The sequence below is a fragment of the Phacochoerus africanus genome, chromosome 3 (assembly GCF_016906955.1).
Source record: "Phacochoerus africanus isolate WHEZ1 chromosome 3, ROS_Pafr_v1, whole genome shotgun sequence".
NCBI lineage: Eukaryota > Metazoa > Chordata > Mammalia > Artiodactyla > Suidae > Phacochoerus > Phacochoerus africanus.
This window is the reverse complement of record NC_062546.1, coordinates 64,388,949-64,523,747: the sequence shown is the minus strand read 5'-3', so window position 1 is coordinate 64,523,747 and position 134,799 is coordinate 64,388,949. Positions and strand designations below refer to the sequence as shown.

Here is a 134,799-nt window from a genome sequence, read left to right as displayed (position 1 = left end):
ACTTTTATTTTTTGACTTTTTAGGGCTGGATCTGAAGCATATGGAAATTTCCAGGCTAGGGGTTGAATCTGAGATGCAGCTACCTGCCTACGGATCCAAGATGCATCTTCAAACTACACCACAGCTCATGGCAATGCCTGATCCTTAACCTACTTAGCAAGGCAAGGAATTGAATCTGCATCCTCATGGATAATAACTGGTGTTGTTACTGCTGAACCACAGTGTGAATCCCTGGAACTTCCAACTTTTTTGTGAATGATTCCATTCACTCTTTTTTCTTTACAGTTAAATCCGCAACATCACCTGTGTTCAGATTCTAACATTTGTATATTTTATAACCTGGTTTATTAAGAGAATATTCTTTTAGGGCTAGTGCTATTTGACTTTAACACCATTTCAAGTAGAACTATTTAATACTAGTTCAGTACAATTTTAATACTATTTAAATCCAGTGCCTAGATGTCTTGACATCTTTGCTATCACATCTTAAGGCTTAGTTCCTGAAAACTCTGCTTAAGAAGATAACTTCCTTTCCTACATAGGCTTGCCTTGAATTATAGAAATATTACCACCTTCTGGTCCTCCTGAAGAGATAATTCACTGGAATTAGTACATGATTATATGACTTCCTGAGCTAAGAGTCCCAGCTGTCCATAAATTCTAGAGAAGACAGAAAAGAGGTGGCTGGTCCCTCCATGGGTGAACAATATACCAACACTTGAAATTGTCCACACTGTCCACCCAGAAAGAAACACCTCTCCCATGTCCTGTCCTAACTTGCCCTCTTCTCTGAGCTTCTCCCAAAGCCTCCACATTCCCAGGTGAGAGGGTAGGTCAAAGGTTATGCTTAACCAGCCCTCTACTCCTCATGCAAGTACAGAGATTTGTAACACAGCATGGTTTACAAAATGTTCAACCATGCTGACCACTATCTTGTCTCCCCCCAGGTAAAAATTGCTCTCTGGCCAGTGGGGGCTGTGAAGGGCAGTGGAGGGACACAAACTGGGGTGTCCAGTGTTCATGTGGAACTGGCTGGTGACTAGAGCCAGATGGTCAGAATTCATTGGCTCATTTTTACAACTTTTTTTTTGGTTTTTGATCTTTTCAAGGCTGCACCCATAGGCTATGGATGTTTCCTGGCTAGGGGGTCTAGTCAGAGTTGTAGCCACTGGCTTATGCTAGAGCCACAGCAATGCAGGATCCGAGCCGTGTCTGCAACCTACACCACGGCTCATGGCAATGCCAGATCCTCAACCCAATGAGCGAGGCCAGGGATCCATCCTGCAACCATATGGCTCCTAGTCAGATTCATTTATTCTGTGACTTGACTGGAACTCCTACAACTTTTTACATTTAAGTAAAATACACAAAACACAACACTGGCCATTTCAGTCATTTTTAAGTGTGTGATTCAGTGCCATCAACCACATTCATAATGTGCAATTATCAATACTATCAATTTTTGGATTTTTTTCACCATCCCAAACAGAAACTCTGTACCCATTAGGCAAGAACGCTCAGTAGCCCCTCGCTAGTAACATTTATCAACTTTCTGTCTATGAATTGCCTGTTCTAGCACTGCATAGAAATGGAGTCAGACATTATTTCTCCTTTTGAGTCTGGCTAATTTCACTTAGCCTGTCTTTAAGCATCCATGTTGTAGCACATATCAGAAGCTGTTTTTTCTTAAGGCCAAGTTACATTCCACTCTATGTATACAGTTGGCTCTGTGTATCTGCAGGTTTTGTATCCACAGATTCAACCAACTGCAGAGAGAAGGTATGGGGTATGGGTGGGGGAGGGAATTCCAGAAATTCCAAAGAGCAAAACTTGAATTTGCTGCATGCTAGCAACTATTTGCACTGTGTTAGGTATTATGAGTAATCTAGAGATTATTTAAAGTATATGGGAAGATGTGCATAGGTTATATGCCAATACCACACCACTTCATATAAGGGATTTGAGCATCCATGGATTTTGATATGGTCGTGGGATCTTGGAACCAATCCCATATTTTGTTTATCCACTGATTGTTCCTGATGCACATTTGGGTTGATTCTACCCTTTGGCTATTGCGGATAATGCTGCTATGAACATTGGGGTACACGTATGTCAGTCCTTGCTTTGGGGCATACACCAGAAGAAGAACTGCTGGATCATATATGGTAGATTCTCTGTTTAACTTGAGAAACCATCAAACTCTTTTCCATTTGATGTTCTCACTAGCAGTGCACATGGGTTCTGATTTCTCCACATCCTTACCACTCATTGTGAATCAGGTTCTGGCTGACTTGACAAGGGACACGTCCCTAAGAATGTTGGCATGGTAACAGAGAGAAGTATCCTGTAGCAGCCACATGTCTTAGGTCCCTGTGTTGATGGATGTGCTGAGATACATTTGCATGTGTGGGATTCTCTGGAGTCAGGGACTTCTCTATTCCAGCACCCAGCCCAGTGATCTCCACATAGTACATGGAAAGTGGCCCCAAAGAGCAAAAATACTCAAGAGATTGTTCCTTGATCTTCTTTCATTTATGACTCTCTATCATCAGTTATGGATGAATGCTCCATGGCATACAGCCCCTGTGGCCAGCTCTGTTGTAACACACCAGACTGTTTCTCCTGTGGGTGTATCTGAGGGTACCAGCTCCACAATGACAAAGACTGTAGAGTTACAGGTGAGTTTCAATACGGGGAACAAAGCTTCACTTCTGATGTATTCTTAGCAGCATTTACAGAGATAAGTGACATAGATGATTCACATTAAGGTATTGGAGATGAATACTATTTTCATAAAGAAGCTTCTGTGATAACACTAGTTCATCAATTTAGACTGTCACTTGCTCTTATGTGTCTCTAAAATGATTTAGTTTTCCTATAAGATCTGTAACCAGGTGCTCCAGAGACCTGGCCAATAATTTTAACTTGTCCTATGCTACTTTCCTGATAGGACCCTTAATTCCCTTTGGCTGCTATACCCAAGGCATGGAGAGGACCTCTGTGTAGGGGAGAAGGGCTGATCCTGAAATCAGACAGAAAAGCTGCAATGATGTTTGAAAAAATTTGCCTTTGAAGTCATCTGGTCCTTAGCTGGGGCTTTTCTTTGAGGGGAAATCTGGATGACTGGTTTTGATTATTTCTTTCCTCACTCATTATTGCTCTCTTCAGACCTTCTACCTATTCATGATTCAGTCTTTGAAGGCTGTATCTTTGTAGAAATAGATCTATTTCATCTAAGGTGTCCCGTTTTCTAACATATGAACATTCATAGTAGTCTCTTACATCATATTTCAATACGCATCATCATTGGAATTTGGAGGTCTCTTCTCCTCAGATCCTTTTGGATAACTGTGGTTTCAACAGGGAGTATGAGACTGCAAAAAAGAGTTCTAATAACAGGATGAGCATCATCTAGGCCATGTTCTTGTTCTTCTGGTTTAGAATGAAAATTTACTGGAATTTCCAGGAGTCTTCTCTAGTCACTTGCTCATTGGGTAAGAACTGGTTTCTATGGAACTAGAGGATAGAACCAGTATGTTATGTCTACCTAACAGCTGACTCATCAACTGCAGGACAGGGCTCTGTGCCCCAGGCACATGAAGGAGGGGGTGCCCTGCCAGCTTCTCTGCAAGCTGAGTGAGTAACAATACAGATTATCCTGGATGTGTGAGATTGTCTCATAGTCACTGAGGGATGACACCCGCATCCATCCATATCTACTACTAGGGAGAGAATTCTTCCTTTCTGTTTTGCTTACATTTGATGGCCACCTCCATGGCATATGTAAGTTCCTGGAGCCAGGAATTGAATCTGAGCTATACCTGTGACCCATGCTGTAGCTGGGGTAACACCAGATCCTTTTAACCTGTGGTGCAAGGCCTGGGATCAAACCTGCAACTTCACAGCAACCTGAGCCTTTGCATTCAGATACTGAATTCACTGGGCCATGGTGGCAACTCCCTTCCTTAAGTGTTAGATCATTTCCAACTTTCATACATGCCCTTGACAATCCATGTGAATCCTCCTTTCAAAGGACCAATGATGCTGTACACTGTAATGAACTAACATCCTTCCCCACCACCCATAAGTCCCATTCCTGGAGCCAGTTTTTGTGAGCAGATACTGCACCCTATGTATTCACTAAAATGGGTATTACTAAGAACACTGGGTATCTGTTCCAAAACAGTATTTGTGCACATGGCAGAAAGATCAAAGATACCTTCTTCATCATAGCATCTCCATTCACACTGGTCCACAGAAAGATTCCCTTTCCTGACACTGGTAAGAAAGACCTACCATGCTCTTGAATTGGAAGGGTCAATATTATCAAAATGACTATACTACCCAAGGAATCTACTGACTCAATGCAATCCCTATCAAAGTACCAAGGACATTTTTCACAGAACTAGAACAAAATATCTTCAAGTTGGTTTCAAAGCACAAAAGACCCAGAATAGCCAAAGCCATCCTCAGAAAGAAAAATGGAGCTGGAGGAATCAGGCTTCTGGACCTCAGACTATACCACAAGGCTACAGTCATCAAACCTGTATGGTACTGGCACAAAGACAGATATACAGATGCCTGGAACAGGAGAGAAAGCCCAGAATTAAATTCATGCACCTATGGGCAATTCATCTATGACAAAGGAGGCAAGAATATACAATGCAGAAAAGAGTCCCTTCAAGAAGTGGTGCTGGGAAAACTGGACAGCTACCTGGAAAAGAATGAAATTACAACACTTCCTGACACCACACACAAAAATAAACTTGAAATGGAGGCAAGACCTAAACAGAAGATACTACACAACTCTTAGAGGAAAACACAGGCCAAACACTCTCTGACATAAACCACAGCAATAGCTTCTCACATCCACCTCCTAGAATCATGACAATAAAAACAAAAATAAACACATGGGACTTAATCAAACTTAAAAGTTTCTGCACAGCCAAGAAAACCCTACACAAAGAGAAAAGACAGCTCACAGAATGGGAGAAAATATTTTGCAAAGGAAGCAATTGACAAGGGATTAATTTCCAAAATTGATAGGCACTTCCTGCAGCTCACTACCCAAAACACAAATAACCCCATCTATAAAGGGGCAGAAGATCTATGCAGACAACTCTCCAAAGAAAACATACAGCTGGCCAAACAACACATGAGAAGAGGTTCAATATCATTAATGATTAGAGAAAAGAAATGCAAATCAAAACCACTAGGAAGTACCACCTTACCAGAGTGGCCATCATCAAAAATGCTACAAAGAATCCATGCTGGAGAGGGTGCGGAGAAAAGGGAACCCTACTACACTGTTGGTGGGAATGAAAATTGGTGCAACCAAGGAGGAAAACAGTATGGAGATGACTCAGAAAATTACAAATAGAATTACTATTTGATCCAGCAATCCCACTCCTGGGCATTGATCCAGAGAAAACCATGACTCAAAAAGGTACATGTACTCCAGTGTTCATCAGCACTCTATGTAATAACCAAGACATGGAAACAAATTAAATGTCCATCGACAGAGGAGTGGATCAAGAAGATGCAGTATAGATCCTGTTGAATAGCATTGAGAACTTTGTCTAGATACTCATGTTGCAACAGAAGAAAGGGTGGGGGAAAAATGTAATTGTAATGTTTACATGTAAGGATAACCTGACCCCTTGCTGTACAGTGGGAAAATTAAAAAAAAAAAAAAAGAAGATGCAGTATATATACACCATGGAATATTAGTGATGACTCAGCCATTAAAAAGGACAGAAAAAATGGCATTTTTAGCAACATGGATGGACCTAGATATTATCATGCTAATTATAGTTTGTCAGACAGTGAGACCCCAATGTCATATGCTATCACTTACATGTGGAATCTCAAAAAAGGACACAATGAACTTCTTTGCAGAACAGATACTGACCTGCAGACTTTGAAAAAATTATGGTTTCCAAAGGAGAAATATTGTAGGGTAGGGGGATGCGCTGCAGGTTTGGGATGGAAATGCCATCACACTGGGTCATGATGATCAGAAATCAAGAAAACCTCATTGACAGTGACATTCACAGAAATAAAATGCCTAGGAGTTCATTCTGACTCAGGAGGTCAAAGACCTGTATTCAGAAAACGGAAAGATATTGATGAAAGAAAGTGAGAGCAACACAAAGAAATGCCCTTCTCAAAAAGATATACCCTGCTCATGGATTCAGACAATTTGGATTGTGCAAATGATTCAATGCTCCAGAGAAACTTTGAGATTCATTGGTGTTCCTATCATAGTACCAAAGGGATTATTTGGAGAATTAGAACAAAGAATTCTCATATGTGTATGGAAACCCAAACAGACCCAAAGAGTCAATACAATTGAAGAGAGAGGCACAAGCCTACATATCATGCTCTGGATTTCAAACTAACTACAACCACAGAATCATCAAAACAAGATGGTACTGGCACCAAAGACATACACATAGATCCAGGGAACAGAACTGAGAGCCCAGAAGTCAACTCACATTTAGAGAATCAATTCATCTAGGACCAAAGAGCAAAGAATATTCCATGGAGGAAAGACAACCTCTTCCATCAATAGTGTTGGGAAAACTGGACAGCTATAAGCACAAGAATCAAACAGCAATCCTTCTTCATGTCATCTGCAAAAATAATCTCAAAATGAATTAAATACAGCCATGGAAGACCTGAAGCCTTAAAATTCCTTGGATTTTAAGAAATCCTAAGAAATCATAAGTGTTTTGCTCTTGGACATCAGTCTGAGATGTCAAGTTTTGTTTTCAATATGTTTCCTGAAGTAAAAGAAACTAAATAAAAATAAGTGCATGGGTCTCCATCCAACTGAGAAGCTTCTCCAAGGCAAAGGAAACCACACACACACACACACACACACACACAAAGGGCACCCTGGAGTCCCATTGTGTCATAGCAGAAAGGAATCTGACTAGTAAACATGAGGTTGCAGGGTTGATCCCTGGCCTGGCTCAGTGGGTTAAGGATCTGGTGGTGTTGTGAGCTGTGGTGTAGGCTGCAGATGTGGCTTGGATCCTATGTTGCTGTAGCTTTGGCACAGGCCAGTAGCTGTAGCTCCAATTCCACCCCTCTTCTGGGATCCTCTGTATGCTGGGGGCACAGCCCTAAAAATCCAAAAAAGAAAAAAGAAAAAAGGGCACCCTACTGTACATGAGATTTTTTTTTGTATATTTGCAAAGGATATAATATCCAGTAAGAGATTCCTATACAAAATAGACCAAGAACTAATACAACCCCACATCCAAAAAACCAAAAACTAACTAAAAAATTGGCAGAATACCAAAATTTTTCCAAAATACGTATACAGATGGCCACCAGCATGTAAAAGGATGATCTATATGACTGGTCATCAAGGAAATGTACATCCAAACAAGGAGATGATCACCTTACACTGAAAGAATGGCAATCATCCGAAAGACAACAAATGAAATATATTGACCAGGATGTGGACAAAAGGGAACCCTCCTGCATTTTGTCAGGAGTGTTCTTTGTTACAGCCACTATGGCAAACATGGAAGTTGCTCAAAAACTTCAATACACAACTACCATATGATGTAGGAAGTACACGTGGGGATATCTGTCTGAAGGAAGGAAAATCTCACATTTAAAAAGTTATATGCATCTGTATGTACATGGAAGGTTTTTTGACAAGAGCCAATATATGGAAGCCACCAAAGTGTCCATCCAATGATGAACAAAGAAGATACACAAACCCACATACACACATGTATATATGACACACATATGATATATGATACATGTACACTTAATATATGTGTATATATATATACACACACACATACATGTATGCACATTCACAATGGAATATGAATCAGCCATAAAAGAGAATGATATCTTGCAACAATATGGATGGACCTAGAGGGTACCATGCTCAGGGAGATAGAGTAGACAGAGGAAGAGCAAAACCTTATGATGTCTCTTCTCTGTAGAATCTATTTTAAAAATGATCAAACACAACCAATCATAAACCCACTCACAGATCCTGAGAAAGAGCTCCTGGTTGCCAGAGGGAAGGGGAGGAGAGGATGAGGGCAATGGTTGAGTATAGTAGCTTGCAAAGCCCTTTACCTGGGGTTTAGCTTTAGACCGGAGGAGGGACACATTTTTCTGACATGAAGGGGCAGGGCAGGCAGGGAAGAGAAGATGGGTGTGGACCCATGACTATTCCTTCCTCATGTGTGGGGTAGATGATTCTGCTTTTGCCAGAGACGATCACATTGCTCCACAAATCCAGCTGAAAACAAGAAGTGCCAAGGAGGATGGATGGAAGATGGGAGATGGATGTGGTTCCATGTGAAAGGAGGCCATGGGGTTTCCAGGCACTGGAGGTGTTTCTAGGGCTACAGACCTACTGGCCTCCCTAGGAGAGAGATGCCAGATGGCCCCCTCTGTGTAGGTGGATCATTGGGGTGACTGGGAGACACGTGGCTTGTCCAGCATCACATCACTGGTGGGGCGGAGGAGCTGGGTCTGAACCAGCTGTGTCCTCAGATCTGGGGTCCTGGCTGCACTCAGGCTTCCCCAGAGCTGTGGGCTGGGTTGTATTGGCGTCACTTTGCTTATACTTGGAATGGGGTTGGGGGTGGTGAGCTGGAGCAACCCAGAGGTACCCTCTGGGAGCTTTGTGGAAGGAGGAAGACCAGCTAAATGGACTGCAGGAGGTGACCTCACTTCCCTGGAAATAGAGCCCAACAGAACGTGGAACCTGAGTAGCCAGGCACCTACTTCTCCAGGAGAGGACAGAGGAGGGATGTACTTGCTCTGCTGTGTCCCATTCTTCCAAGGCAGAGGCCACAGGAGAGTGTGCAGCAGGAAAAAAATATCTGTGAAGCCAGGAGAAAATGGATCAGAACTCAGGGCAGAAGCCTTTGGGCCTTTACCTGCAGAGACCCAGAGGTAACACAGGAAGAGGGACCTAGAGCCAAGCACAGGGACCTCTCTGATCCCACACAGCAGCCCCATGTCCCCTCCCTGGATGACTGTGTGCAGAGGTGGATTGTGAGGTGTGGGTCTGCCTCAAGCAAGAGCAGGCTGATGTGGCTTGATGGCTGCTGGGCAGGTCATGTCCACACCCCAGAACAAAGCTGGCTGGGGAGAAGCAGTGGGTGTGGAGAGTCAGGGCCAAGCCCTGTGCAAGAGCTGTACCCCAGCCCTCCAGGGAGGGTGTCATTCCTCATGTGGGGGTGGCTGTCTGAGCAGACAAGGCCTCACCTGATCTGGGAGCAGAAGGTCAAGGGGGCAGAAGAAGCAGCAATAAGATAATAGCCCCACAGGGCTCTGACACCTCAGGGCCGGGCCCTCTGCCACTCATTGTCATTACAGAGCACCTCACCTGAGACATGCCAGGAGCTTGGAGAAGAAGGCAGAAGGCCCCCAGATGAAACTCCACCCAGGTCACTCCCCAGGGTCCTCTCCTGGGCTTATGGGGAGCTCAGCATATTCAGATCTGGCACAGAGGACAGAGACCATCTGTGCCTGAGGATGCTGGATAGCCTGCCCCCTGCCTTGAGGCCGAACCTGAAGGTGAGAAGATGTGGATGGGGCCCTGTGAATGTGGGGGGGAAGCTGAGTTCTGGGCCACACAGCAGGGATTCCCCAGAGGATGGTGTTGGGCCAGGAGCAAAAACTAACTGCCACCACCTACCTAGTGGACTGCAGACCTGGAAGTTGCTGGGTGGGGAATGGTCTGGAAGGTTCTGGCAAGACTGCTATCCTTGGAAGAGCACATGGCAATGCAGGCATGCAGGGAAGATTTTCTTCTATCACTGCTCCAGCAGGAGACCCAGAGCCAGAGGCCAAGACAACCACCAGACAGTGAAAATCTGCAGCTGCTCCTACAGGAGGCCCAGGTCCACATGAAGACTCATCAGCCCTGCAGGGAGAAGCTGCAACTGCTCTGCGTTTACCACCACTGGGAGATGCACTGCACCAGTTCCTGCAGGAGACCATGGGCCAGAGAAGTCACCAGCCCTGCAGGGAGAGCCTGCACTGATGGCTCCAGCTCCCCCCCCCCGACCCTTATACTAGGTCCTGTGCTGGCTCTTGCAAAGGCCTGGGCCAATTTACAAAACCACCTCCCCCAAGGTTCCCTCTGCCCCTGCAAGTGCCCTCCCCATCAGCTCCTCAAAAATCCCATCCACCTGCTCCCCCTCCTGAAATTTACCCTCTTTCCCCTCTTGCGCTTTGTCTTTGGATGTTTTGTTAATTCCTGTTCATCTTGCATATTATTTATGGTATACTTTCTGTTTTAAGAATAAAATTAGAAAGTTGGACCATGTCTTATAAATTGTGCAACTCAGAAGCATTCAGTCCATTCCCAGTGCTGTGCAACCACCACCCCTGTCTCATTTCAACTTCGTTCATCCCCCATCCCAAGAACACCTTGTATCCAATGCACAGACTCAGCAGGATTCCCTCCCCTGGCCTCTCCCAAGGCTTCATCCCCTTTGTCTCTCTGATTCTTGACCTGTTCCTGCTGTTTCCCCTCAAGAAAACCATTGTAAAGGTGGCTTTGAATATATGACCATGGATGGTAAAAGAGGACTGGTGAACTGGTCTTTGGGGTTTTCTTGCAAATAGCACTTTTCTGATTTGGACTCCCTCTCCCATTCAGCTCCTTATTGCCCACCTGAGGCATCTCTGGTTTTCATGGTTTCCAAGCAAATTGTGAAAAGGGCAAAGATGCCAGTAATGTGCAAACACCTGCCATCTACCTGGAGCCTCCCTCTTCTCTGTTGGCTGCCATTCCCCGCCCCAGCCATGATCCCCACTGTTCTGGCCTGGACTCGGTGTGTGCCCATAAGCCTGGGGTTACAGCTGGGTGTGGGGGGGAAGGTACCCTCTTGGGGTTCTTCTTTAAGGAGCCTTCTTCCCTCCTTATTTTGTGCTGAACACACTGATACACACAAACCTCAGGGCAAGCTGGTGCCTTGCTTTGATGGTTTTTGAGTGAGCTCCGAGTTGCCCCAACCCCATGGAGCTCTGGTCAGTCTCAGGTCCAGATGTATCCAGGGGCAAAAATGATGACATCAGGATTTACCTTAGTTCTGATTTCCATGGGGGCCTCCCCCTCTGGTCAGTCAGCAGACCCCAGAGGGGAGAGAGCTTCTTGTCCATAAGAGCGCTGTTCCAGGTCCAGGCACAGGCTTCCTGGGACCACATCACTGGTCTAGCCTTGAGCAGGTTCCTGAAACAAAAGGGATGGACTATGTGGACTGGCTTGATCTAGATGATAGGCTCCCCTTTGAATTCAGGTGTTACACAGGCTTCCCTCCACCTGTACTAGGAAGTGATTGGGGAGGGGGGCTTCATAGGATACCAGACGGACTATGGGCAGAAGATAAGGAGACAGCAGACAGGCAAGAAACATCATCCCAGATGTCCACTAGCCCAGCTAGGGCCATGGATCATCCTGAGCAGTGAAGGGATCAATTAATCCACATTGAGTGGAAATCCCAACTGAGAACCTCTGAGAACCACACATTCATCAGGGATTATGGAGCCTGGAGTGAGAACTAAGTGGAGACAGGGCCTAAGGCAAGCAGACAAGAAACAAGCACAGGCTTTCCTGCTGGGGCTACTGGCCTGGGAGGCAGCAGGCAAGGCAGAGGCTCAGGTGCCCAGGGCCTGCCTCAGTATGGAGCCCAGACACTGACAGGAGAGAGCAGGCAGGATGGAGCCTCTGGGGGAATTCTCTGGGGAGTGTGTGAGCAAGGCAGCATCTCAGGCTCTAGTTCTGACCCTTGCATCAGAATCTGCCTTGCGCTCAGATCCCCAGGTGTTTCATGGGTACTGCTATTCTACAGACTCCTTGGCTCTCAGCACTCACATTCAGGGGTGGTGGTACTGCTGGTAGGTCTTCACTAAGACTTTGTGGGATGCACCATGGCCATGCAGAAGAAGGGGCCTGAAATACACTCATACTCCCACATGGAGCCAAGAGTTCTGCTTCAGAGACATTACTGAACAAAATCTCCAGAGGTCAGACAAACAATGGCATACACAGAGATGTGCACTGCATTAGGATGGATAATCATAAATTCCTTTATATTCACAAGTAGGAAAGAATAAACTAGCTGCATTTCCCATTGATTGTTACTGGACCATTGGAAATACTGTTTTCAACGGAATTTTGAGCAAATGGGCAGGGAACACAATGATCCACAAGACAGACCCCATGTCTGCCCTCTTGGAGCTGACATTCTATGGGAGGGATCAGACAAGCAGCACGTGCACAAGTGAGACCATTTCAGATGGTGAGAAGGATACAGATTGAAGAAGGGCAACATGGGCTAGAATCCTGGGTGGGCTGGGGAGGCTACTGAAAGAGGGAACTGGGGAAAGGCTGTTCTCATAGCTAATATTGACAGTGAAACCCCAAAGACAAGAGGTAGCTGGCCACACGAAGAGTCAGGAAAAGTCATCCAGGCAAAGGGAAGAGGAATGACCCAGATGCTGGGGTGGAGGAGTGTGGTTGTGGTGGAGAAATGAGGGAAGATGCGTGGCTGGAGCAGGAGAAGAGGGGAGGAAAGGATGATTACAGTCACTATCGTCCACATCTATACTCACTCTGCACCAATGCTAGCTGTCACTCTCACACTAACTGTATGTGTTCCATACTATCTCCCATCCTGCATGCATGAATTAGCATACACCTAGGTGCAGAGCTTATAGTAGGTTCATTGAGTTAGCTGTTTACTTCATTCTCTGGTCAGGCTAAGCTTCAATCCTCAAAGGCATAAAAATTGTTCCAACATCTCTTAGCTCTCTAATTTAGGTCTTTCTGCATATTTTGCAATGTAAAATGTAAGATAAAATACATCCTCATATTCCAGGAATCAATTCCACCTAATAATGGTATATGATCCTTTGTGAGTGATGTTGAAAGCAGTTTCCTATTAGTTTGCTATGACGTTCATCAAGGTGATTGGCACAGAGTTTTCTTCTAGTGTCTTAGAATGGCTCCAATACTAATATGATGATGGGCTCATAAAATGATTACTTGTATTTCTGCCTTTTAAATTAGGAGAATTTGAGAAGGGTCATTCTCTTGTAAATGTTTGCAAAAATTCACTTTTGATGTCATCAGGTCCTGGGCTGGGCTTATCTCCACGGGGAAACTTTGAGGATAGATTTTGATTATTTCTTTCCTCACTCATTATTGCTCTCTTCAGATTTTCTACTTCTTCATGATTCAGTCTTTGAAGGCTGTATCTTTGCAGAAATAGACCTACTTCATCTAGGTTATCCTGTTTTCTGACATATAAACATTAACATTACATCCTACTTCAAACAAACATTATTGTTGTAGTTTGTAGGTCACTTCTCACCAGATCTATTTGGATAACAGGTTTCAACAGTAGGAGTAGGAGACTGTAAAAAGAGTTCCTGTTAACAATACGAGCATCATCTAAGCCATTTTCTTGTTCATTTGGTTTAGAATGACAAGTAACTGGAATTGCCGGGAATCTTCTTTAGTGTCTTGCTCATTGGGTGAGAATTGGTTTCTGTGAAACTAGAGGATAGAATCCCTATGTCCACCTAACAGCTGACTCATCAACTGAAGGACAGGGCACTGTGCTCCAAGCACATGAAGGAGTGGGGTCCCTGCCAGCCTCTCTGCAGGCCAAGTGAGTAACAATACAGATTATCCTGGATGTCTGAGATGGTCTCATAGTCACTGAGGGATGACACCCATATCACTCTGTACCTACTACTAGACCAAGGTAGAGAATTCTTCCTTGCTGTTTTGTTTAAATTTTATGGACACGCCCATGGCATATGGAAGTTCCCAAGCCAGGGATTGTAGCTAGGGCAACACCAGATCCTTTTAACCCATGGTGCAAAGCCAGGGATAAAACCTCAACTCCACAGTGACCTGAGCCACTGCAATCAGATTCTGAATTCACTGGGCCATGGTGGCAACTCCCTTCCTTAATTTTTAGATCATTTTCAACTTTCATACATACACTTGACAATCCATGTGAATCCTCCTTTCAAAGGACCAATGATGCTTTGAAGAAGAAGCATTTTTATTGGAAGGGGTGTAATGATCAAAATAATATTACAGATATCCTAATTTACCAATAGAGAAATACAAAATGAGTCTAAATTCCTTCAGATTTTATTGGCAGAAAGTATTTGAAATGAAAGTCTCTAATTTATCAAAAGGTGCTATTGTGGTATTTGTGCTGTGGCACAGTGGGATAAGAATCAGACTGCATTGCCTCAGGTGGCTGCAGAGTCATGGCTTCAATCACCTGCCTGGCACAGGGGCGTAAAGATTCCAGTGTTGCCACAGCTACAGGCATGGGTCCCAGCTTCAGCTCAGATTCAGTCTCTGGCCCAGGAATTTCCATATGCCTCAGGGACCAGACATTAGAAAAAGAAGAAAAGAAAAAAAAAATCTGCCATTGTTTTGGCTCTTAAATATGCTGAAGGTTTACACTTGAATGTATTTCTTCTTAAATTGTCCTCAGTAGTATGCAACGGCTAGTATTTTAAAAATCACACTTGTTTGTATCTCCTAAAAATGATTCACAATATTTTTGCTTACATTTTTATAAAAAAATTGGAGTGGCCTGGCTAGTATTATTTGTAACACTGCTAGTCACCTTGGAATCTTGCAAAAGACATTTCAATGACCTGATATTTACAAATACTTAAGATGGTGACTGTGTTAAGAGAAAAGGTCAGGCACGGCAACGTTTGAATTTGGATACAAGATAGGTTACGAGGTGATTATTAAATATATTAGAGATAAGTTCTTGAAATCCAGGAAAGTAATTTACCGTACATTCATATTTTGACATACTTCAAAGATGAGACTTAAAACGAATGTTCACAGAAAACATCCCATTACATTTTCAATATTTTTCAGCTACTTTTACATTCTATCCCTGCTGTCCACCCAGAACGGGTGTTAGGAAAGCTCTTCTGCACATGTGAGGAAGTGGACAGTTCAGTGCCCTTGAGGATGAGGGGAAGTAGACACTCTATTTTATGTTTTCCCCTTTTGTGGCCGCCCTATGGCACAGGCATATGGAGTTTCTGGGGCAGGGGTCAGATATGAGGCCCAGTTGGAACTTAAACAGCAGTGGATAGATCCTTAACCCACTGTGGCTGGCAGATACCAGTGCCACAGCAGGAACTCCCAAAGCAAACTCTCTTGGTGCCACTAATGAAAACAGCCATTCCTACAATGTGCAGAGGGCACAGGAGGAAAAAAAGAATGAAAATATATTCATAACTGCAAACTGGTCCCTCTCTCACCTAGAGATTCTGCATGTCTCAGCAGGATGATCCCCAGCTCATCCAACTTGCTGGACACGAGGGTCCCTATACCTTGCGTCCTCCCTCCACCATCACACACGTGTTTCCATGTCTGAATCTGTGCCAGCTTTTCCCCCAAAAAACAGCCCATCTCTGTGACACCCAACCACCCACACTTCCTCCCACCAAGACCATTACCTTAAAGACCACATCCTGCTGTAAAATAAGCCCTGTTATGGTGTCACCTGAGAAAGTGGAGAGGAAATCAAGGGATGGTGCAAGGAAGGAAGGCTCTGAGCTGGATCAGAGTCATCAGGGACCTCCACAGACCTCGGGAGCCGATAGGGGTCTTTAGTTCTGCACATGGGACCACACTGGGCACGTGTCCCAAAGCCACTGAAGCACGTCCTCAGTCTGTCCCGAGAAAAACACAGCCCTTTCCTCTGGGAAGGAAGAACCAAGGATGTTGCCCCTGCGTTTGGCAAGTGGAGTGAAGGATATGATTGGTTGCCACCTGCTGGCCACCGAGAGCTGAGCATGATGATCAGAACTCAGCATTTGGAGGACAGGGGCCCCCTCCTGGCTGGGATGCTAAATCCCTGAATCTGGCAATGTCACCTCCTCTCTGCTGAAGGCACAGGTGATGGTGATACTCTGCCATTACTGCTCTCTTGGCCTGGGATGTGCCTCCTTCCTTGGAGCCATGACTTAGAGAACAGGAGAGTCAGCAGCGTTGGAGGCCACCTGAAAAAAATCCCCTGTCTTCCCTCCCTTGAAAAGAGTTGCCTGTTTCTACCATCAGATTCCCTATTGGCTTAGAGAGAGAGGACTGCAGCTTTGCTTGGAACAAAAGCCTCCTTGATAAACTATGCTGAATTCTTGACCATAATGACAAATAACTGAAGCAGAGTTTGGTCTGAGGGAATATAGAGAAGAATATGTGACCTTCCTGAAGCTTTCACTTTTCACAAGGCACAAACTCTTTATAAAATGCTAGGTATAAATTCCAGGCACCTAACAGTCAACATCTGAATGAAACTGCTTCCTGACAACATCCATTCTGGCCTGGGTGTCCTCTGACACAGAAAGCCCAGGACTGTTGGTCAGACTAAATGGTCAGTTACAGTTGTGCCAGGCCAACTAGTCCTGATTCTAAGAGTGTGTGCATTCTCCCTGAGTCACCTCTGTCTGCTGGGTCTCTTGCTCAAACCTCCACTGTCACCCTTAGAACTCACTTTCATTGGAAAAGGCTAAGGTCAGAGAGAGAGACAAGACAGGTGAGCCCTACAGACCAGGATGCAGGTGCTTTATACCTCCCAGCCCCCTTGCACCCCATCCCAGGTGTGAGTGTGAACCTGCTGCCTCTCTTCTGCCCTCATGAGCTTCTTGCTGTGTGCTTTAAATGGTTGTAATGATCTGTGGGATTCAGGCCTCCTCATTTGGTCTCTGAGCCTTTCTATGTGTGACCTCTGGCTCCACCTATTGGTGATGTTCTTGGAGGCTTCCACAGCATACAGGGCGTTGCTCACAGACACACATGGATTAAGATATTCATCAGTGTGCTTGGGGGTGGCTGTTGTAAGGTCACCTCATCTTCATCACTAATGTGAACAAATAAAATGCAGTGGATGAAAAGCAGAAAAATCTAAAGCAATCAGAAACAACAAACCTGACCTTTCAACCTTTTACTTTTCTTTATTCTTTCTTTTTAGGGCCACATCTGCAGCACATGGAAGTTCCCAGGCTAAGGGTTGAATCAGAGCTGCAGCTCCCAGCCAGCACCACAGCCACAGCTGCTCCAGATCTGAGACGAGTCTGTGACGTATACCAGAGTCGACAGCAATGCCGGGTCTTAACCCACTGAGTGAGGCCAGGGATTGAGCCTGAGTCCTCATGGATACTAGTTGGGTTTATTACTGATGAACCACAGTAGGAACTCCTCAAATTTTTCCTATTGGGATCCATGGTAGGAAATAATTTTTACATTGTAACCTGTATCTATCCACCTGTCTATTTTGAAAAGAGTTTCATGAAACATTTACCCTAATTATTTTTGAAGCACTCTGATATTTTCTGCTATATTTTATTTATTTCTGATAAGTGCTGATTATGCCCCTGCCAAATTGATTCCAGGGGCCACTGATGGAACCCATCCTATCATTTGTTAACACTCTGAATTAGATTTATATATAAATCAATAGGAATGGCCTCATACCATGTTATTGGGTGAAAACAATAGGAAACATGAGATTTACACCATTGGAGTTCCCACTGTGGCACAGAATCCAACCACAGTGGCTGGGGCTGCTGTGGAGGTGCAGGACAGATCCCCCATCTTGTTTGGTGGGTTAAGGGATCTGGTGTTGCCTCAGCTGGGTTTGAGATTCAATCCTTGGCCCAGGAAATTCCATGTGGTGTGGGTGAGGGAAAGAAAAGAGAGAGAGAGAGAGAAAGAAAGAAAGAAAGAAAGAAAGAAAAAGAAAGAAAGAAAGAAAGAAAGAAAGAAAGAAAGGAAGGAAGGAAGGAAGAAAGAAAGGAAGAAAGGGAGGGAGAGAAGGAAAGAGGTAGAGAGGGAGAGAGAAAGAGAGAATGAAAGAAAGATTTATAGCCTAATGCCACATGAAAAATCAAATATCAGAGTTCTCCTTGTGGCTTAGTTGAAACAGACCCAACTAGTATCCATGAGGATGTGGGTTCAATCCCTAGCTCCACACAGTGGGTTAAGGATCCACATTACCTCGAGTTGTGGTATAGGTTGCAGACATGGCTTGGATCCCATGTTGCTGTGGCTCTGGCAGAGGCTGGCAGCTTGTAGCTTGAATTGGATACCTAGTCTGGAAACTTCCAGAAGCTACAGGTGCATCCCTTAAAAGGAAAAAAAAAAGTAAAAATCACAAACACATAGAAATACACAAGGATACACTATAGCTGAGGATATACAATAAGCACTTTGAAGGCAGTACCACTCGGGGAGTGACAAAAGTAAAAATAAATTCCAGGAGGCCCTTAAATGCAAGGATGCCCATGTGTATGATCTGAGAAACATTGACTGGGCTTGGAAGTGGGGTCTAATGAAACAAAAATGTGGGGAGGGGGGTCATTTACCAGAAAAGCTTGACAATCACATAAATATCCAGAACACATGTAGGAGCTGGAGAATGATGCATTTGGAATTTGTGAAGTGCATTTGTTTTTCTTTTTCAAGCCACTCTTGAAGCATAAGGAAGTCCCCAGGCTAGGGGTCAAATAGGAGCTGCAGTTGAAATTTAGGCCACAGCCACAGCAACACCAGATCCTTAATCCCCTGCGTGAGGCCAAGCTGGGGGTCCTGGTCCATAAAAGCTGAAGCCAAGGGCAGGGGGGAGGGTCTCCAGGTAAAAGTCACAGCCACAGATCTGCAAATCCCCCATCTGATCCAGTCCCCTCTTTTTATTTTCCTTTTTAAAGCTTCTCAAGTGGTTCTAGTGTGTGGGTACAGTTGGCAATCCTGGCATAGTAGCCAGCCTCGGCCTAAGACTTTCACTTTACTTTTCTTCACTGCCAGATAGTCTATGAATTCTCATGCTGTCTCTGTAAACCAGTATCTTCAGGTCCAAATTGACTTCCTTGAGGGAAGTAAAGAGGCCACTTCCAAATTCCAGTTAATATGCTCCTCACACCCAGTTGAGTTCCAGGTCAAGGACAGAAGGAAAGCTGGAGAAAAGGAAGTTGCATCCTGTATCTAGCAACCTATCTGTTTTTGAAAAGAGATTCATAAAATAACATGTACCCTAATTATGTTTGAGGTACTCTGATACTTTCTATTCTATTTTTATTTCTTTTTTTTTCTTCAGCTAATACAGCAGTTGATTTATCATGCCCATGTTATCTCAGCCACAAATGACACCTGAACTGGTCCAGAATGTCACAGGTCCAGAACAAAAAACCCAAAGGGGCCATTTTGATATATGCCAAGAGGGTCTCACAGTGGCTGAGGAGATCAGAATGACAACAGATGTTCCTGATCCATTGAGAGCAGTTCTAGACAGAAGGCATGCAATCCAAAAAAGTGGTACCAGTGACCATGGCCTCTGGGCTTTCCTACTTTCTGCTCCTGTGGTTTCCTCGGGGGTACAGATTTATGTGGACCTCTCCCTCACCTTTATACCTTGTGCTTCAGCCTGCACATTTGCTTCTTCCTCTACTTTGTTCTCATAGCACACAGGTATCTCAGATGATGGTGCGAAGGCCAAGAGCGTATTTCTTTCTGATAAGTGCTAATGATGCCCCCACCAAATTGATGTCAGGAGCCACTGATCATTTGCAAATCACTGAATTTGGTTTACATATAAATCAATAGGAATAGCCTTAAATCATGCCCTTGGGTGAGAACAGTAGGAAACTTCAGATCTATAGCATTGGAGTTCAAGCTGTGGCCTAGTGGTGTTAAGAATTCCACTGCAGCAGCTCAGGTTGCTGTGGAGGTGAAGGCTAGATCCCTGGCCCAGAGCAGTGGTTAAAGGACCCTGATGCCGCAGTTATGGCTTGGATTCATTCCCTGGCCTGGGAACTTCCACATGCTGTGGGCATGGCCAAAAAAAATAAATAAATTAAAAAGATTTATAGAATAATTCCACTTAGTAAAGCAAATCTCTCTCTCTCTCTCTCTCTCTCTCTCTCACACACACACACACACACACACACACAGATATACAATATTTAAGGATATACATGAAATACAGTAATGGCAGTACAACTGGAGGAATGAAAAAAGGAAAATAACCTCCAGGAGGATCAAGGATTTATATTTGGCCCAGGGGGTTGATCTGAGACTGGTTGGCTGGGGTCTGACCAAAAAACAGATGTTGAGGTGGGTCATTTACTGGAAAAGTTGGAGAAAAAATGGAGAAGCTGGAAAACTGTGCATTTAGAATTCTTGAAGCATATTTTAAAAATCTGTTGCTAAGGTCAGAGAGAAAATATCATCCAGACTAAATTTGGAAGAGAAGAAGTGTCTCTTCACCATCAAAAAGTGATAAACATCTGAAAAGGGGGTGGCCAGCTTAGGACCAGGCAGAGAGGGGTCTGAGAGGCCTGGCAGGTCGGTGCCCACCCCTGTGCTCCAGTAGAGGGAGCTCAGGGTCGGAGCCTGTGGGACCCTGGGAGTCTTGTGGGGGTGCCCTCTCCATTGAGTGTTCAGCCCTTTCCTGCTAGAGTCTCTGCTGCCCAGGAGGCTATGACTTATACCTAGAGACCCTGCCCCCAGCCCTTGGTTTCAGTTTTTCCGGACAGGGTTTGATCCCACTCAGGTCACCTGCTTCCCTTTAAACTGAGCTGCCAGCTTTCCAGGACTAAGGACATTCTCTCCCTTGGGAGCCTGAACCAGGAAGGAGGAGGGCATTGCCATGGGGTGAGGCCTGCACAGGGAAAGTCTGGAGTTTTGGCAGGGGACTGGGCTGGTTCTGGAGCAGGCAGAGTGACAGGAACAAAAACTGGGCCAGCTGGGGAGGCTGGAAGGAAGGAAACAGGCCCTCAAATGGTTATTAGCAATGAAAAGAAAATTAGCAATGAAGAGAGATTTGCTTTTTATTTTAATGTACAAAAAATTATGCCAAAATGGAATCTCCCATTTGTATATCTTGTGCATTTTATTTATTGGAATCTTATATTTTTATCAATAGAATATTTTGCTTTTTTTGTTTTTTTTGGTTTTTTTTTTTTTTTTTTTTTTTTGGCTGCCTCAGGAGTGTGTGGGATTTCCCAGGGCCAGGGATCAAACCTACATCAAAGCAGTGACAATGATGGAGTTTATCCCACTGAGCTACTAGAGAGCTCCCAGTAGAATATTTTCATTTTTTTTTTATTTGGGGGGGGGTTTGGGGCTTTTTTTTTTTAGGACCACACCTGTGGCATATGGAGTTTTCCAGGCTAGGGTTCGAATCAGAGCTGTAGCTGCCGGCCTATGCCACAGCCACAGCAATGTGGGATCCCACCCACATCTGCAACATACGCCACAGCTCACAGCAACACCATGTCCTTAACCCACTAAGCAAAGCCAGGCATCAAACGTGTGTCCTCATGGATGATAGTCAGGTTCATTAACCATTGAGCCATGATGGGAACTCCCTGAAAAAATATTTTTAAAACAGAACAAGTATCACAAGATACATTTGAGCCTGACTTCTTTTCTCTGAAACACATTATTAGGCATTTATATACAGTCTAGTGCTGTGGTCTGTGGAGAATTGAGCACCCTATAAGAGAGAAATATTTTACCAAATACTATTTCCTGACAGCCCCTCTAAAATGTTTAGCAAGCATTTCTTTTAACTTTTTGCCCTGCACCTGTGACATATGGAAGTTCCCAGGCAATGGGATGAATAGAAGCTGCAGCTGCCCATGAATGTCACAGCCACAGCAAAGCCAGGTCTGAACTGCATCTGGGACCATCACTGCAGCTTGTGGCAATGCTGGATCCTTTAGCCACTGTTGAGGCCACGGATCGAAACCACATCCTCATGGATACTAGTTGGGTTCTTAACCTGCTGAACCACAATGGGACCTCCAGGAAGCATTTCTAATTTGCAGATCCTTAACTCTACTCCTAAGCCTCGGGAGTTCCCTGGTGTGTCAGCAGGTTAGGGATCCAGAATCGTTATTGCTGTGGCTCTGGTCACTATTGTGGTGTGGGGGCAATTCCTACCTTGGGAGCTTCCATATTCTGTAGGTTCAGCAAAAAAACAAAACAAAAACAAACAAACAAACAAACAAAAAAACAAAAAAAAAACCCCCAAAACCAAAAACCAAAACCTTGAAACACAATGCATTATTATGTCAGTGTTACCTTTTTTAAACCAATTGAAAAAACTCAGAATATACAGTGTTTAAAGGAAAAGGAAACCTACAGAAATGAATTCTGAAAAAACACTCTGACTTAAATACTAGGATGGAACAGAAGATTACTTATAACCTTACTTCTCTGCATGAAGCCTGGCCAGCACCACCAGCTGCAGTCCATTCAGTGCAGTCTGGGTATCCCCAGGGGTCCTTGTCACTGAGATGGGCCAGTGTGTCCACCACTTTGTCCTCTGTGAACATGGAGGGCTCAAAACCACTGTTGCTGCTGTGAGTCAGAGGAGGGTGGAGCAGTCAATGCCCAGGACTTGGATCCCCAGAGAGCTGATGGCCACATTAAGACAGTCACTGAGGTATTAAGTCATTAAGATAGCCTTTACTGGAAGCTTCTCAAGAACACAACCCAGCAGCTTGGAAGAGAGGCAAGAACCTGGAAGGAGGGGTTCTCCGTGGTCACCCCACTCAGCCCGATCATTCCACGCTCCACCTGAGGAAGCAACGTGTCCTGCTCTGATTTGTACAAAGGATGGTTCTCCTCTTCTCCTTCTGAGCTTGTTTGATGGCATTGTCCATGCTAGTTGTTTTAACAGCCTTGTTTTCTGACAATGTCAGGAATCTTATGCTGGGTTTCTTGCTGCTGTTAGTGATGATGCTGGGCCTACATGGACTTGCCTCAGGCCGGGACTCCCACAGGATGAGTGAGGGTACCCAGTTGGCCTCCAACAGGGAGCTCAGCAGCATCTTTTACTCCATGGCCCTGACCCCAATACTCCTGCAGCGGGGGGTGGGGGGAAGCTCAGCAGGTTGATCTCCAGCACCTGCTGAACCTCTTTGGCAATCTGCACCATCTCATCACCAATAACATCCAAGGAAAAAAAAGACCTAAGAATTCAAAGATGTGAAAGAATCTGCACAAGGAAAATATTAAGCTGGGGATAAAGATGTTGAAGATGCAGTGACATGGCAAAAACGAGTAGTGCTCAAACGCCCCCTCCACCCAAACAGACACATGCAATGCAATTCCTACCAAAATTCCAATAGCATTTTTCATAGAAACTGAACCAATAAGCCTGACATTCACATGGAACCACAAAGGACCCTGAACTGCCAAAGGGGATCCCTGAGAATCCAGGGAAGTTGCAAGAAGAAACTCACCCCCTGACTTCAAAGCATCAAAAGAGGCTCCAATCACCTGACAGTGTAGACATGGCACAAAAAGAGGCACCTGGGCCAGAGGAATAGCAGAGAGAACCCAGGAGAAATACCACACATCCAGGCTCAGGATTACAAATTTTGCCTGAAACACAGACCATCGCAAACCCCAGTGGGACACTGGAAACAGTGTACACCACACACAATGCGAATCAAACCCCACAAGTGGCCACATCAAGCCCTTCCCTTGGCTGGGTCCTCTGAATATGGGCCCCACCCCAGGCAGTTCAGCAGTTGTCCAGGCACAGGAAGTTTCTTCCCACTTTTTCCTCAACTTTTCTTGCCACAGTGGCACCTCTCAGCAAGTCTTAGGGCAATGAAGCTCCTCTCCATGAGGATGCAGCCCTGTGTTGTCCTGAAGCCAGATCCCCAGTGAGTCCTGAGACCAGGTTCCTGTCAGCTGTGCAGAGAGCCAAGACTCTGGGCAAAGCAGGCAGGTAATGCACCAACAAGACAGCTAGGTTGTTGCCCTCTGCTGGCAAACTGGGAAATGCAGACTGCACCCCACCACAGGTCAGTGGAGGCCCAGCTCCTGGCTGGCAGTCCTGGTGAATCCACTTGGCTTTGGAAATCCACAGGGACGGAGGAAAATATCCCAGGACTTCTCAAAAAATAGAGAACAATTAACTAAATTAGAGAGCCAGATGCAAGGAAATGAGTGTACACACCCTTTAAATTGTACACAAATACACAAAACTATCCACAAACACATTTAAAACAGAAAAGTATGAAAAAAAGTTATCGAGGCAAGCCTAGAAGAAAAGTTACTTGACCATGGACTTGGACTTTTAATAAACAACAGGAAGAGGCACCACATAAAATGAAAAAAGTTAATAACATGTACACTGTAAAATTAAAACATTTCTACTTGGTGAAATATTTACTCTTCACCACACATAAAAGTGATTACAAACCTGTTTTCCACACCAAGCCTTAGCTGTGTTCTTTGAAGACAGACACCCACAGCGGTCAGTTGCACACAGGAAGCTTCTCCCCACTTAACCTCATTTTTCCCCATGTTTCCTCCCTTCTCTTCACCGTTTCCTCCTGGCATCAACTGGATCATAAGGAACCCCAGCTCCCAGAATAAAAAGTCCCAGAACAGGCATCAAAGAGGAACTTCAGCTGGAGCACATGCCGTAGCCACAGAAATGCTAGATCCAAGCCACAGATGCTAGATACTACAGCACAGCTCATAGCAATGCCAATCCTTAACCCACTGAGCGATGCCAGGGATGAAACCCGCATCCTCATTACTACTATTCCTTTTCATTGCTGCTGAGCCACAATGGTAACATTTTTTTTTTTCACTGTTGGCCACCCAAGGGAATATGAAGTTACAGGGCCAGGGATCAGATTGGAGCCACAGTCTCAAACTTTACCACAGCTGCAGCAATGCCAGATCTTTGACCCACTGTGCCAGGCCAGGGATCAAACCTGTGGCCCACTGTTCCCAAGACACCACCGATCCCATTGTGTCATAGCATGAACTCCACATCTTAACATTTTCATTGTCTTTGAATTCTTAAATATTTTGTTCTTTGCATGTTATTATCAGTGAGATGATTTTCCTATTTCTCACTCTGATGGTTTATTATTCACTTACAGGAACACAATTGATTTTTGTCTACTGATTTTGTATCCTGCCACCTCCCTGAATTGATTTCTTATTTCTAAGAGTTTTTTGGTGTGTTCATTGTGTGGAAAGCTGGAATTGGAAACTTCACTGTTTCTACCACATCCAGGCATCCACAACACCCAAGGCATCATGGCTCCTCACACAGTTTCCCCACAGCGCCCCTTAAAACCCATGTAGTCCTACAAGGGCAAGTTGCATCATCACTTTGGGTGAGCAGGATCTGGGGAGGACTTGGCCTCCATAACCAAGTTTGATGTCCTTTCACCATTTCTATCCTTTTAGGGGCATGGTTGTTTTCAAAAGTCATTTATCTTCCAGCCATACCAAAAGTCTAGAAAATGTTCAGCAGCTGGACTCAAATACTCACATTTCACACTTCACACCAAATACTCCAGTGTATTCCCCCCACAACATGGACATTCTGTCAGGAATTTGTGTTCCTAAGACTATTACTTGTTTTAAGGGCCTGTCAGGAACTGCTTGATAGGGCTGTGGTTTTACTTAACTTACAAGCTAACAACTTAGCCTACCACAGTCTCATGGATGCTGGCAATGGACATGAGACTCTTGGGTCAGAGACAAAGGACTTAGTTACTCACAGCATTTGCAGTGGCCAGAGCATCAGCATTGGCATCAGTTCATGAAGTCCCATTTGCTACAAGGTGATGCCCAGTGGGCCAGGTAACTGCTCTAGGCAGGGGTTTGCAGTATGGGAGAAAATCCTAGAGCATTAAGTGAATCAAATCTTCTATGGGGGTGGTAAGACTGCTGACCTTTGTCCTGGAGAGGGGGAAGGAGATGGTATTTGTGTTATATCAAACAGAAAGCAACTCAGCCCTCTGCTTGAGTGGATGCCCCTCTTTCTATCTGCCAAGGCTGCTAGCTATACAAACATCCCTGACAAGACACCTTGAATTTGACTGGGTTTACAAACAAAATTCGGTTTCTCTTTCCTTTGATGAGTGCACAGATAGGCTCCTTTCTCTGAAGGTTGACTAATTATATGCATACATAATGAATAAAATGAAAAGAATCCCTTAATTTGAAATTTTGTTATTAAATCATATGGTAAAATTCTTATGGGTTGGATCTGAAAGCAGTTTTTCCAGAAAAAGCGTGAAAATATGTATGGAACCAGAAGAGGACCATAGATAGCCAAAGCAGTCGTGAAAACCAAAAATAAAACAAAGCTGGAGATATCATGCTCCCTGTCTTCAGACTCATACAAAGATGCAGGAATAAAAACAATATAGTATCATATAAAAATAGACACACAGACAAATGGAACAGTATAGATAACCTGGAAACAAAGCCATGAAACCATAGTCATTTTTTTTTCTATGACAAGTGAGGCAAAAGAAATGATGGGGAAAAAAGACCAACTACTCTAACAAGTGATGCTGGGAAAACTGGACAGCTAATAGAAAGCAGAATAAAATGAGAATATTTATTCAAGCTATATACAGAAATCCACTCAAAATAGTTTAAAGACCTAAAGGTAAGACCAGAAACCATAAAACTCCTTTTTTAAAAAAACTGTGTTTTGTTATTTCTCCCAACACACTTTTTTCCCCCACTGCACAGCATGGGAACCCAGTTACATACACATGTATACATAATATTCTCCCATTGTTGTGCTGTGTTGTAAGTATGTAGGCATAGCTCTCAGTGCTACACAGCAGGATCTCACTGTAAATACATTCCACAAGCAAGAGTTTGCATCCATTGACTTCAAGCTCCCAATCCCTCTCACTCCCTCTCCCTCCTCCCAGGCATCCACAAGTCTATTCTCCAAGTCCATGATTTTCTTTTCAGTGGAAAGGTTCATTTGTGCCTTATATTAGATTCCAGATATGAGTGATATCATACGGTATTTGTCTTTCTCTTTCTGACTTATTTCACCCAGGATGAGAGTCTCTAGTTCCATCCATGTTGCTGCAAATGGCATTATGTCATTCTTTTTTATGGCTGAGTACTATGACATTGCAAGTATACACCATATCTTCCTAATCCAATTGTCTGTCGATGGACAGTTGGGTTGTTTCCAGCTCTTGGCTATCATGAATAGAGCTGCGATGAACATGCGGGTGCACGTGTCTTTTTTAAGGAAAGTTTTGTCCAGATATGTGTCCAAGAGTGGGACTGCTGGGTCATTTGGTAGTTCTATGCATAGATTTCTAAGGTATTTCCATACTGATCTCCAGAGTGGCTATACCAGCTTCCACTCCCACCAACATTGCAGGAGGCTTCCCTTTTCACCACACCCCCTCCAGCACTTGTTATTTGTGGACATATTAATGATGGCCATCCCGACTGGTGTGAGGTGGTGTCTCATGGTAGTTTTGATGTGCATTTCTCTACTAACCAGGGATGTTGAGCATTTTCTCATGTGCTTGTTGGCCATCTGTATATCTTCCTTGGAGAATAGTCTATTCACATCTTTTGCCCATTTTTCCATTGGTTGGTTGATTGGCTTTTTTGCTGTTGAGTTGCATAAGTTGCTTGTATATTCTAGAGATGAAGCTCTTGTCCAGTGCATTCTTTGAAACTATTTTCTCCCATTCTGTAAGTTGTCTTTTTGGGGTTTTTTTGGTTTCCTTTGCTGTGCAAAAGCTTGTGCGTTTGACTAGGTCCCATTGGTTTACTTTTGCTCTTATTTCTGTTGCTTTGGGAGAATGACCTAAGAAAATATTCGTAAGGGTGATGTCAGAGAATGTTTTGCCTATGTTCTCTACCAGGAGTTTGATGGTGTCTTGTCTTCTATTTAAGTATTTAAGCCACTTTGAATTGATTTTCATGCATGGTGTGAGGGTGTGTTCTAGTTTCATTGGTTTGCATACAGCTGTCCAGGTTTCCCAGCAATACTTGCTGAAAAGACTGTCTTTTTCCCATTTTATATTCTTGCCTCCTTTGCCAAATATTAATTGACCATAGGTGTCAGGGTTTGTTTCTGGGTTCTCTATTCTGTTCCATTGGTCTGTCTATCTGTTTTGGTGTCAGTACCGCACTGTGTTGATGACTGTGGCTTTGTAATATTGCCTGAGGTCTGGGAGGATTATGCCACCTGTTTGGTTTTATTCCTCAGAATTGCTTTGGCAATTCTGGGTCTTGTTTGGTTCCATATAAATTTGGTGATGATGTCTGTCTGAGTCAGGTGCTTGGAACAATTCTAATTTTAAAACTGTTTCCAAAAAGTAAATTTAAAAATTTAGAAAAGGGAAAATTCCTTAGGCAAATACTATTGCTGCATGAGGAAAGATCTATGTATCAGAGTTTAAAGTTATAAAGAGTGAATTTTATGACTCTGCAACAATTGTAATACATCAACACATTGACAATAGCCACAGCCTCGGTGTATTAAAATCATGTCTGTTTAAATCTTTGCATCTATATATAGTGATAAAACCTGGAAACTACAAGAAAACTATCTAATCAACACTGCTAAATATATATTTTTTCTTTTTGCTTTGTTTTTCAGGGCTGTACCCACGACATATGGAAGTTCCCAGGGTAGGGTTTGAATCAGAGCTACAGCCCTCGGCCTAAGCCACAATCACGGCAACATGGGATCTGAGCCAATTTTGTGACCAACACCAGTTCATGCAATGCCAGATCCTTAACCCACTGAGGAAGGCCAGGGATTGAACCTTCAACCTCCTGGATCCTAGTTGGATTCATTTCCACTGTGCCACAATAGGAACTCCCAACTCAGCTAAATATTAATGAAAGGTTTGGTGGCTTGTCTGCTCATTAAATAACTGGTATCTGGCCTCCGTTGGAGAATGAAAAACTCAATAGTGCTAGGTTGTATTCACAAAATCTACTTAAAAGTTAGATACAAAGAAAAATGATTGAAAATACTATATAAATTCTCATACACATATGATACAAAAATATTTCCTTCCATAAGGATTTTTACAACATGTTTAATAGGAACCAACAAAGACATTATGTTAACTGTCCAGTAGATAGTTTCACTCTTTATTTTTCAGACAATATAAGTTTTCTTCAGAATCTGTACATATGGCTGTGTGATGTTTTCAAAAGGTCTTCGGTAGATCTCAGTAGAGAGGCTCTCAGGTATACAGAATCAAGTTCGGCAGTAGCTGGAGAGAAAAGGAAGGAATGGCATTCTTTATCTAAAATCCTTTCTAGTTAAATAAATATAAGGGAGTTAAAAATAACACAGACCTTTCTAAGTGTTAAGAAGCATGAAAAGTATCTATATGATTACAGCACAAAATACATGATGACTATTTTATCATTTGCCCATGGTTACATGCTGAGCTCACTGCTCTCAAGGCCGACTATCAGAGCTTCTGGTTTTCTCACTCCTCATTCATTGAGTCAACAGCCATGTGCTAAGGTACTGTGACAAGCACTGGAATTACAAGTGGAAGGTGACACAGGCCACCCTGAATAATCACATACTCTAAACTGGAAAAATAGACAAACAGGCAATTTCCATACAGAGTCATAAGTCCTATGACAGATACAAAAGAGGACATGATTGGAACCCTCAGAAAGGACATCCAACTTGGTGTCAATATTGACAGCTTTTGTGATATGGAAGTAGATACCTGAAGGACATAGCAAAACTATGGGAACTGGAGGGAAGAAGCAGACACAAAGAGCAGAGGTGAGGAAGAGCTGTTTGGAATTGTCAGTTGTCTATTTGACTAGATGCCAGACAGAGGAAAGGGGCAGAGGAGGGTAGGAGGGAGGTAAGGTGGAATGCTTCCTCAGGAACCAAACTGACTTGGGTGTTTTTATTCCATGCGAAGGAATTTGGAACTTTTCCTGAGGGCAAAAGCTAAACCAATGACAACTTTAATGATAGGAAATTCAAATGTTACCCACCAAGAGAAAGCTGCATGAACTGTGATTGCCTGAGCCTGGGTTTTTAATGGCTTTAATCACTACCAAAATTTTGAGAAGGTGGTGAGTCCCATGTTTTCTCAGAACAGTGTCAGTGTGCAGGTTGACAGGGCCTTGAGGAAGGCAGAAATAGAGAAAGAATAGAGCCACAAAGAAAAAGAAACAGACTTTTTGAGAATTTGTTGAAAGCTAAGGAACATGATGCATTAATAATGAATGAGTATATTTTTCATTATGAATGTGTATCATTTTACACTTTTCATGTTATATGTATAGGAAAAATATTTAATGTAGTATCTGTTATGCAAACAATGGAAAGAGTTGCCATTTACTATTTACAGTTGATTTCAGAAATCAATGTCTAAATTTAATTCATAAATTTTGACAACATACCTTCTGCTAGTTCTTTATTCATATTTTCTTCCATCTCCCACCGACTCTGAAATAAGTCAAATGTTATTTATAATGTTGAAGTTAAACAAGAGCATTATTGTACAAATGATATATAGCTTACAAAATGTGGCCTGTAAATAATACTTTCAGATGAGACCTAACTTGGGGATTGCACAAATAGAAAAATAATCACATGAAGGAGATAAAATAAATTCCTACCTATTTTGATTTTAGCTAATATAGAACATACATATGTAATTCTATTGGCATTAACCTGATCAAAAGTACAATAAATATTGGTGCATTGAATATACATAATTTTAAAGGCTGATGCTTGATCCTTCTGGTACAAAGATGTTTAAACAATTCAAATCAAATTTTATATTGAATGCATTACTTTGCCATTCTTAGAAAAACTTCCCTTTATTAAAGTTTAATCAATTAATTTTTCCTTAAAATGAGCTTTCCATTCTTATACTTGTATGAAACTAAAATTTTAAGGTCTGTTCCATGGTAATACTTTTTCAACAGAGAATCTTAAATACATAAAATGAAGAAAGTGGTTCTGTTATAATGTCATGTGAAACTTTTAGTGGCAAAAACAAAAACCCCCAAAAACCTGCTTGAAGAAAGCCATAAGAAGGGGCTAAGCCGGTTTTCACCCTGGGTTTCTGATCACGACTTTTTAGAATTAGAAACAAGGAAAACAACATGGAATTCTTGAATCTAACTCTGGAACATTGCTTCCATTCTAGAAATGAGGGCTGGCTTTTGGAAACATCTAATTATATTTATCCACTTCATTCTGAAATGCCTGGGGATATTGCAAATTATATTGCATGTGCCTCCACCTAGTGTATTCTTTTTATTATATGTTTCTTACAAGGGGCACCCTCTCACTCAACAGGATCTAAAATAGCATGCTGAAGCCAATGCTGTGGTGATAAGGATAACATGATACACAACACCCTCATCAAGTGTACTTGCCAAGACAAATGTTTACCTTGCATATTTTCCAACATTTTTAGACTGTTTTCCATAACATTTTTTTTTACAACAGCATTATAGAGGGGCCTAATAAAGTGAGTAATGTTTCAGCATTCCTAGATAGGTCTTGTGAAAGTCATAGCTGATAACAGGTGAAAGGAGTAAGGTTTACTGAAATAATTTCATATCACCTATACAATTTTTATATTTTTATAAAATGATTTTATAATAAACACTATGCAAAAATGTAAATCACATTTTACACATGTTGGATTAGGGAACTACCAATGTAAGATTACTGTCTTTTCTGCCCAAAGCTCTTGTCCTCAGTGTGTACTTTTGAGACCTTTATGTTGATTTCTAGGTGAGAACTGTGTTCAGATGAAGGAAGCAGTTTAGTTCAACATTAATCAAAGGAACACACCTACAAATGTTCTCTTAACTTTTCCATTTCACAAAAAAAGGTGAGAAAATTAGATATGAAAACAAGGAATCTGCAGGCTGTAATTGTAAAGATTTTTAACTACAAGACTGCCCTCTTAACCTGTAGTTTCCATACTCTTCCCATTGAAAAAGAAGGGGGGCATTTCAGGATTGAGGGCCAAAGAAGTTTCAGCTTCAGAGTCTCCTTCCCTCCTTTGGCTGAACAGCTCTATGCCTGTCTGTTTTATATAATACAGTTTCATGGAAAAAAATTAAGGGAGGAAAGTGATTGATTTAGTTAGAACTTAATTTGACAAGAGATAAGTAAGGAAGGCTTAGAGAGACTGCAGCTTGCCTGGGGTCACAAAGCAAAAGGTCTTCTTGCTCAGTCTAGAGTTATATGATAGCTCCTTCCTTGGATTAGGGAAAAAGACACAGATTTTAAACTAGAACTTAGAGAAAATTAATATGGAAGAGTGTCATGTAGCCAAATAATGTTTGAGGTATGGGACATGAAATGGTAACTTTCTAACTTAATCCTTTGTTTTAAAGGCATGGACAAGAGTAAATTATTAATGTAACTCTTATTACATGCCATCAATTTCTAAAGCACACATTTTTTTTTTAACCAAAGGACAGGGAACTTGAAGGAGAAAATCTTTAATGGTATCAAGGAGGCTGAAACAGAGATTCTTCCTTAAAAGAATATTCATTTCCTCCAGATAATAACTGTTTTACCAAAGCCAGTCATCAAATCAATTTCCACCTTGGAGGTAATTTATGGCCATATTTAGAATATAAAACAGATTTTTTCTTGACTACCTAGCGTCCTTCTCTCTAATCTCTACCATTATCTGGTATACACAAGAGAGAGGCGATTAACCCCAACTGCAATTTAAATCCAGTCAGAAATTATAGGCAAACTTCATTTCCTTGGCCTAAAGTTTCCACCTGAGGACTTACAGCTCTACTACCCTCCTCAGGAGAGGAAAGGAGATTTACCTAGTGGGTGAGTTTGTAGGAAGGAACTAAGGAGAGCTTGCTTGGTTCTGAATCTCTTCTTTGAAAACATGTGTCTGCCCAGAGCACCTTGAATTTGGGTCTCACATCTGTAGGAAGCAGTGTGTCCCTGGTAGAGGTGTCAAGCATTTGCTTCCTCCATTTAAGACTGGGAGGCAAAGGGCCCAATTGGGGAGGAAGAATCCCAAAGCCCACTGTGGCTGCACATCTAAACTCTATCCTACAATACATCAATATGTGTTAGTGATGAGGCTACTTAGCTGATCACCACCTGCCTGACTCCTTCTCACATTCTGTCCTTACAAGGAGAAGTGCCATTGGCTAGCTACCTCACCACAGTTCCAGCAAGGACGATGACCAGAAAACATTCATAGAAATGTTTTCTTCTTCCCAACATTGTAATTAATGTACACTGTTCAAAACAACCCTTAGTTTTTTTGGAGTTTTTTGTTTGTTTGTTTTGTTTTTCTCTTTCTTTTTAGAGCCACAGCTATGGCATATGGAAGTTCCAGGTTAGGGGTCAAATTGGAGCCACATTTGGAACTATGCCTCAGGTTAGGATCCAGAGCACCCCCAGTCCCTATTCTGGGCCAGGGAGAAGTAGCAAGGAGTATTTTTGATGGAGAAATATAATAGAGTCAATCACAATACAAAGCACAACAAGTACAAATATATGTCCCTTCAATCAACTATAACATATTCCTGTTAAATGAAATTTGAGGTAATGGGCTGGAAAATAAGGTTGCACTCTCTTTTTGAGACCAACTTGAGAAAAGCATACATGCCATACTCAGAGATATACACATTCATTTCCAATAAACCTTCTGTAATTATTGATGTTTTTAAGTTAAAATTTGATGTCATTCTTATTTTGAAAGTTATAAAAGTAAACGCAACTAGGGAAATATAATAAAATCAAGCCATGTAAACCACTTCATTATCCAGTTGTAAGTAGATTCACATGTGAAGGAAATTACACTTGTTAGTTTGTTAGCATTGAATACGTCTATTTTGCTGCAGAGGAAAGTACTGGGGAAGACTTGGTTGATTAAGCTGCGGAAAAATGAAGTATAGGGAGGAAAAATAATGAAAAAGGACTGGAAGAAATTCAGTAATTACCCTTATCTTTCAAAAGATAAAATGCCTGCTCACTGGTCCATGTGGACAAAATGAAGTGGGACATGCAGGGTTACATAGAGCACAGAGGTGAAACAATAAACAAGTTTTCTGAACTCTGCCTCTGACTTCTGAGAAACTAGCTTAACTGTTGTGATTGTGTGATCAGAGTTAAACTTCAGATGGAAGGCAGTGCCTTGGTGATGTAAACTGGAGGCTTATTTCTTAAAGGAAATGTGACTCAATATTCTGTTGAGTCACATGCTAAATGTTGTGTCATGCTAAATGTTCGTCTTTAAGTCAGAAAGCAAAAGACAAATACCCTATGAGGTCACTTCTGTCTGGAATCTAATATATGGCAGCAGTGAACCAATCTATAGAAAAGAAACAAACTCTTGGGCATGGAGAACAGACTTGTGGTTGCCAGGATGGAGGGGGAGGGAGTGTGATGGAGGGGGGAGTTTGGGCTTAGTAGATCCAGACTATGGCTTTTGGAGGGGATGAGCAATGAGGTCCTGCTCCACTTCATTTTTAAGCTCCTTGATCAAAACCCACCCCGTTCTGACATTTGAGACAGTATGTTAACACCTCTCAGATGATTATTTTATGTTTTCCTAGTAGAAACAGTTACATCCCTAGCAATTCTAGAAGGCCCCTTCCAAGTCTGACTGAGAATTCAGAAAACAATACCTGTATAATAACTTTTTTAAGACATCCTATCTATAGTGATTATGGAGACATGTCTTTGCCCCTTGAAGGAATATTTTTTAATCTCTCTTATTAACTCCAGCATGATTCGACAAAGAAGGTCCCACAAGGGAGCTATGTAACTCTTGGAAATACATTAAGTTTAAAATAAACTATTTTTCAATTTAAGTATAAATACTAAACAGTAAACACCTCTTTCAACCAAAAAATTAAAGCATAAAATTCCTCAGCAATTCTTCTCTTGCATGACTTCTGTCTTCTGCACACAAACCCTCGTTCATCTTCATCATGTAAAATGATGCATGTTACGATTTTTGGAGTGTCAACTAATGAGACTATTTTAAGTTTGCATCCTGCTTATCTACTGACTGAAGTGTATGATGTGCATTTTATTTTTGTACCCTAGGGTCCAATTTCAACACTCTGAAGCATTCAGACCCAACTTAGCTGCAGTGCCAAGAATCTTAACTTTGCTCTTCCTGATTTATTATGACATGAAGCCAAGTGAGGAAACAAGTTGAAACATCATTTAAGGAGGGCCTAAGCTACTTCATATCAGGAAGATTGTGAAAACACCCTCAAAACCATAAACCTTGTGCACTGCTCAAAGTGGATATTTTAATGGCATTGATACACAATGAAATGTCATTGCAATTTACAGATGCCCCATCATTGCCATCTTAGACATCATTCATCTAAGTCATGGCAGGACAGAGACATAAGTGAACTTCATTTAAAAAGTTTAAATATTGCCTTTATTTAATTATATATTTAGGAATGTACTACAATTGCTCAGCAAGACATTTTATAAAAATTGAAATAAAAATGCCACCAGAAAAACAGCAATTAAGAATGTACTTTCATGTAAGACAATGATCAAAGTTTTAAGTTAAACACAGAAATGAGGGAGTTCCTGCTCTGGCGCAATGGGAAGGGGAGCATCTTTGCAATGCCAGGATGCAGGTTTAGCCCTGAACCCCACAGTGGGTTAAAGGATCTGCATTGCCTGACCTGTGGTATAGGCCCCAACTGTGGCTCAGATCTGATCCCTGGCACAGAAACTCCAAATGCTGCAGAGTCACCAACGAGGAAAAAAAAAAAAAAAAGAAAAAGGAAAAAAGTAAACAGAAATGAACATTTTATTTTACTTTATTTTTATGGCTGCACCAGTGGCATATGGAAGTTTCTAGGCCAGGGGTAAAATCAGAGATGAAGCCAATGGCTACACCACAGGCATAGCAACACCAAATCTGAGTCACATGTGTGACCTATGCCACAGCTTGCGGCAATGCCTGATCCTTAAGCCAATGAGCAAGGCCATGGATTGAACTTGCTTCCTCTCCAACACTGTGCTGGGTTCTTAACCCACTGAGCCACAATGGGAACTAAATCTATTAGTTTAGTGTTAAAATTTACTTGATTCATGCAAAGCCTTTATCATAGCTTCCTTTAAGCATGAAACATCCATGTGTGGTTAAGTGCTTGAATGCCAATCAGTCACTTATGATGAGGGGTAGGAAAACTAAGGTGCAACAGAATTTGAAAATTATTATCAACTATGGCCAAGCTGTAATCAAGTATGCCAAACATCTGAAAGTATATCTTTGGTTATTAGGCAATAATATTTAATTTCTAAAATAGCATCTAAGGAGTTCCTGTTGTGGCTCAGCAGTAACAAACCCAGCTAGTATCTATGAGGAAGTGCCTTTGATCTATGGCCTAAATCAGCGGGTCAAGGATCCAGGGTTGCCTGAGCTGTGATGGAGGTCACAGACACAGCTTGGATCCTACACTGCTGTGGCTATGGCAAAGGAAACTTCCATATGCTGCAAATGCAGCCCTAAAAAGAAAAAAAAAAGCATTTAAATGCAGCTCTTCAAGAAATTTGAATTTACCAATTAGTTACATTTATTGAAGAAAGTTGATAGGTATCTCTTAAAAGGAGAAATCTAGGGACTTAAAAATTACAAAACTTGTCTTCTTTATTAGCACAAATAATTATGGCTTTTACTAAGCGTGCATAAGTCAAATAAATCAGAATTTCACCAATTAAAAACACAAATTACATCAGAAATCTGAAATGTAAGCAAGAAAGGATAATGTAACTAACCTTCATCAAAGCAGTCACAATGCTGTCAAATGAAGTGAGTGAACATGAGGTAGAAAATGTTAAGGTTTCTCTTGTTGTAAGATTTCTTCTGAACATGGAGCTATTATGAATATTTTCAGCACCAGGTGGCTCCAGGACAGGACTTGTAGTAAATGTTTGGAGTAAAGATCTGTTCTGCTCTTTCTCCATCAGACGTTTCATACAGGTTTCAGCCAGCCTCCGATGAATTCTGCAAAATGCAAATTTCATTCATTTCATTTTCCTTAGATGACTCCTAAATGATAGGCATTTTTTTAAGTTGCCACTATAATAATAAATGGAATGTCTCACTGAACTATGTTTTGACACTGAAAATGTCTTAGAGCAGAAGGACATATATGCCTAAGAGATTCTTTTTTTTTTTTCATGCTCCCACGGCATGTAGAAGTCCCCTGGCCAGGAATTGATCCAGAGCCACAGTCAGGACCAACCACTGCAGTGACAATGCTGGATCCTTAACTTGCTGTGACATTAGAGAACACCTGTGTCTTAACTAACACATAATTCAAAGTCAAGAAAAGCAAGAAATGATGTCAGTGGTGGAGGTGGCTTAATAGGTGACAGGTGCTGCCTTCCGGAATGCCTGCACTTAGACATACTTATCTTTAGTAAACCAACATAGGGATAAAAAATAAACCATCCCTCAAAGACATTTTCAAGCATTTTCTTTCACCACCCTCACCCTTGTAGACACATTTCACTCATTACTTTGGAGAAATAAAGCATGGAGCACTGAGGAATAATTTAGAGCAACAACCTCAAGGGAAGGATGAGATCATTGAGTTGGTGATCAAAAAGAACTGTAATAGCTACAAGTAACCCTTACTTCTCACAAGTACATGTTCTTTGCTTTTATGAAAGGTTTACATGAATATGTTTTTGATAACTGAAAAAAAATCTGGAGAGAATTTCTGATTTTATGAAAAGAGGCTAAGAGCCAAAACAGTGGTCAGTATTCTTTCTACAGAGAGCCATCTCAGAGGCACTGCATCTCAAGCAGGGAGAGCAGACCCATGAAGCTCCTCCCCCAGGAAGTATATTTAGCATCTCAGCATCAAGCCTCCATGGCTTTGAACTGTGTCACAGCACCTGTGTTTTATTTATGCATATTTATTTTATGCACCCACTAGCAAGAAGTGTCCTCAGCTAACTGCCTGTTTGCTTTAGGCCATTTGGATTATAGAAATGATTTCATAGGGGGAGTTCTGATTGTGGCTCAGTGTTCATGAACCCAACTAGTATCCATGAAGATGCATATTCCATCCCTGGCCTCTCTCAGTGGGTTAAGTATCTGGCATAGGCGTGGTCTGGCATAGGTATAGGTCCCAGATGTGGCTCAGATCCTGCTTTGCTGTGACTGTAGAGTAGGCTGGCAGCTGCAGCTCTGATTTGACCTCTAGTCCAGGAACTTCCATATGCTGCAGATGTGGCCATCAAAAGAATTTAAAAAAAGATTTCATAGAAACATCATACATTTGGATGGTGGGGACACCTGTAGCTTATAACATTATTGACCACAGTACTGGAGGTGGGATCTGTCCTTTCTCTTTTCCACACCCCCTCAGGAAGGCTACTGTATTGTTTTTAGCCACTAAGTGAAGTATACCACCCTTCACCCCTATGTTAATTTTCACAAGCATGCCTTTATGTAGATTAGAAAAACTTAAGGGGATACATCAGAGTTTGCCTTCACAGCACCCTCTAGGGATGAGAGCAAATATCATAATCAAGAAAGTAAATTTATTAAAAGCCAGAATATGACCCTTTCAGTTTAAGGTATCCTCTTCCAAAAAATAGTTAAACTTAATAACATTCCTATTTATAGGAAATCCAACAAGAAATTTTATAATTATATCACTGTCTACATGGCAAAGCCTCTAAAGCACTCAGCTTATGACTCTGTTTTAACTTACTTGTTTAGTTTTTTTTCCAGCGACTTTCTCAATTTTAATTCTTCTAGGTAGAGTTGCTTATATTTTTCCAATTCTATTTTACAAGAAGATTCATGAGAAGTGTTTTCTTTGGAGCGTTTAGATTTGAGATGTTGCTCTAAGTTTTCTTGAGATGCTGCTTGTGTCTAAAGCAAATTGAAAGGAAACATTTAAAAAATAATTATAACCTGAGTAACTCTAGTGTATGTACTCATTTAGTTTGGAGTCAATGACTCAGAGTGCAAATGTAAATGTGTTGAAAAGAAGCTCTACTTTAAAATGTTTATCATCAATATTAACTGAATTATATCCAAATTATAAAATTAAAGGTGAATTGCTGTTATATTAGTAGTCATGTCATGTGATAACATAAAGAATCATAGGATAAATTTAAAATAAAAAAAATTGAAAACTGCAATGTACGAGTAATCCAAGAGTACCGTACAATTTTTCAATCACAATATTTTCTTATCCTCCAAATAGCCTTGTATTATACCAATTGGTGTGATTTTTGTCATCTCAATCATTGTAAGCTAAAAGTTCAACTTAGTGATAATAATGGTGGAAACTGGAATACTTTAAGGGAGAAAAAAATGCCATCTTCCACTCAGAAATCTACAAAACCAACTATTAGAAGCAGAGGAAACACATAAAATGTATACATCCAAGATGTAATTTAGAATGAAGTGAATTATAGGACATTAAAGATCAATAAATTAACCTGCAGGAATAAGTTGACTTTTGTTAACTGTTCTTCTATCTCCTGTCTTGCTCTTGCTTCCATCTCCTGTTTATAAGCGCTCTACCTGACTGCGTTCTACCATATTCATGTCTATGTGACTCTTTCTGTTTATTCTCCTTGAATTTTCCACATCTTTTCTGCATCCCTTTCATACATAATAATTCCTGTTGAAGAACTTGATTTTTGCATCCAGATGTAGACATATGGAACGTGCAGTTTACTGCTGTGCTCTCGGATCATCACTCTGACATGACAGAGTGAATAATAATAATGACACTGAGTAATACAGTGGAATGAGGGAAGTAGGCTGAGAATAGCTTAACTCACAACCAATATCACATTTTTGAAATAAATTCAGTTACAATAAAATGGTATCTACACTGTAGAATGCTGGATCTTGAATTACTCAAAATGAAAAATTTCAAACCACAGAGAGTCACAAAAATAAAATCACTCCTGTCATCATCTCTATTACACAACATTTGCACTTGATTTTATATTTTATGTGTCTGTGATTACTGCAAATCTTTCCTCCGTAAAATGACCATAAGTCATCTCTTAGTAAAAAGTCTCTTAGTACTTCCCCCTTATCTTAGCTGTCATGATGTTTAAGGAAGTTGTAGGGATACTGAATTCTTTTTTTTTTCTTTTGTTGTTGTTGTTGCTATTTCTTGGGCCGCTCGCACGGCATATGGAGGTTCCCAGGCTAGGGGTTGAATCGGAGCTGTAGCCACCGGCCTACGCCAGAGCCACAGCAACAAGGAATCCGAGCTGCGTCTGCAACCTACACCACAGCTCACGGCAATGCCGGATCGCTAACCCACTGAGCAAGGGCAGGGATCCAACCCGCAACCTCATGGTTCCTAGTCGGATTCGTTAACCACTGCGCCACGACGGGAACTCCGGGATACTGAATTCTTTAGAGCTGAGTTAATAAATGGCTCCCAAAACAAGATTTGGGTAACAAGACTCTAATGAATGAATCTTTTTAGTCTGCATTCTAATGCCATAAGCCTTTTTCAGAACTACGAATATTTTATGCTCATTTGATGTGCATTCCAAGGAGAAATGTTTCACAGGGTTAAGGAGAAATCATATCTCCCAGTGTAAAAGTTTAGTGAGATGATGCGCACAAGTTTCCTGAACCAAACAATGCCTCAAGGTTTGTAAGTCTTTGTTACTTTCCAGAAAGTAAGAGAACAAATGAAACCAAAACAAACCAAAGTACTCACTGGTATTTCAGTGACACTGAGTTGGGAAGGACTAATTATTAGGCTGTAGGTACAATGATGTAGTGAAGAGTAAGGATAAAAATGCAAGGGCATTGCAAGATGTTAAGGGAAGACTGATGGCCCTTGGAGAGGCTGACAGTGACAGCTTCTCTCTTGGCAAGGAAAGAAGATGAGACAGAAAATCAGAGGAAAGGGGACTCATGCTATGCAACATTTGAAAGTAAATCAATAAGAAAGATAATCCAACAAAAAAAAGGTGATTAACTACAAAGAAACCAGGACTCACTGGGTTCAAATATCTGTATCCCATTTACAGCACTTCCATGTGTCCAGCAGTCAAATACAACGAAAATAAGAAATGGTTTCTGGGCTAAGATCCCACCTAGGGTGCCACCAGGAGGCAATGGTCTACAGATAAATCCCCTTGTTAAGACCTTGGAAAGATTTCATGTCTGCCTCAAATTCTATTGAAGATATGAAAGCATAAGAATTGAATGGTTTTGTCCCATGAGAACTTCACAGGAAGCTCAAGGTGAAGAGCTTGCTTCCAAAAGATTCATGTAAGGGCAGCTTCTGCAATGGAATGTACCCAAATAAAATTCACGTGAAACTCAAAGTTTTAAAGAGAACTGTGGAAGTAAAAACACTGCTACCACCATTGGACTACAAGAGACCAAGAATGGTGGGTGTGTGGGTGGTAGATAACTTGACCCCTTATTTCCCACATCTTTGAAGTGAGAGGACTGTAATCAAGGGGCTAAACACTAAAAACCACATGCAGGTACCTCAGCTGTATCTGAATCTGATGAAGATGGTACAATCTGGGACTTGAGCCTGAGCCTGACAGCATCATAATTGAGAGTTGTGGGAGAACTGGGTAGGAACATGTCTTTTTGTGTGTGTGGATGGACCATAAAAAATTGTGGCCAGTGAGTTGATAAGGCTGGTTTAAAATGTAAAGATAAGTTTTAGAAAATCCATCTTATAATCCATCTTATAAAAAAGGTATGACGTGGGGCAACCTTAAGTGACTTGCTCCTAATGAGCAGAATATGGGGGAAATGATGCTGTGTGAACTGCAAAGCTAGGTTAGAAAAGACAATACAGCTTCTCCTTGGCCCTTAACCCTGGATTCCAGACTCCTGTTTTGAAGGATCTCAGGCCAGAAAGAGACCCCAGGTGTTCAGGGCAGGGGTTGCACTTTCCTGGCCCAACGAAAGTTTAGCAAGATGATGCATACGAGTTTCCTGAACCAAACAATGCCTCAAGGTTTGTAATTCTTTGTTATTTTCCAGAAAATAAGAGAGCAAATGAAACCAAAACAAACCAAAAGACTCACCGATATTTGTGACACTGAGTTTGGAAGAACTAATTGGCTGTAGGTACAATAATGTAGGAAAGAGTAAGGATAAAAATGCAAGGGCATTGCAAGATGTTAAGGGAAGATTGATGGCTCTTGGAGAGGCTGACAGTGACAGCTTCTCTCTTGGCAAGAAAAGAAGATGAAACAGAAAACCAGCCAACCACTACCACCACCAATCAGACAAGTGAGTGAACAGGCCTTCAAGTGATTCCAGCTCCTGGCCTTCTTGCTTCCCTGGCTGAAGCTCATGGCAACAGAGGCCACTGTCCTGGCCATGTTCTTCCCAGTGTAGATTATGAACAAAATACATGCTGTTTATTTAAGCCACTACATTCTGGGAAGTTGTTAGGGAAAAAAAGATACACAGGAAACTGGATTAAAAATGATAATAAGAAATATCTCATAAATACAGTAGAAACTGGGCTCCTATAATCAGGACTCTAATAAATGTCAAGATTACTTTAAGGAGTTCCCACTGTGGTTTAGCGGGAATGAATATAACATCCTTGAGGATGCAGGTTTGACCCATGGCCTTGCTGAGTGGGTTAAGTATCTGGTGTTGCTGAGAGCTGTGGTATAGGTCACAGACATGGCTCAGATCTGGCATTGTTGTGGCTCTGGCATAGGCTGGTTCTGACTTGTATGTAGCTCCGAGTTGACTCCTAGTCTGGGAACTTCCACATGCTGTGTTTGGCCCTAAACACACACACACACACACACACACACACACACACACACACACACACACAACTACCAGATTAATTTCTCAATGACAAAAAATGCCGATGAGAAGAAGCAGATATCTAGAAGAAACACTTAAGAACTACTGAGAAGGAAGTTTTTTAGGGTTCCCTTTAATTACAATTTGTTATAAATAGGCAGGTGCACCACCTTAAAAGGTCTCCTCAAGATTGAGGCTAAGGAAAACTTGTAAGCAAGGAGGCACATGATTTGAAGTACAGTACCTGAAAAACAACTAGAAATAGTCAGTATAATAACCAAAGTCAGACTTTCTTTTTTTTCAAAATCAGACTTTTTAACTCATTTAACTGAAATTCTAGAGATAGGCAGCTTTGAGTATTTATTAATCGAGCACTCAATCTTCATGTTCCTTTTCCCAGAGGGGAAATAAACCATATGGAAGCATTTTTAATTTCCTCACTAGTAAAGCATATGTAGTAGTGTCCTTTGGTAGTATTTAAGTTAAATACAATTTTCTCTCTACTTAAAGCTTGTCCATATGAGGAGGTAACACTGTCTCCTCTTGTGTTCTATCACAATGCATCTCCATATCATACAGTCTTTGAAATTGTGAAATACAATTTATGGATTTATTATTTGTTTCTGATAAATTGATTAAATATTACCTGTTTTTTTTTTTGTGGGGGTGCATCCAGGCCTGGGATTGAACCTGTGTCACAGTAGCAACCTGGGCCACTGCTGTGCCACAAGGGAATTCTCAATATTATCTGATTTTTTAACAGCTGCACTCGTGAATACTTTTCTTTGGATGGCATGAAATATTTATTCCATTAATTATGTATTAGTTATAAATACAGCTATGCATCTCTTTCTTTTTAAGTAAAAGGAGGAAGAAACAAGGATCTGTGAGTTCTGAAAGCCAAGAACATGATCAGTAACAGTCTTGTACACAAGAACCAAGTCAAAAGAGGATTGAATTGTGAACTGCAAGATGAAGGATTAGAGAGACTTTCAAAGAGGAAAGCCGACAGCACAGACTTAAATCTCCTCCTCCCAGATGGTGAAATTTATGGATGAATCTATGAATTATAATGAGTTAAACATAAGAGCACACATAGAGGACCAAGGCAGCATATCCTGTGGCCAAGATTTGATAAAAACTGGAGTGAAGTGGGAGGCACTGGGTTAGAGAAGTAGTTCTGATAGAGGGCAGAAGAGAAATGGACTTCATTTTGTAAGTCTACTTTCTATCATGACATGGAGTCAGCAGGCATAATAAGCTGGCCACAGTTCCTTGAGAAGCAGAAAATCTCCACAGCAGTAGTTAAAAATCATCCCACTACATTCACCTTTTATTAGTACATCAAACAAGTATTAACCTGAAGGATGACTGGGAAAGAGTCCCCTTAAAATCTGACAGTACTGGCACTTAGCACTGGCACATTGGCATACAGATCAGTGCATTACCATTGAGGATCTAAAAAGAAACCCTCACAGTTACAGTCAGTTGACCATCAATAAGAGGGACAAATAATTCAATTTGAACAAATGGTACTGGGACAACTGGATATCCACACAGCAAAGAATAAAATGAAACCCCTACCTCATACCATATGTAAAAATTAATTCAAAATCCAAGAGCTATAACTACAAAATTCTTTAGAGGAAAACGTAGGTGTTATCTTCATGACTGGATTTGACAATTGTTTCTTAGACATGACACCAAGAGACAGAAAATAGATTAACTGAACTTCATCAATATTAAATACTTCTGTGTTTCAAAAGACACCATCAAGAAGCCGAAAAGGCCATCTTCTGAAGGGGAGAAAAACATGAAGATCCTGTATCTGGTTAAAAAAAAAATTGGTAACAGGATACAAAAAGAACTCTTACAGTTCAGTAATAAAGCAAATCCAATTTAAAAGTGGGCAAAAACTTAGACAGACATTTCTTCCAAGAAGATGCCCAAGTGGATTATAAGCACATGAATAGATCCCCAACAATATTAGTCATCAGAAAAATACAAATCCAAACCACAATGAGATGTCACTTCACACTGTCTAGGATGGCTATAATCAAAGCAACAGGTCATAGTAAGTGTTGACAAGGATTTATAGAAATTGAAATGCTTGCACACTTTGGATAAAAATGTGAAATGGTGCAGCCACTCTGAAAAGAAGTATGGCAGTTCTGCAAAAAGCTAAACAATTACCATATGATACAGCAAGGCAGTCATAAGTATATTCCCAAAAGGAAGGAAAACATGCATTTATACTAAAACCTGGTATTATATTATAAATGTTCACACTGGCATTATTAACAATAGCCAAAAAGTGGAAACAACTCAAAGGTCTAGCACCTGATGAATGGATAAATAAATATGGTCTGTCCCTAAAATGTTGTAATATTCAGCAATAAAAAGAAAGGAAGTGCTAATAACATGCTACAAAATCAATACACCCTGAAAACATGCTTAATGAAAGAAGGCAGTTACAAAAGACCCCACATTGTGTGATTCTATTGATATGAAACATCCAGAAAAGACAGATCCTCTTACAGAGACAGGGAAGAGAGTAGTGGTTCCCCAGGTTTGGGAAGAGTGGGGAAGGGGACACTGGCACAGGGTGTTGGCTAGAAGGTATAGGGTTTCTTTGTTGGGTGATGACAATGTTCTAAAATTGATTTGACAACTGTATAACTCTAGGAATACACTAAATGTCACTGAATGGTACAATTTAAATGAATATTTTATATTTCAATAAAGCTGTCACCAAAAAATGGCTGATGCTTTGGGGTTAGGAATGGTGTGCTGTTCAGCTTCACAGCACTGGCCAGCATTCAAGACAGAAGAGAATTAACAGTGTGCTCTTTTGCATAGGAAAAAAGGTGTCTGTCTTACTCGTATTACATCTATGATTGAAGGGAAAATCTGTGGTTCACTGCGCAAAGCACCGAGTGATTTATAATTCCCCAAAGTAAGAGTTTTTGGGGCCCCCAAACTGAATACAAATTACCTTATGTTTTAGCATATCTATCTGAATATCCATTTCAGTTGGATTGATTTTTACAACACCATGGGCACTAGGCTCTCCTTTTTCATTTTCATTTACTTCCCTTCTTGTCATTTCCAAGCATTCCTTCAATCTGTGGAAATGTATAGAATGGGGAAGTCAAGTTCTTTAAGAGTAAATAATTAATAATGACTTAAACAGATATATCTTCTATCATATAACATAAACAAACCTATAAATTATGATCCTTTCTCATTTATTTGATCTAATGTTGTTTGAAAATATAACTAAATTATAATTCCAGATAAATAACATCAAGAATTTTACAAACATATACAGTAGGTAAAATGTTAGTAGAGGTATGTACATATCACAATTCATATAGATTTCTTATAAGTAAGGTATTATTTATATCAATTTTTAGTATGTTAATATGAAACATTAACTTAGTATCTTATTAAATACTGGGAATACACCAGAGATTAGCACCCAAGGTGAAGAAGAAGAACATACTTATATGTGAATATTTTGAAAAGATACAAAATTACATTTGGGTACCTACTGATCACAGCCTACAAGCAGAAAATAAAGTACACACAGAAAATATCAAATCACTCACTCAAAATAGAAAAAAGAAACTAGAGAGAAAAATCTTTGGAGTCTGAGTTGAGGGGGAAAACAACCTGGCAGGCTTTAGAAGAAGGAAAATCAGCAGAGAGAGAATGTATAACAGTCTCCTCAAGACTGTTTTAAGAGATGTGGAAATCTTGGTTAGCGAGATGTTAACAATATGCAAAGTGACACAGGGAAAGTTAAATGAGAAAACAATATTGTTGAGAATCAGTAGATTCAATCCTAAGTAGGATCAACCTTCAGTATCCACGGAGTTTTGCTTCCAAGACCCTCACATATGCTGTGGATACTGAAATCCTCAAGTCCTTTCTATAAGATGGTGCCGTCTCTGCATATACCCTGCATACCTCAAGTATACACATTCTGTCTTCTCTAGATCCCTTCTAAAACCTAATACAACGTAAATTATATGCAAATAGTTGTAAATGCAATGTAAGTACTATGTACATAGTTGCCGCCTGAGACCAACCCAAGTTTTGCTTTTGGAACTATCTGGAATTTTTTTCTGAAGTTGGTTGAATCCAGGGATGTTGAGGGTGAAGTGTACTCAGCAAATAAACAGAAAGGAAGATAGGTGGGGGCTTCACAGACATTGGGAAACACTAGTCTTTTCTTTATTTTCTGAGTGGTCAAAACATGCTCACTAAGATTATTGTACTTTAAGTCATACTTCAAATATATATATATATATGTATATTTTCTAACTAAAAGGGCAGAAAGAAAATATAAGCCAAATCAAGATAAACTTTGATGTTATGACACATGACACAGAAGGGTTTTTAGATACTAAAATACTTGCATGCTGAAGGGGAAGAACACTACTAAAAGAAGGAAGATCACCAAAAAGAGCAAGGATATCCTGCAAAAATAAAAATTCAAGGTAGACAATGAAGACTAGAGTGACTATAAGCAACAGGCACTGTCTTGACGGTTTTGGAAATCATTAGCGTGTAAGTGTAATAGTACGACATTCGAAAAAGCTTCAGACTGTGCTTTTAGTTTCCACAGTACATTTTCAAAAGGGAAATTTCTTTAATTATGAAAATGCATATATAAAATGTGCTTGTTTCTAGGTTTTAATAAAACAATAATTAATAGTTGAAATGATCTGAAATATTAAAATCTTACCCAGTAAGCTCTTTTTCTAATCTATCATTTTTCTTCTTTTGCTGATCCAACCTGCTTTCCAGAAACTGTATTAACTCCATAAGTTGCTTTAATTGTTCCTTTCCATGCTCAGACTTGGAAAAAGAAATTAAGCAAAGTTATTTTTTTCCTATCTAGACCCTTATTGGTCTTTCCTAAAAATATTATTTTTTTGGAGTTCCCACTGTGGTGCAGCAAGTCAAGGATCTGATATTATCTCTGCAGAGCTGTGGGTTTGATCTCCTGCCTGGTACAATGGGTTAAGGATCTAGTGTTACCATGTCTGTTGTGTAGCTCACAGCTGCTGCTCGGATTGGATCCCTGGCCAGGGAACTTCCATATGCCAGGAGAGTGTCTGAAAAATGCATATATTATATATCATATAAATATATACATATGCACATATATTAGGGTTAGGGTTACATATTTCTTATGAGTTCATGAGTCATAAGTGTTTATAGTGAACCACAGTTCATAAACTTGATGTCACATGTACAGAATTCATAAATAATGACTTTTCTTAAAACAACCAATTTTTCATTTTTATGATTTCTTCATTTTCTGAAACTGAAACTGCGAAAATTTATGTGTTAAAAACAGAGGTTTTGACATATAAAAGACTAAGTGTTGATAAAAATCTTTTTCAAAGAGTGGTTATATTTAGAATTCAGTTTCTAAACATTCCCTAGCAACATTTTCATCCATAGTTCATAATACTCCAGATTTTGTTCATCACATCTTACTAAAATCATCTTTGAAAAATTCCCACTCAATTCTCTTTACATTTCTTTTTATGATCACATGGCTATGGGATTAGATATGTTATCTGTAAGCCTCTTTGCATACATTTTGGCTTCTTCTTTGCTTTCTTTTTTTGGGAGGGCTGGGCCTGCAGCATGTGGAAGTCCCTGGGCCAGGGATCAAAACTGAGCCATGGTTGTGACCCAAGCTGCCGCAGTGACAATGCAAGATCCTTAACCCGCTACACCACAAGAAAACTCCCCTCGTTTTTCATTAGCTATTTTTCTCTTTAAAGTTGAAATATTTTCTATACAGTATATAAAAATATAACTCTTCCTCAATTCTTATAGATTTTTAAGTTTCTCCATTTCCGTTGGATTCCAGCATTCTTTAATGCATGGTCTCATTCACAAATTCAGATTTTCATCTATTATTCTCTTCTTTTACCCTAAAACAGGATTTTTTTTGGCTGTGCCCCTGGGATGTCAAAGTTCCCAGATCAGGGAACAAACCCGCACCACAGAAGCAACCCAAGCCACTGCAGTGACAATGCTGGATCCTTAAATTGCTCTGCCAAAAGAGAATTCTGAAATCAGAGTTAATTAGGAAAATCTGATTGTCAGCCTTGCAATTTCACCAACCATTTTCTGAGTGTCATCAACAACGTTTTCCTTTACTCTTTGATCCTGCTTTACTTTTCTTGCAGCAACTGATAAGCTGAAACCATGCGTCTCTAAGCCCACTTCCTGTCTAAATGACAGTAACCCTTGAGGTTCAGTCCTAAACTTTTCTATACCTCTTTTTTTTGTTTGTTTTTTAATGACTACCCCTGTGGCATATGGAAGTTCCCAGGCTAGGGGGTGCATCAGAGCTGCAGCTGAGACCTACACCAGAGATCATGGCAACACTGGATCCTTCACCCACTGATCAAGGCTGCATCCTCATGGATTCTAGTTGATTTCTTAACCTGCTGAGCCACAAAGGGAGCTCTGGCACATTTTTTCATTTAAAATCTTACTACAAAAGTCACTAACTTTCTGAATTAAGTTAATGTCCTCAATAAAGAGAAATTATGCTATAGTAGCACGTAGCATCAATGTAAATCCAATAAATACATTTTATCAATGAGACATTTCCTATTTTATAAAATATCCTTCTATCCTACTAGTAATAAAATTAAAATTCCTTTTCAGTATGACAGGAATTAGAAGACTGACTTACCATATTTGTACTTAGCAGGTTTCTCTGAAGCTGTTCAATTTTGCCCACTTGCTTTTTGTTCATCACTTTTAACTTGGCAGTTTGAATTTCAAGCCTAAAATGTGTATTTTACAATAATTATTCTCATACATAGATTTTAAAAATAGCTCACAATTTGTGAACCAATGTCTACAGAGTCATTTATGTAAGTTCTAAAATTTTGAAAAGTAGATGATTTGGCAATCGTGCCAATTTTTGAGTTGTGTTTCGTGGATCATGTGAAACACTTAGAAATAATGGGGACGTACTTGGCATTCCAAAACACCCCAAAACTGAATTTTTTACCCAGCTTCACAATGATTCATTCTTTATTATCATTCCTGATATAATTCTTATACTATACTGCTTATCTGCTTTATACTTATACTCAAGTTATTTTCTGTGCTGCTCTATTGTACTTTTGCATGTGATCCTTGGTCTCCTCAGCACACTTCACAGCCTCTGTATGTAGTTCTTGTGCTTCTTGCAACTAAAATAAAGAAAGCAAAATTGTGTTTTACCTACAAATACACCTTCACCCATTTTTGTCTTTTATGACTACTTTTTGTGCCGTAAGAATGGAGCTGAATTGTTGTGACAAAGACCTTATGGCCCACAAAACCTGAAATATTTGCCATCTGGTCCTTTACAAGTTATGGACCTCTCCTCTAGTAATAAAACACAACATTATTCATGCTTTAAATTCAATTTTATCAAATGCATATACACATTGATAAACTGGCCATAGGGGGAAAGTCAGAGAATTACCTTAGAGTAAACATTTATATTTTTGTCTTCCAAGTTCCATATCAACTATAGCATTAAATATCCACATATGTGAGTGACCATGGCCAGTCCAATGATTATGAAATTCTCTTGGCCTAGTTAGACAGTATCTACACAGGAGCCAGGATGTGTGGTTCTCAGTCGCAATACCACCCATTATTAGCTGTGTGCCCTTGAGCATACCACTTACATTTTCTGTCTCAGTTTCTCCCATCTGAAAAATGGAGATAATAATAGCATCTACCTCACTGGAATATTGGGAAGCTTAAATTGGGAAATACATATAATGTACTTAGAAGAAGAGTAGGTGGCACATAGGAAGTGCTAAGTGTTTGCAATTAGCATTATTACTGTTGCAATAGCGTATGTTCTAAACAACTTAATATTTAGGCAGATAGCATGCCAATGGACATGGTCTTCTCTATAAGTCACATGGAAATCCCTCTTCATACCATTGAAAGTGGCAGACAATGGGGAGCCTGAGGCCCAGAGTAGATGCCTAGAACTTCAAAGACTTACACTAATTCCACCAACCCATTACTATTTTTTTCCACTTATAATAATTTAACTTACTTCCTCTCTGTACTACTCACTGGTCAGTGACCACGGACTACAATGCAAATAGCACCTTGATTGAGTAGTACTAATTGATAGTACATGACTTACATGACTGTTAGAGGAAATGTTAATCCATTGGCATGGATATTTCCCAAAGTTCTGAATCAATTTATTCCCAGCAACTGTTTATGTCCAGCTGCTCTAGCAAGTACTCGGGTGAGAAAATTAAGGTTGTGGCCTATCAAAATCAGACTTGTTACCCCAGAGCTTTACAATTGATGAAATTCTCTCCATCTGTAAATGCCAGTTTTGGCTACATAATGAAGGAAAGCAAATTAGAATTTTTTTTTTCATAGTGAGGGTGAAAAACGAGCATTTCATTGAGCAATTCTTCTAGATTAAGTGCTTTTGATCTTATATTTCAGGCTTAAAAAAGAATTTAACAAAATTTTATTATATCTTATCTCTAAGAAGGAATTATTAGTTTGGCATAAAGTACTTAACCTAATCCTAATAACTGTTAGGCTAAAATATGTTCAATTAATGCAAGGACAGGTGCCATGCATATCCCATAACATTCCCTGAACGACAAATGTATACTTAGACAAGATTATTGCTCATGACAACAAGTTAAAGCAGTGTGAAATGAAGAGCTAAGTTGTCCTGCACAGACCAGATGACAAGGGCTGAAGAGGATAGGGTCAATGACAGACAGAACAAGCTTCCTACAGAAGGAGAGACTGGGAGCAGGCCCACATAAATGGAGGATTAGTCGAGAGGAAAAGAAACTGAAAAGACAGAAAGGACAGCACCAGGAAAGGACAGGAACAGGTGAAATCACCCAGTTTACTCAGAGGATAAAATCCAACAGCAGGGAAATTATCAACACAGGTCCACACCCTAACTTGAAAATGAAAGTTTACAGAGGCATTCTTTATAGCCCCAAAGTGGAAGCACACAAAGGCCCATCGACTGGTAAAAGGATCAATGTTTTAACTATATAGCAGAGTATTGTTCAACAATGAACGAAATGGAAGTGCTGCTAATGGCTGTAACATGGTAAAACTTTGAAAACTTTATGTCAAGTGAAAAAAACTAATCATGAAGGACCACATACCATGTGATTCCATTTATATGCAACACCCAGAATGGGCACATCTATGGAGAAGTTAGCCTGGTAGTTGCTTGGTGCTGAGGGAGATGGGGAGCTGTGGGTGATCACTAAGGGATGCAGGGTTTCTTTTTGGGGTGATGGAAACATTCTAAATTTGATTGTTGTGATAGTAGCATAACCCTCTAACATAGGAAATACTGAAATATACAATTTAAGTGGGTGAATTATAGATATATTAATTATGTCTCTGAAGTTTTAAAAAAATCCAGTGGCAGGATCTAGATAATTTTCTTAATGCTCTACTACAAAAGATCTGAATATCTCCCTATTTCAACAACAGAGCTCAATTGAAAAGAAAAGAAAGGCAAAGCCTAATTTCAACTGGTTTGTAGAATGACCTCTCTGCACAAGTTAATCTGAAATCCACAAAATAAATATACACAGATGCCATACCCTTCACCAAAGTGAAGGTAAGAAATTACATATTTTTTGATCATTCCATTAAACATTCTCCTCTGACTTTATCTGGCTTGTCTGATCATCGTTGCAGAGATATCACTAAAAAGTATTGTTTAATAGAAAAAGCAAAGTCTCTCAACTTCTCTGAGTGATGTATCATTCTCTACTTTCCCAAGGGGAAATAGAATAAGAAAAATATAGCATACAAAGAGCAGAACAAAATCAGTGTTTAAGAAATGTGTGTACAATCCCACTCTTGGGCATATATCCAGACAAAACTCTACTAAAAAAGACACATGCACCCGCATGTTCATGGCAGCACTATTCACAATAGCCGGGACATGGAAACAACCCAAATGTCCATCAACAGATGATTGGATTAAGAAGATGTGTTGTATATATACACAATGGTATACTACTCAGCCATAAAAAAGAATGACATAATGCCATTTGCAGCAACATGGATGGAACTAGCGACTCTCATACTGAGTGAAATGAGTCAGAAAGACAAAGACAAATATCATATGATATTACTTATAACTGGAATCTAATATCTCTCACATATGAACATCTCCACAGAAAAGAAAATCATGGACTTGGAAAATAGACTTGTGGCTGCCTGACAGGAGAGGGAGGGTGTGGGAGGGATCGGGAGCTTGCGGTTATCAGACACAACTTAGAATAGATTTACAAGGAGATCCTGCTGAGTAGCATTGAGTACTATGTCTAGATACTCAAAGTGCAACAGAACAAAGGATGGGGGAAAAATGTATACATGTAAGAATAACTTGATCCCCATGCTGTACAGTGGGAAAAAAAATAACTAAAATAGTGTCTAATGAAAGTTTTAAGAAGGTAAACAGAAACAAAATTAAAAATAATTTAAAAATTTAAAATAATAGGATAATTTAAAAAATATTTTAAATATACTTGGAAACAACAGCCCTAGTATACCCATACAATGAAATACTACTCAGCAATGAAACGAATGAACTACTGGTACACAGCAGAACGTGAATACATCTCAAAATGTTACACTCAGCAAAAGAAGACAGCAAGAAAAGAATACACTCTGATTCCATTGAAATAAGCTTCTAGGAAATGCAAACAAATCCATGTGACAGAAAAAGGATAGTAGTGCCCCTGAAGACAGATGGGAGGTGCAAAGAGAGGGCAGGAGGGTAGACATCAGGGAAATTCCTGATCTTGATGACTGTGTAGATAATTTCATGGGTGTGTATATATGTCAAAACTGGTCAAATGGTATCATTAAATTTTTGACCTTTTTTAAAATTAAAGTATACTTGATTAAAAAAAAGAAATGTGCGTAATTAACATAATAAAATTGAAATAAAATAATTGTAAAGAAAATACAAAAGAAAGCTGTCCATGGGAATTAGTATTCTAAAGCCTTTTATGTTATACATCAACATTTAACAATCTCATACATACTTTACTTGTCATTTGACGTAATTTCTTCTTTAAATCCTGTCTCTCATCTTCTAATTTAGCACAATCACGTGACATGAGCTCCAATGAAGCCTCAGACAGAGACTGCTTTTTTAGGGAATCAGCCAGTTCTTGTTGAAGGTGTCCCACCATCACCTAGTAAGACACTCTGTCACTGATTTTATAAATCACCTTATTATTAGTTACATTAATAATAGTTAACTCCAATATATGTGCTTTGAAAACTATCACCACAGACATCAATTCACCTTCTTCTTTCCTTCACATATACACCTTCCAGCTCACTGAATTTGGTTAAAGATACAGCAGGTATTACCCTCCTGCCTTAAGGACATTAAGTTATTAGAGGACAGATTCAGGCCTGCTCCCCACTCCCCCAACCCCTCCAACAAATTTGTAGAGCTTTACTACCTCCTGGGGTCTCATAAGGAAATGGAGGTGGAAAAAAAAAAGAAATAAAAAAAAATAAAGGCATTCTCTTGGGCCCAGTGTGTTAAGGATCCAGTATTGTCATTGCAGTGGCTTGGATCACTGCTGTGTTGTGTGCTGGATTCCTTGCCCAGGAACTTCCCCATGCAGAGGGCAGCACCCACCTCCAAAAAAAAAAAGAGGAAAAAAATAGGTGCACAGTTCTAACAGGCAGTGGTAAATTCAACTTTGTTGAACATATTCCCTCCTTGCTTCCATTAACTTCAGAGTTCTCACTGTAAATATACTTCAAAAAAACTCAAACAAAAGGAAACAAAACCAAAATAGAGATCCTCACAGATTCAATTTGGTGCTCAAATGAGGTCATGCCCATGGATTTCAGGGCCCATTGATAACCTGGCCTCTACCTGCCTCCCTGAATACAGCCCCTACAGCCCTCCCCTCAACCCACTCTATTCCTGCCTCTCATGAACCCTGCCACCTCTCATTACTCTGAGGATAGGAATCCAATGCAAATTTGATCAATCAGAGAGCTACAGTTCTCTCTGTGTTGGACAAACTCATAGCCAAATAATAGTAATTGAGCCATAAAATGAGAATTATGAGCCACTCATTGGTACAAATGTTCAAAGTAAATTATCAGTAGCAGTGGGAAGATTAAATCAAAAGCAGTTTTGTTAAAACTCACCACATTTGTCCCAAATGATGATTTAATGAAAAGCAGATGCCTTTAAAGAGTGGAGAGGTTATAAGAACACATGATTTGAGACTGAAATATTTCCAAATTTAATTCAAATGAACATGAATAACATTGTACCAATGAAAAAGGTATGAAAGCCTACTGAAGGAAAATTACTATGAGATACAGCACCTACACATCAGTCCATCTGGGTATCTGGATTGGGCTGTCAAGGTCATCCACCCAAGTGAATATTAATATCAAAATACTCACACTAGTTATGAGCATTGCATTGATCTTTTCCACCATGATATGACAATGAGTGACAAAGTATCATTCTAGCAGTGTAAGAATAAAGTATTAATATCTGTCTATATCTATTAACAAGTTATAACTTAATCTCTTAAAATTTCTTAGGTGACATCTTGTCTTTACTCAGCATCAAGCACACTCAGGTCTAATTTTTGTTTGCTGGATACAAGCTATGCTTTTAGCCTAATTTATAGCCTAAATACACACACACACACACACACACACACACACACACACACACACACAAAATATTTGTATGGCCTATATAAACCTATATTTTTCTTATATTCAGCTAGAGTCAAATATGGCCATCATCAAATTTTCCTTCAGGAAGTCTGACAATTCTCTTTCTTTCTGGATACTTACTTCTCTTTCCATTGTCTCATTTCCATACTGATTAATCCTCTCTTTTAGGTGACTACATTCCTTAGTTAACTCCTTGTTTCTTTCCTCCAGCATCAGATGTTTTTTTTCACTTTCGGCTTGAACTCTTTTCACAGTATCCTGAAACTGGTCCTGGATATTAATTACCACTTTCTGCTGGCTGTCGATTTTGTTTTGCAAGTCATTCAGCTGCTGTCGCAGCAAGAGGTTTTCACTCTCTAGTTGGGATAATCCCCCCTTCGAGGATTTCTGTTTGTCCATGTACTTCTTCACTTTGCCTTGTTCACTTGGAGGCATGTGTTCAATTTCCTTCTGACACTGTGCTTGGCTTAGGTCTCTCTGTACAGGTACAGTGTCAAACACCAAAGACTTTTCTCTGAGAGCATCTCTCCTGCGAAGGAGCTCAGTTTCTAGGCCATTGGATTTTCCTTCAGACTTCGACCGTTGCTGGGAATGCATCTCGTTATCTCTCAGGTTAGACACATCCAAATTTATTTCATCTTGTAAGGGTAAGCACTTATCGCTTGTTCTCTGGAAGGCAAGTTCCAGGTCTCTTTTTGATGTCTGACTTTGCACTTGATCATGGGTGGCAGTAGCCAATCTAGAGTGGTATGATTCAACTTGCCTTTCCAGTCTTTCTTTATTTTGTCTTTCATTCTCCAGTTCAGACCTCAGCATTGTTTTCTCAGCTGTCAGAACATTAAGTTGTTCATTGTGTTCCAAGATTATTTTTGTTAATGTTTCCTCATTAAGTTTTATTGTCTTTTGAAGTTCAGCATACTTCTTTTTTACAATTTTCATGACCATAAAATATTTCTTTTCCATTTCCTGGTTATAATTTTCTATTGCCTCTATTTCCTGTTTTAACATGGCAATTTCATTCTGTGACATGTGGTTTTTAGGCAACAGTTCTTTTGCTTTTTCATGACTCTCAGCACCCTAGTTAAAACAAAGGAGACTTTTAGCTAGTACTCAAATTGATACCTGATTTCCTCTGAAAGACTAGGCTATATATTTATACCATGAGAAGATTGCAGTAAATGGATATCCAACAGGAAAAAAATGAAAGTTGGATACATCCCTCAGAATTTACACAAGCAGGAATCTCCCCAAATTAAAAAAAAAAATTTAACTGAAGACTATGAATACAAGAGAATAAAAAAGAAACCACAAGAGAATTTTTAAAAAGCTCAGAATTAGAAAGGCCTTTACCTTAATTTCAAGAAACCCAAAAGGCTTAAAAGAAAAGATTAATACATCTGACTACATTGAAGAATTCCATCTGGTATCTCAGCTATACAGCCACCCCACAGGAAGGGCATTATCTCTGTACATAGTTTAAATAGACTGAATTTCCCATTTTTTTCCAGAGAATGTTTCATAAATATTCCACTTTCCTAATATTTTTATGTTACAGGTGTTACATCCACTGATAACTGACAAATCTAGTCACTATACTAAGAACTTCTATAAACAGCAATTAACTCAGTATGACAACTCTGGAACGAAGAACTCACACATATAAGCAAGCTGAAGGGTTTTCCCCAGGTCTTCTGTTTCTACTATGAGTCCTCTACATTATATCACAACTACTTCTGTAGTATAAATATAAACACAAAGGAAGCCTTAAGTTTCACTAATGGTAAATAAGGTAAAATTTATAGAGTGCTTCATAGAAAACCATGAGATTATTTGCTGCTGTAATAACTTTAATACCTCTTTAAAATGTTTTAAATAGTAATAGACATGAAATGGCTAGGGTCACTGCTGTGGTGTGAGTTCAGTCCCTGGCCCAGGAACTGTTGCATGTTGTAGGGGCAGCCCCAACAAAGCAGAACAAACAAACTAAAAACCAAAATGCACACAAGAATTTGAATCAAGAATGTTACTTGGAGTTCCCACTGGGATTGGCAGTGTCTCTGCAGTGCTAGGGTGTAGGTTTGTTACCTGCAACTGTGGTGTCTTGGATGTGCCTGCAACCTCCACATGCTGCAGGGCAACCAAAAAAAGGGAAAAAAAAAGACTATTACATTGTTGAATGGACCAAAAATGCCAATTATTATGTTAATGATTCAGCTCAATTTACCTTCCATTCCTCCATTCATAAAACATATACAGAGCATCTATTAGAAGCCAAGAATTGCAAGAAAATGATCATTTAAGCTGTAAGTGTCACAGTTCATATTTAGGATGAGATGTTTTATTTGTTTTAAACTTGAATAACATATGTTATATCAAAGGGATATGATAAATAATGTGGATGAAATAGAGTTCAAAATGTGAAAATTTCACCAAAGACTAATTTACCTGGTTCAGATTATTTCTCACAGCCCTCAATTCCATGTCCAGTGCTTGGACAATCAGTTCAAGTTGCTGTTTCATTTCAGCTTCTTTATGGTATCTCTCTTTTCTCCTTCTTAACTCCTTCCTAGTTTTTTCATATAACTTATAAGCATTTCTTTTTTCTTCCTCTTCTTGCTTTAATGTGCATCTGTAGTTAAATATGCTTATCTTAAAATTTGTTTCATTAGGAAATAAAAGTTTCATTTTATGGTCTGGTTCTTCATAGTATACTAATGAAATGTCTAAGTTCTCCTTTTTTTTTTTCCTTTCCAGGTCTTATAGTTTAATTCATCACTTCAGTCTCTCCATAGAAATAGAAACACTTGAAAGGCAGCAATGAAAAAAATTTCTGCTTCTTATTAGTAAGTTTTAACCAACAGCAACTAATGAATAGTGTAGGAAAGAAATTTTGAAGCTATTCAGTAAAATTAGAGTTGAAAACTGGCCTTTTTTCCACATAGTCCTAATTCCTGTTCCATTAGGACAGGCAATTTAGTTCCTAATTAAAAAGAGATGGTGTTATTTAGAAACAAGTTTATAAGCAAACTAGAAATGAAATTGAACCTTCATGAACTATCACAGGTACCCCTATATGATTTATAGTGCAAGATAACATCTGTAGATGTCTTTTACAGAACTTCTATCTGCACATTACTATAATCCCAAACCAGGCTAGGGAGTCTAAGATCTGTGGCCTTGCACTTTTTCCCCCTTTTTTGGGGGGGCCACACCTGTAGCATATGGAATTTCCTGGACCAGGGATCAAGTCTGACCTGCAGCTATGACCTATGTCACAGCTAGGGCAACACAAGACCCTTAATTAACTACTGCACCAGGCCAGGGATCAAATCGTGGCACTACAGAGACAATGCCAGATCCATAACCTGCTGTGCCACTCAGGTAACTTCCCTGCCCTACCTTTTTATGTTTTTTCTTCTGCAACCCTTTCAACTTATCTTGTTGATTATTATCTACTTAATAAATCATTTTAAACCCTTTTTGGAACAAGATGGGATTCCCATTAATTCATTTAAAAATAAAGAATAATATGTGCTTTCAGCATAGATCCGTTAACTTTATCTGTGTAAGAGAATGATGTTGAATAGATTAATCCATAATCACTTTCAATTTTACTTTTTATTCCATCCACACATAAGAAAATTGCAAAAGTATTTAAAAAAATTTTTCTTTAGAAAAACTGGCCATTTTATATGTCTGTGTGTGGGAATGTAAAGTAAGATGCAAAGTAATCTTCCTTGAGAAAAATTGAGAAATATGGATCGAGGAGTTTCTGCTGTGGCACCATGTGTTAAGGGTAAGGATTGTCTGTGTGGCATTGTCAGTTTGATCTCTGACCTAAGAACTTTCATATGCCCTGAGTGCAACTGAAAAAAGAAGAAACAAACAAACCAAAAGAAATATGCATCAAAGATTTAAAAAAAATTCTCATACTTTAACCAAATAATACAAAATTAAAGAATTTATTCAAAATAAATAATCAGAAATTAAGACATGAATTTATAGATGTTCCTTTGTAGTATTAAGTAGAATACAGAAAAATGAAAAACAACCAAAATTCAATCAGTTAAATAAGCAACGAGGTTTTCATAAGGTGGACCTCAGTATGGTCATGAAAATGATGATTTAGAAAAAATACATTAAATTGCTACAAGTTTAAAAACAACAAAATTCACAACTAAAGACTGAGCAATCTCCACCTAAATGGACCAGAAACCCATACCCTACTCCAGAAGAAAAAGAGGAGGCCACATCCACAGGTAGGAGGGGTGATTTTGTGATATGAACAACCCCATACCTCCCGGGTGGGAAGCTCTACAGACTGAAAACTAACTGGCTCAGAGACTCACCTACAGGAGTGAGTTCTGAGCCCCACATAAACCCCTCACATGCTGGTATCTGTCACTGGGAGAAAGAGCCCCTGGAGCATCTGGCATTGAAGGCCAGCAGGGCTTGTGTGCAGGAGCTCCACAGGACTGGGGGATACAGAGACCCCATTCTTAAAAGGCACACACAGACTTTCACATGCACTAGGTCCCAGGGCAGAGCAAGGTCTCCACAGGAACCTAGGTCAAACCTGACTGCAGTTCTTGGAGGACATCCTGGGAAAACAGGGGTGAATGTGGCTTGTTGTGAGGGAAGGACATTGAAGGCAAAGCTCTCGGGAATATTCAGCAGTTGCCTTTCTCTGGAGGTGGCCATTTTTGGAAAATCTGGACCCACCCATCAGTCAGTGCTGAGAAGCCCCAGGGCAAACAACAATCCAGGTGGGATCACAGCCCCACCCCTCAGTAAACAGACTACCTAAAGAGCCTCAGGCACACAGCAGGCCCTAATCCCATCCAGAGACTAAGCCCCATCCACCAGAGGGATTAGAATCGGCTCCACCTATCAGTGGGCAGGCATCAGCCCCTCCCATCAGGAAGCCTACAGCAAGCCCCCCATACTGACTTCAGCCACAAGGGGGGCAGACCCCAGAAGTAAGAGAGGCTACAACTCTATTATCTGTAAAAAACCATTAAAAATGAAAAGACAGAGAACTATAACTCAGATGAGGAAGAAAGGAAAAACCCCAGAAAATCAGCTAAGTGATGAGGAGATTCTCGGCCTCCAGGAAAAAGACTGTAGACTGTTGATGCTGAAGATGATGCAAGACATTGGAAATAAACTGGAGGCAAAGATGGATACCTTACAGGAAACACTGACCAAAGAGATACAAGATATAAAACTTAAACAAGAAGAGATGCAAAATACAAAAACTGAAATAAAAAATTCATTAGAAGCAGCTAACAGCAGAATACAGGAGGCAGAAGAACGAATAAGCGAGGTGGAGGACAGATTAGAAGAAATTATGGATGCAGAAGAGAAAAGAGAAAAAAGACTGAAAGCAAATGAAGAGAGTCTCAGGGAACTCTGGGACAATGTTAAATGCACCAACATCCGTATTATAGGGGTGCCAGAAGGAGAAGAGAGAGAGAAGGGGACAGAAAAAATATTCCAAGAGATAATAGCCGAAAATTTCCCTAACATGGGAAAGGAACCACTCACTCAAATCCAGGAGGCACAACGAGTACCATATGAAATAAACCCAAGAAGTAACACACCGAGACACATAATAATCAAACTGACCAAAATTAAAGACAAAGAGAAAATCTTGAAAGCAGCTAGGGAAAAGAAACAAGTAATATATAAGGGAACCCCAATAAGGTTATTGGCAGATTTTTCAGCAGAAACTCTGCAGTCCAGAAGGGAGTGGCATGATATACTTAACGTGATGAAAGGAAAAAACCTCCAACCAAGAATACTCTACCCAGCAAGGCTCTCATTCAGATTTGAAGGAGAAATAAAAACCTTCTCAGATAAGCAAAAGCTGAGAGAATTCAACAACACTAAACCAGCCTTACAACAAATACTAAAGGAACTTCTCTAGGCAGGGAAGAAAAGATCAGCAATAGGAAACAAAAATTCCACAAATGACAAGGCTCACCAGTAAAGGTAAATATACAGTAAAGATATGAAATCATCCATGCACAATTATACCATCAAAATCAGAAATCATGAGAAGAGGTGGATACAAATGTGGGATACCGGAGATGAACTTACAATTAAGAGAACAACAACTTAAAACAATCTCATATACATATAGACTCTTACATCAAAACTTCAGAATAATTGCAAACCAAAAATCTACAATTGATACACAAACAAGGAATCTCTGGAGAAGAAATATACCTCATAGTACATAAGTGCATAATCTACCATGAAGAGGGTCATTTGACATCATTCTTGGAATGCTGAAGTCTTCTTACATCTGATTCTGATTTCCTCTCCATCAAAGAACTTATGATAATTATAATTAAATAATGCCTCTGTACAATTAAATAATACAGTTCTATAATTGTATTATTAATAACCATTTCTCTCCATGGTACAATGTAAAGTCTATAATGTCTTGTTTATCACATCACCTAGAATGGTGTAATGCCTTTATTGAAGAATCAATGAGATGGAACAAAATGTGAGGACATATTTATATAGTTACACTTTTTTAACCAACTTATGCATTTTATATTTTACTTATTTTCAGAGGGTGTATTATTTTGATTATGCTTACCAGTTGTTATTCTTTTTACTATGCTATATAAAATATTTAATGGTGTATAAAGCTTTCTTCTTTATAAATTTTAGTTGCATAATATAACAATTTAATATAATGCTAAATTTTAAAGAAAAATTGAAATGTAATAGATAAAACTAAGTAGTAAAGATGAAAGCCATCAAATTGGGATAAAGTATAGAATAAATTTCCTATTTGTCTCAGCATGTTTTCCATTCCACTTCTCCAGTGGGAGTCACTTAATCTGTTTCTTAAGATCCATGTTATAATAATCTGTGTGAATGTAATTGTGTGTAAATGTATGTATTTTATTCTGTAAAAAAATTGTTACAAGTTTTCACTGTTAAGAACTTGCTGTATTATTTCTAAGAATTCCATATTCCACAATACTAATGATGTATTATATAAATCCTGGAAGGTAAGTTAGCAATTATAAAACTTTTCTTCGATGTATGCATCATGAAAGTAAATAAAAGTAGTTCAAATATGTCTTCAAATATTAAAACCAAGATGCTCGGTACCTCATACTGTAAAACTTTCGTTGCCACTCCAGTATTTGGTGTTCTAACTGTGATTTCACTTCTTTTCTTTCTGATAGCTCCTTTTGTAACCCAATGATCTTACTTTGCATTTTTTTAATTTTTCCTGTAAGTAGTTCATAGTGGCTTTTTTTAAGTTCTAGTAAACTGTCATCCGAAAGAACTGAATCCTGATTTTTCAATATGCTAACAGAATCTGCATTCAGAAGAAAAGAAAGAGAGAAATAAAATATATGAGTAATTTTTGTAGATAAAGGACCATGTACTTTGTACATTCACTCATCTGTACCTTGAACAAATTCATATTGAGTATCTTCAATGTGGAAGGCATGATATTAAGCTCAGCAGATAAAACAGATTAGACCACTGGCTCTTGTTTAGCTTAAAGTCTAGCAGAAGAGAAAGACACATAATGATAAATTCAGATAGGTACTATAAGACAAGAGAGTTCTAGGCTCACATCACAAAATCTGATGTAGACTGGGTCAGGGAAGATTTCCCGAAGGAAGAGATGGCTACACTGAGACAAGAAGGCTGAACAGGAAGCATGGAGAAAAGGAGGAAGAAGAACACTGCAGACAGTCTGCAGCACATGCCCACATGCTCCTGTAATCTGATTCTAGCCAAGACAGAGGAACAGAGGAACAGATACCAATTTACCCTCCTACCTGAAATAAGCAAAAGCAAAACAAACGGAATATACTAAAAATGATATTCAAGACACAGGGCTTCAGGCAATGAAGGACAATGATCCCTGAAAACACATGAGCTTAGCCCAAAGAACATCCCAGCTCAGTGCCTTGAGAGAATTATCAGGTCATGACACAGGGAGAAATAACTGAACTGGAGGCCACCAGGCTCCCTAAGTTGAAGGGATGATGCTGAGAGTTTGGCGAAAGCAAAGCAGATGGAGATCTTAGGTCAGAACATGAGAGGAGAGGGAGTTCCCTGGCGGTGCGTGGTTTAAGGATCTGGGATTGTCACTTCAGTGTCTCAGGTTGCTGCTGTGATGTGGGTTTTACCCCTGGCCTGGGAACTTCCTTATGCCACAGGCATGGCCAAAAAGGGAATTAATTGATGAAAAATACATGAAAAATCATTTTAAAAACCATGAAGCAAAAATTGAGAGAATTGCAAAGAGGAACAGACAAATTTGCAGTCATAGTCTGAGATTTCATTACCCCTCCCTCAATTAAGAGATAGAAAAGACAGGCATAAAATCAGCATGGAGATATTAAGACTTGAACATCAACATTCTTTACAAGCAGCCATGGAACACCTCCCAAAAAGGACTCTATTCTGGGGCATAAAATAAATCTTAACAAAAGGAGGAAGTCAAAAGGATCAAAGTCATACTAAGTATGTTCTCTGACTACCGAGCAATCAAATTGTAAATCAAGAACAAACCTATTCTGGAAAATATTCAAATATTCAGAAACTAAATAACACACACCTAATTAACCCTTGAGTCAAAGAGGCAGTGAAAGGAGGAACTTCAAAGTATTTTACACTGAAAAAAATGAAAACATATAATACTACAATTTATGAAATGCTGTTTACTTGCATGAAAATTTATAGTACTGCATGTCTATATTACCAAGGAAGAAAAGTTTCAAGTCAATGACCTTGGCCTCCACCATGCAAAACTAGAAAAAAAGCAAAGTAAACCCAAGCAGGCAGAAGAAAGGAAATAATAAACATCAAAGACAAAACTCAACGAGAAAGAAAACAAATAAGACAATGTGTAAATATCAATGAAACCAAATGTTTTCAGGGGATGAATAAAAGTGAGGGACATCTAGCCGGGCTGGTGAGGAAAAAAAAAGTGAGAGAATGCACAAATTACCAATTTCCAAAATGGCTAACATGACATTGCCACAGATTCTATATATATCAATGGAATGACAGGATAATATTATAAACATTATATAAATAAAATTGAAAACTCAGATGACATGAGTAACTTGCTTGAAAGAGAAATTACCAATGCTCAATCAAGAAAGAACAAATAGGAGTCGCCATTGCTGCTCAGTGGGTCAGAATCTGAATAGTACCCTTAATGATACAGGTTTGATCCCTGGCCTTGTTCACTGCATTAAGGATCTGGCACTGCTGTCAGCTGCCATGGAAGCTGCAGATGTGGCTCAGATCCAGTGTTGCTATGGCTGTAGCAAAGGCTGGTATCTGTGGCTCTGATTCAGCTCCTTGGCCTGGGAACTTCCATAAGCCCTGGGTGAGGCCCTGAAAGGAGAAAGGAAGGAAGGAAGGAAAGAAGAAAGGAAAGAAGAAAGGAAAGAAATAAAGAAAGAAGGAAAGTAAGCAGGAAAGGAAAGAAAGAAAGAGAGATAAAGAAAGAAAGAAAAAAGAAAGAAAGAGATAAAGAAAGAAAGAAAAAGAAAGAAAGAGAGAAAGAAGGAAGGAAAGAAAGAAAAGAAAGAGAAAGAGAGAGAGAGATAGAAAGAAAGGAAGGAAGGAGGAAGGAAGGAAGGAAGAAAAAAAACAAGCTAAAGAGCCCAGAATCTAAAACACAAATGAAAGTCCTAGATAAACTCCTTTCCACAAAGAAAATTCCAGGTCCAAATAGCCAAACTGATGAATACTAACATACATTTGAGTAAGAAATAACAATTCCAGGATTTCCTGCTGTGGTTCAGTGGTAACAAATTTAACTAGTATCCATGAGGATGCAGGTTTGACCCCTGGCCTCACTCAGTGGGTAAAGGATCCAGCATTGCCCTGAGGCTGGGAACTTCCATATGTAAAAGAAAGAAAGAAAAAAAAAAAAAGAAAAAGTAAAAGAAAAAAATACTAATGCCACATAAACTCTCTTCAAAAAATGAAGATGAGAAGTATGTTCCAATGCATTCTATAAAACTAGTGTTATCCTGAAACCAAAACCAGACAAGGCTCTTGGAAGAAAGAAAACTATGTCATGAAAATGGAGGTAAAAATTCTAAATTAAAAATAAGCAGGAATTCTCATTGTGGTTCAGTGGGTTAAGACTGAGACAAATATCCATGAGGATGTGGGTTTGATCCCTGGTCTTGCTCAGTGGGTTAAGGATCCACCGTTGCTGGAAGCTGAGACATAGGTTGTGGAAGCCAGTCAGATCTCACATTGCTGTGGCTGTGGTGTAGGCCTACACTGGAGCTCTGCTCTGACCCCTAGCTTGGGAACTTCCATATGCCATGGGTGAAGCACTCAAAAAGACCAACAAAACAAAACAAGACAAAAAACACAAATTAAACCTGAAAACACATTAAAAGGATAATTCATCATGACCAAATAGGGTGTGTCCCAAGAATGCAGGGTTGTTTTACCATTTAAAAATCTATTAATGTTAATCACCATATGAACCAACTAAAAAAGAAACATCCTAGGACCATAACAGTAGATAAAAGAGGCACTTGAGAAAACTCAACCTCCTTTCCTGATGAAAAACCTCCAGCAACCTAGGAATACAAGGGAACTTCTATATGATGAAGAGCTATCATAATCCCATAGTTTACATCGTATGTAATGAAGAAGAACTGAATGATCTCCCCAGAAGTTAAGGAACAAACAGGAAGAGCTTCTTCTACTCCTGTTCAGCACAATATTAGAGTTTCCAGCCAGTGCAATGGATCAAAATAAAGACACAGGAGTTCCCATCGTGGTGCAGTGGTTAACAAATCCGACTAGGAACCATGAGGTTGTGGGTTCGGTCCCTGCCCTTGCTCAGTGGGTTAACGGTCTGTAGGTCGCAGATGCGGCTCGGATTCTGCGTTGCTGTGGCTCTGGCGTAGGCCAGTGGCTACAGCTCAGATTCAACCCTTAGCCTGGGAACCTCCATATGCTTCGGGAGCGGCCCAAAGAAATAGCAAAAAGACAAAAAAAAAAGAATATCCTAATGAAACAGTAAAATTGATTATTAAAAAAAAAATAAAGACACAGAAGACATTGGAGGGGAAATGAAGAAGTGAAACTGTCTGCTAACCAGCAGGCAACATGGCTATGTAATAGGAGTTAGTTGATTTCAACCTTGTGGGCCAGGCTGCTTGCTTTGGTAAATAAAGTTCTGAACTGCAGCCATGTCCATTAATTTACCTGTTGTCTGTGGTTATGTGCCCATGGCTCAATGGCAGAGCTGATTAGCTGGACAGAGAATGTGCTGGCTGCAAGTCTTAAAGATGAACTATCTTTAGTTAGATAGTAGTTTAAGAATGAAAAATCCTGACAACCTTTGCATATTTAGAAAATCTGAGAGAATCTACAAAAATCCACTGGAACTAATAATACATGAGTTTGGTAAAGTTGGGGGACTCAGAACTGATACACAGAAACCAACTCTATTTCTATAATTGGAATAAACACTCAGAAATTAAAATTTAAAATACACTAATTACAACTGCACCGAGAAAAAAGAAATCCAGTTACTCTCATAGAAGATGGAAAAATCTATACACTAAAAATGACAAAATATTCCTGAGAAAATCAAGGAAGATCTCTATAAATGGAGAAAAAGAGTTGTTTAAGGGTTGAAAATTCAACATTGTTAAGAAGTCAATTCTCCTCCAAATAAATCTGTCAATTCAACATAATCCAAAATTAATTTCCAGTAGAAGATCAGATTATTCTTAAAGAAATTGACAAGGTGATTCTAAAATTCATGAGGAAAGAAGGCTATAAAATGGGTACAAGATAAAGTTAAAGGACTGTGGCTTTAACCAGATAGCAAAGAGAAGCAGCAACTGGATTTTAAGCAACGGGGTACCATGACAAGACCAACATTTTCCAAATACATAGTAATTATGGTTACAGTGTAGACCAAGGTTACCCAAATATTCTAGGAAGGAAATGATGGAAGTTATATACTTCAGTATTCTAGGAGGGAAATGATAAGCTGACCTTGGGTGAAGGCCCAGGAGAAAAGTAGAATCACAAAATCGCAGTGAGTGGGAATTATCACAGCCCTTTGCCTGAGAGCATATAATAACTCATTATGTATTAATACAAATCATTTTTCTGAGACGGACAGCACAATAACATACCTGTAGTCCATGCGCAGTACTAGACAAGCTGTGTGTATATTACTATGCTATACACAAAAAGGCTTTCTGTTTATACAACAGGCCTACCTTTACACTCCATGCCAAGTTGTTCAATTAGCAACATAGCATTCATAGATTTAGAGGAAAGCAACTTACAATCCTTGGAAGCTGTTTCAGATAACTGAGTTAAGTCATCAAAGTCATCCATAGAATTAATTTTCTCTTTGACCTACAAATAAATAATAATCTTTCACAATGTCTCCCAAATATTTATTTAAAAAATAGGTGTACAGAGATGACAAACATCCATATTTTATGAAAGCAAAAACATAGATACTTCTTTAAAAAACCTTTTATGGAAAGGATAAATTTATTAATAATGCTTCTAAACTTTTGTTTGTTTTTCCAGCCACACAACAGCATATGGATATACCCAGGCTAGGAGTCAAATGAGAGCAGCAGCTACAGGCCTATGCCATAGCCAGGGCAACAGGGATCTTATTCACATCTGCAACCTATGATGCACCTTGTGGCAATGTTGGATCCTTCACCCACTGAGTGAGGCCAGTGATTGAACCTCCATCCTCACAGGGACAGCATTGAGGCCTTAACCCACTGACCCTCAACAGGAACTCCTAAACTGTTTTTTTCAAAACAAAGCAAGATTTTCTATTTTTTTCTCTTTCTTTCTTTCTTCCTTCTTTCTTTCTTTCTTTCCCTTCCTTCCTTCCTTCCTTCCTTCCTTCCTTCCTTCCTTCCTTCCTTCCTTCCTTCCTTCCTTCCTTCCTTCCTTCCTTCCTTCCTTCCTTCCTCCTTCCTTCCTTCCTTCCTTCCTTCCTTCCTTCCTTTTGAAAGGCCAGTCGAGTGAAAATCCCCCTCGTCTGGACTCGGAAGAGGCGACACCCCAAATCACTCACGAGAAGCGGTCTTGATGCAAACAGCAAGAGGATTTTTATTCCGAGCGCGCTGGGGCCCACAGTCGTACGCCACGCAGGGGTAGAGGACTGCGGCCCTGAGTGTGGAGTTGGGACAGCTTTTATGGGGTTCACAACAAAGCCCGCGCTTTTACAAAACTAATCACTTTAAAATATCACAAACCAGTCAATTTAAAACTTCGAGAGCCCGCGCTTTGTGGACCAATTAATTTTAAGTTGTCCTGGAGTTACCTGTTTATGCCTGTCCCTGGGTGGGGGAGACATATTGTCACCAAGATATATTTATCAGGATTTTCAACATTTTGTGGCACACCCGAGCTTACTGGGGTCGGTTAGACGATTAACTTCTCCTCTTTTTACCTTATGCAAGCAGCCTTACAGAAGCCAAACAAGCGGTTAGGAACCCTTTTCCCTGTTATCTCAAGCAGTTTCAAGAAGTTTCATGCATAGAGGCACATACTCAGGGGCCTGTTTTTCCCTTTCCACATAGTTTTGTACAGAACAGAAAGCAAGCCCTAAAACAGCAAAAAGTATGACCTTTTACCTATAGGGAACAGGGTCCGGAACTCGAGGGCACCCAGGGAGTTAATAAGAAGCTCTAAATGCCCTCGAATTCCAGGCCCAGCCCCCATCAGCTTCCTAAATTCTGAGGGGGTTGGGCTGTTAGGCTTTCATCCTTTCACTTTCTCTTTCTTTCTTTCTCTCTCTCTCTCTCCCCCCCCCTCTCTCTCTCCCTCTCTCTCTCTCTCTCTCCCTCTCTCTCTCTCTCTCTCCCTCTCTCTTTCTCCTGCCTACAGCATGTGGAAATTCCTGGCCAGAGATCAGCTGTAGCTGTGAAAATGCTGAGTCCTTAACCTGCTGGGCTGCAGAAGAACTCCTCTCTACTTTTCCTTTTTCTTTTTTCTTGTTTGTGGCTGCATGCCTAGCATGTGGAAGTTTCTGGGCCAGGTGTCACATCTGAGCCTCAGCTACATCCTATGCCACAACAATACTGGATCCTTAACACACTGCACCACACAGCAACTCCCTCTACTATACCTTTTATAAACTACCTCTTACTACAGGATACTATTTTTTATAATTAATTTTTTACAATACCTTGTTCTTTTCATTAGGTGTTCTCTTTATAGGTCTGAAAAAACAAAACAAAAAAAATCCTTTTTTGGCAAATATTAAATACTTAAAATACAAATACCTATACTCATTTTTTATATAAAATCATTGCATTGGCAATAAAGATTCTATAAAAGGGATTGAACAATAAATAGAGTAACATTTAAGGGCAAAGCAAACATACCAATAATAATATTAACAAAAGCATTAATGTTAGTTCAAGCTGACAAGAGAAAAACATTAATCATATTACTTGCATTATGTAATAGGAAGATGTATATTAGGTTTTTTTTGTTGTCATTTTAAATAAAAGCTAGCTTTTAAGACACTAAAACCTATTTGGAAAGTATCACTTAAGACTTCTTCTGAAAGAAACCCTTTTTAAAATCATGGTATTAATTTTTAAGGACTAACTAAGCAACTACTATGCATTATTATAAGCACTTTATGGGTCTAAAAGGCATTTTAATCCTCACAACAATTCTGGGAGATAGGTAATACAATAGGTACTTTACATGGAGAGGCTAAGCAACTTGCCCAAGCCCAGATAGCTCTTTAGTTACAGACCCAGATTTCAAACCCAGGAAACCTTCAACACTTATGTTTCAGAGCAGGCTAAGACAGTAATGTTTACATTTAAGTGTTTTAAAATCAAATGAATCTATATTATTATGCCATGTCTAGCTATAATTACAAATGATTTCTGAATCTTGCTCATGTTTTTAAAAATAAAAAGACTTTAGACCTAGGCAATATTAGAGATCTTTTTATTTATTTTTATTTTTGGTCTTTTCTAGGGCTGCACCTACAGCATATGGAGGTTGCCAGGCTAGGGGTCTAATTGGGGCTGTAGCCTCTGGCCTACACCAGAGCCACAGCAACATGGGATCTGAGCTGCATCTCTGACCTACACCACAGCTCACAGCAATGCCAGATCCTTAACCCACTGAGCAAGGCCAGGAATCAAACCTGCAACCTCATGGCTCCTAGTCAGGTTTGTTAAACACTGCACCATGACGGGAACTCCTAGAGATCTACTTTTAATGAAGATTTGCTTTTTCAAAAGAAGTTCATCAGCAGGCATTAATTCACCCATTCAGCTGTTTACTCATGCATTTACTATATCTTTATTGAGCAAACAATATGTGTCAAAGACAGTTTTAGCACAGGAAGCAAGGCTTATGTCATTTAGAACTTTATCATCCAAAAGTGGTAATCTGCAATAGACTTGTTACATAGTTTACTTGTCTGTTGTAGCTAAACAAAATCTTCCCTTATTCCCTAGAATCTAAACAATTATGAAGTTAACATAGTCTGATGTTTTAGAGTACCTCATGAAATCACTTATGCAAGGACCCTGTAATATCTAGAATCCTCAAGGAATGATTAAATCCTATTCAGTGTGGCCTAGATGTTTCTATATTTATAGTTATATAATTTTAATACATATGTATGATAGTACAACTTCTAGGTAATCATCTGCATATTCAATTATTTAAGTATATTACACTTCACATCCAGTGAACAAATCCTTAGCATTAAACTACATGAATAGAAGGATTGTGTACAGTTAGTTTACTACACTATTTTAAAGGCAATGGAATACAACCAATAAGCTTTCTCATGTTGCAAATGCAAACATCCTCTACCAGATCATTTCCTACATACAAAAATACTCCTGAAATACCCATCTTAACATAAGAAAAGAAAGAAAATGCCCTCGAACTCCACATTCCTCTTCAGTTATCATATGGTTCTCTACCCCTTTTCCTAGTAAATATTCTCTAAGGAGTTGTTTACTCATATTCATTCCAGTGTAGCTTCCATGGAGCCACTTAAACTACTTCCATCCTCATCTTAGCCATTCAGAAGTGTTCAAGTTAATAATTGAGCATGTATATTATATTATGCTGTTCTATTCCTAGAAAAAGTAGTCAATGCTAATCTTTTTTTCACCTAGAAATAAAGAATTCCTAAATTTTACCTGCCATCATCCTGATCTCTTCCACTTAAGCTTCTGTCATCATTCATGTGTAGTAAATCAATAGTCAGTGAATCAGCCTTTTCAAGTATTGGTGGAATCACAGGTCCTTTTGATGACCATTTTTCTCTTTCATTTTTCCATACTTCTTTCATACGCATGCTAGAACTGCTGCTTTAAAAAAAATCCATTTTAAAGCCAATGTTTTCTAATAATTTGACTGATAAGGAATAAAAAACAATTTTTGTAAAATTCCTACTCTTATCCACCTTAAGTAATTTATTAATTAAAAAAAAAACTACTATGAAGTACCAACAATATTCAAGGAAACACAAACTCTTGCTTCAAAGACAGTTTACAATTATGATACAATATGATATGTAAGAGTTGTAAGGGATTGTAAGGAAGGTTTTAGAGAGGAGGTGAAATTAAACAGAGGAGATCATGAGGAAAAGAAATGGGAGAAACTCTTTCTACTTAGAGATTAGAATGTGAGCACAATGATTAGGAACATGACATCTAGGTGTTTCCAAGGAACTTGGATGGTAAAGTACAAAATACATGCACATGAGTAGAGAGATGAGTCTGGAAAAACATTCTGAAGAATCTCAAATGTTACACTAAAAATCTGGAGTTCAATAGTTAGAACAAATGATTCAGACATGGGAGTAATATTTACATTTATACTATATTTTCTTTTGTTTTAAAGTGTAATAATGCTTAATTTAAATGATTTTTTTAAAAAAACCACAGGGTGGAGTTCCCGTTGTGGCACAGTGGTTAACGAATCCGACTAGGAACCATGAGGTTGCGGGTTCGATCCCTGCCCTTGCTCAGTGGATCAAGGTTCCGGCGTTGCCGTGAGCTGTGGTGTAGGTCGCAGACGCGGCTCGGATCCTGCGTTGCTGTGGCTCTGGTGTAGGCTGGCAGCTACAGCTCTGATTAGACCTCTAGCCCGGGAACCTCCTTATGCCGCAGGAGCGGTTCGAGAAATGGCAAAAAGACAAAAACAAAAAAAAATCCCAAAAAACCCCCAAAAAACCACAGGGCACATATAACCTGAAAAAAGCAATCAAGGGAATGTCTTGAGGTGGAAAAGTTACTTTTATAATATCCACATTCTGGGGTGACAGTGGCATCATGGCTATTCCTGCTCCCCTGCCAGCCAAAACGGGGAATCCATCCATGGACAAAACTGGCTTCATGGAAGTTATAGGATCTATCAGAAGACACCAAAGGTCCTAGAAAGAGTCCTGCCTACCTTGTATATTGAATAAGAGACATACAGAGCACATCCCAGCCTGGACCCAGCCTGGCCCATGAACTGGCCCCAGCCACACGTAGACACTTCCAAGAAGCCCCTGGAAACATTTTGCATAGATTAGAGAGCCTTTGTAGAAATCCATGTTTCCAGCAGAGAAGTTTCAGCACACCACTGGGGCAAAAAATACAAGGTTAGACACACTGGAGAGGGCATTTATTGAAGACTAGAAGAGGTGACTGCTACTTAAAAGGCAAAGACAGCAGTGCAAAACTTCAAGGAACTTGAAAAATCAAGAAAGCGTGATACCACCAAAGGATCACAATAATGTTCCAGTAACCAATCCCAAAGACATGAAGATCTGCAGTCTTCATAATAAAGAACCAAAATAGCAGTTTTAAGGAAACTCAGGGAGCTAAAAGAAAACACAGAAAGACAACACAACAAAATCAGAAAATAATAAATGAAATGAAAAAGTTAACAGAGAGATAGAAATAATAGTAATTAGGAGCTCCCACAGTGGAAATGAATCTGACTAGGAACTGTGAGGTTAAAAGTTCAATCCCTGGCCTCTCTCAGAGGGTCAAGGATGCGGCATTGCTGTGGCTGTGGCATAGTTCAGCAGCTGCAACTGAGATTAGACCCCTAGCTTGGGAACCTCCTTATGCCACAGGCACAGCCCTAAAAAGACCAAAAAAAAAAAAAAGAAATAATAATTAAGAAGGACTAAGTGGAAATTTTGGAGCTAAAGAATATAATGAATAAAAGGCAAAACACAATGAAGAGCACTGACAGCAGAATCAAAGCAAAAGAAAGAACCTGTGAGTTCAGAGACAGGAACTTTGAATTGATCCAATCAGAGGAGAACAAAGTAAAAAAGAATGAAAATTGTCTAGAAAGCCTATGTGAATTACCAGGTACCATCAAAAGCAACACTTCCTGAATTAATGCAGTTGAGATAGGGAGAAAGTTGAAGACAGAAAGATAAAAAGATAAGGAGAAGCAGACAAAGCTTATCTAAAGAAAAAAATAGCTGAGGACTTCCTAAACCTGGGGAGAGATTTGGACAGCCAACTTCCTAAACCTCATAGATCACCAAACTCAACATAAAGAAACATTCACCAAGAGACATTACAATAAAACTGTCAAGTCCCAAGACAAAGAATATTAAAAGCAGTAAGAGCAAAGACGCTTTTAAATTATAAGGGAACCCCATTAAATCCCTCAATGGGTTTCAAGAGAGTAGAATGGCGTATGCAGCATGCTAAAAGGAACACCAAAAATGCCAATCAAGAATACTCTATCCAGAAAAGCTGCCTTTCAAAAACCGAGGTGAGAAACACTTTCTCAGACAAACCAAAGTTGATGGAGTTCATCACCACTAGACCTGCCTCATAAGAAATACTGAAAGGAGTCAAGTTGAAAGGACGCTAATCAGTAACATTAAACATCTTTAAATATACAACACATGGAAAAGGTCAGGATATAGTCAATACAGAATACTCTAGTACTGTAATAATGTGGAGTGTTAAACAACTTAATATGAAGGCTAAGGCACAAGAACATTAAAAGTTATACTAGGGATAATATTTTACCCGTAGTAAAATATAAAATTTGTTAATCATGAACACTAATTCAAATAGAATGGGTTTACAAGAAAATAACAATAACCTACTGTTAAATACTGATATACATAGTTACCTATCAGAATCTCCATTCTCCATAGTAGGAAACCACTGGTTATTAGTTTTTCCTCTCTTTCTCTGTTGCATTAATCCACTGTCATCATCAGAGCCATGTTTGTTTTCTGATACTGCCATCACACTGCTTCTGTGCTGCTTCTTTTCTTTCTCAGCCTTCCATGAAAGTTTGACACCAAGGATGACTGTTATTACTTTATTCATTATAAAGAACTTTGTGTCTTCATTATTTGTCATTCACCTCAGAGTCTGCTCTAGTTTTAACTGCTAAAAATATTTTTGTGTTCACTTTATCATTACAAGCAAGAGTAACTTTTGTAAATTCTATTTTGTTCTGTTTGAGGAAAAGAAATAGAATTTCCAAAATTTCAAAAAGAGCTTTCTAAGGTGGTGTTATGTTTCTTAGTCACATCCAGTCTTCCCCATCTGACTGGCAGAGATAGAGAAGTAACAAGGCCAGGACACAGAATTTGTCCTCTTCTTTCTTTCCCACCTGGATCTTGTGTTAATCAGCCAGATTTAGAGGCTGTGCCACTTGGGAGCAAAAAGGAAACATTCTTCTTTCCACATTAAATCTACATTTCCTCAAATGCCTTTTATAATTCTTTTTTTTAATTTGGGTCCTGGGGATAAGCAAGAATGATGATGTTCAACAAAATACATGAACCGACATTTACTAAAACACAAGGAGCAGAGTGAAACTGATAAACTGTTAGTATGGAATTCTGGAAAATGAGTAATGCTCCCCAATTTCATATTCAATAACCTTAAAATCTAACAGCTAGGGGGTACAGAAGTAATTATCTACTTTAGCCCCACTACTTGCTGATGAGAATAAAACCAAGAAAGATAAATGATTTGCCCAAAGGCCCTAATGGAGCATTCCCTAGCATTTTATGGCAGCAAGAGATGATACAATTCTATAACACCCAATCTGATGAATCACCAAATAAACTCATTAACTTAATCAGTAAGTTAAAAATGTGACTTTGGCAAAGTAATTTAATGTCTTCCTCAGGGGCAGGGCTCATCTCCTTTATTTTTTCAAGGTGAATATCTCTAGGTTTGTCTATCTTTAAAACTCAGTGCACCTCTTATACAATAGAACAACCAAACAAATTTTAAAAATCTATTGCTGGGAGAAAATAAAACCTCAATGTAACTCAATACTCACTTTTCTCTTTTTGAGATGAACACTGGATTTTTTACTGAGGGTTATGCTACCTATATGAAAAACTCATATGGGAGCAAAATGTAGCAAACCTTACTATATTTTATGAAACAACATAATGTAAAAGTCTGGCTCAACAGAAACACCTGAAAGTGGTAATTACATAGCATGTAAGTGTACATGGATTTGTTATTCAAAATGCTTCAAAGTGGATGCATTGGAATTCTAAGTGCCGAGGGACTAAGTTAATCAGGTAAGACTGCACACATTAAAACACAAGGAAGAGATACAGAAACACGTGTTTATGTCCCTTCTCTCAGCCACTGATTCCTTCTCATTCTATGGAAGTGCGAGTTATTTTTAAGCCACAACATTTTAAAGGGGAAAAAACCTCCAACGTATTATATTTCTTAAGCAATTTCTACTGTGCTTACTCTGGCTTGGAAGGTCACATGGTAGCTAACATAGTTTCATAGTCCATAAGGAAGACTGACAAAGAGAGACTTAGGTTGGTTAAGGAACAAAAACCCACACAAATATGTTCCTGAACTCCTGTTATTTAGCTGGCAGAAATAACCTCTTTCCACCCAATTACACATTTAGATGACCTTGTTATATACATAAGCTATCTTCATATGGAGAAAATCAGAATGGATTTCAAAACTGATAATGATAAAAAAAAAGTCAAAACAAATGAAGCTTAACCTTTTTGCATTTGATTTTTTTCTTGTCCAAAGCCAGGAACTGTACATGTAACATGCCTACCTTATTCTTAAATCTTTGCTGTAATTCTTCCTTTAAATATATTTGGGATGTTCTGTTACTATTTGGTGGAAAATTCCAAGTTTCTAATTTGGGTTTGATGCTTTTCCTTTTTTTAGCACAGAAATTTCTTGCATACCACAACTTCTTGAACCAATCCTGTACTCGTTTGGTTTGATTAGAAGTTTTTTTAACAGCAGAAATATCATGATTTTTTCTTTGAATCATGGCGTTCATCTCCTCGGAGGAGGCAAGTGGCAAATCAAAAGGGTTTTTGTGATCACTAGACTGAGGGAGGTCTAGAGAAAGAAGAAAAAAAAAAACCTAAAGTCAGCAGAAGGAAGGAAATCATAAAATTCAGAGAAGAGGGGATGGGAGGCAAGATGGCAGAAGAGTAAGAGGACATGCTCAGCCTCACTCACAAACCCATCAAAAAACACATCTACATGTAAAATGACTCACAGAGGACATCAACTGAATGCTGATAGAAGCACTTAAACCTCCAAAAAGGGCAAGAAACTCTTGGCATAACTGGGTAGAACAAAAGAAAAAGAAGAGAGAGAAAAAAAAGGAATCAGGACCGGACAAGCATTCCCAAGAGGGAGGTGTGAAGTAGAAAGACAACCCACACCCTGGGAAGCCATCTAACTGGTGGAAAGATCAGCCGAGTCAGAGGGATCTCCAAGATGCCAAGGAAAGTGCAGCAGCAGATCTAAGAACTGAAAAGGATAGGGAGAGAAGCACAGATCATCTGAACCACTGGCACAGACACCACAGCCTGAGAAGTTTAGCTGGGGGCTGGGTGCTGAGACTTAGACTCCAGAGGTCAGTCCCTGGGAGATGACTGGGGTTGGTGGTGTGGAGACAGCCTAAGGGACTAGGGAGTGGTACACCTTGGGAGGGGGAAGCAGTACACTAAGGGCTGGGGAGTGGAAAGCCATGGCCAAGGGAACCCGGGAGAAGATACAGATGCACAGGAGAGATAAGGTGCCATTGTTGGGGAGGGGAAGGAGAAGGGGTGGGTCACTGCCACAGAAAAATCCTTGTGCACCAGTATGCATGAACTCCCCCCCCATCACAGAGGGAGGAGAGTCCTGGTGCAGCACCCTGCCCCGCAGAAGCCCAGAAGCTGTGCTCCAGGCCCTGCTCTGCCCTGCAAGAAGCCACATGCCACTCCACAATTCTCAGGTCCACCTCACCCCACCCGCCTCACAGGAAGCAAGCCCTGCTGCTTTGCAGCACTCTGGGCCTGCCCCAACCTGGGGAAAACAGGCACAGCTCTGCATCACTCTGGGCCACCTCGTCCCACTCTGTGGGAAGACACACACCCTTTGCAGGGCTCCAGGCCCAGCCCCAAACCACGGCAAGCCCTGCACTGAGCCACACTGCTCCAGGCCGCCACACTGTGGGAAGCTGAGTACTGCTTCACTGCACTCTGGTTGCTGCACACTACTCTGGCTGCCCCACCCTGCAGGAAGCCCCACTACCCATCCTAGATTGTGCCTCTCAGGCTCAGCCTCTTGCGACCAGAAGTCGCTTTCTAGCCCACCATAGACCTGGGGTCTCCAGCAGTGGGAAGCCACTTGCTAGCCCACAGTGGAACAGACAAGCAGGTGGTGGGAGCAAACCACCACAATTATCCCTGACTCCAGAAGTGGATGTGGCCTACCACAGCTAGGAATATCTGAACAAAAATCACTTGCAGCTCCAACTACTTCAGAGGGCATCACAGAGAAGGACACTACAATGGAACACCACCTGATGTTGATCTCACTCACCCAGGGAGCACACATGCACTGCATCTGCCACTGCCAAACATTCTGGGAGGGGCCCAGATGCTGGATCACTGTCCCTTCCTAGGACCCTGCAACTAAGAGGGCCTTGTTCAGCACATCCTGTGGGGGCTAAGCAGGACCAGGTGCTTCTTGCATGATTTACAGGTGGCAGGGGCAAGCCACGGAAGTTATCTCTGGCTCCAGAGGTGGCAGTAGCCTGACACCCCTAGGGGTCAGTGAACAGGCACCACTTGCCACCCCATTCACCTCAAGGGTATCACAGAGGAAGGCATTGTGACCAAATCAACTATTGGTGCTCATGCACCCTTGGGAACACACTGGCCCTGCTGTTGCCACTGCTGAATATTCAGGGCCATAACCATATGACAGAGCTCTGTCACTTCCAAGGATTCTAAAACTAGGAACAGTCTGTACAGGACCTCCTCTGTGGGCTAAGTAAGATGGATCACCTCATACATGGTCTACAGATGGTGGAAGCAAACCACCACAGTTATCACAGAAGCTAGAGATGGTCATGGCCCACTCCCACTAGCGGTCCATGAACAGGCACCATCTGTGGTTCCAATCACCTCAAAGGAGGGCACTGCAATCCAACAGAAGCTTTTAATGCTCTCACCCCCCTGGGAACTCATGCACCCTGCTGCAGCTACAGCCAAATTCTCTCATCACATTGCAGATCCCTCTAGAGCTCATTACCACTGCTCGGGGCCCTGCAAATAGGAGTAACCTGTGCCACCTTCTTGCAGGTCTCTGCTTCTGTTGAGAGCCCAATGATCAAGCACTGAATGCTGGCCCTACCCATTGACACCTTCTCCCTGAAAACATGCTGGCCATCCTGGGGATAACAGTCTGCTCACACCAAAGGCAGAGACAGCAAAGATTCAAATTCCCACAACAACAACAAAAAAGAAATAGCAACCCCTCCCCAAAAAAATACAAAGGGGTATTCTTGCATAGAAGTAGACTTACAAGACTACAGTTTGGCTTCTCAAGTTCATAGAAGGAAAACAAAAACACACAAGCAAGATGAAGAAGCTCTGAAACCATTCCCAGTTAAAACAACAGGAGAACTCACCTAAAGCAGTCAACAATGAAACAGACCTCTGCAGTCTGACAGACTTGGAGTTCAAAAGGGAGATAATGGAAATACTGAAGGAATTAAGAGAGGATATGAACAGTAATGCAAATTTCCTCAGAAAGGAACTAAAAAATATAAGGAGGAGCCAAGAAAAACTAGAAAAATCAATTGCAGAGACACAAACTGAGCTAAAGGCAATAAAGAGCAGAATGAACAATGCAGAGGAATGAATTAGTGATGTGGAAGATAGAATAATGGAACTCACTCAAACAGGACAGCAGGCAGAAAACCAAATGAAGAAACATGAAAGCAATATAAGAGACCTATGGAATAATATAAAGTGGGCCCATCTACACATAATAGGAATTCCAGGACGAAAAGAAAAAGAAAAGAGGATTGAAAATATATGTGAAGAAATTATGGCTGAAAACTTTCCAAATCTAAAGGATATGGATATCAAGATACAGGAAGCACAGAGGGCCCCAAACAAGTTGAACCCAAACTGGCCCACACCAAGACATATTATAATAAAAATGGCAAAAGATAAAGAGAGGATTCTAAAGGCAGCAAGAGAAAAGCAAAGTGCTAATTATAAGGGAACCCCAATAAGGCTATCAGCTGATTTCTCTACAGAAATACTCCAGGCCAGAGGGGAGTGTCAAGAGATATTTAAAGCACTGAAAGGAAAAAAACTGCAACCTAGAATACTCAATCCAGCAAGAATATCATTTAAAATAGAAGGGGAAATAAAGAATTGCTCCAACAAACAAAAGCTAAAAGAGTACAGCAATACAAAACCCATTCTAAAAGAAATACTGAAAGGGCTTCTCTAAATTAAAAAAAAAGGAGGAAAATCTAGGATGGAGGAAACCACAATTGGAAAGCAGTCACTTTAAGCCAGTATACAGATCTAAACATGAAGATGTTCAAAGAAAAAGAAAAAAAAAAAGACTTTAATTTCATATAGTGTGGGCAAGGGAAGTAAGAAAAATTAGATTCTTTTTAATTTTTTTATAAGGATGTGTTTGAGCCTATATGAGTATCAGGCTAAAGCAAGCAGAGACAGGAAGGGGTGAACATAAGTAAAAAACAGGGCAAGCACAAATCAAAACCAAATATTACAGTCACAAAAACTGAACAGAAAAGTATTCGAGCATAAAATAGATGGAAATCATCCCACCAAAACAAGAATGTAAGAAAAGAGAAACACAATCAACTGGAAAACAAGGTTTAAAATGGCAATAAATCATATTTATCAATAATCACCTTCAATGGCAAAGGACTGAATGCTCCAATCAAAAGACAGAAGGGTGGATTGGATTAAAAAGCAAAAACTTTCAATCTGCTGCCTACAAGAAACTCTCCTTAGGACAAAGAACACATATAGATTGAAAGGACGGGGATGGGAAATGATATTTCATGCCAAAGGACCAGACAGGAAAGCCGGAGTTGTAATACTCATATCAGACAAAATAGACTTTAAACCATAGGCCATAAAGAAAGACAAAGATGGACACTATTTAATGGTTAAAGGATCCATATAAGAAGGGGATATTACAATCATTAATATATATGCCCCTAATATAGGAGCACCAAGATACCTACAACAAATATTAACAGACATAAAAGGAGAAATCGATGGCAATGAAATCGTAGGAGGAGACTTTAACACCCCACTGACATCAATGGACAGGTCCTCTAGACAGAAAATCAATAACGCAACAGAGATTTTAAAGGACACAATAGAAAAGTTAGACTTAATTGACATTTTTGGGACATTATATCCAAAAACATCAGAATATATATTCTTCTCAAGTGCACATGGAACATTCTCAAAATTGCTCACATACTGGGGCACAAAGCTAACCTCAACAAATTTAAGAGTATAGGAATTATTTCAAGTATCTTCTCTGACCACAATGGCATGAAACTAGAAATCAACCACAGGAAAACCTACTACAACAACATGCTACTAGCTACTAAGAAACCAATGGGGTCAATGAGGAAATCAAGACGGAAATTTCCCAAGGAGGAGGTGACTACACTGAGAAATGAAGGCTGAGCTGGAAGCACAGAGCAAAGAAGGAAGAAGAACGCTGTAGACAGTGCACAGCCTGTGCCCATGCCTACCTGCAACCTACTTCTCACCAAGACAGAGGAACAGGTGCCAGTTTCCCTTCCTATCAGAAACAGCAAAAGGAACACAAACAGAATACATAACAAATGCTTTTCCAGACCAAGGGCTTCAGGCAAGGAAGGACAATGTTCCCTGAAAACGCATGAGGTTAGCCTGAAGAACACCCCAGCTCACTGCCTTGAGAGAATGTCCAGGCCACAACACAGGCAGAAGGAGCTGACCTGGAGGCCGCCAGGCTCCTTGAGTTGATGTGATGACACTGAGAGTCTGGTGGAACCAAAGCAGACAGAGGGCGTAGGTCAGAACATGAGAGAAGAGGGACTTCCCCAGTTGTGCAGTAGGTTAAGGATCCCATGTTTTCACTGCAGTGACTTGAGTTCCTGCAATGGTGTGGCTTTGATCCCTGGCCTGGCAGCTCCCATATGCCACCAGCAGGGCCAAAAATAAATGAATTCAAAAATAAATAATTGAATTTTCCATAAAACCCATGAAGCAAAAATTGAGAGAACTGCACAGAGAAACAAATACACAATTATATTCTGAGATGTCAATAGCCCTCCCTCAATAAAGTGACAGAATGGACAGGCTGCACAGCAGCAGGGATATGATAGACTTGAACACCAATATTCTTTTCAAGTAGCCATAGAACACTTACCAGAAAAGACTGTATTCTGGGTCATAAAACAAGGCTTAATAAAAGGAGTAAGCCAAAAAGATCTAAGTCATACCAAGTATGTTCCCTGATGACGAAGCAATGAAACTGGAAATGAAGAATGACAATAACTCCGGAAAATACTCAAATATTTGGAAACTAAATAACCCTTGAGTCAAAGGGGCAATGACAAGAGGAATTACAATGCATTTTGGACAGAACTTATAATGAAAACATGTTATCCTACCATCAATGGGATGCTGCTTACCTCCAGGGAAATTTAGAGTATTGGATGTCTGTTTCAGAAAAGAAGAAAGGTCTCAAATCAATGACCTTGGCTTCCTCCATAAGAAACTAGCAAAAGAGCACATTAAACTCGAAGAAATCACAAGAAGGGACATAAGAAATATCAAAGGCAAAAATCAAAGAGAAAGAGGACAAATAATACAATGTGGAAAACTCAGTGTAATCAAATGTTTTCAAGGGATGACTACAAGGTATAGACCTCCAGCCAGGCTGGTAAGGAAACAAAGAGAGAAAGGACAAATTACCAATTTCCAAAATGAGTAGTGCTGCAGGGTCTACTGATACTAACAGGATGACAGAGTAATATCATAAACTTTAGGTCAATAAATTTGACAACGCAGATGAGATGGGTAAGTTCCTTGAAAGAGAAAAATTACCAAAGCTCAATGCAGAAAGAACAAGCAAGCAAAATAGCCCTGTATCTGAAAAAGAAACTAAAGCCACAGGTAAATACCTTCCCAAAAATGAAAATTCCAGGCCCAGGTGGCTACACTGGTGAAATCTACCAAATTTTTTTGGGAGAAATATTACCAATTCCACACATATTCTCCTCAAACAATGAAGATGCGTTCCAGTTCTCCACTCGTTCTATGAAATTAGCATTATCCTCAAACCAGAACCAGTAAATAGTATTACAAGAAAGCGATGCCATGAAAACAGGAGTAAAAATTCTAAACAGGACATCAGCCAATTAAAGCCAAAAATACCTTCAAAAGATAATTCATCCAAATGGGGTCTATCCCAGGAATGCAGAATGCAGGGCTGTTTTTCTCTTTCAAAATCAACTAATGTCAATCCCTATATTAACAAACTAAAAAGAAACATCATATGATCCTATCGGTAGATAAAAAGATGCACTTGGCAAAACTCCGCATCTTCCTGAGAAAACCTACCAGCACACCAGGAATATGAGGGAACTTCTCCGATATGATAGAGACCTATGATAAACCCACAGCTAACACTGTATCTGATGATGCAAAACTGAATGCTCTTCCCGGAATACAGGGACTAAGACAGGAACAGCTTCTTCTATTCCTCTTCAGCACAATACTAGAGGTTCCAGCCAGCGCCATGGCCAAAGTAAAGCAACAGAAGGCATCCGATAGGCAATGAGGAAGTAAAACTGTCTGTGAATCAGCAGGCAGCATGGTTACATCATAGGAGTTAGCTAACTCCACCTTGTGGGCCAGGCTGCTTGCTTTGGTGAAGTTCTCCTGAAACACAGACATTTCCATGAATTTCTGTGCTGTCTGTGGCTACACTCATAGCACAACTTCATCAGCTGGTTAGCTGGACAGAGAAGGTGCTGGTTGCAAGTCTTCAAGATGAACTCTCTTTGGTCAGAGAGTAGTTTAAGAATGAAGAAGCTTCCCAACCTCTGGTCACACTGAAAATCTGAGAGAATCTACCAAAAATCCACAAGAACTAATACATGAGCTTGGTAAGGTTGGAAGATACAGAATCAAAATACCAAATCCAACCATATTTCTATCATCAGAATAAACCCCCAGAAATTAAAATTTAACATATACTAATTACAGCTGCCCTGAAAAAGAAGAAACACAGGTAACCACATAAAAGATGGAGACATCTATACACTGAAAACTCCAAAATATTATGGAGAAATTCAAGTAAGATCTGCATGAATTGAGAAATATTCTTTCTCCAAGGCTTGAAAACTCACTACGGTTAAGAAGTCAATTCTCCCCCAAAGTAATCTGTAGATGCAACGTAATCCAGAACTCATTTGCAGAAGACTAACAGATTTTTCTTAAAGAAATAGACATGTTGATTCTAAAGTTCACGCGGAAAGAAGGGTCTAAAATGGGTACAAGAGGAAGCTAGAGGATTGATTGTGGCCTTTAACCACGTAGGGAAGAGAAGCAGCAGCTGGATTGTAAGCTAGGGGCAAACATGACAAGACCTAATTTTCTAAAAAAAGAAAAAACCCTTATAATTGTGGTTACAGTGTACACCAAAGTTCCAGGAGATGGAAATGCGGAGCAACAAGTCCTGAGGTTACTTCAGCATTCTAGGAGGCAAGTGATCAACAGACCTTGGATGAAGGCACAGGCGAGAAGCCAAGCCAACAGAAAAACACAGGAATCATCACAGCTCTTTGGCTGAAAGCATGTAATAACTCATTATGTTTTCATAGAAATCTTTTGTCTCTGACTTGAACAGCGCAATAACATATCCATGCTCCATGTGCACTACTGGTCAGCTTGTGTGTATATTAGAACACACTACACAAAAAGGCTGTCAGATTATACAATGGTCCTACCTTTACACTCCAGGCCAAGTTGTTCAATTAGCAACACAGAAGTCTTAGAATTGGAGTAAATCATCTCACAATCCTCGGAAGCTGTTTCAGACAACTGAGTTAAGTCATCAAGGTCATCCGCAGAATTAACTTGACCTTTGACCTACAAATAAATAATCATTTTTCACAATGTCCAACAAATAGTTATGAAAATGTACTAAGTGTACAGAGTTGATAAATACCCACCTGTTATGAAAGCAAAAACATAGATATTTCTTCAAAGAAATGATTGTTATAAAAAGGATAAATATATTAAGTGTTTCTAAACTCTTTTTTTCATAGCCACAGCGCGGTATATGGAAGATCCCTGGCCAGGGGTTAAATGGGAGCTGCAGCTGGCAGGCCTATGCCATGGCCATGGCAATGTGGGTTCCCAGTCACATCTGCAGCCTATGCTGCAGCTTGTGGCAACATCAGAATGTGAACCCACTGAGTGAGGCCAGTGATTGAATCTGCAACCTCACAGAGACAAGACTGGGGCCTGAACCCACTGAGTGGGGCCAGTGATTGAACCTGCAACCTCACAGAGACAAGACTGGGGCCTAAACCCACTGAGCTGTAAGGGGAACTCCTAAACTATTTTTTCAAGGCAAATGTAATACAACAAAACTAGATTTTCTATTTTTTTTTTAATCTTGCCCACAGCATATGAAAGTTCCTGGGCCAGGGATCAAACCCATTCCACAGCAGCAACATGAGCTGCAGTTGTCACAATGCTGGGCCCTTAAACTGCTGCAACACAAAGGAACTCCTCTACTTTTCCACTATACCTTTTTCCCTTTCTTTCTTTCTCTCCTTATCTTTCTTTCCTTCCTTCCTTCTTTCTCTTTTTCTTTCTTTCTCGTTTTATTTCTCCTTTTCTCTCTCTCTCTCTCTTTCTTTCTTTCCTTCCTTCCTTCCTTCCTTCCTTTTTCTTTCTCTAGCTGAACAAACACCTGGGAGTCCCCAGGCCAGGGATTAAATCTGAGCCAGAGTTGTGACCTATGTCACAGCTGCATCAGTGACAGATTCTTAAGCCACTGTACCACAGAGGAACTCCCTCCACTATACCTATTTTAAAGTATTTTTTACTATAGGATAACATTTTTTATAATTAAGTTTTTACAATACCTTGCTCTTTTCATTAGATATTTTCTTGACATGCCTGAAAAAACAAACCATTCTTTTCAGCAAATATCAAATACTTAACATATGAAAATAACTAAATTCTTTGTTTTTATACAAATTCTTTGCATTGGCAATTGAGATTCTATAGAAGGGATTCTTCATACGTAGAATCATATTAAAGGATCAAGAAAACCCACCAATAATAATATTAACAAAAGCATTAAAGTTAGAGCAAACGGGCAAAGGAAAAGGAAAAGCATTAACAATGTTACTTGTGTTATTTGATAGGAAGAAATCTATCAGGGGTTTTTGTTTTCATTTGCAGTAAAAACTAGCTTTTATTGCACTAAAACTATTCAGAAAGTATCACTTAAGTCCTTACATGAAAGAAACCCTTTTGAAAATGGCATGGTATTTGCTTTTTAAGGATTTACTACACAACTGTTGTGCATTAGTCTAAGCATTTTACATGTTTAAATGGCACTTAATCCTCACAACAATTCTGGAAGGTAGGCAATGTGTTATGTACTTTACACAGAAAGAAAATGAGGCACAGAAAGGCTAAGCAACTGGCTCAAACCCAGACAGCTGTTCAGTACCAGACCCAGAATTCAAACCCAGGAATCTTCAACACTTGTGTGTCACAATATGCTGAGAAAGTCATTTTTATTCTTAAGACATTTAAGCAATATGATAGCAAGTGTATCCATATTATTGCTCCATGTCTAGCTATAATTAGAAATAATTTCTGCATCTTGCACACCTTTTTAAAAATAAAAAGACTTTAGACCTTGGCAATATTAGAAATCAACTTTCAACAAAGATTTGCTTTTTCTTTTTTTTTTTTTTGTCTTTGTTGTTGTTGCTATTTCTTGGGCCGCTCCCGCGGCATATGGAGGTTCCCAGGCTAGGGGTTGAATCGGAGCTGTGGCCACCTGCCTACGCCAGAGCCACAGCAACGCGGCATCCGAGCCGCGTCTGCAACCTACACCACAGCTCACGGCAACGCCGGATCGTTAACCCACTGAGCAAGGGCAGGGACCGAACCCACAACCTCATGGTTCCCAGTCGGATTCGTTAACCACTGCGCCACGACGGGAACTCCAGATTTGATTTTTCTAAAGACATTCATCAACAGACATTTTGTCACCCATTCAGCTGTTTATTCATGCATTTCATATACATTCCTTGAGCACACAGTGCTTGTTAATGACAGTATGGCACAGGAAGTATGGCTTTTGTCATTTAGAGCTTTATAATTCATAAGTAATAATCTGTGAGAGGTTGTTCAATAGTTTATTTTCCTATTGTACATACAGAAAGCTTCCCCTTTTCCATGGAGTCTAAACAGTGAAATTAATATAGTCCAATGTTTTCAAGTACCTCACAAAACCAAAGCTACTCACGAGTTCATACTGTTAAAGACCCTGTAATATCAAGAATTATCAAGAATGATTAAATCTTATTCAGTATGTCCTATGTGTATAGTTGTGATTACATCTTTTTAATATCTATGCATGATAACTTCTCAGCAGCCATCCGCATATTCAATTATTTAAGATGATTCCCACTTCACATCCAGTGAACAAGCCCTTAACATAAACTCCTCATGAACAGAAATATTATGGACAATTAGGTTACTACACTATTGTAAAGATAATAGAATACAATCAATAAGCTTTCCAATGCTAGAAAGGCAAACATGACTAAATTGAAGAAACAGGTCCTCTCCTAGGTCATTTCCAAATTAAAAAAACAAACAAACAAAAAACCTAAAACACTCATCTTCACACAAGAAAGAAAAGAAAATTCTCTTGAACTCCACATTCCTCTTCAGTTGTCAGCCAGTAAATATTCTTTAAGGAGTTGTTTACTCTTATTCACTCCAGGGCACCTTCTATGGGGCATATTTCTTTAAACTTCTTCCAATCAAAGGCACTAATCCTCATCTTAGCTCTTCAGCAGCATTCACCTGATATAGCTGTCCATTCCTTTGTCTTGGCTTGTATACTATATTATGCTGATCTATTTCCAGAAAGAGTATTCACTGCTAATATTTTTTCTCCTAGAAATAAAGAATCTGTAGATTTTACCTGCCATCATCCTGATCTCTTTCACTTAAGCTGCTGTCATTCTTCACATGTAGTAAACCAGTAGTAAGTGAATCAGCCTTCTCCAATATTGATGGAGTCACAGGTTCTTTTGACATCCTTTTTTCCATTTTCTTTTTCCATTCTTTGTTCATGGGCATGCCAGGACAGCTACTTTTAAAAAGAGATCCATTAAGAAGCCAATGTTTTCTAAAAGTTCTACTCATAGTTAAAAACATTTGTTGTAAAATTCCAATTCTCATCCTTTTAAGTCATTTATTGATTCACAAAACAGTTATGAAGTACCACCTGAATGCAAGGAAATACAAATTCTTGGTTCAAAGACAGTTTACAGTGATGATACAATGTGATGTGCAGGAGTTCCCATAAGACAGTTGTAAGTAAATGTAAGGAAATTTTTAAAGAAGAGGTAAAATAAAACAGAGGAAGTCATGGGGAAAAGAAATGGGAGAAAGTCATTCTACATAGAGTGGCAAATGGGCGCATAATGATGAGGCACATGACATGTAGGTGTTTCTAAGGAATTGGAAGGAAAAGTACAAGTTACATGGAAGCAAGCAGAGAGATGAGTCTGACAAGAATGTCTGAAGAACCACAAATGTTACACTGAAAAGCTGGAGTTCAGTGTCTCAAAGAAATGGCACTTAGACATGGGAGTATATGTAGACTTCTACTGTATGTTCTTTGCTTTAAATATAACAATTCTTACTTCAAATGATTTTTTAAAAAATATCACAGGGCACATGAAGAATCAAGGAAATATCTTGAGGAAGAACTATTTACTTTTAAAACACCTACATGTTGGGGTGAAGGCAGCATCATGGCTGAAAAAGAGGTTCCTCATCATGTACTTCCCACCCCACCCCAATGTGGAATCAATCCATGGACCAAAGTGGTTTGTGGGAGTTATAGGATCCAGCACCAGACACCAAGGGGCCTGCAAAGAGTCCCGCATATCTGTATCCTGAGTAACAGACATACAGACCCCATCCCAGCAGTGGACACTGCCTGCCCCATGAATTGGCTCCAGCCGCACTGAGCCATCTTGATGGAACCCCTGGAAACATTGTTGTAGATAATCACCCATAGATTAGAGAGACTTTGTGGAAATCCAGATTTCCAGCAGAGAGCTTCCAGCACACCAATGAAGTGTACAAGCTTAGACACACTGGAGAGGGCAGTCATTAAAGACTGGAAGAGAAAATGTGAATTCAAAGGCAAAGACAGCAATGCGAAATATCAAGGAACCTGAAAATCAAGAAAACTTGATATCATCAAAGAATCACATAATCTTCCACTAATCACAGTCCAACCAAATCAGGAAAATAATACACAAACAAAATGCAACATTTAACAAGAGATAGGAACAATAACGACACACACACACACACATATAACTATATATAACAATATACATGTATTTTTTTTTAAAAGGACCAAATGGAAATTCTGGAGCTAAAAAATACAGTGAATGAAAGGAAAAATACACTAGGCACTGACAGCAAAATGGATCGAGCAGAAGAAAGAACCTGTGAGTTAAGAGATAGGACTTTTAAATCATCTGTAGGAGAAGAAGAAACAAAAGCATCAAAAAGTATCAAGAAACCCCATGTGAATGACCAGGTACCATCAGAAGAAACAACGCATGAATTATTGCAGTTAAGATAGGGATACAAATACACTGAAGCCACTTGTAAGGCATTCTCTCCAATTTCATCGTTAACTCCACAATCATCCACTTAATGCTTTTCTTTCCTCACTCCTTCCTTTGACTATGTCCTCCCCTCTTCAAAGGCAATCTCTAGATCTGTGGTCTCAATTCTGCCCCTTTTACATGCTTTTGAAGGATCATCTCCACCACTTCCTTTTTGCTCTCTGCTTGGCTGTAGTATCTCACATGGATAATCTCTCCTTCAACTCTTTCCTGCCCTCTAGCTATAAACATGGTCAGAAAGAAAAACAGGAGTGCTTTGCAGCCTAGCATGTTCAGGATCAGTCATTGCCACTTCAGTGTCTTAGGTTGCTGCTGTGGTGTGGGTTCCATTGCTGGCCCAGGAACATCCCCATGCCTTTGGTGATGCCAGAAAATGCAAGAAGGAAACCAAAAAAGGACAGAAAAGAATGCTTTTCCTTAATCATGTTATATCTTGAACTGGCCAATGGCTTGTCTCTCAGAGTGCTCTAACACAAGTCTACATCCTGGCCTCAAGACCAGTGACCTGGGTGTCCCTTGAGAACTTGTGAGAAATGCAGAATCCCACACCTGTGGCTCAGAAGATGCACTTTCCACAAGATCTCCAGTCACTCATTAAGTCTGAGAAGGTCTGGTCTATATTGAGTCTGTTTCTCCATTACTTCAACTTAATTAACCCTTCTGAAAACTAGCTTCAATGTCCTCACTATAACACTTCCCCAAACCTTGATATGTATTAGAAGTTGTAAGTTTCCACTGGACTTTTTAGCAGCCTACAGCTTCCTTGATCCCACGCATACCATGCCCTGGTGTCTTCTTTCCAGTCCCCACCTTTTGGCCCATATGACACCATCCCCTAAAACAGCAACCTTTCCTATGACATGAATGTATATGCAATCACAGTTGACCACATATGCCCATGGCCACCCACGGAGTGGAACACACAGTGCTGCTCAACAAGGGAACTCCATCCTGAATGCCTTCCTCACAATGAAAACAGTAAGACTGGGAATATTAGGCTGTATTATCATTTCAAATCCTCCTCCCTTCCTTTTCCTAAAGAACCATTGCACTTTGCCACCTTCCACCGTAGCACCCTGCTTCCTTTTCCTTCATTCACACCCTGTAGTCTCTGCCTCTCTCACCCTTTATTCTTCTTCTCCTCTTCCTTGTCTCCTGACTTTCCTTAGGTTGTAGAGCATCCTGAAATGGAACTAATCATTTAGCTACTTAAAGGTGACTCTCAGTTTAAACTGTTGCTGACACCTGACAAGCCACACAACTTCCTTCCTTTCTCATCTGTTTCCTCACTATGCATTCAAAAGGTGCTTTCCACTGGCTAGGAGAATATATCTGGGAGTTCCCTGGTGGCCTAGAGGTTGAGGATTTGGCTTTGTCACTTCAGCATCTCAGGTCCAGTCCCTGGCCTAGGCACTTCCTCATGTTGCAGCTGCAGTAAAAAAACAAATACATTTTAGAGGTTTTTGTTGTTGTTGTTAGATGTGGTATATGTACACATTGGAATATTACTCAGCCATAATAAAGAATAAAATAATGTCATTTGCAGCAACAGGAATGGAACTGGAGACTCTCATACTGGGTGAAGTTACTCAGAAAGAGAAAGACAAATACCATATGATATCACATATCTGGAATCTAATACACAGCACAAATGAACATTTCCATAGAAAAGAAATTCATGAACTTGGAGAATAGACTTGTGGTTTGCCAAGTGTAAGGGGGAGGGAGTGGGATGGATTGGGAGCTTGGGGTTAATAGATACAGATATTGCCTTTGGAATGGATTAGCCATGAGATCCTGCTGTGTAGCACTGGGAACTATGTCTAGTCACTTATGATGGGGCATGATAATGTGAGAAAAAAGCATGTATTCATGTATGTGTAACTGGGTCACCATGCTGTACAGTGGGAAGAAAATAAGCTATTGGAGAAATAAAAAAAACAAAATAAATGAAATTAATTAATTACTAAAGCAAGGAAGTCATAAATGACAAACACAGAATAATGTTTGAAAAAAAGGAATATGTCAGAATTCCTGTTTTATTATCATATGTAAATTGAGTTTTTAAAAAATAACATTCTTACCTTCTACTTCACCATTTACTCTATTTTTCCCTCTTTGACTGGAAGCTCCAGGTTTATGACCAACATACTTCTGTGAAAGACTCTCAGAGGTACACTGTTAAAATTTAGATTAATAATGAGTTGCATAAGGTTCTTCTCCTCTCTCTCTAAGAAAATACCTGGATTTCCCTTCGTTATTTTTAATGTCCTACTTTAGAAACAAGTAGACTTAAAAACAATGGAACATGGATTGAAAATTCAAGCATTTAAACTGAAAACTTCATATATGTTCACCAGATCAATTCTATTCTTTTATCCTCCTTTGGCTATTGACTCTCTAAAGAGAGCATGGAAAGGTTGAGTCAATATTTTCACTCAGAAAATACTGAATTACATAACACATTTCATCCAAGGATTAACTTCAAAACACATAACTCAACTTGCATTCTCAATCGAAAGAAGAGGATATTTTAAATGTATATAAATACATATATACATATTATATATATATATATATATATATATATATATATATCTCAACAAATCCTTATGCTCTATCTGCTATAAATAAAAAATATTTCTAAGGACAGAAAAATTTGAGTATGAAAATAACATAATTGGCATGAAAAGAAACTTTGGCATATAAACCCCTAGAGTATAAATAGAATATTGTACAAACTGCTTCATTTAGTTATACCAGGGCTTGGAAGATCCATTTCTTGATACAATTTTTACTGATGGAAAAAAATAGCTGAGGAGCAAAAGTCACAACAAAGTAGGGCAAAAAACTTTTATGTTGAAATAATACTAAGAAAATCTCAATATGATTATGTAATTACTCAAGAAAAGGAGAGCAAGCATTCATAAGAGAGGAATGAGAACATATATTGATTAACCACCCAAATGTGCCAGGCCCTTATTATGCACATTTTATTTTCTACATGCAAACATAATAATCACAATGATCATAAGGAAGGGACCAGGATGGGGAACATGGTGCTCATGCTGGGCTAGTGCCTAGGGTTGGGGCCATGGCAAGTGCCCCCAGGTGCGGCTGGAAAAAATGATCATAAGAATGACCTGTGTCCTGGTCATTCCAAGATGTGAGAGTGAAATGATGACTGGAAAGGACCCAGACTTCTAAATTTCACATAACTGGCTCCTTCCCATCCTTCCCTTGGCAGCTCTCGTCACCCTCAGCTCTCTTCTAACAACCTCCATTCCAGCCTCACTCCCATCCTCCACCAAACTCCCCAGTGTTGTCTAACCTAACCATCCCCATCTCCATGTCAGGGTTTTTACATGGAGGACTTACAGTGACTTTGGAAGGATTCCTGTCTCCTTGTTTTTCCACTCCTACCACAATAGCCTAACCCCTCAGCTGGTATATTCAGTGTCTAAGTGCCAGGCCCAGAGTTGGTATTCAACAATATGAATTTATTTAAGGTCAAAACATTTAAGATCTTTACAGGGCCTCAAGTACCAGAGCACTAATATACCTGTAGGAGGTAACTGATCACAGTCTGCTGAAACTTAACAGACCCCAAGTAAGAAATCCACACAACTGTTCTAACTGTCACATTCTTAACTGTTATCACCTTATGACCCTTCAGGTTTTAAAGAGGTATCCTCAGAGTACCCTTGTGGTTCAGTGGGTTAAAAATCGGCATTGTTGATGGGGCAGCTCGGGTTGCTGCAGTGCCACAGGTTTGGTACCTGGCCTGGGAAATTCTGCATGCCAAAAAAATACCCAAACAAACAAAATACCCTCATCACTTAATAAGCCACTTATTTCCACTGTGATCTTTTTTATCTTCTTGTACAGCAGCACCCAAGGCCTATGAAGGTTCCTGGGCCAGACATCAAACTTGTGCCACCCCAGAGACAATGCTGAATCCAGAAGCTACTGACCAACTGCAGGACCTCTGCCACTCTGATCATATTTTTCTGACATTTCTAAACTGGATCCTTTACCATTTACAATGTGTTCACACGATTGTCACCACAGTTGTTCACTACACTTACCCAAAAGGGAGGAATCAGTACCATTTTTATGAACAAGGTCACTGACACTCAAACAGGTTGGACAAGTATTCCCAAGATCCCAAACCTATTAGGTGATAGGACCAGGATGCTACTGTGTCTTTGGACTTCAAGCAAGGTGCCGTACCACTCTGTAGTAGCTGCCTATATCTAAGATATCACACCCTTCTTATCTCTTTCAATATTTCTTACCTTAAAACAGGTTATGATTACTTGAAATTTGCATTACTGCAGGTATGGCTGTCATAAAGCAATGTTTTCCAAAAATGGTTTGTACTTATTCAAACATAGGTAAACCAACCTGCTCTTATCATAACCACACATATTTATTTGTAGTCCCATGCTTTTGTTTCTCTGGAAATGTTCCTTGCAAAACTAGTGGATAATCCAAATGTAATAAAAGTCGTCAAGTCTCAGGCACTATCTTTTCAATGTTGAAGTGGTAAAAAACAAAACAAAACAAAACATATATTTCAACCTGTTTCTCTCTAAATCACACTAGGAGTATTACACTTCCAAATATTTGTGTATATAGATGTGGCCATAGACTTCCTTGGAATAATGCTTTCATTTTGACATCAACTTAAATGCAGAGCAAATCCTGAGTCCTGATAACTTCCTAACCCTACTTTACGCACTTTACTACCCAGCGGGTTCATTAGGTTCATTTTACAAATTAAGAGATGTGTACTATGTGGTAGTATTGTATTTCACATAGAATTAGTTTATTAATTATAAATGAAAACTATAATGAAAAATATCTGATGGGTAAATGCAAAGGTGAGAAAGTAAAGACAAAGCACCCACTCTCATGTTTTACCATCACTCAGGGCTTCTATTTAAAATAACCATAATAGCAATAATAGCAAACAATACCTCAGAATCTAAAGATGATTCAGTAGCTTCCCCCTCTCATCCTGATGCTAATAATGTAGCTAATAAAACATAGCCACAGGTACATTAGTGAGAACATTTACTACTATGAATTTTTTTTGGTATTTTTTATTATACATATATCATGAATTTTCAAAAGAAGAACAAGAGCTGAGGAAGGACTGAAATTCAATTTTTCAATGATCGATTTCAACATTTTGTTTCAAAGATATGAAAGATACTCTTTCCTGAATCTGTACAAATATGCATCTTGAGATATTAAAGCAATACACATGTGTAACTTTAACAAAATTATTTAATTCTGAAATACCAATTCTAGATGCTACAAGAGTATCTTTTTTAAAAAAAAGAATCCTAAAAAAGTTTTCAATTGAAAGTGGTTACATGATTGCTGATTTATGCGGTGTTTTTAAGTAGTTATATAATGTAAGAAAAAAATTAAAAACCCTCTTTAAAATGTCACACTCTATTTTTGGAGTTCCTATCATGGCTTAGCAGGAATGGATGTGACTGCCATTCGTGAGGATGCAGGTTTGATCCCTGGACTCACTCAGTAGGTTAAGGATTCTGGCATTGCCGTGAGCTGTGCTGTAGGTCACAGAGGCAGCTGGGATCCCGTGTGGCGGTGGCTGTTGTGTAGGACATCAGCTTCAGCTCTGATTCAACCCCTAGCCTGAGAACCTTCATATGCCATGGATGCAGCCCTAGAAAGACAAAACAATAAAAATAAAGTAAAATAAAATAAAATAAAATGCACACTCCGTTTTTAATTCTTCTGAGAATAGCACTGTCATAATTCCAGTTGCCTATCTAGTGTTTTATACAATGGTAGTTAATGGTTGCCAAAATGATCTAGTACAAAAATTAACAAAACTATGATTGTCCAAGTTGGAGATTTGAAAGATTTAAAATACAATTATGATTATCCAAGAGGAACTGGTATTGAAATGAGGAACGAACAAAGGGATGGAAAAATCAAGTCACAAGCATTTCTGAATTTGTGATATGAAAGAATTTATATGTTAGTTTCACATGCATACACAAAAACCTTACATGTTAGCTTAATGACTATAAATACTGAAGTTTATAACGTTTCTTAAGAGTAATGTGAAATGTACCTATTGCTAGAGATATTTTAAATGTAACAAATGATCTTCCAGAGATAATTTTGTATTTGCTGCTAGTCATTTTTCCTTCCAGTGAGTTTACAACAAGGAGTTGATATTAGAAAAAAATAATAAATTGTGGTTTCATGCATTTAGTGTGTTCATATGTGTTTATAATGTGGTGTTGCTTTGGCTCTGGTGTAAGCCTGCAGCTGCAGCTCTGATTCAACCCCTAGCCTGGAAACATCCATTTGCTGCAGGTATGGCCCTAAAAGGAAAAAAAAATACTTCTGTAATAAAGACTTTGACTTTATCACTATAAAATAATTCACTCATGTAATCAAACATGATCATCTAGCACTCCCTGAATGCCATAAAGTATTACTAGAGAGAAAGAAAAATGGAGAGAGAAATGTTCCTAACACCTGGAAAAAGAGCTGGTAACCAATAGTCTAAGGAGAATGTAAGGCTTAAAAGATACACTTAATGGAACATGAGATGGAGCTAAAAAGAAGATTAAGAATTTTCATCTAAAATTCTAAGCTCCCAATTGGTGGATACTGAGAAATATTCTGTAATCTTTTCCTTATTTATCACATAGTGCTTGTTTATTCTCTTGTTATTTATGACCTACTTCCTCAACAGAACTCAAATGAACTTAGACATGTAACCTGAAGAGGTCCTCTTTCTCAGCCTACTTCATTTCTAAATGACACTAACCCTGGATGTGGTAAAAAACTACAATTTGACCTGTTTCTCTCACAATCACACTAGGCATTTTACACATCTAAATAGATATACCTATATGTGCGTGTGTTTTATATATATATATATATATATATATATATATATATATATATACACACCATAGACTGACCTGGAATAATGCTTTCATTTTGACATCAACTTAAATGCAGAGCAAATCCCGAGTCCTGATAACTTCCTAAGCCTTACTCTTTTCTCTTTATTATACTGGGATTTCATTAGGTGCATTTTGCAAATTAAGAGATGTGTACTATGTGGTAGTATTGTATTTCACACAGAATTAGTTTATTAATTATAAATGAAAACTATAATGAAAAATATCTGATGGGTAAATGCAAAGGTGAGAAAGTAAAGACAAAGCACCCACTCTCATGTTTTACCATCACTCAGGGCTTCTATTTAAAATAATCATAATAGCAATAATAGCAAACAATACCTCAGAATCCAAAGATGATTCAACATCTTCCTCCTCTCATCCTGATGCTGATAACATAGCTAATAAAATATAGTCACAAGTACATTAGTGAGAACATTTACTACTATGAAATTTTTTTTGTATTTTTTTATTATACATATGTCACAAATGAACTTACTTTTGCACAGAAAAGAAACCCATGGACAGGGAGAATAGACTTGTGGTTGCCAAGGGGAAGGGGGAGGAAGTGGGATGGACTGGGAAGTTGGGGTTAATGGATAAATTTTAAATACACATAAATCTATCTCCCTTCATGAATATGTCAATAAATTATATGGACGGAAAAGAATTTTTGAAGGTTAAAGCATTCTCAGGAAGACAAAGTTAGTGGTCATTGGGAAAGTTTTGAAGGAAAAAAAAAAACTACTTTAAAAGAAAACAATATTATATTTGATCCACACACTTTGAAGTTGTTGAACTAGCTTTTTAAAGTTTTGTATTTTAATGTTTTTAAAGCTGCACCAAGTGCATGTCAAGTTACTGGGCCAGGAATGGAACCTCTGCAATGTGGTGACAATGGCCAGATCCTTAACACACTGAGCCACCAGAGAAGTCCTATACTACATTTTTTTTTCACACATCAAATATACTCAGTTTATTGCCTATCAATTATACCCCCAAGAAAGCGGTTAAAAAAAACCCCAACCCCAATAATACCTTTTTCTTTTCTTTTTTGTCTTTTTGTCTTTTGAGGGCCACACTTGTGACACATGGAGGCTCCCAGGCCAGGGATCCAATCAGAGCTGTTGCTGCTGGCCCATGCCAGAGCCACAGCAATGCCAGACCTGAGCCACATCCATGACCCACACCACAGCTCACGGCAACGCTGGATCCCCAACCCACAGAGTGAGACTGGGGACTAAACCCGCAACCCCATGCTTACCAGTCAGACTCAGCTCCACCACACCAAGCTGGGAACTCCCTATACCTTTTCTTTTTTAATTGCAAAATATAAGACATTTGGGGAGTTCCCTAGTGGCCTAGCAGTTAAGGATTCAGTGTCATCACTGCTGTGACTCCGATCACTGCAGTGGCATGGGTTTGATCTCTGGCCCCTGGAATTTCTGCATGCCACAGGCATGGCCAAAAACAAAAATTCTTACAACCCTGCACAGCCCTCTCTCACCTCTGGTGTCACCTCCTGTAGCCCACACCAGCCTCACCTCCTAACCCAAACACACTGAGAACTCTGAACTCTCCGAGTCTTTGCCTTCTGTTCCCCATCTTTAGGACCAGCTCAGATGTCAACCTTGCCAGGCAGCCTTCTGCAAACCTCTGCCTCCGCCTGGATGCTCCTGCTGTGGCCTGCCTCACCCTCCCCCCACCCCCAACATATGCCTCTCCTCCTGGGCTGTGCGGTCCCCAGGGCCAGCAGTAGCTGAATACTATTATGTGGTGAACACTGGGGTTCACTGAGGAAGAAAACAGACTGATCTCTGTCTTTGGAAGTTTGGATCTAGCTGGGGACAGATACCACATGGGGAATTAGACGGCATTACTTTCTGAGGAAGAAAGTGGGTCTCACTTTCTTCCTCATCCCTCCCTTCCCCAGGAGGGACAGATGATAAGAAAGCTCTTCAGGAGTTTCCATCATGGGCAGCAGAAATGAATCCGACCAGGAACCACGAGACTGCAGACTCCATCCCCGGCCCCATTCAGTGGGTCAAGGATCCATCGCCACCCTGAGCTGTGGTGCAGGTCCCAGACTCGGCCCATATCTGGCACTTCCTCGGCTGTGGCGTAGGTCAGCAACTGCAGCTCTGATCCAAACTCTAGCCTGGGAACCTCCACATGCCACAAGAGCAGCCCTAAAAAGCAAAAAAAAAAAAAAAAAAAAAAAAAAAAAAGAAACCTCTTCAGGAAAGGAGCAGAGAAACCCAGGGTGGGAGTGCTTTCAGGGACAGCTCAGAGGATGGGAGGATTGACCTTGGGGTCAGAAGAAACTATCCCATGGGGAGACAGCCACTATCTTACTGTGTCTTTCTGCCTAACAAGGTACTTGCTCTGCCAAAAGAGAGTTTGCAAACCCAACCCAACAGTGTCAGAGCTCCTGATGTGAGCTTGTTGTGCATACACCATTTAAGGTGGGCTGAAAAAAAAAAAAAAGTGGGCTGAGGTAAGGCCTGCAAATCAGAAAAGGGACAGCTCCCTGATAGAGGAAGGCCCCCTCCTCGCAAAGTATCCCTTTTTCCCTAGGTGTTTAATGATAATGTCCCTGATGAGCCCACAATTACCCCTGGAAACTGAAGGACCCTGTCAACAAGGGAAAAAAAGCAGTTTGTGCTTTTGAGATTCTCCATGCTGATGGCCAGGGAATGGGGTCCCAGAGTCCTGGGTTCTAGTCTGCCAGGAAGGCAGCTGATACCAATGGTGAGCTGCTGTTTGTTATGCCTTGTGAGGTCAGGATTTTTTTATAGCTGTTTAGAAGAAATGATCCTCAGGATGTGGACACTGCTGGGATTCCAGCCTGGCTCTGCTGGCCCCAGAGTCAGGGCATCAGCTTCCATTTCCTGGCCTGCAGAAATGCTTTACAAGGGCCCTGTTGGCCTTGCAGAGGAGTGGCAGGGGACAGCAAGAGGGTGGAGAGCCTGCAGGGAGGGGGCTGCCCTGAACTGTGCCCAGGGGAGCCAGCGAGTCCTGCCCCAGAGCTTTTCCTGCCACTCTCCCAGGGCACCAACATTAAAGAGCCATGAAAGGAACAGAGAGTGTTATCTGTTTGTTCCATCTGGCTGCCTTACATGCAGTGCTTATGACATGTAAGAGGGGCCCTCTCTTATATATGAGGACAGAACTTCAGCTCAGAGAGGGAAAGGGAATTACCAAGGTCGCAAAGCCTGGAGTGGGAGAGAGCTGAATCCCAGCCAGGCTGGCCTGGCCGTTGGCCCTGGGCTCTGTTCCTCTAGATTAGATGTCAGGGCATCGGTTCTGGGTGGAGGGTAAGATAACCTCTCACATCCATGCAGTGGCAACAGTCCCCCACAGACTCCAACAGGGGGCTCCTGGCAATGCCCGGGAAACAGAGACACTGAGAGGCAGAGGCGGGCAGGACTCAAGCCTGGTTCTCTGGTTGAAGAATCCTGTTTCCTTTTCCCCTCACCCTGCCAGCTGATAGGGGTATTTTCACTTTGCACCCCCCAAACTCCCTCCAAGTGAGCCTTCTTGCTTTGTGTCTAGGATCACTGGGCTTCCCTGGGGGAGGAGAAAAGATTTTGTTTTACTGCCCACTTGGGGTATCCTATCTTTTGCCCAGCCCCTTTCGACCCCCTTAGAGGCACAGATAAATTCTAAGTCAGGCATTCCTGGGAGGAATGCCCAGCTTGCTGGCAGGAAGGGAGACCTGGGTGTCAGGTGGCCTCCAGGAGAAATCCCTATTGATTACCTCTGTGACAATCCTGTGTGGCAGATCACCCAAACCGGGACCCCAGCGTTGGAGATCCGTTGGCACCGTGGCTCTGCACTGGGCAGGGCCCCTCTGGGGGCGTCCTCAGCCCTGACGCCAGTGAGGGGCCCGCATGCTGGGGAGCAATGAAGATCCAAGGTTCCAGTCCCAGGAATGCAGAACACGCTGTCTAGGCCTCAGTTTCCCCAAGCGCGGGAACGCTGGCAGGGCCGCAAACTGGGTGGGGGAGCGGCCCCTGTAAGAGGCCCTCCCACGCCGTCCGCCGCGCTGCAGCCACCGCCCCCTCCCCACCCTCCCCTTCCTGAGGTGCCCAGTGGCGTTGGGCGCAAGTGCAGCAAGAGCCAGTGGGCAGAGCGCGGCGCGGGGAGGGGTTGGTCAGGCGCGGCGCAGGAACCCGAGGAGCAGAGCTCCAGCAGCAGCCATGGGCTAATGACCCTGCGGAGCCGAGGCAGTGCCCACCCAGGCGCTGGGAGCCCCACACACAATAGCCTACATTTTAAGCATTGAAAGACTACATTAAAATACTACATTTTAAGCATTGAAAGAAAGTCCGTAGATAGTCTCTAACTCACCATGTCTATTCTTGCTCTGTGCTCCATCAACAGAAGTAAAATGGTCATGATTTTGGTGGCTCTTGTGGGATAATATCAGTCCTGGTTCCTTTTCCCTCCATTCCTGGCTTTTTGTCTCCTTCCTATAAAAAGGAGACACAATGACACAAAAACCCAATTTCAGAAAACATCATATGCATTTACTTGCTCATTCAAACAACCAGTCAGGAAGACCACATTGACTGTACCTAGAAAATGTAGGCACTATCCTGGGAGATGCTGGAAATAGCAATAAAAGACAGATTCTTCTCTCCATTCTAGGAGAGGCAGAGCTACATGAAACCAAATAAGGACAGAAAAGTGTCCCTCACCAGCCCTACAGCTGAAGGGAAGAGACTACAGTAAAGCCATAAAGGAGAGAAGACTCAGCTTGCTCTGGGGAGCTCATGAAATGCTGTCACAACAGGGCTGGGTCTTCAAAGACAGACAAGGGACCAAGCTGGGATGGAAAGTCATTTCTAGTAAAGGCAGCCTGCACAAAAGGACAAGGCATGACACAACAGAACAAGTCATGTGGACAACCAGAACGCAGCTACTGGGAATGGTAGGGAGAGACAAACCTGAAGGATCAGAACCAAATGGAAAAAAGCAGGTACCATTCCTAGAACATGAACTGTCTCCTTTATGGGATGGGAATCCATAAATAAGTAGAGGAGTTACATCATCACAGATATGTTTTAGAAGGGTTTTCACAATGATAGGTGAGAAGGCAAGTTATGGAAAGAAGATGTGAAAAATGGAAGCTGGTGGAAAATCCTGAACTTGGTAACTGGCTGTGATTTCAGGGAGGGCTGGACTCTGAGATTTCTTGCTTCAGCTTTTCAGTTATGCTATTTACTAGGATGGGGAAAACAGATGACAGAATGACAGCCTGCCAAGAGTCAGGGACAAAGTCATTTTCAAAATTAAAACATAATTAACTACAATGTGGTGTTAGTTTGAAGTCTATAGTGACATAGTTGAGATATATATATATATATATATATATATATATATACATACACACACGCACACACACATATATATATAATTTCAGATTCTTTCCCAGTAGAAGTTATACAAAATATTGAGTGTAGTACCCTATGCCATGCAGTACTATGTCGTTGGTTACCAATGTTACATATGGTAAAGGATCAGTGTCTTCGGTTTGGGGCATTCCAAATGTGAGGCACTCAGGGGACTTAGAAGAAAGATCTGGATGAACACCTTTGGCATCAAAATAGATAAACTTATTCAGGAAAAGCTTATGACATTAAGATAAATATCTGCAAAATATGATCTCCTGGCATAATGAAAGCATGCAAACCGACACAGAATTCTGAAATTTGAAAAGAAGAACAAGAGAAGAAAAAGGACTGAAATTCATTTTTTCAATGATCAATTTCAACATTTTGTTTCAAAGATAATATAAAAGATACTTTTTCCTGAATCTGTACAAAAATGCATCTTGGGATATTACAGCAATATGCATTTTTAACTTTAACAAATATTTAATTGTATAATACCAATTCAAGATGCTACGAGCATTCCTTTAACAAAATTAATCTAAAAACAAGTTTTAAATTGCAATGGCTTACATGATTATCAAATTATAAGGCATTCTTGAGTAGTAATATAATGTAAGAACAAATAAAAAACCCTATTTAAAGTGTCACACTCCATTTTTGGAGTTCCCATCATGGCTCAGCAGAAATGGATCTGACCAGCATCCATGAGGACACAAATTTGATCCCTGGCCTCACTCAATGCATTAAGGATTTGTTGTTGCTATGAGCTGTGCTGTAGGTCACAGAAGCAATTCAGATTCTGTGTTGCTGTGGCTGTGGCATAGGTTGGTGGCTACACCTATGATTCGACCCCTGGTCTGAGAATCTTCATATGCCACCACTGAAGCCCTAAAAAGACAATAAAATAAAATAAATAAAAAATTCACACTATATCATGAGTTCTCCTGTGACAGCACTCTAATAACTCCAATTTCCTAACCATGCTTTATAGAATGGCAATTAATAGTTGGAGAAATGATCTTGTATAAAAATTAATAAAATATAATTGTCTAAGATGCAGATCTAAGATGCAGATTTAAAAGATTTAAAATACAATTATGATTATCAAAGAAGACCTAGATTTCACATGAGGAATGAACAAAGGGACTGAAATATCAAGTCACGAGGATTTCTGAATTTTTGATACAAAAGAATTTACATGGGAGTTCCCATTGTGGCTCAGTGGTTAGTGAATCCGACTAGGAAGCATGAGGTTGTGGGTTTGATCCCTGGCCTTGCTCAGTGGGTTAAGGATCCGGTGTTGCCGCCAGGTGCGGTGTAGGTCGCAGACACAGCTCGGATCCTGCGTTGCTGGTGTAGGCCGGCAGCTGCGGCTCCGATTGGACCCCTAGCCTGGGGGCCTCCAGGTGCTGCAGAAGCAGCCCAGGAAATGGCAAAAAGACAAAAAAAAAATTACATGTTAGTTTCACATGTATATACAAAAAACTTACATGTTAGTTTAATGACTAGGTATACTGAAGTTTATAAAGTTTCTCAAGAATAATGTGAAATGTACCTATTTGTAGAGATATTTCAAAAGTAAAAAATGATCTTCCAGAGATAATTTTGTATTTGCTGCTAGTCATTTTTCCTTCCAGTGAGTTTACAACAAGGAGTTGATATTATAAAAAGTCATAAATTGTGGTTTCATGCATTTGGTGTGTTCATATGTGTTTGTAATCTGGAGATACTATTAGGAACAGATAAATCAGAACTCTGCACAAAAAGTAACTTCTACACATGTTTTCTTTAAGAACGTTGCAGATTCGAATGTCCTCATTTAATGAATAGAGATTAAGAACCTAATTTACATAATTAGAAATTATAATCTTAGTGGAAAGATGGTAAAATGCTTAGATATGTCCTCTCTTTTTCTTCTCAAAAGATTAAAAACACCTACGAAGATGATACCAAACAGTCAGATACAATTAGTTAGGTAAGCTAAGTATGCACCAAACAGTAACGTAGAAATCATAAGAAACAGAAGGGCCAAAATGTCACTATAAACGTGATATTGCATAAAACTGAGCTCAACTTGCGTTATCGGTGAATAAAGATTTTTCTAGACTAAATATAACACATCATTTCATTAATTTCAAAGTGAGGATTCTTTTTAAAAACTAACTACTTTAAATTAAAACTAAGATCCATAACCAAAAAAAAAAAAGTGATGATGAAATTTTCTTTCAGTTCTTCATCAACATCAGCGATATGACATTTAGAAGAGTCTGAGCACTTTGTTCAGGACTTAGCTTTCTTTTCCTAATTTGAATTTGAAATAATTTCCATATTCTAAAATACAGAATTCTCTGTTCTCACTTAACTCCATTCTTTCTGTTACATCTCTCATCTTGACCCTCATTCAATATTCCATCTGTACACATATTTAAGTATTTATGTATACTAGATCAGTGATATATCAATACTGTTAGGGATATGCTGTAAATCAAAAGCCTCTGCTTTATATGTTTTCATTATATATAAAAATATAAATGATTTATGTATATAAATGTATTGTTGTTGAGCAAACAATAAAATCATCAAAATATATTTTAAATATAAAATATAGATTGGTGTTCACAGTATATTCCTAATAATACTGATTTGTATTACTCTATAACTACTTGTTTATAAATACCACAATTACAATGCCTCTTGTGGCTCAGTGGGTTAAGTTCCTGGCATAGTATCCTTGAGGATGCAGGCTGTTGGAACCCTGGCCCTGCTCTGTGGGTTAAGGAGACAGACCACATTGCCCCAAGCTGTGCTCTAGGTCACAGACGAAGGTCAGATCCGGCATTGCGGTGGCTCTGGCGTAAGCCTGCAGATGCAGCTTGGATCTGACCCCTAGCCTGGGAACTTCCATATGCTGCAGGTATGGCCCTCAAAGGAAAAGAAAAAGCTTGTTTTTAAAATTAAATGCTACTGTAATAAGGACGTCAATTTTATCACTGTGACAAAAGTCATTCATTCATGTAGTTGAACATGATCACTTATCACTCCCTGAATGCTGTAAATCAGTACTAGAGAGAGAAAAATCGAGAGAGAAATGTTCCTAACACATCCCCTTTCCACCTGGAGAAAGAATTGGTAACCAGTAGTCTAAGGAGAATGTATGGCTTAAAAGATATATTAATGGAACATGAGATGGAACCAAAAAAAAGAATTTTCAAGAATTTTCATCTAAAATTCTAAGTTCACAATTGGATACTGAGAAATATACTGTAACCTTTTTCTTGTTTATCACATGTTGCTTATTTATTCCCTTGTCATTTATGACATACTTGCTCAATATAAGTCAACTGAAATTATACAATGGAAACATAAAAAGGGAATAAAATTTAAGTCCTCTTTTCAGAATTTCAAAGGATTTGGAGTTCCCTTTGTGGCTCAGCAGTTGACCAATATGAACAGCATCCATCAGGACATGGGTTTGATCCCTGACCTTGCTCAGTGTGTTAAGGATTCAGCATTGCCATGAGCAATGGTGTAGGTTACAGATGCGGTTATGAGCCTCTGTGGTTGTGGCTGTGGGGTAGGCCAGTGGCTATAGCTCTGACTGGATGCCTAGCCTGAGAACCTCCATATGATGTGGGTGTGGTCCTAAAAAGACAAAAAAAAAAAAGAATTTAATTCTGATATATTATGAATATAATATTTCCTGTAACATATGCAGAATTCCATCTGTCTATTCATTTATTCATATTCAAAAAACTATTCAAATGTTTCTTCCTTTCAAGACCTCCTTCTTGGTGCTCCAGGAGGTGTACAATTATGTTTCCTAATCTCTAGTAGTTTATATTGATGCAGGGGCTTTAAAATGAATATATAGGTGTTCCCATCATGGCACAGTGGAAATGAATCCACCTAGGAACCATGAGGTTGTTGGTTTGATCCCTGGCCTCACTCACTGGGTTAAGGAGCCAGTGTTGCCCAGAGCTGTGGTGTAGGTCACAGACGAGGATCAGATCTGGCGCTGCTGTGGCTCTGGTGTAGGTCGGCGGCTACAGCTCCAATTAGACCTCTAGCCTGGGAAGGTCTGCGTGAACATCTGCATGCCTCAGGTGGGGCCCTAAAAAGACAAAAGACGAAAAAAATATTAAATGGAAATGAATATTTAAATAACTGTAATACAAAATATCTGAAATCTGCAATGTTAGAATGTGACACAAGGACTAGGAGTAGATAGTTTTAAAAACTATAATTCTGAAATTGTAGGTTTTACCACATGGATGACAAGAGACTCTGCCTCTAGAACTGGTTTTTCGTAGAGAGAAAACATGTATTCTTCCATGAGATGAAGAATTTTGAACAGACTCTTAACAAAATGATGTGGAAAACAGAGTGGAATGCCTTTATAATAAAAACAGAATTTTAATTTCCCAATTTCCAAAATTTCAAGTATTCTTCTAGTCTTTGTTGTTGTTGTTATGGCTGTTGCCAAGTTCAGGACATGTGGGAGCTCAGTACATTGAAGGTCCCGGGCCAGGTATCCAACTCTCACCACAGCAGTGACCATGCAGAACCCTTCACTGCTAGGCCACCAGGGAACTCCATTCTTTTAGTCTTAATGAGGAACCAAAGACAGAAACAGAGAAAAACAAATGCTCTCCAAATAACTCATTGATACTAAAATAAAAGGTGTCCAAAGTTGACAAAAATCCCTGGATGACACAGGCTATAAAGCTATGGAAGTGAAAGGCCCCAGGAAAGGCTCATAATTATTCCACTCAGGAACTGTATCCACTAAAGAACTGTATCCACTAAAGACTCCATTGAGGCCTGAGTATCCCAAAAGTCATGTCAGTGTGGTTGAAAATTCATCAGAACAACACTTATCCTTGAACAAATTTCATAGTCCCTGCATTGTGGGAAAGCTTTTCCCAACACAACTGTCCTGTCACTATGTAATCTCCAGCTCATTTTTTCTTCATGCCCCACCAAATAAAATAACCAAACCAAACCAAAAAACCTCACCTAGTCATACTTATAAAATGGTTTCCTCTAACCAGCTTTCCATTACAAACATAAAATAATGATAGGTAGAACACTCATACATGTTACAGAGTAAATACTACACAAAATTAAATTCAGCAGGAAAACTCATTTCATAAGAGCACTTTTCCTTGGGATTAAAATCAGTGTCTGATGCACTGCCTTTGAGCCCCTGCTGCACCTGTGCATGGCACTGGGGGTCAGGCTGCAGCTCCAGAGCTGGCACTTGTGTATAACTGGGGCCATGTGTTCCTGCAGCAGCAGCAGCCCTCTTAACCAGGAGCAACATAGCAGCACCTGGCTACTGGTGGGAGGTAGGGTTTAATGACTCCAACCTTGGCCAAGCCAAGGTTAAAATTCTTTGGGAAGATGTCAGGGATCCTGCAGTCTCTGCTAATTCCTATGCCTTCCTGGTAAGTCCAAGTGCCCTCTCCATGGGAGTGAGATGTGCAGGTTTCTCTAGGGGTGGCATCAATGGTGTCTGCAGGGAGGGGAAATGAGAATCTGGTTGTGGCCCTGAAGTTTCGGGGTTGTGGTGTATTCAACATGAACTGGTCTCCCAGTCAGGAGCTGTCTGAGCTTACCTCATCAGGCTAACTACTCTTTAGGACCAACTACTTATTTGGATAGACCCCAGGTAGCTTGAACAGCCCACAGTAACAGTTTTGTGAAGGTGAATTGTGGGGCACAACATAGGCCACTAAGTGAATGCACAATCCTGGGCTTAGGTGAAATGTGCATTAGTTAGGGTGAGTGCAACATCTCACCGCTTTGGTGCTTGATCACTGGAGGGGCCCCAAGCAGGCTGAAGAGGCAATCAGTGTAAATTCTAGCTCAGGAGCAGGACTCAAACATGGAGGAGGAGGGTCCCTGGTAGTTGAGCAGTTTAGGATTTTGAACTGCTATGGCCTGGGTTCAGTCCCTGGTCTGAGAACAGATCCCACATCCCACCATGACCAGTGCCTCTCCTCATACCACAAAGTGAGGTCTAACTGGGATCCTTAGCAGGATGTGTCCAGTGGTAACCCAAGAAACAAGCTGCTCTTCACAGCCAAGGGCCCAGGTGCCCTGGACCCAAAGTTCTTTTGTTCCTATTGTCTAAACAGGATTAAGCAGAACCAACTTAGATGCTTATCTAGTACTTGACATGAAATATTTATTTTGTGAAATAATGCAAGTGATTGTAAATCTCCACATAACTATTTGATTAAGTGCAACAGGGTACATGTGTAATCTCTCCCAGTAGTGCATCTAGCCCTTTGCCTTTATTGCACAAAAAATTATATGAGATCAGTGACCAAGACATGCAGACTGACAGGCAGAGTAGCCTACACAGTGAGAAATTAGTACAGGACACTATGTCGAATGATCCAATAATTTAAGTCAAATGTTTTAATGGTGCAATTAAAGTAATCAAATAAGGGTTCAAATATATATCTTTTCAATGAATTAATTTCTTTAAAGTCATGTTCAGGCAAGGTGCTCTTTAAAAAACCACTAATGAGCTCTGTCCACAGATGTAAGTTGTCAAAAGTTACCCAAGTTTAATGTTGAATGCAGTTTTAAACAGAAAAAGTGTCTTAAATGTACTTCTCAAAGGAAATTATACAATTTGCAAGAGCCTTGAAACTGGTAAACTAAACATTCTGACACAAATGCACTAAGTAAAATTTGGCAACATTAAAAATAAAATAAAATAAAATAAAAAAAATAAAATAAAATCAGTGACTGTATCTGATGTAGGCCATGTATCATCAACACCAGGTTCACTGGAAAAACTTTATGGCAAAGATAGGCAAGAAAACTGAGTCAGTTACTTTTTGACATTTGATGCAAGTATAGTTGACTTACAATAGCAGGGTAATTTCTGCTGTGCAACATTGTGGTAATTCTGCTGTGCAACAAAATGATCCCATTACACATATCCATTCTTTTTCAGGCTCTTTGCCTATACAGATTAACTGAGAATATTGGGTAGAGCTGAGTACATTTCTTTAAACAACAACATCATCAAAATTAAGTTGAGGATTGGCTCTCTATGTATTAAATGAAGGTCCTTGACATAATTAAAAAGTGGCCTCTGTTTTTAACAAGATTTTAGTTGCCTATGTCTGCTTCCATCACTCCTGACCTGTCAAATATCTAGTAAAGACCCATTCTTGGTTCCCATAACAAAGAGTGAGAACCAATATAAGCAGACCCTGAGAATAATGTGTTTTCACCGAATGTCCTAAAAGCGGAAATGAAAATTCAATTTACAAGGGGCATATATTTTGTTCAGTTGAACTGGAACACACTTGACCTAAAACAAAGTAGAAAGATGCACTGTTCCTTCTCCATTGTCTGTCCCTGGTTCAAAGACTAATCTGTGTCTGTCAAAAAAAGGCAGTCTTGGTTCTTTAGCAGGGAAAACACTTATCAAGAAGGCCCCATTCCTTGCCTTTCCTCTAGTACAGTACAGGGAGTTCCTTGAAATGTTTGAAAGTGAAACGTACAAAAGTCAAAGGAGGAGCTCCCACCATGGCACAGTGGGTTAAGGATCCAGCATTGCAGCAGCAGATGGATAGGTGACAGCTATGGCTTGGATTCAAACCCTGGCTTGGGAACCTCCACATGCCAAAGGTGTGGCTGAAGATGAAAGTCAAAGAACAAATGTATATGTTAAATTCATATGCTAAACTATTTCCAGAGGGGTGCATAAATAAAAACTATAAAGTCTAATTATTATTCCCATGCAAGACCTGGTTATTCAGGTCCACATAAACTAGCTAGCTCTCAAAATCCCATCCAGGCACTCAGATATCCAAATAAAGAGAGTCCCTGGAGCTAGGCCTCTATTGTTTTTTTTTTTTTTTTTTTTTTTTTTGCTATTTCTTGGGCCGCTCCTGAGGCATATGGAGGTTCCCAGGCTAGGGGTCAAATCGGAGCTGTATCCTTTGGCCTACACCAGAGCCACAGCAACGCTGGATCCGAGCCGCATCTGCGACCTACACCACAGCTCATGGCAACGCCGGTTCGCTAACCCACTGAGCAAGGGCAGGGACCGAACCCGCAACCTCATGGTTCCTAGTCGGATTCGTTAACCACTGCGCCACGATGGGAACTCCCTCTATTGTTTTTTATGTACTGCTAAATATCTCCCTTCCTATGGGTTGCTCTCCCAGATAATGCTTCTGCACGCCTCAGGGTCAGTTGCCCACCGTTATGCTTTCAGCCTATGAAGGCAATGGTTTCTACAACAATGATGTGCTCAGAGGACCATGAGCAGGAGCACCCTAATTCCCTGTTCCTAGCAAACAGGCTGACTGGAGCTTCTCTCATCCACTCCCAATACAGGCATGGGGCCAGCCACCCAACTGAGGTCTATGACTGATTTGTAAGAAGAAAAGAGACTCCGGGAACAAAAGAGAAAATTTCAGGGAACCAGGCAAGGGTCCTAGCCTAAGGGGAAAGCCAGACCTGGAGGTCAATAAGTAGAGACGTTGAATAGAAATCTGCTCTCTATAGATGTGGAATTTAATTCAATAACATGGTCTCTACATAGATACTTTCCTCCTCAAAAAAAAAATTAATCTTAAGGCAAGTCAATATTATTCTACCTAAGAAGACTTGCCTAGTAAGGTCTTGCCTTTGTCAAACCCCATGGTTCTGTGGCCACAGCTACCTGGGTTCTGCCCTAACACTTTCATGGCCAAAACAAGGTACTAGTTGCCACTGCAATGGTCAAATACATCAGGACAAAGCCTTGGACGAACTAGCCTTCTTAGGAAAACTCTACATCAGAGCTCTTACAGAGCTAGGTTTGCCTTTCTGAGCTGATCCGATTGGGGTCTCTATCTTGACCCTAGTGCTGCATGGACTTCTCAGTCTCTGTTGAGGGATGAGAGAGGGGGTCTGGGAGAAAGGCAGGCTAACCGTCAAATCAAGGTCAGCTACTTCTTATCTATGGAATCAGAGATCAGCTAATCAAGTTCTTAAACCACAGTCACATAATTAATGAAACATAAACCATAAGAGAACAGCCACGTGGCAAAACAGTTGTCAGAACTCTATGAGGTAACAACAATTAAGCACACAACACAGAGGAAAACACACAACAGATATTAGTTTCTTTCCTCTGTGTGCCCTTAACACATTATTCTTAAAAATCCCATAAATCCTACCTGCTTAGAGTCTTCTTCAGAACTCTCAGGCACTGTGGAACAAAAAAGGAAAAGCATATGTTAAATGACCAAAAAATTACAGAATATTCAAAATATGCTCTGTTAAAAAGTGGTTCTTTTGGAGCATACCTGCAGATGACCCTTGGGTGAATGTTGATCATGTTACTGATATGCAATTAACACAGAAGAACCACTTCCCTTCCTTTATGTTTAGCAAATGCAAAAACAGAGTGATCATATTTATCTCAGCTTGTTACCTAAAAGTTACCTGCCCTTTATAATGACCACAGGTCTAACCAAACTCTATGAGACTGACAGAAGAGGAGAGCATTTGTAGAATCAGTGTTATAAACTGAAAATAGCAAACTGAAACAGCAGGACATTTTTGGACTTTCATCACCTGGAGCAGTTGGAGGAGAACACACTCACATTATTATGCTGTGACGTAACACAACTTCTCCAGCTCTCCAGTTTCAGATGAAAACACCCTATCACAAAGATGCCTGGTCTACAGGTACTTGATTTGAGAGCATGGCAAAACCTAGGGCATGAACTCTTTCTGTCCCTATTCTACTTGTGAGACAATCAGGAAAGACGATGTGATGATGATTTTACAAAACATAATCTCTTAAAAGGGGGTTGGGGGAGAGAAAATAGGTAAAGGTGTTCACCTGGGTGGTGAGGTATGGAAACTAGACTTAGGGTCATGACTTTTTGATGTCTAATTAAAATAGAACAGGGATGTAGCAAATAGGAATCCAAGCTGGGCCATCCATATAATTCAAAGACAACTTTATTCTAAGTGTAAGATAGAGATCATTATGCTTACCTTACCTAAGATGTTTACCTAGATAAATAAGAGTATAATTATTAATAGCATATAGTCTAATTACCCAATAGTGCCACAGGAATTGCTGTATAAATATCTGTTAAATATTCACCAAAAGTAAAAAATGAACCCCCAAAACAGCCCTTCAACTTCATATGCATGATGCAACTGCAACTAATGCAACATTATGTTATTACTTGCTACCTGTATGACCCACTATGAAGATAAAATATTAAGACAACACCAAAAATTATGATGGGGCTATAAATGCTGTGTAGAAATGATCCTGTACAGCAAGTCTAAGACTGCCATCCTTACAAAGTTCTGCTTGAATGGCCAGCCAGTGGTTGGGGTCTGCAGACCTTGATTTGGGAAAGAGTTCCCACCATGCCCTCAGGGATAAGAGTGGCTCCTGTGCCTACACAGTTAGTACAAACAATGGGGATTAGGCAGAACTCCTGCTTTCCTTCTGAGAGTCTGGACCTTTGGCATATACTAGGGAGAGCATCTCTCTATGATGAGCCTGTGATAGGAACTCTTGGGCATTGATTCTCCAATGAAACTCTGGTTCTGCTGGACCTTTTCCCGTGATGTCATCATCTGATGCTGGAGGAATGATGCCCATGTGGTAACTCCACAGGGAGAGGACTCCTGCCAGCGTGCACCATTTTTTTCCCCTAGACTTCACTCCCCACATCTTTTCCTGGGCTGATTTTGTTTTGTATTCATTCACTGTAATCAGTCCCAAGCCTGACTACAACCTCACACTGAATCCTGGGAGTTGTAGTGAACGACTGACCCTGGTGTGGCATGGAGAGCCACTGAAACAATTGCATTATTTACATGAAATTGGTATGACTTGGATGAATGTGTTATATGGAATTACGGGCAGGTCCTTTCATAGAATACCTTGCATTGAATCTGTTTCTCTTGATGTCTGCCTTGAAGATTCCTCTGTTGTTAGATCTATTTGAATAAAGTTATAAAGGGATTGATGAAACAGTGATGTCAGAAAATAATATGAATCAAACAACAACCATATTTTAACCAGAATTAAAAACCAGAGAGAGGAGTTCCCATTGTGGCTCAGTGGTTAACGAATCCGACTAGGAAGCATGAGGTTGTGGGTTTGATCCCTGGCCTTGCTCAGTGGGTTAAGGATCCAGCATTGCCGTGAGATGTGGTGTAGGTTGCAGATGTGGCTTGGATCCTGCATTGCTGTGGCTCTGGTGTAGGCTGGCGGCTACAGCTCTGATTTGACTCCTAGCCTGGAAACCTCCATATACCACAGGAGCGGCCCTAGAAAAGGCAAAAGAAAAACAAAAAAACAAAAAACAAACAAAAAACCACAAAAACAAACAAACAAAAAAACAAACAGAGAGAATCCTGATGATTAATAACACGTTCTATAGTATGACTTTTCCTATGAAGAAAATGAAAACATCATTGAATCTTCTCCAAATAAGTAGGGTTTAATTCATTTTTAAAACAGTCAGGAATCATTAATGAACTGGGATAATTGAAACCATATAACTAGCATAAGAATAAAATAATGTACTTCTGATTATAGAGTTCTTTTTATTTCTTTATTTTTCTTAATTTCTTACGAAACCAAATACCTGGTACACCTATTAAGGGCAGGTGTTCACCAGAAAAGTCAAAAAGCTAAACAAAATTGCATCCAAGATGAAGGGTGAGATGAAGGGGGAGTTATCTACTCCATCTCAAAAATAGTCGACTTGATCATTAAAAACCAATAGTATTCTTAAACTCTCTTAGAAGGGAAAAGGGAAAGTATATTCTGGTTAAACCACAGGTTACAGATTTCTGAAAAATTACAATCCTTTAAAGGTATTCCACATTAAAACTATGTCAGGTAAGTCAATTCGTATTTGACAATTCAGGAGACACTTTAAAATTATGGGGGATTGTCGTCGGCAACACTGTCATTGTGGTACAGATGTAAAGCAGTTTAGCCTAAAAAATTAAGGGAATACAAGGTAAATTTTAGGATAGGTAGCCAATTACATTAAAAGAACTGGACACATTTGTGAATCATAAGTTATGTTAGAAATGTGCTCTAATAGTAGTAGAGCCCAAGACAATTTTCATTAGGGTTGAGATTCAGAAGGCAGGAATAAAAGTGGAGATATTAGAAGGCAACTTAAAAGAGAATCAAGAGTGACAGAAACAGTCACATACTGACTTTTTACTGGTATCACCCGAATTTCCAAACTACTGAGAACTAGGATATGCAGCATATCACCTTCTATTTTCTCTGTGGCATTTTCTTAGTTTTCTGCAATGAGATATATGAGATGCCACTTTTCCCACACTGCTGGTCTCTAAATGGCTTCTGATCAAAATGAGAAACTCCTGTCAAAACATGCCGTGGTGACTCTCCATCAGAGTCAGGGGTCTGACATTGGCTTGCCCCTGGTGCTGCCAGATTTCATTCCAGGGTTCATCTAGAAGAGTGTACAAGAAACAGGGAAGAAAGACAAGAATTTTTTTTACCCTTGGCCTCCAGGATTTGACCAACTCCAAACAAACACCGGTAGGTGTGCTCACCAGGCCAGACCACATTCCCTGCCCCTGCATGGGGCACCTGTTGCAGTCACAAAAGAGCTATAAAGGACCTTGGTAGATGTGACCATTTTTCCAGGCCAGGTATCTAACCTGTGTCACAGCTGTAACCAGTGCCATGGTAGTGACAATGCCAGATCCTCAAGTCACTGAGAAACCAGGGACCTCTCCAGAGACACATTTTTGTAATTGGCTAGTATTCAAATTCCACAAGGGGGATCCCTGCAGAATGTGTCTCAGATTGTCTCCAAGAGACCTTCACTCTGTTTCCTTGTGGAGTTCATAGCCTCTCCTACTTGCCTCTAGCTTCTCCTCAAGTCTTCTTTCCTAACCATTCCCACAGCACATTTTGTGCCCCAGCGGAACAGAGCTGCTTATAAATCCAGCTGAGCTCACTGGTCCATCTAAAGCTGTGCACAGCTGTTCTTCCTGCCAGACATGTAATCCTAACAGATGGTTCTCCTACCAAACACTGGCCTTCTGCCTCTCTACCTGCCTAATTTCTCCTCACTCTGCATGCTTACCTTAAAGACTACCCACTGTATAATAACTCATTTCCTCACAATGGTCTTAAAATAGCTGGTACCAACACCAATAGTAACAATGGAAAAATCTGGACAGTTATCAACTCCTAGTAGCTTTGGGCCACAGTAATCATAGATCAAGTCTGGTAAAGAATAAAAAATGGCAATGATAAGAGCAAGGTTTTGGAGAGCAGGGTTTCAAATGATTGCATTCAAGAGCATCAGAATAGTGCTTAATACCTGCTAGACACTTGACAGCTATTTGTTAAGGGAACAATTAACAAAGAAATAAAAGTACTTCCTTTGAAAATCCTGTCTAGAAAAATACAGACATAAAGCAGGGACAACTCTATGATCAGCAACTTGAAGGACATCCAGCATCTTTCCATCTCCAATAACTTGTAACATCAGCATATAGAAGTTTTTTGACTGACAGAGGAATACTAAGGTGTCCTCATACAGTTCAGATTGCACCTTGTGACAGGTGCTACATCCAGGGAACAGGTGCTTCTGACCACATGAGGTATTTTTCTGCTTTTTTTAAAGATTTGGATGAGTCCCAAGTTGGGCTACTTGAATAATTGTTAGGATAATCCTTTAATGAATGGCAAAGAAGAATCTTATTCACACAAAATTTTAGAGTGTCATGACATTTATCCAACAAACAGAAGAAAATATCTGGTTCCAATGAAATCACTCCATCACACTCTCTTTGGACTTGTGAGGAATGAAGTTGGTAAAAGTGAGACCTCTTGGCTGGGTGTAACAATATGCAAAATAACCAGCACTTCTTGGCCAGGCATTGCTTTTCCAACTTCTGTACTATTGGCAGGTAGCTTTAAAAAATAGTCTTATTGGTATGCTGAGCACTGGCTCCATTCTGCAGTTCTTGTTTTTTTTGTCATTTGTTTATAGTACCAGGAATCAATTGCTAAGTTCCCAGTTTTAAAGAAGGTAACTTTTTTTGTTGTGAGTCACACAGGAAGTCCAAGAAGGTAACTTTTGCAGGGAGACTAATCGCCATGCAATGACTAATACTCATCTATGAAATGTAATCCATGCGTTATAAAAATTAAAGGGTCATTTTTATAACAAGACTGATTTGTTATGATGTGATTATACAGGAAATACAACACACTAACATAGAAATCTTTTTTATTTAGCATCAGCTTGGGTCACTACTAAAGTGCAGACTCAACTCAAGGCCTGGCACACTGGGTTATAGAGTCTGGCATTTATGCAGCTCCAGCTTTGTTTCAATCCCTGGGCCAGATATAGCCATTAAAAAAAAAAAAAAGAAAAGAAAAGAAAAGAAAAGAAAAGAAAGGAGATTCCCTTGTGGCTCAGCAGGCTAAGGACCTAATGTTGTCTCTGTGAGGATGTAAGTTCCATCCCTAGACTTGCTCAGTGGGTTATGGATCAGGTGTTGCCCCAAGCTGCAGCATAGGTCACAGATGCTGCTCAGATCTGGTATTGTTGTGGCTGTGGTGTGGGCCAGAAGCTTCAGCTCTGGTTTGACCCCTAGCCTGGGAACATCCTTAAGCTTCAGGTGTGGCCTTCAAAGAAACAAAGAAACAAAAAAAACCATTTTTCCTATTTACAGGATTTTAAGCTCCATAGCTAAATGCATTCATTTCTTTTCAACAACACTGTCTCTGATATTAAATTATGTAAATTGACTTCTTAAATAATTCTGGATTCTAAACTATTAATAATTTAATTAACTAAAAAAACCCAGAAGCAATTTACACAAGGTTCTTTTCATTGCTCTTTCATTATCAAAACATCTTCACTCTTACTTTCTCTATGGTAAGATCACTAAAAGTAATTCACTGTCAGCAGTCTTACCTAGGTTACTACCTCGAGAAGGAGTTTTAGGTCTCTTTTCTCCTTTATATTCCAAAATCAGGTGGTGATTCCTATGTATAAAAGAATATGATAAATAATATTACTATTTGATATTCATGTAAAACCAGTTACCATATGTATTAAATTCTTCAATGTCTGACAATATCAGAGCTAATTTCAAAACTTGAGCTGTCCCATATGCTTCAAATGTGTATGTTTTACAAATATTTTACTTAGCATATAATTACAGAATAAAATAAAGCACAATGAAGTAGTCATTGAATTGAGGGCAGAAAAGTGCCATAAATTAACTAGGGAAAGCTTGACATATGGAAAGTATCTGCAACTGAGAAATCCTAGCTCTGTAACTAACAGTTATTTGTTCCTGGAAAAATTGCATCTCTTCAGCTCAAAGTCTTCTTCTATGACACTGGAGCCTCATTGCCTAAATTCACAAGGGCACTGGGAGGGTTTGAAGTGATAATATAACCCCCAAAGTGGTCACAGAGAGATCAAAATAATAGAATCATTCCTTCTTGAATTTTATCACTAGAGCTATATTGGAATCCCGAAGAAAGCCCAATGTGTGTTTTTTCATTGGTATAATATTCCAACATTGCAGTTTTCAGAAAAAAAATGTTTCTAATTATGGCGACTAGCTGTTCTCTCTTTGCGGTTTGCCATTTAGAGAATCTCAGCTATGAGATCATTTGTAAGTGAATTTATCTATAAATATATGGCCTCAATAAATTAGAGAACATCATGGTCCCCCATTATTGTAGCTAATTGCACCAAGGGCAGAAACCTAATAGAAGTCATGACATGGCTTGGACCACTACTGTTTCCTTCTCTATCTGCTCAAACTCTGAACCAGCAGGTCTGTATTAGAATGATGCTTCAGCTCCATGGTCATCTCCAATTTACATGGAAGACAACTCTACTTGTAGGCTGGGCACTGATGAGTCATGGCCAGGGCTTCCCTCTGCTAATGCCCACTAACCTACTCAAGATTCAGCGATTTCTGGTGAATGGCATCTTTAGGAATGAGAATCTGAAAGTATGTTGAAGGTTGACACCTACGGAAAGCATCTGGAAGATTTTGAGGACAGTGGGAAACATGACTGGAGGGGCCAAGCTTAACTATGGACTCTCAGGCCAGCTGGCACCTACTAGTCTGGGAAGGATGACATGGGACCTTCCACAACCTAAGAAGAATGCTCCACAGGATAGAATGCAGCCTTGAGGTTCAGGTCTGGTACTAAAGGAGAAAGGAAAGTCGGATGTCTCTCTGCAGCATCACTGGAATTTCTCTGACAGCCTAAAATGGTCCCCACTAACATCTGCTAGGAGAAAAGACAATCAAAAGTCTCCAAGAATAACTCCTTGTGAAGATCTGGGCTATGATGTGCACTCCACATAAGGCTTGGGCAGCAGGGTGCAGAGTGTGCATGGTTAAAGCTAGGAGGCCCAGGTGCCAGACTGGGTGCCAATGCTGTGGAACAGAGACTGAGCCACGAGCCTATGTGGGAGAACTGAAAACAGTGGCTTTTCAGGCTAAAGGTGAGTAACCATGAAGCTAGAGGAACCTGGATCAATGCGGGCATCCTGGGAGAATAGATCTATCATGACCTGACCGCAGGACCAGTTTCTTTTTTCTTTTCCTTTAAAATTATTTTAATTATGGTCTTTACAGAACAACATCTAGACTCCAGATATTCAGCCGCCAAGGAGACACTGTGAAGGCCAGTTTTCGTAGCAATGCTGCAGTAAAGGAATCAATGGAAACAATGGAATGATCAGAACATCACTTTTTTCCCTCCTAATGACTGTGGACTGTCTCTTTGATCTCAGGGAATCACTTAGGTTCATGGAAAAGTGAAGTGGGAGAGTAGAGAAGGAAGTCCCCAAGGGAACAAAAAATAGGATTTTCTGCTTAAATGAAACGCTTCAGACCCAAATAGCTAGTTAGAAAAATAAGAGATGGGACACTCTGTGCTCCATGCATAGAGGTTACACTTGGAATGAAACAGGCAATGTTAGCATCCTAAGGATCAAGGCCTTAAAAGCACTGGAATCAAGAATTCTGTGCCTAGGCCACATCAAACTAGTCTGGCCTTTGGCCTGGTGTCTAGCTGATGATGGGGAGTATCTGCAAGGCGTTCCCAAGCCACCTGCATCAAACTATGAATGCTCGCCTGTCACATAACAAGGAACTGGTAAGTGATTTTTCATCTAGGTTTAGGGATATAAATGGTACTTTAATGCAAACACATATGATGACCCTTGATAACAGCATAGTCTTCTGCATTCCGTCCATAGAGATCTTGAGAAAAGATATCAATGCCTTGCTCAAGACGAAGCCTGACTACACTTGATGAGGCATAATTTATGCCAAGTATGAGGGCTGTTCTAAAATACAGAGAGAGAGCTTCAAGCTTCAGAACTCTAGTTAACTGAATTAAGCAGCCATTTTGATATGCTTTATCAAGTTAATATCTTGCCCATCCATGTAGAATTGACCATTTACATGCTCGAGGGTTCATCTCTGTAAATTTCATCCAAAGCTAGAATAAAGGGCCAAAAAGAAGTCTTCTGTCCCACTGGAATAGCATGTGAGAGAAGTGGCTACTTTAAAGTCATTGATGGACAATAAATTATGCTGAGGTCATTTATCTGAAGTGAGTGAGTATTTAAAGGAAGTATTTCCCATTTCTTCCTTACTCATACATTTTGCTTCAGTATCAGCTAGAGGTCAGGCTAAGGAAAAGCTATTTGCAGGCTTAAAACAATAGTAATAATAATAATTGTAATAATAATTATCCCAATGAAAACAATCATGGTTACTGCTGCTGCTGCTGCTAAGAATGTGTTGGACACTAAATTAAAAACAGGACATTGAATCTTTCTTATAAATATCCATGCTGGAAGGATATATTACTATCCTCCCTTTGCTTATCAAGAAACATGTTCCTTGACAGTAAGTATGGCTCCCAAGGTCATACACCTAACAAGTAGGAAGGTTAGGACTTAAAACCAGTCTGAATCTAAAGCCCATCTCTTCCCCCTGTATCACCCACCTATGACTTGTTTTCATTAAGGGAAATGTTTATTCAATAAAAGCTATCTTTCCTCCTTTTAAACTAATCAATTGAAAATTTTAAACAATTAAAACACTAAATTATACTAGAAATAAAATTGATAAAAGTGATGAGTCCATAATATCTGGTAGTAGGGATTAACAGGCAGTTAGTATAATGTAATATCACCACTATTCTTCAAAGAAAGCAATGTAAAGCAAAGATTCATTCCAATGACAAATTTAGGAGTTCCCCTGTGTCTTGGCAGCTTAAGAATTGGGCACTGTCACTGCTATGGCTCTGGTTATAGCTGTGGTGAGGATTCAATGCCTGGATTGGAACTTCTGCATGCTGCAGGTGTGGCCAAAAAAATTGAAAAAGTCAAAAACAACTCCTTTATGTTTCATATTCATCTCTTAAAGACAAATGTATACAAAGTAGAGGTTAAAATAGTATTACAAATGCATTCAGAAATTTAATACTGTGTAGATTAAAAATTAGAATTCAAACATTATAAGACTAATACGAAATCCCTCAGCTCTTGTAAGATTATCTGACACCAAAAAATCTGGTTGAAAGTGACCTTAGTGGATATGATAAAGGAAAACAAATATCCTGTGATCTAATGATTTTCATGCTACCCAGTCAGAATAATTGCTTTGATTCCCTCACTGATGATGTGTTGAGGATAAGTTATACCTATTAATTTCATCTTTCTCTTACCACTCTAGAACAGCACCATGCTTTTTTCCTTCAGAATAAACTACTATGCCTTTTCATCTTATCAACTGCATGCATGATTTCTTGTTTCCTTAATAAAAATTCCACCATTTTCTGTTTTCACTGACAGCAAGTAAAAGTGGTGTAAGGTCATCCTGTAAAACAGCAAAAACAATTTATAGTGTACAAAAGGACACATTTCTAAATGGAATTTAAAACATAGAAAACTTAAATGGATACTACAGAAAGTCCATAAAAAGCACCCCCTTCCTTGTAGGTGCTCCTTCTCTTTAAAACACTCCTCCTCTACCTCCTTGAAAGATTAACTGCAAAGTCTCAGTCTCCAAAACTCATTTCCAATAGTTACCGGTTCTGAGCATTTTGCTTCTCTCATAGTATTTTTCAGGTTGACCATAAGTGTAGTTATTTTCTTGCTCTACCAGGAATCTAAACAATACTCCAAGATAATAACTCCCTTAAATAAATTGCATTTTTAAGGAACAATGCTGAGGAAAATGATCTAATGCTGTCTGCAGTATGCCTAACCTAGCCAATGACTGCCATGATTAACCTCCTAAGGTTGCTAGATATTCCAACTGGAATTGATTCTTTACATGTATAAGGAAAGAAAGATAGTTCTTAAAAGCAGCTGATGGAGCTCCTGCTGTGGCCCAGAGGGTTAAGGATCGGGTGCTTTCTCTGAGACTGGGAGGGTTCGATCCCCAGCTTAGCACAGTGAGTTAGGGATCCAGCATTGCCGCGGCTATGACCTAGGTTACAGCTTAAGCTCAGATTCCATCCCTGACCCAGGAACTTCCATATGCCCCCAAACAAGCAAGCAAGCAAACAAACAAAAAAACAAACAACAATGTATAAGTTCTAACTTCCCATTCTTGAGAGATTATTGTAAAATTATGAACTCAACTATAAATTAATATAGACAGGCATTACAATCTTCAAATTTCTGTCAGAAGAAACTGTCCAAGAGGAATTGTCAATTCCTAAATGCTTCAGGAGGCGAAGTTGGTGACCCAAGTATGTGAAGAACTCAGGGGAGGAGAGCACACAGGGAACCCAGGCCCCACCTGGAAGGGCTGGCCTCTGACTGCAAACCAAACAGTCCTAAGGGCTCAAGGGGGACCAGACTGATTCTTTAAGAGCAGCCTGAAATGCAGATTTCTGCATCCATCTCCTAAATGTTATATGCTGACCCAATGAATGGGTGGAGGCTGAGCCTTCCCTCCTAAGGGGAAGTTGTTCCTTCTGGGGTCAAGGGTGGCTGGGAGACCAAGCTCTGCCCTTTCTGTGGGAACCACCTTTCTCTAGCCTCTGATGTGGTTTCCCAGGTAACAGGGCCTGATGCATAGTACTCAGCATACATAGTATTATAAATAAAATACATGTACATCAAAACCCACAACCACTTGTATTTAAGAAAATGAAGTTAGTTGAGCCATACCCTGTCTCTTGCTTCAATGTTAGCATTGTATGAAAGCAGCTTTGCTGCAATGGAGATATTCTGACCAAAGACAGCACAGTGGAGGGCCGTGTCGCCACTGGCATCCACGAGATTTGGGTCGGCACCTTGTTCCAGCAGAATACTGGTACATTCTTCTTGCTGGCACTGGACAGCTTGTCAGTAATTATGCCAAGAAACAGGTGGTAAGTTCTGAGAATCCAAAAGAACATTCCACAAGTTTCACCAAAGCCTTAGACTGAAATGAGATAAACACATTTTCACTCTAAGTCATGGATCAAATGCATTTCCTGGTAACATGGTTGGCCACTACATACCTTTATCAGCACTGTCCTGTTCTCACTGTCACAGAGGTTAATTGGCATTTCCACTCTAGTAGTAGAGTCACCACTGCTGGATGGCCACTGGCACAGGCCAGATGCAGAGCAGTCCTATCAAAATGAGTGGGCTTTTTAGGACATTGCACTGTACTATTTCAAAACATACAATGAAGTAAACATTCAGTAACATGCTGTTCCTATCCCTTTAAGAGAAATACTTACTTTGCTTCTGAAGAAAGAGCAATACTTCTTAGCTCTTATCACTCAGCAAGCACATTAATGAAAGAACAACATCTCCAAAGAGAAAGAATGTGACCTAGAAATTCAGCTCCACTTGGGTTTGAATTCTACTTGAACTCTGTCACTTCTCAGCTGTCACTTAGCCTTTCTGTGCCTCCATTTCTCCATCAACAAAATCTGAATAAAGCATCTCTGACTTTGGAATACAATTGATAATTCACAATGTCTTAGAACTATAATTGGCAGCACTATTTATCATTTCTCAGTTTTTCTATTGTTTTAACTATCCTGATGTCTTTTGTCTGAAGTTTCTGCCTGTTTTTTTTTGTTTGTTTTGTTGTTGTTGTTTTGCCTTTTTTTGTCTTTTTTTAGGGCCCCACTTGTGGCATATGGAGGTTCCCAGGCTAGGGGTCGAATGGGAGCTCTGCCTGCCCCCTTATGCCACAGCCACAGCAATGCAGGATCCTCAACTTACTTAGTGGGGCCAGGGATCAAACCCACAACCTCATGGTTTCTAGTCAGGTTCATTAACCACTGCACCATGACAGGAACTCCAGTTTCTGTGTTTTAAATTGAGTAGAGTTAATATAAGTAGATGTTATATGTATATACTGATACCATATACAGATTTGCAGATTATAAAGTCTATTCTCCATTTATACTTATTATAAAATATCAGCAATATTGTCGTTGTACAACATATTCTTATAACTTATTTTAAACCTAACAATTTGTGCCTGTTAGTCCTCTTACCCTATATTGGCTCTCCCCTTCCCTTGCCCTCTGGTACCCACCAGGTTGTTCTCTAGATCTGTGAGTTGGCAGCATTTCTTAATTTCTTTGGGTTTTGTTTTTTGTTTGTTTGTTTTCTGGCTGCACCTGCAGCAGGTGGAATTTCCAGGACCAGTGATCAAACTCCTGCCACAGCTGTGAGCTAAGCCACTGCAGGGACTATACCAGATCCTTAACCTGCTCTGTCATAAGAGAACTCCTAAAATTTCTTATTGGTAGTACATAAAAGAGTAGGGCATTATACAGTCCATGGTGCCTTATGGATTAAGTGCAATCATGGTCTATACAACAGGTCTACTACTGCAGTTCTAGTCCCATGACTGGCACTGAAATAAATTTTACTTCCTAAATGCATTATGGACAATATTGCACATAAAATATACTTCAATTTAAAAACTTAAAACAGGATGTTCCCATTGTGGCTTAGAGGAAATGAATCTGACTATCATCCATGAAGACACTGTTCTGATTCCTGCCTTGGTTAAGGATCCAGTGTTGCTGTGTGCTGTGGTGTAGGTTGCAGATGCAGTTCAGGTCCCACATTGCTGTGGGTGTGCTGTAGGCCAGCAGCTACAGCTCCAGTTCAACCCCTATCTTGGGAACCTCCATATGCCACAGGTGTGGCCCTAAAAAGACAATAATGATAATAATAATGATGATGATGATGATGATGATGATGATGATGATAAACAAAAGCAGTATGGGGAAAGAGAATTAAATAAATAAACAAAGCAAGAAATTTTTAAAAAAGGCACTTCTCATTCTGCTTTTCAGGGAACTTTAAGCCCCAGAAAATTCAGGATTCCAGTGAATAGGCATGGCTCATTTTATTCATCATTTGGATTTATAGATTTATGAAATCCATCATTTCCAAAGATCATTATTAGTATTTAATAACATTATCAGCTTTCAAAAGGACAGATAGAGGTTATCTTTTACAATTTCCTACCTTTGGAAAAGCTTTTGTGTGCAAGAAGGGAGGATAAGCTTCAGCTGAGATTAAGTCAATGCTTTAATTTTAAATTTCTCTCCTTGCTCATAGGAAGCAATATGAAGCCTTTAAGGAGGACAGGGTTCTAAGGGATAGATGAAGGGCCCTGAGTAGAACATGTCTGCAACAAAATAGGTATTCAAGTCATACTTGATTAACAAACAGATTAAAAAATGAATAAATATAGTTGGAGTGTTCTGTATTTCTAAGGAAAACATCTAGAAAAGTAATGCAATATTTTTTCCATATTAATAACCATTTATACATGCTTATTTTTTACTTTTTATTTTCATAAGCACATGACTAATACCTTATAAACACTTGCAATAGTGATACTCATCACTTATACTATGTTCTATTTTCCAAAGAATGCAAAGTAAAATGACTAATCTATCATCACTTACATATCATATGTAACAAAGCTAAAGATGATTGAAAATATACATGTATAATTAAATATATACCTAGTAAAATCTACAAATAAAAAGATTCCCTTTCCTTTCTTGTTGGCTACACCCGCAGGGGGGTGGAAGTTCCCAGGTAGGAATCAAACCCGATCCTTAACCTGTGGCACTTCAAGGGAACTCCTGCCTTTACTTTTGAAGAGACTAAGACTGGTCAGAAGACAGCAATCCTCCAAAAAGTTCAGAAAAAACAAATGAGCAAACAAATGCCAAGGGAGAAATTATGTTCCTATATGCAAGATTCATATTATTGCTCTTTCCCAGGATTATTTCATTAATCACAAGAAGTTACTAGAATTTTTTTACAGGTTTATTGAAGAAATCACATAATTTTTAAAAAGCAAAAGAAAATTTCATGTGTAATACAAATGCTCAGAAGTAAATTTTGTTCCATTTTGGTACATATTTTTGGTTAAGATAAGACCACAGTCTTCTTGTGTTTATATGTAATCCAATTAATTTTTTTCTCAATGATTTACCAAAGTACATCTTTGCCAGGTCAACATACAACTATTATCTAAGCCACCTTCCCTGGTCACACATTACTCCACACCAGATGCACTGCATTTTACTTACAAAGACATTTTTGTGAGTTCTTCCTAATACACTGCTATTTTAAGCAGTGTTGAAAAAAGCACACTGCATGTTATTTATCTCTAATTTATCTCTAGTTATCTCTAAGGATTTACTTCTACTGAGTATAAATAGAATTGATGTGTAAGGGGGATATACATTTCTGTAATGGGATACTTATCACCAAAGTGCTTATTCAAAAAGTCAAAAGTGGAATTCTCTTGTGGAGCAACAGGTCAAGGATCTGGTGTTGCACAGATCCTGTGGTGGCTTGAGTGGGGGCTGTAGCAGTTTTGATTCCTGGCCTGGGAACTTCCTCATGCTGCTGGCACACTCAAAAAGAAAAGAAAGAAAAAGAAAAATCAAAAGTGACTTAAACTTGAAGCACCAGTAAGTACAAGAACCACAGTTCTTTTTCTTCACATACTTTGTGATGGGAAAACGTTATTTCATTCCTCTGTTAATTTAAATTCCTTTTCTTAACAGCAATATTATATATTTTTTCCTATATCCAAGGGTCACTTATAGGTGTAAAAAAAGCCACTTTGCCCACTTGCAACTTAGAGGTTTTTCCCCTTGTTGATTTCAATGACTTCTCTATAAATGATGATATATATATATATGTGTATATATATGTATATGTATACATATCTGTCTGATACAACTCTGTTGTAAATTTTGTAAAGGCCATTGTGTTTTCTTTTGTTAATCTTATTTTCTGGTAGAGAGGGTTTTAAATTTTTTATGTTATCAAGTCAACCTCTAAAATTCTTGCATTTGGAGTCATTCTTAGGAAGGTCTTTGGCAGCATAAAAAAAGGTACAAATAGGCATTTGTGTCTTCTTCTGATACTGTCCTCACTTTCCATATTTAAATATTTTTATTTCTCTGCTCCTCCACAATGCAGATGTTCCAGGGCCAGGGAGTGAACCCATGCCACAACACTGATCTGAGCCACAGCAGTGACAATGCCAGATCCTTAGTCCTCTGTGCCACTAGGGAACTCCTCTATTTTAGGGGACTCTTTCCTTATGTGTCCTTAGGCCATGCCTGCAACATGCAGGCATCCCTGGTCCAGCTCCCATGTGAGTCAATCCCTGGCCCCAAGAAATTCCACATGTGATGGATGCAACCAAAATAAAATAAATAAATTAATAAATACAAATAGAATTACAGATATAAAATTGTGTACATTAAATCTAAAATACTGTTGGAGTTCCTGTCATGGCTCAGAGGTTAACAAACCCCACTAGTATCTGTGAGGAGGCAGGTTTGATCCCTGGCCTCAATCAGTGGGTTAAGGATCCAGCATTGCCCTAAGTTGTAGTGTAAGTCACAGAGAGGGCTTGGATCCTCCATTGCTGTGGCTGTGGTGTAGGCCAGCTGCTATAGATCTCATTCAACTCCTACCCTTGGAACCTTCATATACTTCAGGTGAAGCTCTTAAAAAAAAGACAAGAATAAAAAATAAAAATGAAATACCGTTTATGTTGAACTCTGTTTCTATAATTGCAGGTATTCAGTAAAATCACTTTAAAACCATCAGTGAAGTGATATTTAAGGGGAATTATGGGCAGTTTTGAAACCAGCTAAAGCTTTTGCTTTTGGTGCCTATAAACCTACTGGGCACTAGACACCACGTAGGTGTCCATGGAGCCCCTGAGGAAAAACTGACAGGAGGGCTCCTTGCAGGTCTGCCCCCACCCTCACCCCTCCTCCCAGCCACCTGGTTACCTGTTCCTCTTGTCTTTATCATTGGGGCCATTTTTCCTGAGCAGCAGGATCTGCTGCACTCTGGCCACATTGCCCTCACAGGCTGCCCTGTGTATCTTTCCGAGATCCTTGTCTCGGATGTGGTACCCGGGCTGCTGGTTGACTCCATTACCACCCTCCCCACAGGCACTGGTGGAGGAGCCCCAGGACAACACAGGCTACTTACTGTTGAAGCCAAAAAGCTTCTTCATCTTCCAGTCCATGGGATTCAGACACACCACACCTCCCTCTTTGCTTTTCACTGCATCCTGAGCCCAACACAAGCACTCTAGGTTAGCACCACTGTCTCCCTCAGAGCCAACTGGCAAAGTAGGAAGTTTAGAATCTTTCAGCTCAGCAGAGAGGTATCCAGGCAACACCTCTCAACACAGGCACATGAGGCCTGGAGGGGGAGGGGCAGCTGGAGGTGGAGCACAAGATGCTAGGAAGATGCATGCATTGGATTAGTCACCTCAGGCAGGGTGTTTTTTTTCATTCATGGGGCCCAGGAGAAAAGTTGCCCTAGGCATGGAGGAGCCTCATGGACCCACTCTCTCCACATTCCAGGCTAAAGCCTATTCCAGACATGGCATCCTTAAAACCATGCTTGTCAAAAGCCTTGATTACTCTGTAGGTTTCTGCATTTTCTTTGTAGTTCATTTGCACTTTCTTTGTAGATTGTACCTTCACAGAAGTTACTTAGGAAATTTATTGATCTGGGAACTTTTCTAGGCTCTCTCTTTCTCTCTGCCTTTTTTTTAAAAATAATAGTCTAGCAGTTCCCATTGTGGCTCAGTGGAAATGATTCTAGCCTCTCTCTTTCTCTTTGCCTTTTTTTTAAAAATAATAGTCTAGCAGTTCCCATTGTGGCTCAGTGGAAATGAATTGAACTAGTAACTATGAGGTTGTGGGTTCAATCCCTGCAATCCCTGGCCTCAGTGAGTGGGTTAAGGATCCAGGATTGCTGTGAGCTCTGGTATAGGTTGCAGACATGGCTTGGATCCTGTGTTGCTGTGGCTGTGGCATAGGCAAGCAGCTGTAGTTCCAATTAGACCCCCTTCCTGGGAACTTCCACATGCCACAAGTGTGGCCCTAAAAATAAAAAAAAAAAAGAAAAAAAAACATTTTAGGAAAGAATTGATAAATGATTTGAAAGCCAAAGCCAGATTGCCCTGATTTTCCTACAGCTACATGATTGCACAATTTACGTAATTTCTACTTCCAGATTCTGAACACCTTACATCTAAGAAATAAATTCACACATAAATTTCAAACAGGTTTTCACAAGTCAATGTGTGAATCTGAGGAGACCAACACTCCACCATTCTATTTTCCTTGCTAAATTCATGAGTTGTTTTATCTCCATATAATTATTACTGATGGAATAAGAAGAGGAAACACATAGGGTATTACTTAGAAATAGGGATAATAATTTATATGTGTATATATATATATACATATATATATATATACACATACACATTTAGCATATACATACATAATAGCATTCCTATAATATGCATATCATATATATAATCATACATATTATAAACAATTTATATTTATAATAACTTACAAGTAAAACCACCATAAAATAGAAGGCCCTTTGTTTTGCAAGCATCTTATTAATGAGGGTTTGTGCAAATTGAAAGCCTGGAAGCCAGCTAGATTATAACATGAACTGAAAGGGAAAGAGCTCTTAGGGAACCCTGGAAGGAAAAGTAAGAAGAAAAGGAGAGAAAATTCCAAGGCTGGGCCTCACCTCCCATGACCCTCGAAGCTTCTTCCTGTGTGTTTTTTCTTTTCATTTAACAACTGCACCTGTGGCATAGGGCAGTTCCCTGGCCAGGGGTCAAATGTGAGCTTGAGCTGCCAGCCTATGACACAATGATGGCAACACCAGATCCTTCACCCATTGAAGGAGGCCAGCGATCAAACCAGCATCCTTGATGTCTCACAGTTCCAGAGGCTGGAAGTCTAAGATCAAGACACCAGCAGGACTGGTTTCCAGTGTGGCCGCTCTTCCAGACTTACAGAAGGCTGTGTTCTCCCTGTGTCCTCACATGGCCTTTCTTCTGTGTAGAGGCAGAGAGAGAGCAAAATCCCTGGTGTCTAGTCCTCCTCTGAAGGACAAGGAGAGCCCCACCCTGTGACTCACTTAAACTTAATGACTTCCCTAAAAGTCCTGACACCATGTTCAGCCATACCGGGGTTAGGGCTTTGACATAAGCATTCAGGGAAGGGAGAAAGCGGTGAGTGAGGGGCAGGGGGCAGGGTGGGCAGGGAAGACAACACGATTCAGTCCACAACAGTTATGTCCCTCCCAGAGGTTATGCAGATTTGCTAGAGAAAACGAGAGGGGATATAAAATGGTAGATGTTCCCACTGTGGCACAGTGGGTTAAGAACCTGACTGCAGCAACTCAGGTCACTGTGAAGGTGAAGTTGATCCCTGGCCTGGCTCCATGGGTTTCAGGATCCAGTGTTTCTGCACCTGCAGCACAGGTCACAGCTGGAGCTCCAATTCAGTCTCTTGCCCAGGAATTCCTTATGCTGCATAAATTTAAAAAAAGAACAAGAAAGAAAGAAACATTGAAATAGTTCATATTCCTGGCAAGCTGACTTAGAGTAAAGGTTGCCAAATTATATTAACAACTGCTGACATTTATGCATTGGGTAATATGGACCAAGACCTGCTGTAAAGACTTTGCACATGTTGTCTTCATTAAGTCTCCAAACAATCCTTCAAAAGAGGTTTGTACTACTATTATCCTCATTTTGGAGACAAGGGACTGAGGTACACAGAAGTGAATTGGCTTACCCAAGATCACAGGGCCAGAAAGTGACTGAGCCAGGATTCAAAGCCCAGCATCAGATTCCAGAGTTCACACAGACATGGAAAGGAAACTTACAGTTATCAAAGGGGAAAAGGGGAGGGGGTAAATTTGAACTTTGGGAATAAGAGATACACACTACTGGATATACAATAAACAAAAAGGACCCACTTGGGAACTGAGCATAGGGAACTATATTCAATATATTTGAGGAACCTATAATGGAAATGTATCTGAAAAAGGACCCATATATATGTGTGTATGTAGATATATATACACACAAACACAAACATACATAGATACATATAAATGAATCACTTTGCTGTATACTTGAAACATTGTAAATGAACTAAACTTCAATTAAAAGGAAAAATAAAAATTTTAATGAAACCTAATAAAACATCCAGTGTCCATGTGCTTAACTACAACATTAAAATATGGGCAATATAAGGAATTTTTTAAAGGCCAGAGTGGGCCCTTTCTCAAGAGGTAAGTAGTGTAAATGAATAGTAATAACCTGAGGGGAATCACCAGTGATGGCTAAATGAAGGTGTAGTTGGACTAACCAGCAGCCTTGCTCTGTGTTTGTCCTCTGCGAGGCAGACAAGAGAATGAGAAATTTTTTGTTACATTTTCAAGTGCCTCCAAGGCCTGGAAAATGTTTGTGCATTTATCCAGACCATAACAACAGACATTTCTTTCCATGTAGAGGAGAAAATTGATAGAAATCTTATTAAGCAAGTACATCTGAGCACCCAGGTTGCTTCTTTCTATAAGTCTTACAATAAGAGATAGAAGCCTCTTCAGCTAAGCCTAAGCAAGTCCTTTGTCTGTGATGGAGCTTCCTCTTCTGGAACACAAATACTGCTTTGTTTTGTTATCCTTCAACAATCAACTTGTGTTCTGTCCAGGTAGAGCTCCTACACAGCCCTCCCAGCTCCTCTTTCTCTAACTGGATGATGGAGAACTGCTCTTCTGGAAATCCATTAGGGACCTCCCCTGGAGAAAAACCTGTTTCTTGGGGATCAAAGTGGTTAGTTACTTTCTTCACCTGGATCCAAGGGAGCAGTAGGGTCATGTAGACACAGGTATAAACCCACCAGGCTCACCAAATGAGGCAGTACAGGGTGCTCCACTAGATCAAAGGATGCTCCTCTGGAAAACCTGGCCATGGGGTTTACAGCTTAAGAAGTGGCTTTGCAACAAATTCAGAATGTGGCAAATTCTTCAGGACTTCAGACACAGTTTTTTAAGCTCCCCCATGGCATGGAAAGAAAAAAGGAAAGAGTGAGGGGAAGGTTCAAGTGTCAAAGAAACATAAAAAGGATCTAAGTCACATCACCTTATATAGTGTTTCAAATAATAAGAAAGTATATTATAAGGAAGAAAGTAGTCAGAAAGACTGTTTAAGGATTTGAGGAACTTTTATAAAGTTGGCTTTCATACTTTTGTTGGGTGGGTTCATGGCATTATGGTTATGTGAGAGAATATTTTCTTCTTTTTAGGTGCCTAATGAAGCACTCCATGGTGTCATGACTCGAAAACTTGGATTTGCTTGAATGCTTTGATATATCTTAGCTTTAAAAAAGGAAAGACAATTGATGAAACAATTATGGCAAAGTGTTGATGGCTATTGAAGTGGAATACCTGGTACCTATGGTTTTGTTATACTCTATTTTGTAACATTTGGGATTTTTATAAAAACAATTTAACAAGGGAAAATTAAGTACTTATATAAAAATATGGGAATAAGTTATGGAATAAAGAAAGTGTTGGAGCTCTAGTCATGGCTCAGTGGTTAACAAATCTGACTAGGAACAATGAGGTTGCAGTTCAAACCCTGGCCTCAGTCAGTGGGTTAAGGATCAGGCATTGCTGTGAGCTGTGGTGTAAGTCAAAGATGTGGCTTGGATCAGCATTGCTATGGCTCTGGCAGAGGCCAGCGGCTACACTTCAGATTAGACCCCTAGCCCAGGAACTTCCACATGCCCCAGGTGCGGCCCTAAAATGACAAAATAAATAAATAAATAAATAAAAAATAAAAGACAAAAAATAAGAAAGTATTTTATATTGCTACATCTGTCTTCAAGAGGACTGTTTGTTGCACCATGCAGGTTGGTCAGTGTAGGACATTGTGTAGCATGGTCACTGCTGGCCTATAAAAGATTTCAGGATTTTCTTTTCTTTCTTTTCTTTTTCATTTTATTTCTTTTTTTCATTTGTTTTGTTAGGGTGGCACCCAGAGCATATGGAGGTTTCCATGCTAGGGGTCCAATCGAAGCTGTAGCCACTGGCCTACTCCAGATCCACAGCAATGTGGGATCTGAGCCACATCTGTCTGCAACGTACAACATAACTCAGGGAAACACTGGATCTTTAAACCACTCAGTGAGTCCAGGGTGCAAACTTGTGATCTCAGGATGCCTGTCCAGTTCCTTAACTGCTGAGCCAGGACAGAAACTCCAGATTTCATGATTTTTATAGTCCATATAAGCAGCAACCTGGTCTTCCTATTAGCTGATATCATGTTTGCCAGCTCCTACTTTCATTTCTTCACATATAAAAGGATTCTTGCTGTTATGAATATTACCAAACACACACTCAAGCAGAGGTGGGTACAGTAAGCCTGCAGATTTCCCATCACTGCTCACCTTTAACAATTCCCAGCTTTCTGCCTTTCTGGTTTCATGTACCCACTGGCCCTTCCACAGGTATTATTTAAAAGAGTATCTAAAAGAATAAGAGAGTATTTTAAAGGAAATCCCTGATATCACATCATCTAACCTATAAATACTTTCATGAGAATCTCTATCAAGTTAGAACCCCTTTGAAAAACAACCTTCATGCCCTACTCACACTTAAAATTGAAGTCATAAGCATCTATATAATTTTTTTTCTCACCTCAAGTTGCTGTTAGCTATGGCCTATGTCACAGATGTTGCTTAGATTCAGCTTTGCCTTGGCTGTGGCCTAGGACTCAGCTGCAGCTCCAAATTGAACCCCAGGTGGAAAACTTCCATATACCACAGGTGTGGCAATATAAAGAAAAAAATTGCAGCAACAGAGAGGTCTCTATCCCAGGATCTTTGGCAAAGGAGCTTCTGTGATACATGCCCAAAGAGAGCAAGACCAGCTTTGCAGGCACCTGGCTGACCTCAACTGTAGGTGAGTGTGCTGGTTAATTTCTTGTGTTAACTTGAACCGGGCTGAGGGATGCACAGAGAGCATTTCCAGCTGTTACTTGGAGGGTGTTTCTGAAAGAGATCAGGATTCAGCTGGCACACTGAGTAAACAAGGGAAGAACAAGAAGAAGAAAGAAAGAAGAAAGAAGAAGCCCCTCCCCACTGGGGGTGGGCATCATCATCCAATCCCTTGAGGGCCTGAAGAGAACAACAAGGTGGGGGAAGGGTGAATTCTCACACTCTGCTTCAGCTGGGACAGCATCTTCTCCTGCCCCTGAACATCAGCTTCCATGGGCCTTCAGACTCAAACCAGGACTCATACCACTGGCCCCCTGGTTATAGCCCTTTCACTGTGGACTGGAACTACACCACTCTCTTTCCCGGACCTCAAGCTTGCAAACTGTGTGAGCTAATCAGTCATGAGAAATATTTCCATTTTTCTAGATTGGTCCTCTTGGTTCTATTTCTCCAAGTGATACAGTGAGGTTCCAGGCCACCTGGGCCCATCAGCCTGAAAGGTGAATCAGGAGTGTAACAGGAGATTTTTACCTAAACAAAAGACCTGCCCAACCCTGGGTTATGTCTTGTGCCCCATCATGTTTGAAAAAATACCCAAGCTTCCTAGGTCTCTTCATAAAGTCACAAAAATTGGGGTGCAAAGGCTGCGAGGGACTCAGATGAACAACTGTCACAGAAACAGAGCTGTAAATATGAGGTGGGATGAAGCACCTCTTCAAATGGCTCTTTCCTTTCCCTGGGAAGCCCAGTCCTCACACAGATGGAGGGCACCTGCATACCCCCATGCTGGTCAGAGCCATGGGGCATGCAGCCCACTCTGCCCCTCTCTGCCATGGACCTTATCCATCACATGTTGCTGAGCACGCAGTGACGCCCTCATCACTCATGGTCCCTGGGACTGGTATTCACCCCTTCTCCACGGGTCCAAAGACCAACACACCTCAAAACTGACCCCGTTAAGACAGTCCACCACCACTTGATACCAAGGTGGTAGACTTTACCATTTGGAACTGCTTCATTATGTTTCAAAGGAAAGCCCTGATGCCAGTCTGATGGCATTGGGGATCACATGATGCAAGGGTATGTGTATGGAAGGTCTTTGAAAACTAAAACATGCTATGGAAAAGCAATCTAAGAAATCAAAGTGGGAGGGGTTAAGTCAATGTGTAGGACACAATAAGAGAAAAGCTCGAATGAATAGGAAGTCTCT

General features: G+C 40.0%; 1 protein-coding gene, 1 long non-coding RNA gene and 1 other non-coding gene across 4 annotated transcripts; 1 reads left to right on the top strand and 2 right to left on the bottom strand.

Moving 5' to 3' along the window:
• Window positions 1-28,949: 28,949 nt before the first annotated feature.
• On the bottom strand, window positions 28,950-129,761 carry LOC125121916 (ankyrin repeat domain-containing protein 26-like). Its single transcript, XM_047770219.1, is given in 39 exon segments — window positions 28,950-29,109; window positions 30,275-30,320; window positions 36,639-36,867; window positions 38,591-38,754; window positions 39,330-39,404; window positions 39,406-39,451; window positions 39,453-39,537; window positions 39,540-39,594; window positions 45,662-45,791; window positions 47,420-47,532; window positions 49,400-49,493; window positions 49,837-49,907; window positions 53,787-53,939; window positions 55,591-56,547; window positions 57,916-58,099; window positions 62,608-62,821; window positions 67,743-67,884; window positions 69,689-69,722; window positions 71,688-71,858; window positions 74,647-74,801; window positions 76,522-76,877; window positions 84,832-84,973; window positions 89,923-90,023; window positions 91,887-91,980; window positions 99,969-100,047; window positions 100,528-100,663; window positions 100,840-101,037; window positions 101,121-101,242; window positions 102,239-102,387; window positions 108,930-108,978; window positions 111,368-111,395; window positions 117,151-117,221; window positions 121,000-121,069; window positions 121,072-121,102; window positions 122,407-122,579; window positions 122,738-122,782; window positions 122,785-122,855; window positions 127,539-127,706; window positions 129,715-129,761. Coding segments are annotated over 39 exon segments (5,346 nt in total). The 3' UTR covers window positions 28,950-29,011.
• On the bottom strand, window positions 91,893-101,236 carry LOC125122941 (uncharacterized). Of its 2 annotated transcripts, none has more exons than XR_007133936.1 (3): window positions 101,121-101,236; window positions 97,110-97,168; window positions 91,893-91,980 (listed from the first exon to the last, which is right to left on the bottom strand). It is a non-coding gene; the product is annotated as an uncharacterized LOC125122941 (long non-coding RNA). The 2 variants fall into 2 exon arrangements; XR_007133935.1 differs by lacking the exon at window positions 101,121-101,236 and adding an exon at window positions 100,528-100,752.
• On the top strand, window positions 107,356-107,491 carry LOC125123817 (small nucleolar RNA SNORA76). Its single transcript, XR_007134193.1, has one exon. It is a non-coding gene; the product is annotated as a small nucleolar RNA SNORA76 (small nucleolar RNA).
• Window positions 129,762-134,799: the final 5,038 nt, after the last annotated feature.